This window comes from Mobula hypostoma, chromosome X1 (assembly GCF_963921235.1).
Source record: "Mobula hypostoma chromosome X1, sMobHyp1.1, whole genome shotgun sequence".
In the NCBI taxonomy this organism is placed as follows: Eukaryota; Metazoa; Chordata; class Chondrichthyes; order Myliobatiformes; family Myliobatidae; genus Mobula; species Mobula hypostoma.
The window spans coordinates 15089567-15233745 of NC_086128.1; the positions used below are offsets into that span (position 1 = coordinate 15089567).

Genomic DNA, 144179 nt, shown 5'->3' on the forward strand with positions numbered 1-144179 from the left:
TCTCTCTCTCCAACGGCACAACAGCGATTACTGCAAACTGTACTAAGCTGAACTGAACTCTGCGTCACTTGAGACTGATCATTTTACCCTTAGACTGCGATAGAGCTTGATTGATTCCTATTATCCTAGTTCTGTGTACATGTGTGTTTTATCATTGCTAACCTGTTGCATTTATATCCTTACGATTAGAGTACTGTGTTACTTATTTCTTTAATAAAACTTTATTAGTTTCTGTTAAACCAGACTCCAACTAAGTGGTCCATTTCTGCTGGTTTGGCAACCCAGTCACGGGGTACGCAACACACCAAAGTCGATAATCTCACATTTATCCACATTAAATTGCATCTGCCATGAATTTGCCCACTCACCTAACCTATCCAAGTCACCCTGCAGCCTCTTAGCATCCTCCTCACAGCTAACACTGCCGCCCAGCTTCGTGTCATCCGCAAACTTGGAGATGCTGCATTTAATTCCCTCATCTAAGTCATTAATATGTATTGTAAACAACTGGGGTCCCAGCACTGAGCCTTGCGGTACCCCACTAGTCACTGCCTGCCATTCTGAAAAGGTCCCATTTATTCCCACTCTTTGCTTCCTGTCTGCCAACCAATTCTCTATCCACATCAATACCTTACCCCCAATACCGTGTGCTTTAAGTTTGCACACTAATCTCCTGTGTGGGACCTTGTCAAAAGCCTTTTGAAAATCCAAATATACCACATCCACTGGTTCTCCCCTATCCACTCTACTAGTTACATCCTCAAAAAATTCTATGAGATTCGTCAGACATGATTTTCCTTTCACAAATCCATGCTGACTTTGTCCGATGATTTCACCGCTTTCCAAATGTGCTGTTATCACATCTTTGATAACTGACTCCAGCAGTTTCCCCACCACCGACGTTAGGCTACCCGGTCTATAATTCCCCGGTTTCTCTCTCCCTCCTTTTTGAAAAAGTGGGGTTACATTAGCCACCCTCCAATCCTCAGGAACTAGTCCAGAATCTAACGAGTTTTGAAAAATTATCACTAATGCATCCACTATTTCTTAAGCACTCTGGGATGCAGACCATTTGGCCCTGGGGATTTATCTGCCTTTAATCCTTTCAATTTACCTAACACCACTTCCCTACTAACATGTATTTCCCTCAGTTCCTCCATCTCACTGGACCCTCTGTCCCCTACTATTTCCGGAAGATTATTTATGTCCTCCTTAGTGAAGACAGAACCAAAGTAGTTATTCAATTGGTCTGCCACGTCCTTGCTCCCCATAATCAATTCACCTGTTTCTGTCTGTAGGGGACCTACATTTGTTTTAACCAATCTTTTTCTTTTCACATATCTATAAAAACTTTTACAGTCAGTTTTTATGTTCCCTGCCAGTTTTCTCTCGTAATCTTCTTTCATAATGTTTTGATACTCAGCCTGTTGGCTGCAACTAAGTCCCATCACCTGCCTGCCCTTCCTGACAGTCTGACTGCACACTATCTTTACCATCCGTCCTATCCTAAGTCCCTTCACTCCAGTTCCCACCCCCCACCAAATTAGCTTAATCCCTCCCCAACAGCTCTAACAGACCTGTCCGCAAGAATATTGGTTCCCCTGGAGTTCAGGTGCAACCAGTCACTTTTGAACAGGTTGTACCTCCCCCAGAAGGGATCTGAATGATCCAAGAACCTAAAACCCTGCCCCCTGCACCAGCATCTCAGCCGCATATTAATCTGCCAAATCATCCTGTTTCTACCCTCACTGGCACGTGGCACAGGCAGCAATCCAGAAATTACTACCCTGGAGATCCTGCTTCTCAGCTTTCTACCTAGCTCTCTGAATTCTCTTTTCAGGACCTCATTGCTTTTCCTTCCCATGTCATTGGTACCAATTTGTACCAAGACAGCTGGCTGCTCCCCCTCCCCCTCCAAAATGTTGTGGACACAATCTGAGACATCCCTGAACCTGGCACCTGGGAGGCAACATACCATCTGGGTGCCCCGTTCACATCCACAGAATCTCCTGACTGTTCCTATCACCACCACTCCCTTCTTCTCTCTCTTTCCTATCTGCACCACGGACCCATGCTCAGTGCCTGTAACCTGGTCACCGTGGCATTCTCCCGGGAGGCCATCCCACACAAAAGTATCAAAAGCGGTATACTTGTTAAAGGATCAACATTACATCCTCACTTTTATATTCTAGTCCTCTTGAAATGAATGCTAATATCGCATTTGCCCTCCTCACCACAGACTCAACCTGCAAATTAACCTTGAGGGAATCCTGCACAAGGACTCCCAAGTCCCTTTGCATCTCAGTTTTTTGTATTTGCTTCTACCAAAGTGCATGACTATACACTATATTATTTCCCCATTCTTCTAATCTGTCTAAGTGCTTCTGTAGCCTCACTACTTCCTCAAAATTACCTGCCCCACCTCCTATCTTCATTATTATATGCAAACTATGCAACAACACCATCAATTCCATCATTCAAATCATTGACATACTGTACAACATAAAAAGAATTGGTTCCAACACAGACCCCTGTGGAACATTACTAATCACTGGCAGACAACCAGAAAAGGCTCCCTTTATTCCCACTGTTTGCCTCCTGCCAATCAGCCACTGCTCTATCCATTCTAGAATCTTCCCCGTAATACAGGCTCTTAACTTGTTAAGCAGCTTCATGTGTGGCACCTTGTCGAAGGCCTCCTGAAAATCCAAGTACACAACATCAGTCAATTCTCTTTTGTCGATCCTGCTTGTTATTTCTTCCAAGAATTCCAACGGATTTATCAGGCAAGATTTTCCCTTGAGGAAATCATGCTGAAGTACCCTGAGACCTCATCCTTTTTTTTTGTAATTTACTTTTTATTGAATTTCATCATCAAACATTTCCATAAGATGTATTTCAAATCATATAATCATATTTGTCACAAATCTCCACATAATACTTATCTGAGGTATACACTTATAGAAAGGAGAGGAAAGAAATAACAGTTGAAAGAAGAAAACTATGTACAGCGTAGGGAGTGATTTTTTTTACAACATATTCATTGACTTGTGAGAATAAAATCAGGCTTATGAGGTGTTACGTAGTTAAACCATTTTTTCCAGTGTGAATAAAATTGTTCCAATTTATGATTAACAGATGCTGTTACCTTCTTCATTTTGTAAATGTCCATTGTAATTTCCATCCATATGTTTAAAGTTGGGCTCTCCTGTGATAACCATTTCCTGGTAAGGATCTTTTTACCAGCCACCAGCAGTACATTCATTAAATATTTATCTCTTTTCAACCATTCTTGAGGTATATACCCAAAGTATATAGTCTTACTCTCTAAGGGTATTTCACATTTAAAGATGTCTTGTAGGGCATTATGTATCCCACTCCAATAGTCTTTGATAATGGGGCATTCCAAGAAAATATGATAATGGTTTGCATTTTGATTTCCAGCAAACAGTGAAGTTACTATCATAATGAGATTTCTGAGAGGGTGTAATAAAATATCTTATCAAGTTTTTCCACCCGAACTCCCTCCATTTCTGTGAACTGGTACACTTCCATTAATACCTGCATATTATTGTCCAGTCTTCCTCAGATATTATTATCCCTCCTTCCTTCTCCCATTTTGTTTTAATGTATGAAGTCGGATGTGTTTTAAGATTTGACAAACCCTTATAAATGTTTGAAATTATTCTACTACCATTGTCTGAATTATATACTTTTCTAAATAGCTCTATCAGACATGTACTTGCCTTGGTTACATTTTTAACCATCCTATTAATATACTGTCGCATCTGTAAATACTGGTAAAAGTCTCGTTTTTCTAATAAGCATTTCTCTTTGAGCATTTCAAAACTGAACAGTGTTCCTTCTTTCATTATATTGTAAACAGCTGTTATTCCTTTAGCTGTCCAGTCCTTAAATCTAGCATCCAGTTTATTCGGCGTAAAATCCGAGTCATATGCACACCATTTTAGAATTGCAATGTCTCTCTCTCTAGTTTATATTCTTTTATAATAGTTTTCCAAATTTTAAGAGTCCATTTCACCCACGGGTTGTCAATATTATTTATGTAACTTTGTAGGTTGTTATCAGCCAAAATTGCCTGTATGGGGACGGGAGGTATCCCCTCCTCAATGTTTTTCCATTGAGCATCATATGATGGGTTGCACCAGCATATCACGGCTCTCAACTGTGCTGCAAAATAATCATCTCTAAGAGAAGGTAGGCCCAATCCCCCCTTTTCCTTGGCTAATTACAAAGTTTTGAGATGAACCCTAGGCCTTTTACCTTGCCATATATATCTTGATAGCATCTTGTTCCATTCATTGAATTGATTTTGGTTAATCTCTATTGGTAGGGTCTGAAAGAGATATAGTGGTCTGGGCAGTATATTCATTTTAATAGATTCAATCCTTGAACTGAGACCAAGAAAAGGAATTAGGTTCCATCTTGTTATATCTTCCTTAATTTTTTTTATATATAGGCTGATAATTGCATTCTGATAATTTTGCCAAATCTTTTGGCATAATGACACCCAAATATTTGACGGACTCTGTTTGCCATGCCCAGGGATATCTACTTTCAATTTCTCTTGGTAGGCTATAGTTATATGAAAGTAGTTGGGTTTTATCTATGTTGATCTTGTATCCTGATAATTGGCCATATTGTTCAAAGGATTACATGAATTTAGGTAAAGAGTATGTTGCTTGCCCTAGATAGATCAAAATGTCATCTGCGTAACAGGCCAATTTATGCTCTGTCCCTTTAATAGTAATTCCCCTGATATCTTCATTTTGTCTGATGTATTGAGCTAATGGTTCCAGATATAATGTGAAGAGTAGCGGTGACCATGCACAACCCTGTCTCGTGCCCCTTTCTAGGGTAAAACTATTTGATAAATATCCATTGATTTTAATCCTAGCAGTAGGGGTGTCGTATAGTGCCTGTATAGTTTTAATAATTGTGTCATGGAAACCAAATCTATGTAAAACTCTGTTAAGGAAATTCCAATTAACCAAATCAAATGCCTTTTCAGCATCCATGCTTATCACTATTGCTTCGATTTTATTTTTTTGTATATGATCCATAATGTGAAGTGTCCTTCGTATATTGTCTTGTGTTTGGTGTTGTTGTATAAAACCTGTCTGATCCTTATGTATCAGTGTGGGTTAAAAACTCTTCTAATCGTTTGGCCATGATGGAGGTAAATATTCTACAATCCACATTAAGAACAGATATTGGTCTAAAAGACCCACATTCCATTTTATCCTTGCCTTCTTTCGGTATAGCTGAGATTATCACCTCCTTCCAGCTGGGTGACATTTGCGCCTTTCTTAGGGCCCAGTTCAGTGTGGGGAGTAAAACAGGAATTAACTCACTTCTAAACTCTTTATACTACTCTGCCGTATATCCATCTGATCCTGGTGACTTGCTTAATTTAAGCCTACTAATTGCAGTTTTTAGTTCAGCTTCAGTTATGTCAGCAGTCATCGTTTTATTTTGTTCTTTGCTTAAAGTGGGTAACTCTAAAGAATTCAGGAAGGTGTCAATTTGGGTTATGCTTCCCCCTGGAACTTTGGAATATAGAGTTTTGTAAAACATTTCAAAAGCTTCTTGAATTTTACTGAGCGCTTTTTTTTTTTTTACCACTTTTGTTCTTGGATCCCTAATTCTATGAATTGTATTTTCTGCTATCTTTTTTTTCAGTTTCCACAGCAGTATCTTCATAGATTTAGATCCACTTTCATAGTGTCTCTGTTCAAGAAGCATTACATTCTTGCTTTTATATTCTAAGGCTTTTGAAACGAATGCTAATATTGCACTGGCAGTGACAGATCAAAAGTGTTTCATTTTGTCCATCAGTGTATAGTCTTCTGGGGTATATATTCCTTTATTGGACATCTTTGGCAAGGATCTTTGGAAATGTTTAAACCAACAATGTAGGCTACAATAAATAAACCAATTGATTTAGTTTTTCCAGATACCTGCACACACTGGGCCATAAGCACGATTTTCAGATGCTAAATGTCAAAATCCTGTGCTGTAAACTTATTTTACAAAATGTCCTTGCCAGCCATTCTTAACCTATACTTGAACCAGGTAAGTGGTTTAACCTGTTTCAGGTGTAAATACTTTTTTGGTAAAAATCTTTATGATCGATAGTTTGCTGCTAATATTACTGCCGGCTTTGAGATGTTTGACTTCCACACCAATGTCCCACCTCCAGGCTTCCCAACAACCAATTAGGATCCCTCCTGACTGCACCATTAGGTTTTGATTTCCCACCTCCACCCCTGTCAAAACCTCCCACAGCACAAGGGCTTTGTCCTTTGTGACTGCTTCTGAACTCCTGTCAACAGAGTTCTGACAAGTGTGGGACTTGCACTTTTTGCTCACTTTTACAATGTTACTTAATAGGGATTTGTTCAACACTGGTGAGCATCTGGAATGTACCATTCATTCATCCTGCAAGTGGAATGTCAAATACAACCTGTTAACACATAAAGAAGCCCTTTATGACAGTGGCAAATTAAAGCAATTAGAATCCTCTGCAGTGGGCCATGTGTTACACTGTAGATGGTAGATACACTTCAAGTCAGAGGAATAGTGGGCATCTCTGTAAAAAGTCTCCAGTGGGATGAATGGAGAAACATTAGAGGAAGTGGGCTCAAAGAAAATCTTATACCATCAAGCACCTTGTGAAAACTCAAACATCAGACAATACCTTCCACTTTAACTTAATTCCTTGGTGTCCACATTTCCGAGGATCTCACCTGGTCCCTGAACTCCTCCATCCTGATCAAAAAGGCGCAACAGCGCCTTTATTTCCTGCAGAGCATGAAGAAAGCTCACCTCTGTCCCAGGATACTGACGGACTTTTACCGCTGTACCATTGAGAGCGTACTCAGCAACTGCATCTCAGTGCGGTATGGCAATTGTCCCGTATCAGACCGCAAAGCACTCCAGTGTGTGGTGAAAACTGCCCAGCGGATTATCGGCACCCAACTGCCCACCATTGAGAACATCTACCATAAATGCTGCCCGCGCCGGGCAAAAAGCATTATCAGGGATGCATCTCACCCTAATCATGGACTTTTTGATCTCCTCCCATCCGGTAGGCGCTACAGGAGCCTCTGCTCCCGCACCAGCAGGCACAGGAAGAGCTTCTTCCCTGAGGCTGTGGCACTGCTGGACCTCTCATCACAGCGCTAAGCAGTATTGCATCCGTATTGTACTGTCTCAGTACTTTTGTATTTGTGTGCTGTAGCATTTTTTTTATTCCCAGTTATTTTGTAAATAACACTATTCTTTGCATTTCTGGTCAGATGCTAACTGCATTTCATTGGCTTTGTATCTGTACTTGGCACAATGACAATAAAGTTGAATCTAATCTAATCTACTCAAAAAAACTGTGGGAAATCTTAAGTTTTGAACTATACAAGGCAAAAGAAAGGACACACAGAAATTAAGCAGCAGCAATAGTGAAGGTATTCCAAAGATTAGTTTATTTTGAAGGAAAACGGATGGGGCATTATACATGATAATAAAAGACATCTCCTGGAAAGCAGACTATAGAGTACAAATCTTTTTTAATAGAAGGTATTATACAAATTTTACATAAGTCCTCTCAGTGTGTAATGTGTAAACTAATTCGTTACTTTTTTCTATATAGGGGTAGTAGTGGTGGTCGTGGCAGTGGGGTGGAAAGGAATTAAGAGAGAAAAAACTCATTTCTGAGAATCACCAATAAATACCTGTGTTTAAAGCTGAATTTCTCTTAAAACACAGACTGTAGTACTATTTAACTCGAACCCCGGAATTCTAAATTTGATTTCTTTCAGGCAATTTTAATAAACAAAATGTCCAATTTTTCTCCATCAAAATTCTTCAGATGATACTATGAATGCAGCAACTTTATTTCTGTCAAATGAAACTGCTTTATTATCCATACAAACCATTGCAGCATAAAATCACTCAAGCTGGTAAAGAGTAAAACACAGTCCGCTACTGCTGGAAAGGGTTAAGAGAATCAAGAGGGCTTGATTGAATTGTTTTGAAACCCAGTTTGAACTGCTAGTGACTAGGCAAATCAGCATAGTGCATTGAGGATCATTTTAATTCTGAGCAAATAAATTTAAAAGTAGGAAATGCTGTGTTTTAAAAATCTTTTTCTTATATCTTTTAATTGTGGTCACATTTTGCACTTGCTGTTCATCAGAAGGTCTTGATTACAGACTCAGTGATGCACATTTAAATACACAGTCCCTTTGCTGCAGCACTAAACAAATAAAAGGATCATGCACGATTCATATTGAAAAGCAGAAGTCTCAAAATCAATATTCCCAACAGTATCCAGACTCAATGTGACTGAAGAGAATTTAATTAGAACCCAATCTTTGATCTTTATGTCCTATTATTTTCAGATCAATTGTTAGAACACCAAAGCCAATTGTTCAAGCAAACATTTCAATATAAATGCCTTCGAGAACTAAACCTGATCACCCAAAAATATAAGAATGCAACTGTTAAAATGTTTGCACTGTACAATGAGATGTAAAAAATTTCAGCTCTTTCAGCTCCACTAGAATATGTTGTCAAGTGCAAAAAAAGCTGTAACCCTTCATGATCTGGGATTGGTTATAAACCAGACTAAGTAGACAAAAATGCAACATATTTATTACATTCCTAGGGACTTGTAAGGTAGTTTTTAGTAAAAAGATCAACATGCTTCTGGTGTTAACTTGTGAAGGGATACTGTTTTCTGAACTGTGTTGCAGTTAGTTCAAGCACAGCAGTTTAGACAGTGTTCAGCTGTCTTTACAATGTTCACTTTGATAAAGCACCTGCCCTTGCTTTTACAACCCGTGACATGTAATAATGAGTAACATCCAGTGAACTTGAAATTTGCCAGGAAGGTAAATTGAGATTTCTCGAGGTTACTGGAATGGAAACTTGAATTAATTAATTAAAAGTACTCATCCAATGATACTACAAGACTCTAGAAACTGTACCAGTACAATCTGCAGGTTTCCAAGATCATGTATATGCATGTCAAAACAATTCTTTATGGCAGTCTTACAAATATCTAGGACCAGCTTGCAGTCAGATAGACCTTAAAAATATCAGAGACCCTTATATATTTAATCTGTTCATGAAAGCAGTGAAAACAAAAGAAAAAGATACCTGATCCAGTATGTTCAAATATCTGACATGCAGTAATTTTAATTCACTTTCCAGTAGAAAACTTCACTTTTGATTGGTGCAAATTGCACTCTATTGTTTGGAAATCTGTTTGTATGTCAATATTTATGTACAATCAAAACAATGTCACAACTGAATAAGCCTGGAGTTGGCAGTTTCCAATATTTACTGGAAAGGATTTCAAAAACATTATAGAATAGATCAGATGAAAAAGATGTGCAGACTAAGATGTTTAAACTTGTCTATGATATCAGACATCAAAAAGATCCAGATCTTAACCTGCGTGAAGGAGAGGAGCCATTTTCTTGTGGCAATTTACGTGTACGCTGTGTACAAAGTGTGTTTTTACTTTTAAGCTACTCAATGGCATATCTATTGACCACTAATTCCAATACACATCTGTTCATAGAGGGATGTATCAGCAAATTTGGCCCCAACAACTCTCACCTGAAATACCAGCAAATCAGCTGTACAGCAACAGCATAATACTCTCAAATTTATGGGGAGAAACAAATAATGTTGGGAGTTTAGTAATATCAACAGACTGCTGTAGAATTTCAAGATTAGTCCCAGTAGCAGGTTGACCAATTTGGTTATGGTGGGGTAACAAGAAAACTGTTAACCCACCGTTATCAATTATTTGACTATGACCCAAATCCCAATTTATTTTAAAATATCATCTGACATCTTGGAAGGGGCATCAAAATTGTGTCAACTGTTTGTACCAATCATACTAGCCAATTTTATTTTAAAAAGTGCACCATCAATTACAATTTCTTTTCCTCTATGGACCACTATTCACTTTCAGCCTTACTAGGTTTTTCTTTTTTAAAAAAAAGAGGGACATCCAAATGTAAAATACCATTCTAACTACTGCACACAATGTTTTCTCAAAAGCCAGAGGCCAACATATTAAGTGGTAGATGAAATCTCCATAGGTTTCATATTCAATGGCTGCAGCAGCATGCAAGAAAAAGTTCCGGGAGATGTAAGCCATATGGGTTGTTGACAGTCACATTTTAATTGAAGTTCATTCTTTCAGTTCTTTGAAAAGGGGAAGTGGATGCGTTTTCCTCAAACAGAACTTTAGTCTGTACTGTCTCCTTCTTCATCAGCATCAATCATCAAAGCAGCATATTTGCTAGCTGAGCTGAATTTCTACAGAAAGATGGCAATATACAGCACAGGATAAGTTAAAACGCTCCAATACACAATTCTTTCCCCATCTCTGTCCTGAAGGTGCCAAGTACTACTCATGCTGATGATGATCCCATAGAGGCTACAGCATTCTGAACCACAGAGAACCAAAGGGAACTTTGCCACTATTCTATTAGTGGAAAGATAAATTGCACCCTTTACCAGTGCTTGTTTATGCCCACATACATAATATGTACAATTATATTTTGGGTCCCCATGAAGGGATCTACTGTAGGCATCACTTGTAAGGCCAGCATTTGTTGTCCATATCTGACTGTCTAAACTGGTAGTAAACCATTTTCTTGAACTCTTGCAGCTCCTCTAGTGAAGGTGCGCCCAGAGTTTGTTGGGGAAGGAGTTCCACTATTTAGGGCAATTGATAAAAGATTGTCATGGGATATCCTGCCTCTAATCTGCTCTTGGTTATATATAGCTGTGCCAGTTGAGTTCTTGGTCTAAGCCCGCCCCAAGATATTGAATACCTTCCCTGAAGGTTGACTAAGCAGGTGACTTTGATCACCCATGTCTATACTTAACCCACAGGACTTAGAATCCCAAATTATTTATACAGTTGTTTGAATATCTGAGAAGAAACACACATCTTAACTTGGTTAAAACAATGCTTAACGATTTGTTGAATGCAAGAGTGTGTTTCTACACTGCAGACAATGCTTTTCCAATTAAGATTACTTCTATGACTTACAGGAGTGGGCAATTCTTCGTATTTCTTTGGCTCAGTTATAGGTTTTGAATCACGGCCCTTTTTGTCTTTCCTGTGGACGAAAAGCAAACATTATGTATTGATCCTGCATTAGAAAATAATAAAATCAAGTCTTTTGCAACACATGTTATATTTAGAATATCAACTGTCCTGCTGATGCACCATGTACAATCAAGAGTACAGATTAAAATTTGGCAATGTTCTCTATTTCCAGTGTCAGGGAGTAAGTACACCATCATTCCTACCGATAGTATGATCACAGGCTAAAGCTAATACACACTACAAGACATCCTGGTGTTAGCAATATCAAATTTCACAAATTAAAATATCATTCCTTCACGTGCTTAGCTTCAGGGAGCTGTAGTGCAAATGGGTTGGTCAGAACTACATCTGCAATGATGAGGGGAAATCTTCTAACTTGACAGTGAGAAAATAGCAAACTATTGAAACAAAACAGCTATGAAGGACGAACCTTTCTGATTCCTTCCTTCGGTCCTTGTTTATGCTATCATTCTGACCCCGACTCACAGCACTGTTGGCTCCGCCGCGTTCTTTGGGTGAAGTTTTGTCTTTTATTTCATATTCTGCTTTATCATCTAAAATTTTAAAAAATGCTTATTAAAATCTCAGTTCTGATCAGATCAGTAATTTAGAAGTGATTTAACAATGTAATAGATTGCCTTGAATCATTAAGCCAGAGATCCCACAAAACTCTAATTTATACACATTTCTTGCTTTCTAACAGTTGGTGTCTACTTGCTAAGTACTTTGAAAAGCAAAATTCAATCTTGCCCAGAGTAGAACTGGAAAATATCTGCAAGTTCTGCCTCATATATAATAACTTACTCATTTTATTTTCTAGTGAGTGCAATGAAAGTTTTCTGCTGTAGTCCATTATAATAGCCCTTGTATTCTAATAATACTCCAGTATCCTTACATTAGCTGGAAAACTCTATCCTTAGCTTCTTTAAAAAACTACACTTACTAACTGCATCAAGGCTTGACGTAATCACTGTTACTCTTTAAATTAAAGGAAAATATAGCTTTATGACTTGTTTGTTTATGTCTCAACACACCTACTACTTATCAGGACTTATCAGCTCATGAAGCCAGATTGCCCAGTGCTTGCCTGCAAACAAAAACTATATGGTTGATCTTAATAAAACCACAATGCTAGATTTCCTTAAGTTCTTTACTCTACAGTAGGTGAGACACTCTGAAAATACAGGCCCCATTGCATAACCAAATGCTAATAATTGTAATTATTCAGAAATTATCTATTAAGTGTTTGCACATTTCCAAAAATGGCCACACAAAAGACGCACCATATTAATCAAGAGATCCTCGAAAATTAACGGCTGAGTAACTTTTAAACAAGGTTACGATAACATCAGGCAATTCTTGATTCAAATACTGATTTATGCAGTTGAGGGGAAAACTAGGTATTAATAACTGCCTTCTTCCATTGAAGTCAAAGCATGGAATGCCCAAATTTCACAATGTGAATGAACAATTAAATAGTCTTTAAAGTGTGAAATTGCTTAGCAAAGGAGGTAGGAAGAAACAAAATAATGTTACCCATCAGTCATTTATCAATTGGTTACAAACAAATTCTTACTTTTTCCTAGTAACAAAAACTTACGATTAACAGAGATACACCTCCAGTTTTAACTTTGTATTATTATACTATTTACTGCTATACTCTTAAATAGTGCCTTTATTCCATACCTGTTGGTGGAACTGGTCCAGCTTTGCCACTTGGTGACCTGTTCAGAAGGCAGATCACAATGTACTGTAAATTCACTATATGTTTTAATCATTATCAACAAACTTTTTTTAATACTAGATAAAATTCAAATTGTAATAGATATTACAAAAATTGTACATTTATTTGAACATAATGATGCTTTTGAGCATCATTAGGAGCACAACAGCTGGTTCTCTACCCATCCCCACACTCATCCCAGCATCTTTCAACAAAATATGCCCAAAATTTGAAAGGGACTCCAGAAACTTGCTCCATTTAAAAGTGATACTAATTCTGGAAATTTCATCCTTTATGATGCTAAATGCAACAATGTTGCAACTCAATTTTCACAGTCAAAATAACAATAGTTATTTTCCTACTTCCAGTTTCTCTCTCTTGAAGGCACAAATATAGAGGTAGACAATTCCATTGATTCTAGCAGTTTGTATACCTCAACCGAGCAGCACTCATGCGAAGCACAGTGGCATCCTTAACTGATGCACCAGTGTATAAATTTAGGAAAAAATTGCAATCTATACCTGAGTGATTTACTCGATGACACACTATTCGGTGAAAGGGGCATTGTGGCCTCTGTCTCAGTGTTCTGATTACTACTTCGCTTTGTCCAGGCATTTTCTTTAGGTGGAGGGGCAGGTACAACCTTAAGTCGAAGCTGGTCTGGTTTACAAGATTTGGACACTGGTGAGTGCGGCTCCTCTTCTTTGCTGAACACTTCATTATCCAATGATTTTTCACTCTCTCTTCTGACTGTAGCTTGAAATGAGAATATAGAAAATTAGTTGCTTTAGAAGGAATACTTCCAGATCAAAAATCACAATTTAAAACAAATATATTAACTTAACAGCAACACTTCCCAACTCTACAAATATGACTGGTGCTGCATGTGAATGCTGATCATTTTTTTCATATTTACTGAAATTGCAAACTGCCATGAACCCAAATGTTATTGCTTTTCTCTTTTGCACTATTTTGTAAATCGGTAATTTTTAGATCTTTGCACTGTATCTTTATCACTAAATTTCATGTCAATTAAGTGATAATAAACACAATTCTGAATATTCCACAAGCTACAATAGATACACAGATTAATATATCTGTGAACTACATTGATTATATTATCAAAGTAGCATAATTGTGGCAATAGTAAACAAAAAAAATCATACTGTACTCTGCAAAATACATTACTGTATAGTGGACAGGAACTAAAACAATCTCCAAGCTTACATCTGCATTCTCCTTATCAGAAGGGAAATGGTTCTACACTTTCCTAAGGGATGATTATCAGTGCTGTGTGTTTGCTGAGAGAGTCCACCAACCAGGACAGACTGAAGGGATTTGGTTATGCTGAGTTTGATAATGTGGAATCGCTGATGAATGCTTTGCGTTTCAATGAAGAGGTACAGTAAATGTATTCAAGATTATAGTGTCATGTTTCTGTTAAAATACCAGGGTGTGATATTTAATTTTTTTTTAAATCTAGAAAATAACTTTGGAAATTTCTAAATTTAATTTTCATAATATTATCCAAGTTTCTTGATTCATTCATTCCTGTTTAGGAATGTGAAATGTTACACCTAATGTGTATGGCGTTGGTACTTTAGCACCGGTAAGCTATTTTCAGTGTTAACTCCAAGCTACTTATTCTCTAAGTAAAAGTTTTTTTTTGTGGTGTCACACCATGTCAACCCAACTCTAAGAATCACCCTTTGATTTTTTAGCTAATTTTCACTGCACCTCAAAAGTTTTTTTCTAAAATCCATTTCTTTCCACCTTGTGGACTTATTGCTTGCTCAAGTCAAAATGCATCATCTTTGCAGAATGCCCACTACTGGAAGTGAAGATCCATCATTTCTTCAGAACTCCAATAAGTTCATGATGAACCACATCTTCAGTGCCTTGTAAAAGTCTTCAGTCCCCATCCTTCGTTTACATAAATGAGCATTACAACCAGAGATTTGTTTAAATGTAGCTGAGAATTTTTATTTGTGAATCACCTCTTCGCAACCCCCCCCCCCCCACAGAGGAGCCCAAAAGACAGGGATAGTTGTTGGAACACAGAAGACTGAGAGATTTGATGAGGGGTAAATGCAAGTAGGCTTTCCCCACTGAGTTTGGGTGGGATAACTGGAGGTCATCCGTTAAGGGTGAAAGGCGAAAAGAATGAGGGAAACTTCTTTACGCAGAGTCGTGAGAGTGTGGAATGAGCTGGCAGCTCACGTGGTGATTGCAAGCTCGCTTTCAATATTTAACAGAAGTTTGGTTAGGTACATGGATGGTAGGGGTATGGAGGGCTGTGGACCATGTGCAGCTCAATAGGAATAGGCAGTTTAAATGGCTCGGCGTGAACTAGATGGGCCTAAGAGCCCGTTTCTGTACTGCACTTTTGTATGACTCTACCAATATCATGGATTTAGATCTATGCTACAATGACCAGTGAAAGAATCTTTCAGGCTCCATCTATGTATAGCAACAAACTGTCTTATTTAAACCTGTATCCAAGAAATACACACGGTAATCTTGGTTTGTAGCTGCAGTGGGTTCTTCTTAAAATTGTCACAACAGTCAAAGCTTTACCTATATTGCTTTGCAACTGTATTCTTCTATCTTTGAAGTCCCAAAACAATTAGGAAGCATGTACGAAGAAACAGCAGAGGATCAGTTTCAGCTTCAGTTAGCATAATGCTGACATTAGGTTACAAATGAAGTAAATTATCCTGTGGAGGTCACGTTAGTCATTTAACAATGTGCCAGATTTTTTTTTATATATAACAAACCAGAGTCAATGTTTCAGTGGTTTAAGGCTACATCCATTCAGGCAAAATGATCAACTCTTCAAAACAGCAGTTTAACAGGTCTGTATAAAGATAAATTGACAAGTGAAAATAAAATAAAAAAAACTGCAGATGTTGGAAACACTGAGGTCACTCAGCACCTGTGGAAACAGAAACAGTTAACATGACAGGTCAAAAACCCTTCAGCAGAACAGGGGAAAGAGAAAACAAGTTAGTTTTGGGAGACACATATGTAAAAGCTGTGAAATGCAAGTCAGCGATTGAATAGAAACCAAAAGGGAGAATGCTGGCAATGTCCAACAGATGAGGCAATCGATATTGAGCAAGGAAAATCTAAGTTAATATTACAGATAGTTGACCAACAGCAGAACCAGCTAGTTTTGAAGACAAAGTGAATTATCTGAAATTGTTGAATTCAACAGAGCTCCAAAGACTATTCTGTAATTACTTGAATGAGTGATTTTCAGAAGCCACTTGCAGCCATGTTCTTCCTTGTTCAGGCAGAATGGTCTTCTGGCCCCTTTGGTGCAAAGGATCTTCATCCTGCTTTGTATCACACTCATTAGAACTTTTGTCTCTATCGGTAAATTTATGAGCTTCTCCCTGCAGCCTTCACTGTTGCCACAGTGTGCGTTGTGCGTGAATAGCTGCTTAGGGGAGTGTGTCTTTAAGAGCCAAAACCCTTCTATATCAGTGGGCAGCGAGTGTTGGAAGCTGCTTTCAGCCGAGCCTAGTCTGCTGGGAACTGTGCAGGTTCCATTTTAATGCTTGTTCTGGGTGTAAACCAAATTTGTAAATATGTAATTATGCTGGATCTAATTGGGAATGAGCCAAAACACAGCCATGATTGCATGCACCGATTGAAATGGAAAGAAACATTTCTATAGGTAGTGTTTGAATGACCTGATAATCTCCTGAGGGACCATGAGAGGACAATTCACCTGCTCCTCTTCAAACAGTGACTGTGCCTATCCAAAAACTGGTAAATCTCATCAGCAGGTCTCAATGACCTTCACAGCCTTTCTGAAATGTGATCAGTTGTGGCTTAACCAGTGTTTATAAACATTCAAGCTACCTTCACTGCTTTTGTACACAATATCCCTTCTCAGGTCTAAGATCTAGTTTGTTTTGCTAACTACTCTCTCAAACATCCAGCACACTGACCCCTCCTACCCCTAATTCTGCATACTTTTATGATCTCTGTCAATATATCTATTGGCTTGCCTGATCCCATCTGCCAAAATGCATTCTCTGCTGGCCTAGGAAGAGGAAAGGGGGTTTTGGGGGCGGGGGGGGGGTGTTACAAAGACCTTTAAGTTTGAATTCATCAAATTCATAGTTTACTCTGTCCTAATATTCAAATCATTTACATATACAAAAAAGCAGGCAGCCAGCACTTTACATCTACTGATATTCATACCTCTTCTAAGAGATTATAAAAACTCAGAATATTTAAAATGTTACCTCGACCTGCGGGGGCACTTGTATCAGTTGGCTGTGAAGAGTCACTGGCAGTCCTTGAACGCTCCACCTGATCTTCATTGCGCCAGCTTGGATGTCTACATTGAACCAAAGGACATTCACAAAATGACATCAAATTGATTTAAGCGCCAATTAAGAGAAAAAAATCCAAATTGGTTAACATTCGAGTCAGGCAAGTCAATGGTGATTTTGTGGTAGTAATAAGGCAAAGCCACCAAAGTAACTCAGTAATTTTTGAGATTTTCAGTCCCTGTGCAACTGTATCCTCACTGGCAGACCCTGGTCAGTTGTTGCCAACCCACACATCTCCTCCACACTTACCATTGGCACAGATGCACTACAGGGGTAAGTGCTCTAGTCTATGCTTATGATTATGCAGTTAAATACAGCTCCAATGCCATTTTTAAGTATGCTGATGACACAATAGTTACTGGGCGAATGGTGATGAATTAGCATATAGGAGGGAGATTGAAAATCTCGTTGAATGGTGCCACAACAACCTCTCACTCAACATCAAAACCAAAGATTATTGACTACAGGAGGAAGAAGCCAGAGGTTCAAGAGCCAGTCCTCATTAACCATATAACAAGAACAGCACGGAAACAAGCCATCTCAGCCCTTCTAGTCCGTGCCGAACTCTTACTCTCACCTAGTCCCACCGACCTGCACTCAGCCCATAACCCTCCATTCCTTTCCTGTCCATATAGCTATGCAATTTTACTTTAAATGACAACATCGAACCTGCCTCAACCACTTCTGCTGGAAGCTCGTTCCACCCAGCCACCACTCTCTGAGTAAAGAAGTTCCCCCTCATGTTACCCCTAAACTTTTGCCCCCGAAATCTCAACTCATGTCCTCTTGTTTAAATCTCCCCACTCTCAATGGAAAAAGCCTATCCACATCAACTCTATCTATCCTCCTCATAATTTTAAATACCTCTATTAAGCCCCCCCTCAATCTTCTACGCTCCAAAGAACAAAGACCCCACTTGTTCAACCTTTCTCTGTAACTTAGGTGATGAAACCCAGGTAACATTCTAGTAAATCTTCTCTGTACTCTCTCTATTTTGTTGACATCTTTCCTATAATTCGGTGACCAGAACTGTACACAATACTCCAAATTTGGCCTCACCAATGCCTTGTACAATTTTAACATTACATCCCAACTCCTATACTCAATGCTCTGATTTATAAAGGCCAGTATACCAAAAGCTTTCTTCACCACCCTACCCACATGAGATTCCACCTTCAGGGAACTACGCACCATTATTCCTAGATCTCTCTGTTCTTCTGCATTCTTCAATGCCCTACCATTTACCATGTATGTCCTATTTTGATTTGTCCTACCAAAATGTAGCACCTCACATTTATCAGTATTAAACTTCATCTGCCATCTTTCAGCCCACTCTTCTAACTGGCCTAAATCTCTCTGCAAGCTTTGAAAACCTACTTCATTATCCACAACACCACCTATCTTAGTATCATCTGCATACTTACTAATCCAATTTACTACCCCATCACCCAGATCATTAATGAATATGACAAACAACATTGGACCCAGTATAGATCCGTGAGGCACACACCACTAGTCACCGGCCTTCCAATCTGACAAACAGTTATCCACCACTGCTCTCTGGCGTCTCCCATCCAACCACTGCTGATCCATTTTACTACTTCAATATTAATACCTAACGTTTGAACCTTCCTAACTAACCTTCCATGTGGAACCTTGTCAAAGGCCTTAATGAAGTCAATATAGACAACATCCACCGCTTTACCCTCGTCAACTTTCCGAGTAACCTTATCAAAAAATTCAATAAAGTTTGTCAAACATGACCTTCCACGCACAAATCCATGTTGACTGTTCCTAATCAGACCCTGTCTATCCAGATAATTATATATACCATCTCTAAGAATACTTTCCATCAATTTACCCACCACTGACGTCAAACTTACAGGCCGATAATTGCTAGATTTACCCTTAGAACCCTTTTTAAACAATGGAACAACATGAGCAATACGCCAATCCTCCGGCACCATCCCCGTTTCTAATGACATTTGAAATATTTCTGTCAGAGCTCCTGCTATTTCTACACTAACATCCCTCAAGGTCCTAGGGAATATCTTGTCCGGACCCCGAGACTTATCCACTTTTATATTCCTTAAAAGCGCCAGTACTTCCTCTTCTTTAATCATCATAGTTTCCATAACTTCCCTACCCGTTTCCCTTATCTTACACAATTCAATATCCTTCTCCTTAGTGAATACTGGAGAAAAGAAATTGTTCAAAATCTCCCCCATCTCTTTTGGCTCCGCACATAGCCATCCACTCTGATTCTCCAAGAGACCAATTTTATCCCTCACTGTCCTTTTGCCACTAACATAACTGTAGAAACCCTTTGGATTTATTTTCACCTTACTTGCCAAAGCAACCTTGTATCTTCTTTTAGTTTTTCTAATTTCTTTCTTAAGATTCTTTTTACATTCTTTATATTCCTCGAGCACCTCAATTACTCCATGCTGCCTATATTTATTGTAGATATCTCTTTTTCCTACCAAGTCTCCAATATCCCTTGAAAACCATGGCTCTCTCAAACTTTTAACCTTTCCCTTAACATAAAGATTCTGTACCCTGAAAATTTCACCTTTAAATGACCTCCATTACATCCTTCCCATAAAACAAATTGTCCCAATCCACTCCTTCTAAATCTTTTTGCATCTCCTCAAAGTTAGCCTTTCTCCAATCAAAAATCTCCACCCTGGGTCCAGATCTATCCTTCTCCATAATTATATTGAAACTAATGGCATCGTGATCACTGGATCCGAAGTGTTCTCCAACACATACCTCCATCACCTGACCTATCTCATTCTCTAACAGGAGATCCAACACTGCCCCTTCTCTAGTTGGTACCTCTATATATTGCTGCAAAAAAACTATCCTGCACACATTTTACAAACTCCAAATCATCCAGCCCCTTTACAGTATGGACTTCCCAGTCAACGTGTGGAAAATTAAAATCTCCCACATTCACAACCTTGTGCTGACTACAAATATCAGCTATCCCCTCACAAACTTGCTCCTCCACTTCTCGCTCCCCATTAGGTGGTCTATAATACACCCGTAAGTGTTACTACAGCTTTCCCATTCCTCAATTCCACCCAAATAGCCTCTCTAGACGAGCCCTCTAATCTATCATGCCAGAGCATTGCTGTAATATTTTCTCTGACAAGCAATGCAACACCTCCCCCTCTTGTTCCTCCAATTCTATCACACCTGAAGCAACAAAATCCAGGAATATTTAGTTGCCAATCACACCCCTCCTGCAACCATGTTTTACTAATAGCTACAACATCATACTTCCAGGTATCAATCCATGCTCTAAGCTCATCCAACTTTATTATAATGCTCCTTGCATTAAAATAAATGCATTTAAGAAATTTTCCACCTCTTACTCTCTGTTTATCACTAATGGTGCAAACAACTTTACTATTTTCTTTTTCTTCCTTCTCCCCTACATCTGTTCCTACACTCTGGTTCCCTACCCCATTGTATCTAGTTTAAATCCACTGGAGCCTCTCTAGCAAACCTACCTGGAAGAATATTTGTCCCCCTCCAGTTCAGGTGTAAACCATCCCACCGAAACAGGTCCCACCTTCCCTGGAAAACTGCCCAATTATCTATATTAGGAGAATGGAAGTGGGGAGGGTCAGCAGCTTTAAATTCTTCAGCAATATCATTTCGGGGATCTATCCTGGGACCAGCATGGAAGTACCATTACAAAGGAGGCATAACAGTGCCTCTACTTTCTTAGAAATTTGTCACAAAAAAAACTTACAAACCTTTATAGATGTACAGTGGAGAGTATCCTAACTGACTGCATCACTGCCTGGTATAGAAACACCAATGCACAGAAACAGAAAATGCAACATTAAGTAGTGAATACAGCCCAGTCCATTACAGGCAAAGCCCTCCCAACAGTAGCTTCCACCTTCAATGATCCTCACCATCCAGCCCATGCCCTCTTCCTGTTACTACCATCGGGAAGGAGGTACAGAAGCACTAGGTTCACCAGATTCAGGAACAGTTATCACCCTACAACCATCAGGATCCTGAACCACCATGTATAACTTCATTCACCACTGCTCTGAACCAATTTTTATGACCTAAAGACACACTTTCAAGGACTCTTTTAAAACTCATGTTCGCAGTATTATATCTATTTGCACAGTTTGTCTTCTTTTGTACACTGGTTGTTTGTCAGTCTTTGTCTATTTATGTATATTTTTTTCCATGGAACACTACAGCACAGCTTAGGCCCTTTGGCTCACGATATTGTGCTGACTTTTTAGCCTGCTCCGAGATCAGTCTAACCCTTTCCCCTTACATAGCCCTCCATTTTTCTGTCATCTATATGCCAATCTAAGAGTTTTTTTAAATTACATGCCCTAATGTATCTGCCTTTACCACCACCCGACAGGGAATTCCATTCACCTACCACTTTTCTCCAATCATGCCCCCTTATATATTATTCCCACACCCTGGGAAAACATCTCCGGCTATCCACTTGATCTGTGCTTACCATCTTGTACAACTCTATCAAGTCATCTCTCATCCTCCTTCACTCCAAAGAGAAAAGCCCTAGCTTGCTCAACTTATCCTCATAAAACATGCTCTCTAATTCAAGCAGCGCCTTGGTAAACCTCCTCTACACCTTCTCTAAAGCTTCCTATAATGAGACAACCTGAACTAAACACAATACTCCAAGTGTGGTGTAACCAGTGTTTTATGGAGCTGCAACATACCTCACAATTTTTGAACTCAATCCCCTGAATAATAAAGGCTAACACATCATACGCCTTCTTAAACAGCCTATCAACTTCCGCAGCAACTTTTGCTTTATCTTTGGACACGGACCCCAAATCCCTGTTCCTCCACACTGCTCAGAATCTTGCCATTAATCCCGTATTCTGCCTTCACACTTTTCCAAGTTGAACTCCATCTGCTACTTCTCAGCTCTCAGTCTTGTCAGTGTTCTGTATAACCTACGGCAACCTTCCACACTATGCACAACTCCTACAACCTCTGTTATCTGCAAACTTACACACCCTTCCACTTTCTCCTGCAAGTCATTTATAAAAATCCCAAAGTGCAGGGCTACCGGAACAGATCCCTGTGGACCACCACTGGTCTCCAACTTCCAGGAAGAATGCACTCCATTTACAACCATCCTCTGCCTTCTATGGGCAAGCCAGTTCTGAATCCACACAGCCAGGTTTCCCTGAATCCCATGCCTCCTGAGTTTCTGAATGAGCCTACCATAGGGAATCTTATTAAACACCTTACTAAAAACCATATATACCACATCCACTGCTCTACATTCAATGTGCCTTGACATTCACAAAGAATTCAATTAGGCTAGTGAGTTATGGCTTACCCCTCACAAAGCCATACTGATGATCCCTAATCAGACCATCTTCTCCAAATGCTTGTAAATCCTATCTCTAAGAATACTCTACAATAATATACCCACCACTGAAGCAAGACTCACTGGTCTGTAATTCCCAGGGTTATTCTATTTCTTTACTTCAACAAAGGAATAACATTTGCCACCTTCCAATCATCTAGTACTACTCCTGTGGCCAGTGAGGACGCCAAGATCATCACCAAAGACACAGTAAACTCTTCCCTGTCTTCCTGAGGTAACCTGGGAAATACCCTGTCCTACCTAGGGACTTCTTTATTCTAATGTTTTTCAAAAATCCTCAAAAATATCCTCTTTCTTAATGTTGACAGGTTCTAGCATATCAACCTGTTTACATTAAACAACAGGAATTCTGCAGATGCTGGAAATTCAAGCAACACACATTCCTGACGAAGGGTCTCGGCCTGAAACGTCGACTGCGCCTCTTCCTATAGATGCTGCCTGGCCTGCTGTGTTCACCAGCAACTTTGATGTGTGTTGCCTGTTTACATTAAGATCCTTCTCACAAGTGAATACTAAAGCAAAGCATTCATTAAGGACCTCCCCTACCTCTTCTGACTCCAAGCAAGTTTCCCCTTCTATCCGCGATCACTCTAGTTGTTGTCCTGTTCTTCACATATGTGAAGAACTGTGCAATAGAAAAAGTAATAATAATAATAAAGCAATAAATATCAAGAACAAGAGACGAAGTGTCCTTGAAAGTGATAAAGTGAGTCTATAGGTTGTGGGAACATTTCAATGTTCCTGAACCTTGGGTGCGAGCGCTGAGGCTCCTGTACCTTCTTCCTGATGGCAGCAGTGAGAAGAGAGCATGGCCTTGGTGGTGGGGGTCCCTAGTGATGGATGTTACTTTCCCGCAACAATTTTTCGTGTAGACGTGCTCAAAGGTGGGTAGGGCTATAGCTGTGATGGACTGAGCCACCTCCACTGCTTTTTGCAGGATCTTCTGTTCAAGAGCATTGGTGTTTCCATACCAAGCTGTGATGCAGACAGTCAATATATGCTCCACCACACATCTATAGAAGTTTGTCAAAGTTTTAGATATCATGCCGTGCTTTCTTCGTAATTGCACATATGTGCTGGGCCCAGGATAAGTCCCCTGATATAGTAAAACTGAGGAATTTAAATTTGCTGACCCTCTCCACTTCTTGATCCCCCAATGAGGACTGGCTGGACCTCTGGTTTCCTTCTCCTGAAGTCGATAATCAGCTCCTTGGTCTTGATGACATTGAGCAAGAGGTTGTTGTGGCATCACTCAGCCAGATTTTCAATCTCACTCATACATGCTGATTCATCACCACTTTTGATTCTGCCTACAAGAGTGGTGTCATCTGCAAACTTGAACATAATATGAGCGTTGTGCTTAGCCACACAGTGCAAGTGAGGAAATCCAGGATCCAATTGCACAAAGAGGTATTGAGGTTTTGAAGCTTATTGATTAGTTCTGAGGGATGATGACATTGAATGCTGAGCATCCTGATGCATGCATCTTTGCTGTCTAGATGTTCCACAGTTGAGTGAATAGCCAGTGAGATAGCATCTGCTGTGGACCAGAAGGCAAATTGGAGCAGACCCAAGTTGCTTCTAAGCCAGGAGTTGATGTGTTTCATCATTATCCTCTCAACACACTTAATCACTGTGGACATAACTGCTACTGAACGATAGTCATTGAGGCAGGTTACCATGATCTTCTTAAGCACCTGTATCATTGAAGCCTGCTTGAAGCAGGTGGGTACCTCACACTGTCAGAGTGAGAAGATCTCATGAACACTACAGCCAGTTGATCAAAGTTTTTTAGTACTTGGCCAGGTACCGTCTGGGCCAGATGTGTTTCGTGTGTTCACCCTCCTGAAGGCTGCTCACACATCAGCCTCAGATACTGAAATCACAGGATCATCGGGGGGGGGGGCTGGGGGAATATGTGATAGTTCCTCCATGTTTTGACAGTGCAAGTGAGCACAGAAGGCATTGAGCTCCTCTGGAAGTGATGCCCTGTTCTTGCCTATGTCATTTGATTTAACTTTATAAGAGGTGATAGTATCCAAGCCCTGTCATAACTCCCGAGCAGCCTTCGCTGATTCAAGTTTCATCTGGAATTGTCACTTTGCCTGTGAGATGGCTTTCTGGAGTTCGCACCTGGACATCTCGATTCCTCCCCTTGACCAGATGCTCCACATCTCTTGTCAACCATGGTTCCTTCACCTTACTACCCTTTCCCTGCCTGAATGGGACAAACCTATCCAGAACTCCACAGAAGTGCTCCCTAAACAACCTCCACATATCCATCATGTATTTCTTTGAGTATATTTGTTTCCAATTTACACTCCCCAGTTCCTGCCTAATAGCATCATAATTCCCTCATTCCCCAATTAAATACTCTCCCATACTGCCTGCTCCTATCCCGCTCCAAGGCTATGGTAAAAGTCAGGGAAGTGTGATGACTGTCTCCGACATGCTCACCCACTGAGAGATCTGTCACCTGACCAGATTCATTGCCTAGCACCAGATCCAGTACGGTCTCTCTTCTAAGCGGCCTGTCTATATATAAAGATTGCTTTCTCAAATCCCTAACCCTTTTAGAAATTTTGCTAAACCTATCACTATTATCATCCTCAAAGAGAAAAAAGTTCATACTCTTTGATAAACTTTTCTTATTCTTTGTGCTATTTAGCAAGTTCTTTCATGTCAACAGTAAAAATTTTTATTGAAGAACTGAAGTGGAAAAATTCCACTGATAAGCTTTGGTCTTGCATAAACTAATTCTAAATATTTTAAATTAACAAGAGAACCAAAGTAAAATGAGTTCTTGTCACAAAACTTAAAATAACTTAAGAACCCAAAGAGTAATTTATGAATGAATACTGAATTGCTGCATGTGCTTCAAAACGTAATAATGGTTATTTTGTGCATCACTAAAGTGAAATTTACACCTAATTTTAGAAAATATAATTAAAAATGGACAAAATTTGATTACTCTGCATGCCATCACAGATGGCACAAGTTGAAATCAATGATGGAAAGCGTCGTATCTTTAAACCCACTGATAGCTTTAAAAAAACAGATGAAAGTAAATTAGATCAGTACACTTCTTTTTAGTAGGTGGTCACCTCTATAATGCCAAGAATACATGCACTATCTTTGTTGTCAAGAGCTTGTAAACTATAAGCTGTGCTCCACAGATTTTGAACTACCAGTGCTACAAATTGAAAGTTTTCACAAAATGTTGCTAAACATATTGCTTTAATTAAGATTTCACTTCATCACCTTCAAAGTGGCGTGTTTCAACAGAACACTTAGCTTCTGCAGGGTGCTCTGCAAGATGAACATCAATTCTTCAGGCTAGAGTAAAGCAGCTCTACCCAAAGGAAACGGCTGTGTTGGGTTTCATGACCTTCGCCAAAAGCACCAACACTTCTAGGCCTCAACATTTCTGACAAAATAAAAAAGCTGCACATCCATTCATCCACCACACTTATTATTATTGAAACAGTTTCCTTTATCCTGGGGAAAAATGCTTACCTTTCTCGTGGCTGTTTAACCCCTTTAATCCCTCTTTCTTGATCATCTATTTGCCTCTGATATTTTTCTTGCTCCTTCTTCAATCTCTCTTCAACCTCACGTTCTTTAGCTGTTGTATCCACTGGCTTGGCAGCACCAAAAATGGATGCTGATCTTCCAGATGATGCTGCAGGGGGAGCACGTACAACCTCTTCTTTTGGAATGCTGCGAGGTTTCAGGTTCAATTTAGGCCTCTGTACAGGTCCTATAGGTACAATTTCACCAATTGTTCAAAATGTCACACATTCTCAAATTTATTCAGAGTAGTGGTGCACAAAACCCCAAATCAGGATATAAAGCTGTAAATGCATGCATACAAAAATCAGCGTGGAAGCAAATGTCAGTACATATATTCTCAGTGAAGAGATAATTCCAGGTGTACGCTTTTAAAATATAGCGTCTTTAACATGATTATTCCCAAGATACTAAAATTATAACATGGTGATCGATCCATGGTTATAGACAGTTTATTTTGCTAGAAGCAGACCAAAAGACACAAGGAGACAAGAGCAGAATTAGGCTACTCGGCTCATAAAAGTCTGCACTGCCATTCCACATGGCTGATATATTACCCCTCTCAACCACATTCTCCTGCTTTCTACCCATAACCTTTGACACCCTGATTAATCAAGAACCTATCAACCTCCACCTTAAATATAGCCTATGACTTGGGTTGCACAGCCGCCTGTGGCAGTAAACTCCAGATTCACCACCCTCTGGCTAAAGAAATTTTACCTCATCTCTGTACTAAATGGATGCCCCTCTATTCTGAGGCTGTACCCTCTGGTCTTAGACTTCCCCACTATAGGGAACATCCTCTCCACATCCACTCTGTCTAGGCCTTTCAATATTCGATAAGGTTCAGTTAGATCTGCTCCTCATTCTTCTACACTCCAGTGAGTACAGGGCCCGAGTCAAACACTCGTATGTTAACCCTTTCATTCCCAGGATCATTCATGTGAACATCCTCTGAGTCCTCTCCAAAGGCATTACATTCATGTGCCTATTCATACATCTCTTAAAAAGCCTGTAATGTATTTGCCTCCATGATCATTCCAGGTAGCGCATTCCAGGCATCCATGACTGAGTAAAAACTCACCCCACATCCCCCTTGAACCTACCCCCTCTCACCTTCAATGCATGTCCTCTGGTATTAGACATTTCAACCTTGGGAAGCAGATACTCTCTGTCCACTCTATGTCTCTCATGATCTTGTAAACCTCTATCAGATCTTCCCTCAGCCTCTGGTGCTCCAGAGAAAACAACCAAAGGTGATCCAGCCTCTAGTGATAACATAATGCCCTCTAAATGAGACAGCATCCTGGTAAAGCTCTTCTGCACCATCTCCAAAGCCTCAACATCCTTCCTATAGTGGGGTGACCAGAATGTATGCAGTATTCCAGATGTGACCTAACCAGAGTTTTATAAACTTGCAACATATCCTCCTGACTTCCTTCTTAAAGACTGGAATACCATTTGCAATTTTCCAGTCCTCAGGAACCATCCCAGGATCTAGTGATTCTTGAATCACTAGATTCTGGGATGGTTCCTGAGGACTGGAAAATTGCAAATGTTATTCCAGTCTTTAAGGTATACTAATGCCCCCACCATCACTACTAAACACTACTAATGCCCTCACCATCTCTTTAGCTACCTCTTTCAGAACCCTGGGGTGTAGGCCATCTGGTCCAGGTGACTTGTCTACCTTCAGACTTTTCAGCTTCCCAAGAACCTTCTCTCTAGTATAGCAATGACATTCAATTTTGCCCCCTGACACACTCACATTTCTGGCATTCTGCTAGTGCTTTCACAGTGAAGACTGACAAAAAACTTACTCAGTTTGTCTTCCATTTCTTTGTCCCATTTCCAGCGGTCTAATATCCACTCTCATCTCTCTTTTACTTTCCATATACCTGCAAAACCTTCTGTATCCTCTTTTAGATTATATTGGCTAGCTTACCTTCATATTTCATCTTTTTTCTCTTTATGGTTTTTTAGTTGCCTTCTGTCGGCTTCCCAGTCCTCTGCCTTCCCACTATTTTTTGCTATATTATATGCCCACTCTTTTGTTTTTAGTGCTGTCTTTGACCTCGTTACTTGCTGCTGCTTATGTGCGGGAGGGGGGAGCTGGGGGGAGGGACTTTGGGGTTCTCATGTTTATCTGTCGTTCATTCTTTGGGGCACTTCTCTGTTTTCGTGGATGCTTGTGAAGAAAAAGCACTTCAGGATGTATATTGTATACTTTCTCTGACATTAAATTGAACCTTTGAACCTAGTCAGCCACGGTTGGCTCACACTCCCTGTAGAATACTTCATCTTTGAAATATATCTTTCCTGCATCTTCCAAATTACTCCCAGAAACTGGGGCTATTGCTGTTCTACTGTCTTCCCTGCTTGTGACCCTTGCAATCAACTTTAGTCAGCTTCTCATGCTTGTGTAATTCCCTTTACTCCACTGTAATACTGGCACATCTGATTTTAGCTCCTCCTCCTCCTCCTCAAACTGCAAGGTGAATTCTATATTATGATGATCACTGTCTCCTAACGGTTCCTTTACCTTAAACTCCCTAATCAAATTTAGATCATTGCCTAACACCCAATCCAGAATTGCTATTCCCCTAGTGGGCTCAACCATAAGCTGCTCCAAAAAGCAATCTCGTAGGCATTCTACATATTCCCTTTCTTGGGATCCACCACCAGCCTGATTTTCCCCAATCTAGTTGCATATTGAAATCCCCCATGATTATTGCAATACTGCACTTTTTTCGTGCCTTGTCTATCTCCCGTTGCAATTTGTAGACTATATCCTGGCTACTGCTTGGAGGCCTGCACATAACTCCCATCATGGTATTTTTACTCTTGCGGTTTCTTAACTCTACCCACAAGGACTCTACATCTGCAGATCCTATGTCACCTCTATCCAAGGATCTGATTTCATTCTTTTTTAAACCAACAAAGCCACCACATGCCCTCTGCTTACCTGCCTGTCTATCAGATAGAATGTGTATCATAAAGTCATAGGAAAGTACAGCACAGAAACAGGCCCTTTGGCCCATCTAGTCTGTGCCAAAACATATAAACTGCCCAGCCCCATTGACCTACAACTGGAGAATAGCCCCCCCCATACCCCCTTCCATCCACGTGCCTATCCAAACTTCTCTTGAATATTGAAATCGAGCCCGCATCTACAACTTGCACTGGCAGCTCGTTCCACACTCTCACGACCCTTCGACTGGTTTCCCCTCATATTCTTAAATTTTTCTTTTGCCTTTAACCTATGATCTCTAGTTGCAATCCCACTCAACCTCAGTGAAAATACCCTGATTTACCCCATCTATAGCCCTCATAATTTTGTATACGTCTGTCAAATCTCCTCTCAATCTTATATGTTCTCAAGAATAAAATTTCTAACCTATTCAATCTTTCCATACAACTCAGATCCTCTAGACCTGGCAACATCCTTGTAAAATTTCTCTGTACTCATTCAACCTTACTTACATCTTTCCTGCAGGTAGGTGACCAAAACTGCACACAATACCCCAAATTAGGCCTCAATAATGTCGTATACAACCTCAACACAACATCCCATCTCCAGTACTCAATACTTTTGATTAACGAAGGCCAATGCGCTAAAAGCTTTCTTTACAACCCTATTCACTGACGCTGCCACTTTCAAGGAATTATGAATCTGTACACCCAGATAACTTTGTCCTACAACACTCCTCAGTGCCCTTCCATTTATTGTGCAAGACCTATCCTGGTTGGTTCTACCAAAGTACAACACCTCACACCTGTCTTTATTAAATTCCATCTGCCATCTTATCAGCCCAACTTCCAGCTGGTCAAGATCCCTCTGCAAGTTCTGATGGTCTTCTTCGCTTTCCAATATATCCCCAATCTTGTTGTCTTCTGCAAATTTGCTGATCCAGTTAACCACATCATCCAGATCATTGATATAGATGACAAACAACAATGGACCCAGCACTAATCCCTTCTGCACTCCACTAATCACAGGCCTCCAGTCAGAGTGGCAACCCTCTACTACCAGTCTCTGGCTTCTCCCACAAAGCTAATGTCCAATACAATTTACTGTCTTGTATTGAATGTCGAGCAACCAAACCTTCTTGACCAACCTCCCATGTGGAACCTTGTCAAGTGCTTTGCTAAAGTCCATGTAGACAACACCCACTGCCTTCCTTCATCAACTTTCCTGGTAACTTCCGCTAAATACTCCACAAGATTGGGTAACACGACCCACCACGCACAAATCCATGCTGATTATCCTTAATCAGTCCATGACTATCCAAATGCTCATATATCCGGACCTTGCAATAACTTTCCCCGCTACTAATGTCAGGTTCACCGGCCTATAATTTCCTGGTTTATTTTTAGAGCCTTTCTTAAACAACAGAACAACATTAGCCATCCTCCAATCCTCCAGTACCTCACCTGCCACTAAGGATGATTAAAATATCTCTTCTAGGGCCCCTGCAATTGGCTCCCACAGGGTCCGAGAGAACACCTTGTCAGGCCCTGTGGATTTATCCACTCTAATTTGCCTCAAGTCAGCATACTCTTTTGTTGGGGACTTCTACTTATTCCATGAAGCTGATGCCACTTTGTCTAATTTCTATTGACTCTGCGTCCTTCTCCCGAGTAAATACAGATGTAAAAAAAGTCCATTTTAGATCTCTCCCATCTCTTTTGGCTTCACACATGTATTACCATTCTGATCTTCCAATTTTGTCCCTTGCAATCTTGGGACCTCTATTGGGGCAGGAGTGACCTGTACAAAAAGGATGGATTGCACTTGAATCACAGGGGGACCAATATCCTGACGGGGAGGTTTGCTAAGGCTTTTGGGGAAGAGTTTAAACTAGGATTGCTGGGGGGTGGGAACCGAACTGAAGAGACAGAAGAAGAGGCAGTTGGCTTACAAATAGAAAAAGCTTGGAGACAATGCGAGAGGGAGGATAGGCAGGTGATCGAGAAGGGACGTGCTCAGACCGATGGTTTGAAATGTGTCTATTTTAATGCAAGGAGTATTATGAACAAAGTGGATGGGCTTAGGGTGTGGATCAGTACTCGGAGCTATGATGTTGTGGCCATTACAGAGACTTGGATGGGTCAGGGGCAGGAATGGTTACTTCGAGTGCCAGGCTTTAGATGTTTCAGAAAGGACAGGGAGGGCGGCAAAAGAGGTGGGGGTGTGGCATTGTTGATCAGAGATAGTGTGTCTGCTGCAGAAAAGGAGGAAGACATGGAGGGATTGTCTACGGAGTCTCTGTGGGTGGAAGTTAGGAACAGAAAGGGGTCAATAATACTACTGGGTGTTTTTTTTATAGACCTCCCAATAGTAACAGGGACATCGAGGAGCAGATAGGGAGACAGATTCTGCAAAGGTGTAATAATAACAGGGTTATTATGGTGGGAGATTTAAATTCCCCAAATATCGATTGGCATGCCCCTAGAATGAAGGGTTTAGGTGGGGTGGAGTTTGTTAGGTGTGTTCAAGAAGGTTCTCGACACAATAGGTAGATAAGCCTACAAGAGGAGAGGCCGTACTTGATCTGGTATTGGGAAATGAACCTGGTCAGGTGTCAAAATCTCTCAGTGGGAGAGCATTTTAGAGATAGTGATCACAACTTTATCTCCTTTACCATAGCATTGGAGAGGGTTAGGAACAGACAAGTTAAAGTGTTTAATTGGAGTAAGGGGAAATACGAAGCTATCAGGCAGGAACTTGAAAGTGGAAACAGATGTTCTCAGGGAAATGTACGGAAGAAATGTGTCAAATGTTCAGGGGATATTTGCGTGGAGTTCTGCATAGCTATGTTCCAATGAGACAGGGAAAGGATGGTAGGGTACAGGAACCGTGGCGTACAAAGGCTCTTGTAAATCGAGTCAGGAAGAAAAGAAGAGCTTGCGAAAGGTTCAAAAAGCTAGGTAATGATAGAGAGCCAGAAGACTAGCAGGACTCAAGAAAGAAATTAGGAGAGCCAGAAGGGGCCATGAGAGGGCCTTGGCAGACAGGATTAAGGAAAACTCTAATGCATTCTACAAATATTGTTAACAGCAAGAGGATAAGATGCGAGAGAATGGGACCAATCAAGTGTGACAGTGGAAAAGTGTGTATGGAACCGGAGGAAACAGCAGAATAATTAAGCTTCAGTACTCACTACAGAAAAGGATCTTGGCAATTGTAGGGATGACTTACAGCAGACTGAAAAGCTTGAGCATATAGATATTAAGAAAGAGGATGTGCAGGAGCTTTTGGAAAGCATCAAGAAAGTCCATTATTCAAGAAAGGGAATAGAGATAGCCCAGGAAATTATAGACCAGTGAGTTTTACTTCAGGTTGGTAAGTTGATGGAGAAGATCCTGAGAGGCAGGATTTATGAACATTTGGAGAGGCATAATATGATTAGGAAAAGTCAGCATGGCTTTGTGAAAGGCAGGTCATGCCTTACGAGCTTGATAGAATTTTTTTGAGGATGTGACTAAACATATTGATGATGGTAGTGCATGTGGATTTCAGCAAGGCATTTGACAAGGTACCCTATGCAAGGCTTATTGAGAAAGTAAGGAGGCATGGGATCCAAGGTGACATTGCTTTGTGGATCCAGAACTGACTTGCCCGCAGAAGGCAAACAGTGATTGTGGATGGGTCAATAGACAATAGGTGCAGGAGTAGGCCATTTGGCCCTTCGAGCCAGCACCGCCATTCACTGTGATCATGGCTGATCATCCACAATCAGTATCCAGTTCCTGCCTTATCCCCACAACCTTTGATTCCGCTATCTTTAAGAGCTCTATCCACCTCTTTCTTGAAAGCATCCAGAGACTTGGCCTCCACAGCCTTCTGGGGCAGAGCATTCCATACATCCACCACTCTCTGGGTGAAAAAGTTTTTCCTCAACTCCATTCTAAATGGTCTATTTATATACTCAATTCCCCTTGTTATTAAGGCCAGCATGCCATTAGCTTTCTTCACAGCCTGCTGTACTTGCATGCTTGCTTTCAGTGACTGATGTACAAGAACACCTAGATCTCGTTGTACTTCCCCTTTTCCTAACTTGACTCCATTTAGATAATAATCTGCCTTCCTGTTCTTACCACCAAAGTGGTAACCTCACATTTATCCACATTAAACTGCATCTGCCATGCACCTGCCCACTCACCCAGCCTGTCCAAGTCACCCTGCATTCTCATAACATCCTCCTCACATTTCACACTGCCACCCAGCTTTGTGTCATCGGCAAATTTGCTAATGTTCTAATCTTTGTCAAGGGCCATATTCCGCATGGAGATCGGTCACCAGTGGTGTGCCTCAGGGACCCCTACTCTTTGTGATTTTTATAAATGACCTGGATGAAGAAGTGGAGGGATGGGCTAGTAAATTTGCTGATGACACAAGGGTTGGGAGTGATGTGGATAGTGTGGAGGACTGTCAGAAGTTACAGCGGGACATTGATAGGGTGCAAAAATGGGCTGAGAAGTGGCAGATGGAGTTCAACCCAGATAGTCTGAGGTGGATCATTTTGGTAGGTCAAATATAATGACAGAATATAGCATTAATGGTAGGACTCTTGGCAGTGTGGAAGATCAGAGGGATCTTGGGGTCCGAGTCCATAGGACACTCAAAGCTGCTATGCAGTTTGACTCTGTGGTTAAGAAGGCATACGGTGCATTGGCCTTCATCAACCGTAGCATTGAGTTTAGGAGCCGAAAGGTAATGTTGCAGCTATATAGGACCCTGGTCAGACCCCACTTGGAGTACTGTGCTCAGTTCTGGTCACCTCACTACAGGAAGGATGTGGAAACTATAGAAAGGTGCAGAGGAAATTTACAAGGATGTTGCCTGGATTGGGGAGCATGCCTTATGAGAATAGGTTGAGTGAATTCGGCCTTTTTTCCTTGGAGTGACGGAGGATGAGAAGTGATCTGACAGAGGTGTATAAGATGATGAGAGGCATTGATCGTGTGGATAATCACAGGCTTTTTCCTAGGGCTGAAATGGCTAGCACAAGAGGGCACAGTTTTAAGTAGGTACAGAGGAGATATCAGGGGCAAGTTACGCAGGGAGTGGTGAGTGCGTGGAATGGGCTGCCAGTGATGGTGGTGGAGGTGGATACGATAAGGTCTTTTAAGAGACTCCTGGACAGGTGTATGGAGCTCAGAAAAATAGAGGGCTATGGGTAACCCTAAGCAATTTCTCAGGTAAGGACATGTTCGGCACAGCTTTGTGGACCGAAGGGCCTGTATTGTGCTGTAGGTTTTCTATGTTTCTAATCCTTTTGCTCTTAACATATCTGTAGAATCTCCTTCACCTTGTCTGCTAGGACAACCTCATGCCTTCTTTTAACCCTCCTGATTTCTTTAAGTGTTCTTTTGCATTTCTTATATTCAATAAGTACCTCATTTGTTCTTACCTGCCTATACCCGCTATGCACTTCCTTTTTTAAAAAGAATTTTAAACAGGGTCTCAATACCGCTTGAAAACCAAGGTTCCTGAAACCAGTTATCCTTACCTTGTATTTTACATACAAACTTTGTACTCTCGAAATTTCACTTTTGAAGGTCTCTCACTTACCAAGTATACCTTTGCCAGAAAGCATCCTGTCCCAACCCACACTTGCCAGATCCTTCCTGATATCATCAAAATTGTCCTTTCTCAAACCATGAACCAGATTTACCATTTTCCATATTTACTTTGAAACTAATGGCATTATGATCACTGGATGCAAAGTGTTCCCCCTACACAAACTTCTGCTATTAGGGAATGAGACAGAGCAGGTCATTGAAGTTTGTGTAGAGGAACACTTTGCATCCAGTGCTCATAATGCCAATACCTGATCTGCTATTAGGGAGTGGGACAGGGAAGGTCACAGATCAGGTATTGCACACTCTCTTGTTGGAACTTTGACTTACTGACTAAGGAAACTTTCGTGAACACATTTGACAAACTCTATCCCATCTAGTCCCTTTACAGTAATGATAGTCCCAGCCAATGTGGAAAGTTAAAATCATCTATCAGGTTTCTTGCACCCATCTGCGATCTCTCTATAAATTTGCTCCTCTCAACCCCATGGACTGCTGACTAGCCTATAATATATTCCCATTAACGTGGTCATACCTTTCTTATTCCTGTTCCACCCACAATGCCCCACTAGATGGGTTCTGCAGTCTGCTTTGACCTAGCACTCCCACGATATTTTCCCTGACAAGTAATGCCACTATCAGACCTAATCCTCTGTTAGGTCTTCCTCCCTCAACAGTATCCAAAGTGGTATACGAGCAACACACATCAAAGTTGCTGGTGAACACAGCAGGCCAGGCAGCATCTTTACTGCCTGGCCTGCTGCGTTCACCAGCAACTTTAATGTGTGTTGCTTGAATTTCCAGCATCTACAGAATTCCTGTTGTTTCCAAAGTGGTATACCTGTTTTTGAAGGGGATGGCTACAAAGGTATTCTGCACTGACTGTTCAACCCCTTTCCCCTTCCAGTCTTCTGTGTCGCATCCTGACAGTTACAGCCTCCCTGCATGTCCTATCTATCATCCTTCAGCCTCCCAAATAATCTAGAATTCATCCAATTCCAGCACCAACTCCTTAACGCAGTGTCTGAAGCTGCAGCTGGATGAACTTCTTGGAGGTGAAGTCCTCAGGGACATTGGAAGTTCCTCACCTTCCCACATACCACAAAAGGAGCATTGGGTCCTGCCTGGCATCACTGCTGTTCTAACTGTGCAAATATAAAGGAAACAATAAATAAACAGGAAAAAAAAATCTACCTACAGCTTTACTGCCTTCTCTTGCTCAAGCCTCTCCTCACTGAAGCCTCAAATAACCACTCTAACACTGTCCACCCCAACAAAGGCCGCTCCACTAGCCCCTACCTTATTTCTATCTATTCTTGCCAATCAATCTCAATCACTGACTGGCTGCTGTTCAAACACGTAACTGCTGCAGATCGATGCCTTATGTGCTCAATCAGCCAACACCTTCCATTGCTCCCAGTTACTGATTGTCCACTGTATCCTTGGATGTTAAGCTGCCAACTATGATCTTCTTTCAGCCACGATTCAGAGATGTTCACACCTGCCAATCTCTAAACGTGCTACAAGATCATCTCCCTTATTCCGTTTACTGTGTGCATTCAAATATAACACCTTTAGTCCTGTATTGTTCACCCTTTTGATTTTGGCCCTCGATTACACTTTAACTCATCACACTGAGTGCAATTTTGCCCCAGCGTCTGCCTCTTCTCCCTCAGTCTCACTACGCACTGCATCTATTTGTATACCAACTGCCCCATTGCCAGCCTTATCACTTCAGTTCTTGCCCCCCCCCGCCAAATTGGTATAAACCCTCCCCAACAGCTCTTGCAATCCTGCCCGCAAGGATATTTATTCCTCTTGGGTTCAGGTGTAACACATCCTTTTTGTGCAGGTCATACCTTCCCCAGAACAGATCCCAATAATCGAGAAATCTGAAAACCTACCCCCTGCACCAATTCTTCAGCCACACATTCATCTGCCAAATCATCCTATTCTTCCCCTCAGTGGCACATGGCACAGACAGCAATCCAGAGATTACTACCCTGAAAGTTAGGCTTTTCAGCTTTCTGCCTAACTCCCCATATTCTCTTTTCAAGAACTCTTCCCTTTTCCTACCTGTATGTCATTGGGACCAATATGTGCCACGACATCGGGTTGCTCACTCTCCCCCTTTAGAATGCCATGGACCCAATCCAAGACATCCCTGACCTGGCACCTGGGAGGCACATACCACCCGTGTCTGTACTACGTCTACAGAATCTGCTTTCTGCTCCTCTAGTTAAGATTGCACTCCTCTTCCCTTCTGAATCACAGAGCCAGACTCAGTGCCAGAAACCTGGTCGCCGCCACTCGCCTCCCCACCACAGTATCCAAAGCGGTATACTCCTTATTAATGAGGGGAATGGCCACACGGGGATACTCTGCATTGGCAGCCTATTCCATTTCCCTCTCCTGACAGTGACCTAGGCACCTGCCTCCAGCAACTAAAGGGTGTCTGTATCTGCTATCCGTCACCTCCTCATTCTCCCGTACGAGCTGAAGGTCATCAAGCTGCAGCTCCAGTTCCTTAACATGGTCTCAAAGGAACTGCAGCTCAATGCACTTTGTGCAGTTGTAGTTATCAGGGGCCTCCCAGAGTACCCACATCTCAAACAAACATACCATGATTTCCAGACTCATTCTCAGCATACTAGCTATGTACTAACTGAGAAAAAAATACACCTGTGCTTGCCCAAACCTGTTGAGCCAAAACTGGACCACTCTAACACTCACACAATGGCCACCCACTTACATCCCCACCCCCAACTTTTCAAAAAAAAATTGGCTGAGTTCTTGTTAAACTTTGCACTGCATCACGAATAAACAACCTCACGCTAACTGCAGCCTGCTGGAAAAGAGCTGAGAAGTACCTGAGCTCTTTTTAAACCTCATGCTGTGGCTCCAACGAAAGACCTCTCATGCTGATTACAGCCTGCCAAGCTTGCAAAACACTCTCCCATACGTTCTAACCCATAGCTCCCAATAGAACAGTATATTAAAACTGCTTCAGCACAAATTCAAGTCTCATTGGCTTATTTTAGTCAGCACTTAAGTGTGCAGAAATGAAGTGTTAGCATGCACTGCTGGCATTGTATGAAAGACCTTACCTCCATTTGTCGCACAACAGATGGTAGATGAAATATTTAGCGTTAATATTAGCTCAGGTATCAAAATGGGCAAGACTTAAAATGCAATGTGAGCTCGTACAATGGTCTCCCCAATTTCTTTTAAATCCCCCTTGCAAAAATATTTCTTGGTAGTAATATAAATCAGTTACCTCTATCTTCCTGCTTCATTTCATCTCTTGAGCCATAATCACTTCTCCTGTCATCTCTTCTGTCAAAGCGGTCAAATCCATCACTGTAACGGTCACTGTAGCGGTCAATGTAACGATCACCACCAGCACGATAATCATCACTCCGCCTGTCATCATAATTGTCTCTCCTGAATCCGCTGCCAAATACACGCCGGCTGCCTATAAAACAATTCACTTCATTAAAACATCGCAGTCATTACTGAACAAATTGTCACTTGTGGAGGATCTCTCTCCTTGTTGATTAATAAAATGCGTTTTTTTTTAAAACTGTAGCACTCCTTTTACACTGGGCAATATGGATAGAACATTTCTACAGAATGCTTCTTTGTGTGAGAAGTTCAGTGCATTTATATTGATTGATCAAAATTTACATAATCTACTTCACTTATGCAATATTATTAGCCAATATTTCAAAATGTCATTCTCTTAGATTCATAAAGACCTGAGTCCATTAACCAGTAAATGTAGTAAGCTAATTTAACGTAGTTGAAGAAATTAGTCCAGAAAGTATATAAACGATTTACTGAAAGAGATAATTTTAGGAATAATTATAGATACAATAGTCATCTCAGAACAATGATATCCTACTGCCAAGTTAGCAGCAGAATAATAATGGTTGGAAATTCCTAAGCAACATTTAGAAAGTCTGAATGCAGTACGTGACTTGCATAAGGAGAATGGACTTGTAGTAATTCAGACACTTTAAAAAAACACACACACACACAGATGAAAGTACAGAATGACAAGACAATCCTTTCCAGTTCACCCGAGCTTCACAGGATACAAAATTTCTTTTAAGTCTAAACCACACATTACTCGCTGAACCTGAACAATAAAGAGAAATTTCACTCAGGTAATGGTATTTTTCTTACAAATATACTAGGCATAGTCACTGAAGAGAGCTGAAAAGCTAGTTCTATCGCCCCTTTGCACTAATACATTAGATCTTTTGTTGGTATTTTTGATATATATGGAACTAAGTGTGCTATCTTAATAACTATACTTACTCCTTCAAAAACATAAAGACACTGAGGAAAACTTCTCAAACTAGAGATGAAATGTGCTAAATGGTAGTGATTCTGGACCCATTCGTAAGAATGGGCTGCATCGTGAGGTTTCCAGCATCAAAGGAATACAAAAATGCAAGTCCCTAAAGCTAATCAAGATTGGCCATTTTTATACACTGAAGTCAAAAAAGGCTTTAGAAAAAAATAGGCCTTGGATTCAACAAACAAGAGGGAGAAAAGAGATCCTGTAGCAATTGTGAAAAATATCCTGTAGCCAATGATTAGAATCACATTAAATTACTGAAATAAATTTGGGCATTGCTAACACATTATAAAATGAGTTTAAATCCATTTGATGTATTGTCTTTAAAAGCAGTAAAATTACAACATATAGCAAACTACAGCTAAGGATCCAATGTCCAACAGCCTTCAACCTTAATGAGTTACTGAATGGCTAAACAGCCTCAAGCACTTGTATGGTTTACGGTCTCTATTTTGCAATACCCCACTTAAGCCATCTGACATAAAACCAAACAAATCTGTTTTAAATGGGTGATAGCTTTACTAATAATTTACCAAGCAATGTACATCTAGAAGTTCTTACTTAATTGCAAATAGTTGGGTTTGGGGATGTTCTTAATATATTAATACAAAATTAGACTTCTATTCCTGGTGATATCAATATGTGCATGATGCATTCCAATTTTATTTCCATATTCCAAATAGCTTTCTTTATGTGACAGTTGACGTAGTATCATTCTTACAGGTTCAATTAATGAATATTGCTGATCATCCCGTTTTAATTTGACCATTCTTTTGAAACAGAACCAAGCTAATTGTTTTCCCAATACAGACTCATTGCAACAAACTAAATGGCTCACGATATAGAGGCAGACAGATGCTTCACTGTTCACTATGAAGGTATATATAGCTTTAACCATAGGTCAGCTTACCTCTATCATAACCACGGTCCCGGAAACCATCATCCCTGTACCTATCTCCATCCCGCCGAGAACCATCCCGATCACGGATGTCATAACGGTCCCTAATTCCTAGAAAAGCAGAATCCGCAAATCTTAAAACATTACAAGAAGAAGACATACATGAAAAGAATAGTTACCAGTGAAATTAGAAAATAATCAATGGGAACAAATGATTTGATATGAAAGATTAAGTGATGCATCCTGTTATAACAGGCTTCTAAACTGGATGACACAAAACGTTAAGAGCAAGCTGTAAGCATTATATCATGCACACTGTTGGTGAACAGAAATTAGTGTATATTATGCATGTTCTGTATGCATTTGTAATTGGAGGTCTACAAAATCCAAAGACCTGTTTCTATTTACTGTTCAGTTCACATCTTTTTGTCACAAAATGCAGAACTCATTAGAAGTTTGGTTTACTGAATATTGCTAACACACAACTAACGCTCTTCATACTTTTCCCTCTCCTCTTCCATTTCTCTCAGACCCTCCTTTTCTCCTATCAGTGTCCAGCTCCAATGCTGCCGAGAGTGAGCAAGATCAGAGGTTCAATTGATTTAAGCGGCCGAGGTCCAGATCCCAAAGTGTATCGAATTGGCTGAACCTGATGTTTGGATGACAATTTAGGTGCCGGACCAGATTGAAATGGTCAGGGTGTCGGGACTGGAGGTGTAAGTCGAGCCTGTTCAGCTTGCTGGTCCACTCTGCGCTGAACCAAGGTATGTGAATGGACTCTGTGGACTTCAGTTCAGAATACTATTTGCATGCATTTATTGTTTGCATGATTGATTTTTTTCCCCCTCTATGCATTGGGTGTATGGTAGTCTTTTTCCATGTTTACTTTTGGGTTTCTTAGTTTTGTGGCTGCCTGTTAGAAGACGAATCTAAAGGTTGTAGAATGCATGAAAAAATGTACTTTTGAACTTTTCTTTGAACATGTATGACTTGATGTCAATCCTATGTAAGAAGGGAAATACAGCCTAGTGGCTAATAGCTATTGGCCGAGATGTGGGGCAGATTGGATTACTAAACATTTAGGAAACAAGAGAAAAGGAAATGTATTTTACAGGAAAAGATGCACTTTATTAGGGCTTGGATAAAGAATAAAACAGGCAGGGCAATAATAACTGGAGCTGGACACTGACACAAAGGCTTGGAATATTTTGTATTACTCATTATTTATTGCCAAAAACTTTGACAAACTTCTATAGATGCACATGAAGAGTAACCTAACTGGTTGCATCAAGGCCTGGTATGGAAACACCAATGCTAAGGAATGAAAAAGACAACTGAAAGTGGCGGATACAGCTCAGTCCATCACAGGCAAAGCCCTCCCCACCAGTGCAGGAAAGCAGTATCCAAAAACCCTCACCATGCAGGCCATGCCTTGTTTTCACTACTACCATTGGGTAGGAGGTATAGAAGCCTTAAGCCCCACACCACCACATTCATGAACACTTATTATCCGACAACCATCAGACTCCTGAACTGCCATGGATAACTTCAATCACCACTACACTGAACTGATTCTATGATCTACAGACTCACTTTCAAGGGCCCTTTACAACTCATGTTCTCAGTATTATTTTTATTTGCACAGTTTGTCTCCTTTTGCACCTTGGCTGTTTGTCGGTGTTCTTCTGTTTATGTATAGTTCCGTAAAATTTTATTGGATTTCTTTTTCCCCTGCAAGTGCCTGCAAGAATATGAATCTCAAGGTAGTATATGGCAACATATACATACTTTGGTAATAAATATACTTTGAACTGAGGAGCAAATGTCAACCATCTATGGGATTTTTGGATTTTTCTCATGGGTTTAAAGCAGCAAGGCTTTAATACATAGTGATGAATAAAAAGTGGTGAACCATTGTTAAATGTTAACACTCTTGTCTCTGAGAAGATTTTGGGTTCAAATCTTTGGCCAGTTAGCAGAGAAATTTAAGTGACACTTCAGTGGAGTACTGAGGCAAACCTCTACTGTTGACAGTGCCATCTTTTGAATGAAACCTTGAACCACAGTCCTGACTGTGACATTATTTCAAAGGGCAGGGCAATGTGTCACTTAACTATCACAAAATACAACCACATGGTCATTATCACATTACTATTTATGCAAATTTGCTGTGTGCAAACTGGCATTTTAAGTTTTAACATTCATGACAACAAAAAAAAATCAAGGTCATAAAAAGTATACAGTTATGCAAGTACAATATAGCTAAAGCTATTCACACACAAAGGGACTACACAACCACTAGGTTTAGTTCATTAAAAATATGGCTGTTGTGAAGCATGTACGTTCCCTACATCTTCCAAACAAAAACCTCTGTTGATAACCTTCTTACATATACATATTTTTCTTGGGGAAATGTTTATATGAACTAATCAAAGATTTCAACATTGTGACAGCTGGTTTCACAATTAAATGCTCTCAGAGTGCTGCATTGCTTTCTACTATGCAGTAGCTCTAAATTTGCTGAGAGTCAATATTGTACTGGCATAGGATTGTTAACTTCCAATGAATTGTGCACAATGAGCCTGTGCTTAGTATGAATCTCACACTAGACAACCCCGTCCCAATTAGGGATAGAAGGGGGGAGGGACTATTCTGCATTTGGATGGACTAGATTTAAACCCAGCACAACAGATGAAAGCTCAGCACATTGACAAGTTGCATTAGCCCGTGAAAGCATTGAAATGTTTATCTGATCAACTCACTGTCGCCAAATGAATCTTCCATCCTTCTTGATGGATAGTCATCATTGATATTAGTTGCTGGCCGAGCCCTCCAGTCAGACTCCATCTCTGCATCACGGGCTCTGTCCCGATCTCCTCCTCTACCTGATTCCCTTTCTGTGTTGCATGCAGAGATAGGAAACAAAGTTTTATCATTAGAGTTACTGGTGGGCTTTATCAACATTTTATAATTCAGCTAGCCATGAAGTACAAAAGGGCAGTCTTTAATTCAGGGCCAAGGTCAAAGGAAAAGTAAATCATCCAGACTCGTTAACAATTAGATTGCTCAAAGCTGGGTTCTCACACTCATTACTTCAAAACAATTTTAGTTCAAGGGGCAATGTAATATAAAATGCTCACATTGCGATTTGCTCTGTAAAAATACTGAGGAAATATATAAAATCAAAGTTGATAGTAGTTTTAGACAAACATTTATTGGTGGGGGGGGGGAAAGAGAATTAATGTAAATTTACTTCAAAAATCTCAACAATACATGGTATTGCATGAAGAATAAATCAAAGCCAGCAAAAAGAAAAGAAAAAAATACCTCCACCTGAAGACTGATTAAATCCTGCTTTTAATTCGAACTACCAATTAGAAGATTGAACTCCTGTAGGTACTTGCAACCTTTTATACAAGTCATGACATATTCTCCTTTCACTGACTCTTGAGAATTTGGATGAAACAGGTTTTAATTTTGAAAAGAAAAAATTTTAAATGTTAAGAAATCTAAACTTATATGTTTATAGAACAAGGTCTCAGCAATCAAGCAATATTTCGGTGCAACCTCCTGATTTTGTAATCTTTTTTCCATCAAATATGTGTTTTTCCTGTCATTATTTAGTCTTTGTCAACACAGTCAGACACAATAAACAGCTAATTATTCCTATTTATTTAGTCTTATATAGATTTAGAGCTTTCAAATCATTGTGTCTACACCATAGGTACACATTATGCTGTTAAATGTTGAATATTCACTTTTGTTCATGTTTTATACTATTTCACATGTACTGCTTTAAAAACTCTTACATCATGCAACTTCTATCACTAGCATTAAATATACAAAATAACAATTTTGGACTTAAAAAAAACTTTTAATTTTAAAGAGACAATTACTTTAATAAATCAACTGTTTTGGAGGAACAGGTTGTAAGCATCTATATACTACTAAAACTCTCACGATCTGTTTGTCGGAGCAGTGCTGCCAGGATAATCAAGGACGTGACCCACCCAGCCAACACACTTTTTGTCCCTCTTCCCTCTGGGAGAAGGCTCAGGAGCTTGAAGACTCGTACAGCCAGATTTGGGAACAGCTTCTTTAAACTGTGATAAGACTGCTGAATGGATCCTGACCCGGATCTGGGCCGTACCCTCCAAATAGCTGGACCTGCCTCTCGGTTTTTTTGCACTACTTTCCATTTTCTATTTATGATTTATAATTTAAATTTTAAATATTTACTATCGATTTGTACTCCAGGGAGCTGGAAGCGCAGAATCAAATATCGCTGTGATGATTGTACGTTCTAGTATCAATTGTTTGGCAACAATCAAGTATAAAGTCTGTTTGTGACCTCCAATTAGTGCAAACGGTGCATTAAAACGGCACTATTTTTGGCTAAATCGACTTAAAACCCGCTAACGTACAGAATGCAGGCAAAGTTCAGGGTTATATATTAATATAAAATTGCTCACTCGCCAAAATCAACAGCCCCACTTTCACCCGACAGCCGATGTCAGCCATGATGGAAACCGCGACTCGACGCATGCGCACGACCAGCCTCAGAAGCGACTCACGATGCTCACAGCAGCAACACCAACCAGGGCAAAAGGGCAGGGCAGCTCTGTTTCGAGTGGTCACTTTCTGTTAATCACCATCAGCATGTGCAGGATTGGGACAGATCCAACTGAGACTCATCAATAAGAGATAACTAAATCTTATTGTAATGACGTACTTCCAGACACCCATAAAACCCTTTGCTGCAGTCAAAGGACAGCGGTGACTATATCACGTCCATTTAGGAGAGCATCAACCACATCATTAAGAATAATCAGCATCCTGGAGGCGTTGGTGTTACTGCTTCGTATCTTCTATCCAGCATCAGGGTAAAAAAAAAATATGGTCAGCCTAATTATGCCGCATGGAAGAGAAGGGGGACATTATGGTCAAGAGATGACACCAAATGTAGTCGGGAAGCAGCAACGAGATGGAGAGAACAAGAATCGGATGAGGCCAGGGCCGCACGACTCCAGGATCAAAGTGTCAGGACAAAAAAAGATGAGAGAAGAGACGGAGGAGGAGAGGCGTGCACGTCTCCAAAATGATACCAAATGGCATAGAAGAAGGAGACAAAGAGAAAAAGGAGCTGAGAAATGCAAGTCTCCAGGATCAGAGACAAACAACAAACAGCAGAAGAGATGAAAGATGAAAGAACTGCTTGTCTCCAGAATGACAACAAGAGGCAAAAGGATGGCAGATCAACCAGAAATGATTCTATCAAAAGTGTCCTTCATTAAACAAGGAGCTATATTTACCTTGCTACGCGTCGTTCTTCTTTAATAAACTGAGGTTTACTACTTCAGTTTCTAAAGCAAAGTGATACCAATAGCACTCAGGAAAATTTAATGTTCAGTCTGCTCACATCAGACTACACTACCCTTCTCTCAAAGGGTGCCCCAACGGGTCACCCCATTGTCCAGTAGATATTTAAAACAAAGTAAGTTCCATCTGACAGTGGTGACTGAGACCTGACGGTGGTGGGCGTGGCCTAATTACATAAAACAATTCCAAGCTTTTCACCACTCAAGTCAATGCTTCCTTGCTTAACAACTTTATTTAACAATTTGGAACAACAAATAACAATTTGTCATGTACATTTTATCCTTCTGTAAATATTAACAATGGTAAACAGCAAAAACTATAGTATAACTGCAATGTTTAAGCATAAACATCAGAAAACACACCAGGAAGTTAAAAGAAAAATTCCATCCATTTCTGGGCTTGAAAATCTTCGAAAACGTTCAGTCAGCTTTATCAGGAAGTAGACGATTAATATGCTCCTCCTCTATGAAGTCCATGACATCAGCAGACAGGCGGTAGATCTCCCTCGTCCTGCTTGCATGACCCGGTGATGATGGTTCCATCAGTTTGACCAGAATATTTCTAACTGGTACGAAGCACATATCCTTTCCACCTGGTTTTGGATGGAAGCATGTGTTGGGCCCAAGAGGGTGGAAAAACTCCACTTGAACATCTTGATGATGAGCATCCACAGTGACAGTCTTTGCTAACCACCAATTTTGGTCATAAATGACTGCAAGCCAATCTCCACAATTAATGACACCAGCAGATATATCTGTCGTAGCCCCGTCAGGACCACTCTGGGGTGCCTACTCTATTTCCTCCATCAGCATTGCCAAAGGCCCTCTGTTCTTTCCCATTGTGGTAGGGCCATCATTCTCCTCAGCCTGTACCCTGGCATGTGTATTTTCAGTCAACTGAAAAGTTGTTGGGCTGAAAAACTGGCACATCTGTGGCTCACTGCAGAAACATGACAATGATCTGTAATGGATGCTGTTTCCGTAAGGTATGACCTAATGGATTTTCCTCATTGCCGGTACAGGTTTTAGTGGTTGAGAAAGGAGTGCATCATATGTCTGCACGTCACCTTCAGCAATATGATAGAGCTGAGTACTGCAAAGCCTTCTCCCAACCATCTCATGGAAGATTTTACTTCCCTGTAGCATCTGCTCTGTTTTCTTCTTGGTGATTCTTGTGTTTTTTTAATTTCCAGTTTGCTCACGTTGCCAACACTTTTTCAGTTTGTTCCTATCTTTTATTATCTCGAAGTTTATTTTTCAAAGCTTTCATCTCTCTCAAGTATCTTGCTCGTTTTTCTTTCTTTCCCTTTCCCCTCCTATAGGACTGCCTACTGCGAGCTGGCTCCTGTATAGTCTGATCCAATGGACAATCTGGGGGAGTTTCTGGGCGTTCTGGGCCCTTTCTCTTACGCTCTCTTGACTCTTGCTGTCTACGTTTCCACGCCTTTCTCTTACTCCTCTTTTCCCTTTCAATCAACTCACTGATAGTTTTTATCTTTCCATCCTCTACTCTCTTCTTCCATCTTTGCTTTTCCTTTCTCAGGTATTCCTCCTTTAACTCTGGCTCACTATATATTTTCTCTCTCCGCTTTTTTTGGTATTCCCTGTTTCTTCTCCTTCGCTCCTCCACTGATAGCTGCTGCCTAGCCATAACTTCCTAAAATACATAAAAGGAAGGTCAGAATTTAATGGAATTACTATGAAATTGTGCAGAATTACTATGAATTTAATTATGTTTAATTTGGTGAAATTTTATAAAATGATTATGAAATGGTGCAACTAAATTCATTTATGGTTTTAGTCATTGGGGATACATATGGTAAGGAAATATTGTAGGCCTGTGTGTGGAAGAAATAAAGGGGAAATTATGTATATTATAAATAAAGAGGTTAATGAAACATTACAAGCCATATTACTATTTATTGTGATCATAAATTATACTCAAGCCTCCACTGAGGATGATTTGTCAACACCGTCAAACTATGTGTCACCACGGTTTTGACGTCTGACAGTGCTGACAAAACACACTTTATTTTACATGACATGTATGAGTTGTATACAGGAGCCATCTTGTTTCCCCTCTGTTGCTAGCTGCCTCTGGCCTCTACTGAAAATGCATACATTTATGTCATAATTTAACATAATTCTTTCTACACAAAAGAGACAGTGTTGACACGTCATGGTTGTGACAGTAGCAACATCAATAAATATGTAAAAATTATTGAAAAAATAGCAAACTTACAGGAGCTTGTTTGACCTTGTTGCATTTAGCAGATGTGGAGGGTGGAAAGGGGGTCCTCAGGAATATAGTTAAACATGTGGTTGCCTGATTTTATTGCTTTTTTATAAATATTTGATGGTGTTGACAAAAACTTGAGACACATTTTGAGCAACCACAAAATAAGAGTAAATATTGTTGAAAATTCACTGCTTTTAGTTTTAAAGAGGTTTTTCACTCTACTCTTTCATCTGGTGTATATGTGTGTGTATATATACACACACACACATATATAACATTTTAAATGATTTTTTCACACTTTTTTAAAATCAAATTGAAATGATAATCTCTTGTCTGAGGACAACTGATTTTGTGGGTACTGGGCTATCATATGATCTATAAAATTAAAAACAAACATATGAAAAAATGTTGTATTTGTGCAAAAGACCCTCAGATGATCAACCCTGATCATTTTAAATAAGAAAATGTTAATCATTTTCAATGGAATTAGCACTTTTCTTAGTGCGACATGTTTTCAAAGCCTCAAGAATCAGTGCTATACAGTACAAAAAAAAATCACACCTTTTTCCTGAGCTTGATCAGCAATATCCACCCTGATTCTTCGGTTCTGCAACATCTAAAACAAGAATGAAAAGTACAACTGAGAGTAACTTCATATAAGAAAAACAGCCAGTGGGAACAGTCCTAACCTTGCCTTAATCTGCACAAAATCTTGTACAATTCAAGAATCACTTTGAACAAAGGCCAAAAACATTGGGAAAACTCAAATTTGAGGGTAAGGGACGTTTTAAAAGATTACACCTCAGAAAGTAAAAGCTAAACCTGGGAGGTGTTAAGCTGTCTACAGACATTACAACCAGGAGAATAATAATTGAGGCACAAAGCATTGCACTGAAGAACATGGCCACTGCATTAAGAGGCAAAGAAGTACTACAAGAACAAGAGACAAAGTTGCAAGAAATTTCCTCTCCCAGGCATAAACCTGAAGAACATAATCAAGTGAAAAGTTTCCGAAAATGAAGAAAATTGCAGATTTTGTGCAGGAATGAGTAAAATGGAAGTTTCAGATGAAGGTAAACGTTAAAATCAATCTCTGGATCGCACACCATGACAGGAGCTGGCAAACTTAGGAGTAGAATAACTAGAAAAGAAAAAAAGGGGGCATTTCTTGTTTCCCACTAAAACAAAACAAGCTCTCTGGTAGAGAATGACATGAGGCAACTGAGGCAAAGATTGGACTGATGGACTATAAAATGCACAACTCAGATTAACTTCATATAAGAAATGCAACCAGTGGAGGAATTCTCATCCTTGCCTTAATCTGTACAAAATCATTAGAACTGGGAGCACTGACAAGAATTAACATCAATGCTTATTTTCTTAAAAAGCAGCATAGGAACTATTGCTCAGCTAGCCTTTAGTGCATGTGGGTAACTTACAGGAAAGTATGCTAAAATATGAATATACAGTGCCTTAAAAAAGTACTCAGCCTCCATTAACTATTATCACATTTTAATGTCTCAATTTCCAAGTCTAAAATATATTGAGGTAGGATTTTTAAGCTAACCTACAAAACATTGGGTATCATGTCAAATCAAAAGAAAAAAAATCCAAAACCTGTCAACAATTTACTGAAAATTAAAAACAAAAATTGGAAAACTGAAAAAGTATTCATCCCCTTTCTAATACTACACTAACTTTCCTGAGGTGCAATATACATATTACCTTACCAACTCACCCAATTTGTTGATGTATTGCAGAAAATTGGAGGATCACCTGCTTTGAGTGAATTCATAAGAATAAATATCTCCTCTCTCTGTAAGACCCAACAGTATGGTAGATTTTCAACAGGCCGAACCAAAAAGAAGACAAAAGACCATTCAAGACAAGTTAGGAAAATGATAATAGAGAAGCACGATTTGGGGAGGGGATAAGAGCATCTCAAAGGCACTGAACATACCTTGGAGCTCAGTGAGATCCGTCATGAGAAAGTGGAAAAAATATGAAACTATAGCCATACTGGCTAGGTCAGGCTGCCCTTCTAAACTTAAGATGCTGGAGAAGAATGGCACTTGTAAGAGAGGCTATTGTGACACCAAAAGTCACTCTGAGTGAGCTGCAGATGTCAGTGGCGATCAAGTTCATTGCTCCATAATATCCGAGGCCTTGCACAATAGTATATTTATGGCAAGGAAGAAAATCTGGCTTAAAAAAAAGCATCTACTTACCCACAAAGACTATGCAAAGTATCATTTAGAAGATAATGTAAAGATGTGGAGGCGCTGTGGTCTGATGAGACAAAAGTAGAGCTTTTTGCCTCAACACTAAGCAGTATGTATGGTGTAAACCTAATACTACACATCAACCAAGTAACATCATGCTATGGGGATGCTTTTCAGCAGCAGGGATGGGAAATCTGGTCAGGATTGATGGGAAGATGAAGGTTGCTAAATTCAGAGAGAGCTTACTAGCCTCTGCCAGAAAGCAGGAAGTTCGTCTTTCAGCAGGACGATGACCCAAAGCAACCATGGAATGGACTCAAATGAAGAAAATTGATGTCCTTGAGTAGCTCTGTCAGTCTTGACCTTAACCCGATCAAGCATCTCTTGGCAAGACATCAAGATTGCTGGCCACTGCTGCTTCCCAACGAACCTGGCACAACTTGAGCAATTTTGCAAGGAGGAATGAGTAAATCTTGCTCCATTACCCTGTGTAAAGCTAATAAAGATTGATTCAAAAGGACTACTGGCTGTAACTGCTGCTAGAGGTAGTTCAACTTGCATTTACCATACTTACACCCCTCATCCAATCTTCTATGTTCCAACAACTATCCCTGTCTTTTGGGCTCTACTGTGGGGAAAAAAAGGTGATACACAAATAAAAATTCTCAGCTAAATTTAACAAAATCCCTGGTTGTTATATTCATTTAAGTAAACAAAGGGTGGGGGCTGAATACTTTTACAAGGCACTACAGATGTGGTTCATCGTGAATTTATTGGCGTTCTGAAGAAATGATGGATCTTCACTTCCAGTAGTGGACATTCTACAAAGATGATGCATTCTGATTTGAGCAAGCAATAAGTCCATAAGGTGGGAAAAAATGGATTTTAGAAAAAAAAACTTTTGAAGTACAGTGAAAATTGGCCAAGAAATCAAAAGGTGATTCTTAATGTTGGTTGATATGGTGTGACACCACAAAACAATAAAATAAAAATAAAGCCACTGTTACTTAGAGAATGAGTAGCTTGGAGTTAGCATTGAAAATAGTTTAATGGTGCTAAAAACCGATACCATACACTTTAGATGTAACATCTCGCATTCCTAATCAGCTTCAATACAAACAATAATGAATGGATTCAGAAACTTGGAATATCCTGGTATTTTAACAGAAACATGAGACATTAAAATTTTGAATACATTTACTGTACCTCTTCACTGAGACTCAAAGCATTCATCAGCGATTCCACATCATCAAACTCAGCATAACCAAATCCCTTCAGTCTGTCCTGGTTGGTGGACTCTCTTGGCAAACGCACAGCACTGATCTTTAAGTACAAAACATCACAGCAAATTATACATCCATCTTACTATACACAACTTCACAAAGCTATATTAAAACCAAATACTTTTCATGAAGTGAATTTATCAAACTATACATCTTCCAACCTTCCTCCTGAAGTGTGCTCTCTCCAGGGATTGGGTCAAAGCTCACCAACTTCCCTCTGGTGTCACATTAAAACTGATCACTGTGCATAAATGTCAAACACCAAAGTGACAGTAAAGAGCATTAATTCTGCCAATATTCTCATGCGTCCAGGTATTTATCACTGACTTGGGCACAAGTAGAGCAGATACTCCTACTGCTATTTACTGCTTTATATAGGAGACCCCACAACACAGCCATTTAGGTAATGGAAATTTACCCTTAGAGAGTTCACAAATTACTACCCAAAAATGTGAAAGACGGAATAAAATTTACTTTCAAACAAAACTTGTGAATAAAGGTAAAAATACAAAGCATAATTTTTTCCCAAACTTACATTCTGCAGATTTCCTCGTGTTTGCGTTTCCTGACCTGGTTTTGTGTTATGGAAAATTATGACACATACTGTTTTCAAAGAACAGAATCACCCCATAATGCAGAGGTTACCTGATATACTGAGTCACCATCACCCTGCACCATCCATTTCATTATGTAATCCTTCCCATTTTCTACCACCTCACACATCTTTTTGTTTTCTCCTATCCTTTTTAATCTTGTTTACTATTAACCTTTACCAGACGCGTGTTATTCTGAAAATGTTCAGTCTTTATTTTACTAGAAATCTTTTTCATCATGAAAAAATATTTAATTCATTGGATACAAAAATCAGATTGGAAAGACGAAATGACAATGATCTATTTGTACTGTTTGCCTCAGAATCAGCAAAGTCCTCTAAATGTTTCCTCCAAAACCAAGGAACTAATTTCAAAAGTGAAATTACTGTGAGGAAAACATTACAATCACTTGAAGGCATGACTATCATAATTCGGCACCATTTTACTCCTTGTAATTGTGCATTTTTGATACATTCAGGATTTTTACATCACTTAACACAGAAATAATTTTATTTCCCTAAAAGTAGCAACATACTTGTACCAAGTTGCTGTAGAATTGTCAACTCTTCATAACTACTCCATACCTCAATCAGATAGCCTACAATCTTCATAAAGGGGTAAAAATCTTAAACTTTCAATAGTAAAAGCCAAGTCTAACACTGACCTCGCACAACAATGAGGCCGGAAAATAGCAACCCCTAACTTATAATAACATTATGGCCTTCAGTAAATTTACCAATGCCCTCATTTACTTACATTCATTCCATGGAAGAACTTGCGGATGGACTCTTCAGATACATCATAAGGCAAGTTGCCCAGAAAAGCTGTGTATGGTGGCTGCTTAGGAATACGGTTCATATCAATATCTGGTGCTCGAGCTGCCCGAGGTGCTGTTGGCAGTAATGCCCTATTAATGGCAGGCTTGTAAACATCATCATCAACACCAGGCCAAGCAGTGGAAACTACCAAAAAGAGCAAAAGGAACGTTAAGCATATAAAAGGTCCCTCCAAAAAACACATTTTTTAAAATACGCTGCATCTGATATTACAATTTTTCAAGATTAAAATGCATGTATAGGAATGGATGCAGTGTGAAAGATAGAAGCAGTGGTGGTCATAACAAGGAACTGCAATGTTTAGTCTGCTTTGACGTTCCCCAGGTTTCTGTAGTGGTTATAAAGATCACCAGCAAATAGCTTTTGTTGCCAGCTTTCCTGACCAGAAATTATATAATAATTAAAAATTTCAAAATATGATTTTTTAAAAAAAGTCACTTCAGTTGGTTGTTTTGGCTATTGTGAAAGGAGATAGCCAATAATTTGCCAATTAATATTTCTTTGTTAATGAATCAAAGTTCTGGACTTCCTATACACATTATTTTTATTTTGATAATTAAATACAAACCAAAGCACATTAAGAATGAAATTTCCTGGTTGCAGCAATCAAATAATTAAAGATGGGTATCTCCCAGTCACATTCCAAAATTAGCTCCGATCACAGAATATTATAACTCTTTCCAAACAGTCTCTCCTTTAAAACTGGAGCTTAGATAGTGAAACAAGATGTTATTGGTTTGTCAATTTCACCATTGTTGGATATCGCCTGATGCTGCTGTTCAATATTCCTGGTTTTCAAACACAAAATTGTAATTCACTGAAGCATTTTATGAAGTAAAAAAATTGTACAAACACTTTGATTTAGGTGGTGAAGTTTAAATAACTAGTTGTTCGTCTAGCTGGGATCGTTAAGTTATTTCCTAAATGGGTATCCAGAAGCAACAATATGGCCTTCAAAACTCCATTACATAGGTTGGCCAATCACGAATGCTATTGTCAAGTGTAATGGAAAGTAATTACCAAACATCAGAAATTCTTTAGTTGCTTGATGAGCAAACTAAATGTGTTAAAGCACTGCCACCATCTTTAAAATAATTTCAAGGGATTATGGACACTTCAACAAATGTTTATTGTCTATCCCTAATTGCTCTCAAGGTGGTGACATGGTGCCTTCTTGAACTGTTGCACTCCAAGTGCTGAAGATTTGCGCACAATCAACCTTCCAGGTCTCATCAGACCCAAACAGCATTTCTAAATTGTAAAGAAATCAGTTGCTGGAAATACAGAAAAGTACTCAGCCCAGGCAGCATTTGTGGAGAAAGGAAAAACAATTAACATTTCAGGTTACTGATCTGTCATGGGAGAAAACTTAAAACATGTTTGATCTTGATGTAGCAGAGCAAGGCAGGCAGTGGAAGAAAAAAAAGTATCCCTTCTATTTCAGAATAACCAATGAGGTTAAATTAACTCAAATCCAGATTACACAGAAATGGAAACTCAATTATACTTTAATCTTAATGAAGTCTGTTAAATTTTTTGTATACTCAAAATAATTTTCTAAATTTGAGTCTCATTCATGTTTAAGTAAACAACTGGAACACCATTCTTCATCCAACATTTAGCAATGCCAAACAAACTGTCCAATATTGGCTCCTTTCAAACTGCAGCTGAAAGATGAATGGGAGTACACAACTTTTAGAAAGAGCTGCTGATAAATTGCTTCAGTTTTTTGACTAATACTTAGAAAGGGAATTACAGTGGCATGTATAAGTTTGGGCACCCCTGATCAAAATTTCTGTTACTGTGAATAGCTAAGCGAGTAAAAGATGAACTGATTTCCAAAAGGCATAAAGTTAAAGATGACACATTTCTTTAATATTTTAAGCAAGAAAACTTTTATTTCCATCTTTTAGTTTCAAAATAACAAAAAAGGAAAAGGGCCCGAAGCAAAAGTTTGGGCACCCTGCATGGTCAGTACTGAGTAACACCCACTTTGGCAAGCATCACAGCTTGTAAATGCTTTTTGTAGCCAGCTAAGAGTCTTTCAATTCTTGTTTAGGGGATTTTCGCCCATTCTTCCTTGCAAAAGGCTTCTAGTTCTGTGAGATTCTGGGCTGTCTTGCAAGCACTGCACTTTTGAGGTCTATCCACAGATTCTCGATGATGTTTAGAAACATAGAAACAAAGAAAATAGGTGCAGGAGTAGGCCATTCGGCCCTTCGAGCCTGCACCGCCATTTATTATGATCATGGCTGATCATCCAACTCAGAACCCCGCCCCAGCCTTCCCTCCATACCCCCTGACCCCTGTAGCCACAAGGGCCATATCTAACTTCCTTTTAAACATAGCTAATGAACTGGCCTCAACAGTTTGCTGTGGCAGAGAATTCCACAGATTCACCACTCTCTGTGTGAAGAAGTTTTTCCTAACCTCGGTCCTAAAAGGCTTCCCCTCTATCCTCAAACTGTGCCCCCTCGTTCTAGACCTCCCCAACATCGGGAACAATCTTCCCGCATCTAGCCTGTCCAATCCCTTTAGGATCTTATACGTTTCAATCAGATCCCCCCTCAATCTTCTAAATTCCAACGAGTACAAGCCCAGTTCATCCAGTCTTTCTTCATATGAAAGACCTGCCATCCCAGGAATCAATCTGGTGAACCTTCTTTGTACTCCCTCTATGGCAAAGATGTCTTTCCTCAGATTAGGGGACCAAAACTGCACACAATACTCCAGGTGTGGTCTCACCAAGGCCTTGTACAACTGCAGTAGTACCTCCCTGCTCCTGTACTCGAATCCTCTCGCTATAAATGCCAGCATACCGTTCGCCTTTTTCACCGCCTGCTGTACCTGCACGCCCACTTTCAATGACTGGTGTATAATGACACCCAGGTCTCGTTGCACCTCCCCTTTTCCTAATCGGCCACCATTCAGATAATAATCTGTTTTCCTATTTTTGCCACCAAAGTGGATAACTTCACATTTATCCACATTAAATTGCATCTGCCATGAGTTTGCCCACTCACCCAACCTATCCAAGTCACCCTGCATCCTCTTAGCATCCTCCTCACTGCTAACACTGCCACCCAGCTTCGTGTCATCCGCAAACTTGGAGATGCTGCATTTAATTCCCTCATCTAAGTCATTAATATATATTGTAAACAACTGGGGTCCCAGCACTGAGCCTTGCGGTACCCCACTAGTCACCGCCTGCCATTCTGAAAAGGTCCCGTTTATTCCCACTCTTTGCTTCCTGTCTGCTAACCAATTCTCCACCCACACCAATACCTTACCCCCAATACCGTGTGCTTTAAGTTTGCACACTAATCTCCTGTGTGGGACCTTGTCAAAAGCCTTTTGAAAATCCAAATATACCACATCCACTGGTTCTCCCCTATCCACTCTACTAGTTACATCCTCAAAAAATTCTATGAGATTCGTCAGACATGATTTTCCTTTCACAAATCCATGCTGACTTTGTCCGATCATTTCACCGCTTTCCAAATGTGCTGTTATCACATCCTTGATAACTGACTCCAGCAGTTTCCCCACCACCGACGTTAGGCTAACCGGCCTATAATTCCCCGGTTTCTCTCTCCCTCCTTTTTTAAAAAGTGGGGTTACATTAGCCACCCTCCAATCCTCAGGAACTAGTCCAGAATCTAACGAGTTTTGAAAAATTATCACTAATGCATCCACTATTTCTTGGGCCACTTCCTTAAGCACTCTGGGATGCAGACCATCTGGCCCCGGGGATTTATCTGCCTTCAATCCCTTCAATTTACCTAACACCACTTCCCTACTAACATGTATTTCGCTCAGTTCCTCCATCTCACTGGACCCTCTGTCCCTTACTATTTCTGGAAGATTATTTATGTCCTCCTTAGTGAAGACAGAACCAAAGTAATTATTCAATTGGTCTGCCATGTCCTTGCTCCCCATAATCAATTCACCTGTTTCTGTTTGCAGGGGACCTACATTTGTCTTTATCAGTCTTTTCCTTTTTACATATCTATAAAAGCTTTTACAGTCCGTTTTTATGTTCTCTGCCAGTTTTCTCTCATAATCTTTTTTCCCCTTCCTAATTAAGCCCTTTGTCCTCCTCTGCTGAACTCTGAATTTCCCCCAGTCCTCAGGTGAGCCACTTTCTCTGGCTAATTTGTATGCTTCTTCTTTGGAATTGATACTATCCCTAATTTCTCTTGTCAGCCACGGGTGCACTACCTTGATTTATTCTTTTGCCAAACTGGGATGAACAATTGTTGTAGTTCATCCATGCAACCTTTAAATGCCTGCCATTGCATATCCACCGTCAATCCTTGAAGTGTCATTTGCCAGTCTATCTTAGCTAATTCACGTCTCATACCTTCAAAGTTACCCCTCTTTAAGTTCAGAACCTTTGTTTCTGAATTAACTACGTCACTCTCCATGTTAATGAAGAATTCCACCATATTATGGTCACTCTTACCCAAGGGGCCTCTCACAACAAGATCGCTAATTAACCCTTCCTCATTGCTCAAAACCCAGTCCAGAATAGCCTGCTCTCTAGTCGGTTCCTCGACATGTTGGTTCAAAAAACCATCCCGCATACATTCCAAGAAATCCTCTTCCTCAGCACCTTTACCAATTTGGTTCACCCAGTCTACATGTAGATTGAAGTCACCCATTATAACTGCTGTTCCTTTATTGCACACATTTCTAATTTCCTGTTTAATACCATCTCCGACCTCACTACTACTGTTAGGTGGCCTGTACACAACTCCCACCAGCGTCTTCTGCCCCTTAGTGTTACGCAGCTCTACCCATATCGATTCCACATCTTCCCGGCTTATGTCCTTCCTTTCTATTGCGTTAATCTCTTTTTTAACCAGCAACGCCACCCCACCTCCCCTTCCTTCATGTCTATCCCTCCTGAATATTGAATATCCCTGAACGTTGAGCTCCCATCCCTGGTCACCCTGGAGCCATGTCTCTGTGATCCCAACTATATCATAATCATTAATAACAATCTGCACTTTCAATTCATCCACCTTATTACGAATGCTCCTTGCATTGACACATAAAGCCTTCAGGCGCTCTTTTACAACTCTCTTAGCCCTTTTTAATGCTTGCCCTGGATTTGTCGGCCTGCCACTTTTACTTTTCCCCTTTGTACTTTTTGCTTCTACGCTCACTTTACACCCCTCTGTCTCTCTGCACTGGTTCCCATCCCTCTGTTGTGAACTAACCTCCTCACACCTAGCCGCTTTAATTTGATTCCCACCCCCCAACCATTCTAGTTTAAAGTCACCTCAGTAGCCCCCGCTAATCTCCCTGCCAGGATATTGGTCCCCCTAGGATTTAAGTGTAACCCGTCCTTTTTGTACAGGTCACACCTGCGCCAAAAGAGGTCCCAATGATCCAAAAACTTGAATCCCTGCCCCCTGCTCCAATCCCTCAGCCACGCATTTATCCTCCACCTCATCGCATTCCTACTCTCACTGTCGCGTGGCACAGGCAGTAATCCCGAGATTACTACCTTTGCGGTCCTTTTTCTCAACTCCCTTCCTAGCTCCCTATATTCTTCTTTCAGGACCTCATCCCTTTTCCTACCTATGTCATTGGTACCTATATGTACCAGGACCTCTGGCTCTTCACCCTCCCACTTCAGGATATCTTGGACACGATCAGAAATATCCCGGACCCTGGCACTAGGGAGGCAAACTACCATCCGAGTCTCTGGACTGCGTCCACAGAATCGCCTATCTGACCCCCTTACTATCGAGTCCCCTATCACAACTGCCCTCCTCTTCCTTGCCCTACCCTTCTGAGCTACAGGGCCAGACTCTGTGCTGGAGGCAGGGCCACTGTCGCTTCCCCCGGGTAAGCTGTCCCCCCCAACAGTACTCAAACAGGAGTACCTGTTGTTAAGGGGCACAGCCGCCGGGGTACTCCCCATCACCTGCCTTTTCCCCTTCCCCCTCCTAACCGTGACCCACTTGTCTGCCTCCTGTGGCCCCGGCGTGACCACCTGCCTTCCACTCCTCTCTATCACCTCCTCGCTCTCCCTGACCAGACGAAGGTCATCGAGCTGCAGCTCCAGTTCCGTAACGCGGTCCCTTAGGAGCTGCATCTCGATGCACTTGGCGCAGATGTAGACGTCCGGGAGGCTTGGAGACTCCAGGGCCTCCCACATCCGACACCGAGAACAACAAACTGCCCTCACAGTCATAATGCCCCTCTCCTCAAATAGCAACAGAAAATGAATGTCAAACCTTCCTCGCCTCGCCCGTTTCTGCCTAAGCCCGGTGAGCCGAAGCCCTTAAGTCTTCACTCTGCTCCCGGCTCACTCCGCTGCCCGCAAACTACGCTGCCCGCTCTCTGAGGCTCTGTTCCTTTTAAATCTGCCGCGCTGCACTGCCCGACGTCACACGCCTGCGCAGTCCCGCCTCTCAGAAAGCCGTTGGAGAAAAAAAAAATAACGAAAATTTCAAAAATCTCTTTCTCGGCACTCCCACTCAGACTCTCAGACTCCTTCTTCTCCGCCTCCTTAGGTCAAGGGACTGTGAGGGCCATGGCAAAACCTTCAGCTTGCGCCTCTTGAGGTAGTCCATTGTGGATTTTGAGGTGTACTTGGGATCATTATCCTGTTGTAGAAGCCATCCTCTTTTCATCTTCAGCTTTTTTACAGACGGTGTGATGCTTGTTTCCAGAATTTGCTGGTATTTAATTGAATTCATCCTTCCCTCTACCAGTAAATGTTCCTCGTGCCACTGGCTACAACACAAGCCCAAAGCATGATCGATCCACCCCCATGCTTAACAGTTGGAGAGGGGTTCTTTTCATGAAATTCTGCACCCTTTTTTCTCCAAACATATCTTTGCTCATTGCAGCCAAAAAGTTCTATTCAAAAGGTTCAAAGGAACATCTATTGATATTAAGGGAGAGGAGGTGTTGGGAGTTGTTAAAATACATTAGGACAGATAAGTCCCTGGGGCCTGATGGAATATTCCCCAGGCTGCTCCACTAGGCGAGAGAAGAGATTGCTGAGCCTCTGGCTCGGATCCTTATGTCCTTGTTGTCCACGGGAATGGTACCGGAGGATTGGAGGGAGGCGAATATTGTCCCTTTGTTCAAAAAAAGGTAGTAGGGATAGTGCTAGTAATTATAGACCAGTGAGCCTTACGTCTGTGGTGGGAAAGCTGTTGGAAAAGTTTCTTAGAGATAGGATCTATGGGCATTTAGAGAATCATGGTCTGATCAGGGACAGTCAGCATGGCTTTGTGAAGGGCAGATCGTGTCTAACAAGCCTGATAAGAGTTCTTTGACGAGGTGACCAGGCATATAGATGAGGGTAGTGCAGTGTATGTGATCTACGTGGATTTTAGTAAGGCATTTGACAAGGTTCCACACGGTAGGCTTATTCAGAAAGTCAGAAGGCATGGGATCCGGCGAAGTTTGGCCAGGTGGATTCAGAATTGGCTTGCCTGCAGGAGGCAGAGGGAGTACATTCAGATTGGAGGGTCGTGACTAGTGGTGCCCCACAAGGATCTGTTCTGGGACCTCTACTTTTCGTGATTTTTATTAACGACCTGGATGTGGGGGTAGAAGGGTGGGTTGACAAGTTTGCAAATGACACAAAGGTTGGTGGTGTAGATAGTGTAGAGGATTGTCAAAGATTGTAGAGAGACATTGATAGGATGCAGAAGTGGGCTGAGAAGTGGCAGATGGAGTTTAACCCGGAGAAGTGTGAGGTGGTACACTTTGGAAGGACAAACTCCAAGGCAGAGTACAAAGTAAATGGCAGGATACTTGGAAGTGAGGAGGAGCAGAGGGATCTGGGGGTACATGTCCACAGATCCCTGAAGGTTGCCTCAGAGGTAGATAGGGTAGTTAAGAAAGCTTATGGGGTGTTAGCTTTCATAAGTCGAGGGATAGAGTTTAAGAGTCGCGAGGTAATGATGCGGCTCTATAAAACTCTGGTTAGGCCACACTTGGAGTACTGTGTCCAGTTCTGGTCGCCTCACTATAGGAAGGATGTGGAAGCATTGGAAAGGTACAGAGGAGATTTACCAGGATGCTGCCTGGTTTAGAGAGTATGCATTATGATCAGAGATTAAGGGAGCAAGGGCTTTACTCTCTGGAGAGGAGGATGAGAGGAGACATGATAGAGATATACAAGATACTAAGAGGAATAGATAGAGTGGACAGCCAGCGGCTCTTCCCTGGGACACCACTGCTCAATACAAGAGGAAATGGCTTTAAGATGAGGGATGGGAAGTTCAAGGGGGATATTAGAGGAAGGTTTTTTACTCAGACAGTGGTTGGTGCGTGGAATGCACTGCCTGAGTCAGTGGTGGAGATACACAGATACACTAGTGAAGTTTAAGAGACTACAAGACAGATATATGGAGGAATTTAAGGTGGGGGGTTATATGGGAGGTAGGGTTTGAGGGTCAGCACAACATTGTGGGCCAAAGGGCCTGTAGTGTGCTGTACTATTCTATGTTCTATGTTCTACCTAAACAAGCCTGATGCATTTTGGAAACAAGTCCTGTGGACTGATGAAGTTAAAATAGAATGGAAAGACTCTTAGCTGGCTACAAAAAGCACTTACAAGCTGTGATACTTGCCAAAGGGGGTGTTACTAAGTACTGCCATGCAGGGTGCCCAAGCTTTTGTTTTGAGCCCTTTTCCTTTTTTTATTTTTGAAACTGTGAAAGATGGAAATAAAAAAAGTTTTCTTGTTTAAAATATTAAAGAAATGTGTCATCTTTAACTTCATGCCTTTTGGAAATCAGTTCATTTTTTTTTCCTCACTTAGCTATTCACAGTAACAGAAATTTTGACTGGGGTGCCCAAACTTTTGTATGCCACTGTACTTAAATGTTCCTTTCAAACTTTTCCTATTAACACACATTTAACCACAAGCAAAATGGATCATGAACAGTGCCTCAGGTTCTACCAAGCACATCTCCAAAACTGCAGTAGATACATTCAGGTCTGTACCATGCTGGAAAACACAAAGCTGCTAAATGCACGAGCTACATCACCTGACCCTCCATACCCGCTTTGCCAAGCAAAAGTGCACATTCTCTGCTCAAGACCAAGAACAGGTTACTATTCAAGGAACATGTAGATAATATACCCATAACTTTTTCACTCAGGAAGAAGTTGCATAAACAAAATAATCAATGCCATTTTAATCCTTTCTGATTAACTCTTTTCTGGGTTGATTTTCACATCTTCCATATGTATTCACAACAAACTTGTTAACTTTATTGTTTTAGATCTGCTGTGCAAGTATTAGCTTACTTTGCTGATACTCAACTTAGCTACATGAAACAATGTCTATGACAAAGTGCTGCACAGACTCCTAAATTGCTTCATAGTGCTCTTAGCACAGCCAATTTTTCTAGCTTGCCTGCATCAAAATTTCAATGAACAATTGGCAATTTGCAACTTTTTATCCCTCCCCACCCCACCCCCACAAATTCATTAAATATTTATAAAAACATGGAGGAACAAAGTGAACAATTCGAACAGTAGCTTATTCCTTTCACCAGACTGATTTCTGGCATGGGGAATTCCTATAGGACAAATTAGTCAGACACTGAACCTATATATACTCTGCAGTTTAGAGGAACAAGAGGCGATTTCATCAAACTACAAAATTCTTTCAGCTATTGACCGGGTAGATGAGGAATGATGTTTCCCCTGGCTGGGGTAGCCATTAATGACAGATAGGACAAAATTTCTTCAACCAAAGGGCAGTGAATCTTTGGAATTCTCTACTTAAGGGGGATATGGAGACACAGCTGCTGAATACAACGAAGGAAGAGCAGCAAATTTTGTACATTACAGACATCAAGGGATCTGGAGCTGATGTAGGAAAGTGCTACCAAGGTAAAATATCTGCAATGAACTTAGTGAATAATGGAGGAGGAACAAGTGGCTGAATAATCTACTTCCTACTTCTACTACTTATATTCCAGGGCAGAGAACACCGTCTAAAGGTAAACAAGCTTTCAGTTCTCAGACTATCAAAACTTTTAAAATGCTACACTTCTGCCATGAATACAAATTGGCTGAGTTCCACTTTTCAGTCTCTGGTGGTATGGGCAGCTATGACAATACAAAATATTAACAGAGATATTAATAGATTAGGTGAGTGGGCAAAAAGTTGGCAAATGAAGTATAATTTGGAAAAATGAAAACAGTCTTACTTTAGTGGTCAAACACTACAAAAAAGCAGGGATTTTGGAGGTCCTGAAAGGTAAAGCTTGCACACAAGTATAGCTGGAAATAGGGAAGACTAATGGAATGCTAGCATTCGTTTCAAGTGGGATGGAGCATAGGGCAGTCTTACGACTGTTGGGGATCATTCTGGCATTATGACATTATGGATAGCATAACTGCATTAACTAAAATAATTCTTCAAGAAATAAAACCTGTACACAATTTAATGGGATATTCTGACTCTGTCCCATTGAAACTACAGAGGTGACAAAAGATGAATGTTCCTACTTTCAGCACACTGTTAAAGGTATATACCTGCCTCTTAATCGACAGTGCAGGACAGATCCGTTTTATCTCTTAACCTTACAGCTTGTTATATGTTCATGATGCCATCCTTCAACACTAACAAAAAAGGAGTACATTTGGAGTGTACGACTTTTGGAAAAAACATCAACATTGGATAATAAAGGCTCTCTGCTAGCTGGGATGTGATATCTTTTTAAATATGTAATTCTATAAATTTACCCAAGATATTCAAAGCATAAAAGTAGGTGACTAAGACAAGACCATAAGAAAAAGCAGCTGAACCAGGCCATTCCGCCCATCGAGTCTGCTCCATCATTTCATCACAGCCGATCCATTTCCCACTCAGCTCCAATTGCCTGCCTTTTCCCCATATCCCTACATGCCCTGACCAATCAAGAATTTATCAACCTCTGCCTTAAATATACCCAGTGACTTGGCCTTTACAGCTGCATGTTGCAAAGAATTCCACAGAAGCACCACTCTCTGGCTAAACAAATTCCTCATCTCCATTCTAGATGGATGTCCCTCTATTCTGAGGCTGCGTCCTCTGGTATTAGACTCTCCCACCACGGGAAACATCCTCTCCACGTCCACTCTATCGAGGCCTTTCACCATTCAATAAGTATCAATGAGGTGACCCCTCATTCTTCAGAATTCCAGCGAATTTAGAGCCATCACACACTCTTCATATGACAAGCCATTCAATCCTGGAATTATTTTTGTGAACTCCCTTTGAACCCTCTCCAGTTTCAGCACATCCTTTCTAAGGGGCCCAAAACTGCTCACAATACTCCAAGTGAGGCCTCACCAGTGCTTTATAAAGTCTGAACATTACATCCTTGCTTTTATAATCTAGTCCTCTTGAAATAAATGCTAACATTGCATTTGCCTTCCTCACCACAGACTCAACCTACAAATTAACCTTCAGGGAATCCTGCACAAGGACTCCCAAGCTCCATTGCGTCTCAGTTTTTTATATTTTCTCTCCATTTAGAAAATAGTCAACCCTTTCATTTGTTCTACCAAAGTGCATAATCATACACTTCCCAACAATGCATTCCGTCTGCCACTTCTTTGCCCATTCTTCTACTCTGTCTTTGCCACAAAGCCATCAATTCTGTCAACTAAATCATTGACATATAACGCAAAAAGAATCAGTCCCAATACCGACCCCTGTGGAACACTACTAGTCACCGGCAGCCAACCAGAAAAGGCTCCCTTTATTCCCACTTTTTACCTCCTGCCAATTAGCTAATGCTCTATTCTGGTCAGGTCACTCGTCTGAGTGTTACTGGTACCATGTAACCCTAACTGTCGCACGGTCGGGTGGTCGGCGACTAAACCGGCTCCCCCACCAGGCTTGCCTGGTGAGGAGTGTGGCCAGACACCCTGCAGGACGACAAACAAGACCCGTTAAAGGGCGGATGAACCCTCTCGTAGGGTCAACGGCCATCTAGCAAACATGTGCCGTGAAGCTCGGAAAGGGCATCCCTTGCATTGAAGCTTGGTCTGGCCATTCACTGCAACAGAACTCCCCCCCAGCCGTCTTGGACTCCACCATGCTGCTGGATCCGGGAGGGGATGTCGAGAGGGTGGGTCTGGACTTGTGCAACCCCCTACTCACCTAAGATCCACTCACGCATATGCTGTTCCTTTCTGAGGAGTGGGATACCACCCCACTAACTGACTGAAAGGAACCATCATCATCCTATGGGATGGATAGTCAGAGAGAGAGCTCTATCCATGCTGGAATCTCTTCTGTAATACTACGGGCTCGTAGCTTGTTAAGCAGACTCATTTGCGGTACCTTAACAAAGGCCTTCTGGAAATCCAAGTACACATCAGCCGATTCTCCTTTGTTTATCCTGCTTTGTTATTTCTTCAAAGAATTCCAACAGATTTGCCAGGCAAGATTTTCCCTCGAGGAAGCCATGATGACTATGGCCTATTTTATCCCGTGTCTCCATGTACCCTGAGACTTCATCCTTCAGATTAGGAGAATGGGCAAAAAAAGTTGCAAATGAAGTACAATGTTGAAAAATGCATGCCCATGCACTTTGGTAGTAGAAATAAATGTGCAGACTATTTTCTAAATGGGGAGAAAATCCAAAAATCTGAGATGCAAAGGCAGTGAGGAAGGTCGCATTCATTTCAAGAAGTCTAGAATATGATGTTGATGCTTTATAAGACCTTGAGTTTTGGGCTCATCTAAGAAAAGATGTGCTGCGCTGGAATTGGAGTGGGTTCAGATGAGGATCACAAGGATAATTCCGGGAATGAAAGAGTTATCACAGGAGGAACTTTTGATGGCTCTGGGTCTGTACCAGCTGGAATTTAGAAGGATTTTGGGGTGGGGGGGGTGGTCTCATTGACACCTTTCAAATGTTGAAAGACCTAAAGTAGATGTGGAAAGGGATGTTTCCCATGGTGGGGGAGTCTAGAACAAGAGTGCACAGACTCAGGATAGAGGGGCATCCATTTAAAACAAAGATGTGGAGAAATTTCTTTAGTCAAAGGCTGGTGAGTTTGTGGAATTTGTTACCACAGGCAGCTGTGGAGACCAGATCGTTGGGTGTATTTAAGGCAGAGATTGGTAGGTTTTTGATTAGACACTTTGGAAATCAAAGGTTACTGGGAGAAGGTTGAGGAGTGGATAAAAGGATCAGCCATGATTGAATGGTGGAGCAGACTCAATGGGCCAATGGTACATTTGGCTGCTATGTCTTATGCTCTTAATAATAGACTGCAACGTCTTCCCAACCACTGAGGTTAGACTAACTGGCCAATAATTTCTTCTCTTCCTTCTTGAAAGGTAGAGTGATATTTGCAATTTTCCAGTTTTCCAGAACCATTCTAGAATCTAGTGATTCTTGAAAGATCATTACTAACGCCTCCACAATCTCTTCAGCCACCCGTTTCAGAACTCTAAGATGTACACCATCTGGTCCAGGTGACTAATCTACCTCCAGACCTTTCAGTGTCCCCAAGAACTTTCTAGTTATGGTAACTTCACACACTTCATGCTCCCTGACACCTGGAACTTCCACCATACTGCTGGTGTTTCCACAATGAAGACAGATGCAAAATACTTAAGTCAGTTTGTCCGCCATTTCTTTGTCCCCCATTACTACCTCTCCAGCAACGTTTTCCAGCAATCTGATATCCACTCTCGCCTCACTTCTACACTATGTATCTGGGGGAAAAAAATCTCTTGGCATCCTTTTTAATGCTGGCCAGCTTACTTTCATATTCCTTTCTTCACATTCTTAATGCCTTTTTCAGTTCCCTTCTACTAGTATTTGAAAGCTCCCTAATCCTCTAACTTCCCACTATTTTTTTGCTCTATTATATGCCCTCTCTTTGGCTTTGACTTCTCTTATTAGCCACAGTTCTGTCATGTTGCCTTTAGAATACTAAGGAAAAAAAAACTTAAGAAATAGGAGCAGGAGTAGGCCATCCGGCCCACTGAGCCTGCCCCGCCATTCAATAAGATCATGACTGATCTGTAAACTCAGCTCCATCTACCTGCCTTTTCCCCATAACCCTTAATTCCCTTACTATGTAAAAACCTATCTAACTGTTTCTAAAATATACTTAGTGAAGAAGCCACAATTGTTTCCCTGGGCAGAGAATTCCACAGATTCACCACTCTCTGGGAAAAACAGTTTTTCCTCATCTCCATCCTAAATCTTCTCCCTTGAATCTTGAGACAATGTCCCCTAGTTCTTGTCTCACCTACCAATGGAAACAACTTTCCTACTTCTACCTTATCTATCCCTTTCAAAATTTTGTATGTTTCTATAGATCCCCTCTCATTCTTCTGAACTCCAGAGTATAGTCCCAGGCGATTCAATCGCTCCTTATAGGTTAACCCCTTCATCCCTGGAATCATCCTGGTGAACCTCTGCACTGCCTCCAAAGCCAGTATATCTTTCCTCAAGTATAGAGACCAGAACTGCACCCTGTACTCCAGGTACGGCCTCACCAGTACCCCGTATAGTTGCAGCCTGCTCTTGAATTCAATCCCTCCAGCAATGAAGGCCAACATTCCATTTACCTTCTTAATAACCTGTTGTACCTGCAAGCCAACTTTTTGCGATTCATGTACAAGCACTCCCAAGTTCCTCTGCACAACAGCATGCTGCAATCTTTCACCATTTAAATAATAATCTGCTTCTATTATTCCTTCCAAAGTGCATGATCTCGCATTTACCAACATTGTATTCCATCTGCCAGACCTTGGCCCACTCACTTCACCCATCTATATCCCTCTGCAGACTCTCCACATCATCTGTTCAATTTGCTTTTCCACTCAGTTTAGTGTCGTCAGCAAATTTTGCTAAGCTACACTCAGTCCCCTCTTCCAAATCATCAATATAAATGGTAAACAGCTGCGGGCCCAGCACCGACCCCGGCAGCACCCCACTCACCACTGACTGCCAACCAGAGAAACACCTATTTATACCAACTCTCTGCCTTCTGTTGGTTAACCAATCCACTATCCATGCCAATACACTTCTTCCAAAGTATAAAGTATCCATATCTTATTTATAAGTCTCTTGTGCTGCACCTTATCGAACGCCTTCTGGAAATCCAAGTATATGACATCCACCTGTTCCCCTCTATCCACTGCACTCATTATGTCCTCAAAGAACTCCAGTAAGTTTGTCAAACAGGACCTGCCCTTTCTGAATCCATGCTGCGTCTGTCTAATGGAACCACTCCTTTCTAAATGTTTCACTATTTCTTCCTTAATGACAGCTTCACGCATTTTCCTGACTACAGATGTTAAGCTAACTGGCCTATAGTTGTCCATCTTTCGCCTACATCCTTTTTTAAAAAGTGGCGTGACATTTGCTGTCTTCCAATCCGCCGGGACCTGCCCAGAGAGTTTTGATAAATGATTACCAACGCGTCTACTATAACCTCCGCCAATTCCTTCAGCACCCTGGGATGCATCTCATCAGGACCAGGGAACTTATCTACCTACAGGCCCTCTAGTTTGCTCATCACTATCTCTTTAGTGACAGTGATTTTACCGAGGTCCTCACCTCCCATTTCATCCATAACAACCTTCTTTGGCATATTAGACGTGTCCTCCACCGTGAAGCCCAACACAAAATAGTCGTTCAATGCCTCAGCCATTTCCTTATCACCCAATATCAATTTCCCCTTCTCGTCTTCCAAGGGACCTACGTTGACTTCAGCCACCCTCTTCCGCTTTATATATAAAAACTTTTGCTATCTGTTTTTATATTTTGTGCTAATTTACTTTCATACTCTATCTTCCCATATTTCTTGTTTAGTTGTTCTGTCGCTTTTTAAAGTTTTCCCAATCCTCCAGTCTCCCACTACTCTTAGCGACTTTGTACACATCAGCTTTTAATTTGATACTATCCTTTATTTCCTTAGTTATCCAAGGCTGACTCTCCCCACCTTGCTGTCTTTACTTTTGACTGGAATATACTTTTGTTGAGCACTGTGAAAAATCTCTTTGAAAGTATTCCACTGTTCCTCAACTGTCCTACCAAATAGTCTGTGCTCCCAATCCACATTAGCCAACTCCTCCCTCATCCCGTTGTAGTCTCCCTTGTTCAAGCATAATACACTAGTTTTAGATCTAACTATTTCATCCTCCATCTGAATGCGAAATTCAATCATACTATGATCACTCTTTCCAAGAGGATCCCTGACTACAAGATCGTTAATCTTACCTCTCTCAATGCACAGGACTAGATCTAAGATAGTATTTTCCCTTGCAGGTTCACTAACATGCTGCTCAAGAAAGCAATCACAGATGCATTCTATGAAGTCCTCCTCAAGATTTCCTTGACCAACCTGATTCACCCAATCTATGTGGAAGTTAAAATCCCCCAGGACAACTGCCGTTCCGTTCTTACAAGCCTCAGTAATTTCTTGGTTAATCGCCTCTGCCACTGCAATATTTTTATTAGGTGGCCTACAGACAACACCCACCAGTGATTTTTTCCCTTTACTATTCTTAATCTCTACCCAGATGGACTCAACATTCTGCTCCATAGATCTTATATCTTCTCTCACAATCGCCCTAATCTCATCCCTAATCAAGAGCGCCACCCCACCTCCTCTGCCTTCCTGCCTATCTTTCCGTATTACCTGATACCCTTGGATATTTAATTCCCAGTCATCTCCACCTTGCTACCAGGTTTCTGTAATGGCCACTAAATCATATGCCTTGGTACTGATCTGTGCCACAAGTTCACTAACCTTGTTTCTAATATTACGGGCATTTAGATAAAGTGCCCTTATACTCATTGTCCTTTTAGAATCTAGTGACCTATGCGATTTTTGCTTTTTACTCTACTCTTACTTTTTTCTTCACTAACTCTAGCTTTGGTCTCTGCATCACTTCCCTCTTCTTTTCTGTGTGGGTTCCCATCCCCCTGCCATATTAGCTTAAAGCCTCCCCAACATATACTTCTTCCTCTTTGGGATGTATATATCATGTGCCGTCTAAATTGCTTCCAGAAATTCCAGCCATTGTTGCTCATCCATGGCAGTGTTCTTCTGCAATCTATTCTGGTCAACTCCTCTCTCTCGTGCCTCTTATACTGATACCTCCAACTTTAAGACACCTCATCGGCACTCTAGAAATTCCCCCTTCTGTAATCCAGCACCAACCTGATTTTACCAACCTACCTGCATTTTGAAGTCCCCCATGACTATTACAACATTTTCCTTTTGGCATGCATTTTCTATTTCACATTGTAATTTGTAGGCCGTATCCTTACTACTGTTTGGGGGTCTGCATGCAATTCTCATCAGGGTCTTTTCACCTTTGCAGTTCCTTAGCTTTATCCACAATGATTCAACACCTTCTGACCCCGTTACCTCTTTCTAATGATTTAATTTCACGTTTTACCAACAGCACAACTTCCTGCCTATCTTTTTGATACCATGTGTATCCTTGGACATTAAGCACCCAGCTATCTTTCAGTCATGATTCAGTGATGCCTACAACATCATACCTGCCAATCTGCAAATGTGCTGCAAGTTCATTGACCTTATTCTGTATACTGTGCACAATCAGAGACAATATCTACAGTCCTGTATTCACCTTTTTCGGTTTCGCCCGCCTTTTACGTTGCAACTCATCCTGTTGACTGTAAGTTTGCCCTATCAACAGCCTCTCCTCACTACACATTGCCTCTGTTTGTAAACCAGCTACCTCATCTTCAGCACTGTTATCCACCTTTCCTATGATACTCCTCGCATTGAAATATAGGCAGCTCAGAACACTAGTCGCATCATGCTCAACCTTTTGATTCCTAACTTTGTCTGAAGTCTTACTAACATCTGCCTCCATAACCTCTCCACTAACTTTCTAGCACTCTGGTTTCCATCCCCCTGCAACTCTAGTTTAAACCTCACTGTGCAGCATTAACAAACCTTCCTGCTAGGATACCAGTTGCCATCCCAGTTCAGGTGCAAACTATCCCTTCTGTACAGGTCCCACCTTCCCTGGAATTGAAACTGTAGTTAATTGTTCATTGTTATCTCTGTGTTGAAGTATAAAACATTGTGTCAGGAAAGTGAGATTCTCTTGGACTCTCCTGGAGGTTCACTGTGTGATTAAAGACTTTTATATTTCCCAGTTACAGCTTCCATGAGACTCAGTTTTAGTTCAGCTACAAACAAAAATTGCACAAAAACACTTGTGAGATCACATTGAATTCTATGAACAACTTGTGGCTTCCAATTTAAGGAAAGATATGATTCTATTACAGATAATCCAGAGAAAGCTCACCAAGATGCTCCCAGGCATGTCTTACAAGGTTAAGCAAATTAAGACTCTATTCATTAGAGATAGGAAGAATGAGAGGTGATCTTATTAAAAGATGCACAATTCCAAGGATACTAGACATTAGTGCCATAGATTAGATGAATAGTCAGTTTATTTTCTCCCCAGGATAGGGGAGTCTAAAACAAGAAGGCATAGATTTAAGGCAAGGGGAAAGATTTAAAAGAGGCCAGAGAGACAACTTTTTCCAGGGGGTGGTGAGTATATGGAACAAGAAGCCAGAAAACAAAAGCTGTTGAGACAGGTACAATCGTAATGCTTAAAAGACATTTAAATAGATACATGGATAGGAAGGGTTGAGAGGGGTATGGGACTAGTTCAAGCAGACAACTCCTGGACAATTATTAGGCAAAAACAGAATCAGGCTTTGCCATAATTTATACTTCAAAGGAGGCCATTAACCCCACAGTCAATGTCAGCTCTCAGAGCCATCCTGTTCCCCACTTACTTCCCTGTGACATATTCTCTCACAAATGCTATCTGAAACACCATTCTCCCACCAGCCATCTACAGCAATGGTAATTTATAGTCACCCACTAACCTGCACATAGCTGGGATTTGGGAGCAAACAGGAGCATCTAGGGAAAGCCAAAATGAACATGTAAACTCCACAAAGACAACATCCGAAATCAGGCTCAAACCTGGGTTGCTTGAGCTATATTTTGGCTATACTACCTACAGTATCACTGTGCTGAATCACCTGCCCAGGATTAAAAACAAGAACTGGATTTTGACAGTTTTCAAATTTTACCTGCAACACCCATTTACTCCTAAGAATTAACCTGAATGCTCAAATCACAGGTTTGGTTATTAAAGGAAGTCTGCCTGAGACCATCTGGTTGTAGCAATCTACTCATGGTGCAAACTCTTAAGGCAATACACAAGGCGGCATGGTGTTACACAGTTCCAGATTTCAGATTGCAGCAAGTACCGCAAGCAATTGTCAAAACAAACTGACAAAGGAAAGGCAGGCTCTTGTATTCATTACAATTCCAGAGGATAAGTATGATAAATTTCTGCAGCCTTTACGTTAATTATGGGTTTCCTAAGGATTTTGCAGAAATTTTTCATGGAATTCCACATTTAATATATTGCCTGCTAAATAAATCAGGCTAACATGTAGAAATCAGCTAATTGACGATACTGGTTTTACAGCACAAGATGTGAATTTTCCTTTAAACCTTTGTATTTTCAGCAGGTGGATGAAATACATATATCAAGGAGAACAGCATGCTATCTATTAATTACTGCTTGGAACCAGAATCATATCAGTACATTTAGACCACCTTTCTAAATAAAATTGCACTGCAGTTCTGTTGAACTACATAAAGGAGCATATCAACACACACAAAATGCTGGAGGAACTCAGCAGGTCAGGTAGCATCTATGGAAATGAATAAACAGTTAGCTTTTCAGGCTGAGACCCTTCTTCAGGACTGGAAAGGAAGGGGGAAGACACCAGAATAAAAAGGTTGGTGGGGGTGGCTAGAAGGTGATAGGTGAAGCCAGGTGGGTGGGAAAGATAAAGGGCTGTAGAGGAAGGAATCAGAAGAGAGTGGACCATAGGAGGCCAGAGTGGGAAAGCAAAGAAGAGGGGAGAAGGAGGGATTTTTTTTAAACCAGAAGGAGAAATTGATAATCATGCCATCAGGTTTGAGGCTATCCAGATGGAAAGTAAGGTGTTCATGGATCAGACATGATGAAATGGCAGAGCAAACTTAATGGGGCAAGTGGCCTAATTCTGCTCCTATATCTTATGGTGCAGCTCCTCCACTGAGGGTGGCCTCACGTTGGCACAAGAGGAAGCTATGGAGCGACATGTCAGAAGGGGAACAGAAATGGGGATTAAAATGTTTGGACACTGGAAGTTTAGCATTTGGCGAGCGGAGCAAAGGTGCTTGACAAAGCGGTCCCCCACTTTATAATGGGTCTCACCAAAGCAGGGGGGCCGCATCAGGAGTGCCAGACACAATGAACAACCGCAGCAGATTTGCAGGTGAAGTGTTGCCTCACCTGGAATGACTGTTTGGGGCCCTGAATGGAGGTGAGGGAGCAGGTGTAGCACTTTGGCAGCTTGCAGGGATAAATGTTGGGAGATTAGTAGGGAGGGACGAATGGAGAAGGGAATGAAAGAGAGCGCGATTCCTGCGAAAAGTGGGGGGGGAGGGGATAAGGATGTTTGGTGGTTGGGGTTCCTTTGGAGATGGCAGAAGTTGCAGAGGATGATTACTGGATGCAGAGAGTGATGGAGTGGTAGTTAAGGACAAGAGGAACGCTATCACTTTTAAGGCAGTGGGAAGATGGAGTGAGCGTGAATGTTCGGGATATGGAGGAGATGTGGGTGAGGTCAGCATCAGTGGTGGAGGAAGGGAAACCCTGTTCTTTGAAGGAGGGGGGGACATCTCTGATGTCCTGGAAAGGGAAGCTGCATCCTGGGAACAGATGCTATGGAAACGAAGTAACTGAGAAAAGGGATTATTTTGTTAACAAAGACAGGGTTGGAAGAGGCATAGTCAAGATAACTGTGGGAATCAGTGGGTTTACAAAAGATGTTAATTGACAGTTGTCTCCAGATATGGAGACAAAGAGATTGAGAAAGGGGAAGGAGGTGTCAGAAATGGACCATTTGAATTTAAGGACAGGGTGGAAGTTAGAGGCAAACTTGATGAAGTTGACAAGCTCATCGTGGGTGCATGAAGCAGCACCAATGCAGTCATCAATGTAGTGGAGGAAGAGTTGGGGAGCAGTACCAGGGAAGGCTTGGACTGTTCTAAGTAGCCAACAAAGAGGCAAGCATACCTTGTGCGCCTGGCTACTCCAAGTTTGAAGAATGTGGGAAGAGCCAAAGGAAAAATTGTTGAAGATGAGAACCACTTCTGCCAGATGAAGGATGGTGGTGGAGGGAGAAGGGTTGGTTATTTTATTGAGAAAGAAGTGGAGGAGGTTTCAAGCCTTCTTGACAGGGGAATAGAAGTGTACAGGGACTGGACATCCATGGTGAAAATAAGAGAGTTAGAGCCATGGAAATGAAAGTTAATGAAGAGATCAAGAGCATGAGATGTGTCTCGAATGTAGGTGGGAAGGAACTAAATCAAAAGGGATAGAATGGAGTTGAGGTATGAGGACACGGATTTAGTGGAACAGGAGCAGGCAGAGACAATAGGCCTACCTGGACAGTCAGGATTGTGGATTTTGGGTAGGAAATTGAAGTGAGCAGTGCAGGGTAAGTGAACTATGAATTTGCTGGCAGTGGATGGGAGTTCGAGAGATGATGAGGTCCATGATGGTGTCAGAGATAGCTTTCTGATAGCCTGGAACGGGGTTTTTATTTCAAGGGGTAGCTATAAGGTGGTGTCTGAGCTTTGCCGCCTGGCTTCAGCAAGGTAGAAGTCAGTCCGCCACACTACAACAGCACCCCCTTTGTCTGCAGGTTTGATAGTGTGGATAGTAGTACGTTCAGAGGATGAAAGAGGAGTACTGAAGGCAGGATGGTTGTTGTCTTGTCAGCAATTCAAGATGAAAAGACCCAGAGCAGGGTGGCCAAGAGGTGGTGGTGGGTTGGAGACAGCAGTAGGGTTCATCAGTGCAGGGTGTGGAATTCTTGTCAAAATGGACTTGGAGATGGATGCGATGTTAAAAAAAAATGCCAGCTTAAACATCTTGCAAGAATGACCTGCAGCTCCAAAGCAAAAAAAAGATTTAACATGAAACCCCAAAAACATAGAACTCACATTTAGAAAGGCCGTGTTAGAAGTATGCTCCAGAGGTACTGTGGACTGCAGAACAGTATCCAGCAAACAATCAACTGATGAAGCCACAGGTTGCAAGTATTTTATATTATGGGCCACAAGTCAGGATTTCTTAATTGCTAAATCATCTTACCTTCATTATCCAAGTCATCTGTCTCATCTGCCCAACTTACTGGCTTTGAGTGAATGTAGACTGGGGCATTCCCTCCTCCATCTTCTGCCAGAAAGTCAGTTAAGGTAAGGGTTTTTCCCTTTTTCTGCTTTTTCTTTCCTAAAATGGGAGACAGATACAAAATTTGAAAACTAACTTACAACATTAATGTTCTGCACTAGCAAACGTTGTTTGCCGATATTACCTGGCTGACATTTTGATAATTGCCCCCTCAACTCCTGCCCTGCACCTTCTACCCTCAGAGAAAAAAAAACTGGATGCACATATTTTATGGCTCCAGGTTTACACAAATATAAAATCTCAATCCTTAACAGTTGTTACTCAGCTAACTAAGCTGCCCTTGTCCTCTGCCAACATTATCGGGCAGGATTTCTTTGATGCAGAGCTCACGTACCACGAATTACTACAAAGATAAAGGCAGAACCAAAGGAGGTGGTAAATGAAACAAAAAACAAAGTAAACCTCCTCCATTGGAAAAGACAAAACATGAAAAATAACCAGAAGACAACTTAAACATGCAAACTACAGAATACACAAGGAACACACATAAAAATTGCTGGTGAACGCAACAGGCCAGGCAGCATCTCTAGGAAGAGGTACAGTCGACGTTTCGGGCTGAGACTCTTCGTCAGGACTAACTGAAAGAAGAGATAGTAAGAGATTTGAAAGTGGGAGGGGAGATCCAAAATGATAGGAGAAGACAGGAGGGGGAGGGATGGAGCCAAGAGCTGGAAAGTTGATTGGCAAAAGGGATATGAGAGGATCATGGGACAGGAAGCCAGGCAGAAAGAAAAGGGGGAGGGGGGAATCCCAGAGGATAAGCAAGGGGTATAGTGAGAGGGACAGAGGGAGTAAAAGAGAGAGAGAAACAACATATATATATAAAAATAAATAAATAAGGCTCAGTGCTGGGACCCCAGTTGTTTACAATATATATTAATGACTTGGATGAGGGAATTAAATGCAGCATCTCCAAGTTTGCGGATGACACGAAGCTGGGTGGCAGTGTTAGCAGTGAGGAGGATGCGAGGAGGATGCTAAGAGGATGCAGGGTGACTTGGATAGGTTGGGTGAGTGGGCAAACTCATGGCAGATGCAATTTAATGTGGATAAATGTGAAGTTATCCACTTTGGTGGCAAAAATAGGAAAACAGATTATTATCTGAATGGTGGCCGATTAGGAAAAGGGGAGGTGCAACGAGACCTGGGTGTCATTATACACCAGTCATTGAAAGTGGGCATGCAGGTACAGCAGGCGGTGAAAAAGGCGAACGGTATGCTGGCATTTATAGCGAGAGGATTCGAGTACAGGAGCAGGGAGGTACTACTGCAGTTGTACAAGGCCTTGGTGAGACCACACCTGGAGTATTGTGTGCAGTTTTGGTCCCCTAATCTGAGGAAAGACATCTTTGCCATAGAGGGAGTACAAAGAAGGTTCACCAGATTGATTCCTGGGATGGCAGGTCTTTCATATGAAGAAAGACTGGATGAACTGGGCTTGTACTCGTTGGAATTTAGAAGATTGAGGGGGGATCTGATTGAAACGTATAAGATCCTAAAGGGATTGGACAGGCTAGATGCGGGAAGATTGTTCCCGATGTTGGGGAGGTCTAGAACGAGGGGGCACAGTTTGAGGATAGAGGGGAAGCCTTTTAGGACCGAGGTTAGGAAAAACTTCTTCACACAGAGAGTGGTGAATCTGTGGAATTCTCTGCCACAGCAAACTGTTGAGGCCAGTTCATTAGCTATGTTTAAAAGGAAGTTAGATATGGCCCTTGTGGCTACAGGGGTCAGGGGGTATGGAGGGAAGGCTGGGTTCTGAGTTGGATGATCAGCCATGATCATAATAAATGGCGGTGCAGGCTCGAAGGGCCGAATGGCCTACTCCTGCACCTATTTTCTATGTTTCTATGTTTCTAATAACGGATGGGGTACGAAGGGGAGGTGGGGCATTAACAGAAGTTAGAGAAGTCAGTGTTCATGCCATCAGGTTGGAGGCTACCCAGACGGAATATAAGGTGTTGTTCCTCCAACCTGAGTGTGGCTTCATCTTGACAGTAGAGGAGGCCGTGGATAGACACGTCAGAATGGGAATGGGACGTGGAATTAAAATGTGTGGCCACTGGGAGATCCTGCTTTCTCTAGCGGACAGAGCGTAGGTGTTCAGTAAAACGGTCTCCCAGCCTGCGTCGGGTCTCACCAATATATAGAAGGCCGCATCGGGAGCGCCAGACGCAGTACATCACCCCAGCTGACTCACAGGTGAAGTGTCACCTCACCTCGAAAGACTGTCTGGGGCCCTGAATGGTGGTGAGGGAGGAAGTGTAAGGGCATGTGTAGCACTTGTTCCGCTTACAAGGATAAGTGCTGGGAGGGAGATCGGTGGGAAGGGATGGGGGGAACGAATGGACAAGGGAGTCGCGCAGGGAGAAATCCCTGCGGAAAGCAGAAAGGGGAGGGGGGAGGGAAAGATGTGCTTAGTGGTGGGATCCCGTTGGAGGTAGCAGAAGTTACGGAGAATAATATGTTGGACCCGGAGGCTGGTGAGGTGGTAGGTGAGGACAAGGGGAACCCTATTCCTAGTGGAGTGGCAGGAGGATGGGGTGAGAGCAGATGTGCGTGAAATGGGAGAGATGCGCTTGAGAGCAGAGTTGATGGTGGAGGAAGGGAAGCCCCTTTCTTTAAAAAAGGAGGACATCTCCTTCATCTGGAATGAAAAACCTCATCCTGAGAGCAAATGCGGTGGAGACAAAGGAATTGCGAGAAGGGAATGGCATTTTTGCAAGAGACAGGGTGAGAAGAGGAATAGTCCAGGTAGCTGTGAGAGTCAGTAGGCTTATAGTAGACATCAGTAGATAAGCTGTCTCCAGAGATAGAGACAGAAAGATCCAGAAAGGGGAGGGAGGTGTTGGAAATGGACCAGGTAAACTTGAGGGCAGGGTGAAAGTTGGAGGCAAAGTTAATAAAGTCAACGAGCTCAGCACGCATGCAGGAAGCAGCACCAATGCAGTTGTCGATGTAGCAAAGGAAAAGTGGGGGACAGATACCAGAATAGGTACGGAACATAGATTGTTCCACAAAGCCAACAAAAAGGCAGGCATAGCTAGGACCCATACAGGTGCCCATAGCTACACCTTTAGTTTGGAGGAAGTGGGAGGAGCCAAAGGAGAAATTATTAAGAGTAAGGACTAATTCCGCTAGACGGAGCAGAGTGGTGGTAGAGGAGAACTGGTTAGGTCTGGAATCCAAAAAGAAGCGGACAGCTTTGAGACCTTCCTGGTGGGGGATGGAAGTATATAGGGACTGAACATCCATGGTGAAAATAAAGCGGTGGGGGCCAGGGAACTTAAAATCATCAGAAAATTTCAGAGCGTGAGAAGTGTCATGAACATAGGTAGGAAGGGATTGAACGGGGGGGGGGATAAAACAGTGTTGAGGTATGCAGAAACGAGTTCGATGGGGCAGGAGCAAGCTGAGACAATGGGTCTGCCAGGACAGGCAGGTTTGTGGATCTTGGGTAGGAGGTAGAAAAGGGAAGTGCGAGGTGTGGGAACTATAAGGTTGGTAGCAGTGGATGGGAGATCCCCTGAGCGGATAAAGTTGGTGATGGTGTGGGAGACAATGGCCTGGTGCTCCTCAGTGGGGTCATGATCGAGGAGTAAATAAGAGGAGGTATCCGCGAGTTGTCACTGTGCCTCGGCAAGGTAGAGGTCAGTATGCCAGACTACCACAGCATCCCCCTTGTCGGCAGGTTTTATAGTAAGGTTAGGATTAGTGCAGAGGGAGTGGAGAGCAGAGCGTTGTGCTTTTGGATACACAAGGAAATTATTTAAAAATTTTGCAACTGGCGTAACTCTTATTGGATAGGTTTGCATCCATAGAATTCAGGAAAATGCATGCATGAACTGTGATAAGAAAATTACCACATCTTTCTTTGCACTGTACAGAAAATGAGAATCACTTCCCCACCCACTCCCAATTTCTCAGAAAAATAGCACATCTGCCAACACTATCAGTTTATACCAGGCTTCTAAAGATGGAGGAACTTCAGTTTAAAGCCACCATGAAAGGAAAAGACCCAAGTCACAGAGATTCAATAATGAAAACTTGGCACACTATACACCAGTCCCCAGGGCTCTCTGCTTTGGTACACTCCCATATTAAAGCACATAGAAATGTTTGATTGTAGCAAGCTATAAAGGTAATTTCCCCTCCTTCAAGCACTGTAACTTATTAAAGCAACATGCTTTGGGCAACAAATGTCATCAGACTGGCTTTGGGTACTTGGCCTTTCTTCTAAATTGGGAAGAGGTCATACTCGTGTTGTATGTTCTTCCAAAGATCACAATACTTTGTTTTTTCTGCCAGAGGGTTTATAATGATATCAATGTCAGATATGACCATTAAAAGACAAGTCCAATTCAATATCAATATACAGACAACTACATATAAACTGAAAGAGTAAAACTTTAATGGAGATCATGACTAATAATTAATTTCAGTCATTAAGGTTGGGTTTAACCAGCTTATATGCAAACTTCACATCAAGTGAAAGGTCATAAGTATACCATAATTGGAAAGCGAGGAAGAGATGATTGGAGATTCAGGATTGAATAAGATTCACATTTAGAAATAAAAGCCAGGAAATGAAATGAACAAATCTAATCCAAACCAGTTCTGCTGCAAAACAGAATGCTCAAGGGACTAGTTTGCAACTGTTTTCAATACCATACAATCACAAAATCACTTCCATAACTTTAAACATTAAATTTGACACTTACAAACCAATAAACATACATGTTTACTTTAATAATGTCAAAATGTTTATTTTTCTCCAAATTAAATATCATGCAAATAAACAAATAGAGTTCCAAATCACTCAGAAAGCTGTTCAATAGAGTGAAAGATGGCAACTTAAGGCAGCTGAAGCCACCACCCTATCTGCAGTTTAAAAAAAATGTCACTTACATTATAGCAATATGCATTCTCTTATACAGTAATCCAAGACTCAAAATTACATGTTAACAGATAGCAAATAAAAAGAAAATCACATTCACTGCATAGTACCCCAGGTGCATCGTCCTTTCACAGCCTAACAGATAACAAACCTGCTAAGTCACATTTCCCCATGAGTGCCCAGTGACCCTCATGGCAGTGTTTAAAACACAATTCACCACAAACTGCAAACCAACTCCTGTAAAGTTGCAAATAGGAAAGGTGTGTATAGAATTTACTACTTCAGTTTCTCAATTTTTAAAGTTTCCAATTCCCCTTGAGTATTAAATAAGATTTCCTTCTTTTAAAAAAAGTATAAACACTTAAAAAGCTCCATTTGGATCAAGTAACTAAAGAACAAAATGAATGTAATTCATGCTTAGAATGATATTCTCACTCCAGTCATAAGGTTGTTAGTTTAAAAGGCCTCCACAGATAACACAAAAATCCAAGTTGACACTCAGTGCAGCTCTCCTCTGGTGCTGCACTGATCATAAGGGATTGCATACTGGAGGACTCATTCAGCCAATCCCTACATCTGCTCAAGTGGATGTTACAGATCCCACAGCATTATTTCAAAATAGCAGGGAATTTTCCCAAGTGGTTTGGATAATATCTACCCCTTAATAAGCATCAAAACAAATGGGGTTATTATTTTGTTGTTGGAGGAACATGCTGTCTTTAAATTGTACATTATTACAGTGACTGCACTTCAGTAAGGGGCCCGCGCCTGAGTGTGGGGGACGACCTGGTGTTGGGACAATTTAAATGCCGGGCGAGATCAACTGAAAGGGCAGGATGTTGGGAGAGGATGCGAGGGTCCATCTGGCTCTGCTCCATGACATTTTACTCCACTGTCCTTGGCACTGAGGCTGAGACTGCTCTGGCTACTACACGCTTTGTGTCTGCAAGTTCTGTGGCAATTCACCCCATTACATGATGAACTGAGACAGAGGCTATGGGCCTACTCCAGGACTCAGGTCTACAGACTCAATTTGGTTTGGAATGCTGTTATTGTTAGTGCTTTTATTGTTTACACGACTTGTGTTTCCCCCCCCCCCACCGCTTTCTCTGATCATTCTTGCAGGTTTCTTACTTTGTGGCTGCCTGTAAGCAGACGAATGTCAAGGTTGTATTACTTATACATACTTTGAATCCTTTGAATTTAATTAGCTGGAAAGTGCATTGGGACATCTTGAGATCATAAAAGATACTAGATAAATGAATTATATTATGAGAATGAATATTAAACCTCATATCTGTTCCTCTACAACAGGGATTCCCAACCTTCTTTATGCCATGGAGTCTTACCATTAACTGAGGGGCCTGTGGACCCCAGGTTGGGAACTGCTGTTCTAGGATAAGCACTTATGACATAAAAAGAGAACGTTAGAACACTAATACAACGGGACCAGTGTTATTATATAGAATTTTGGACAGCTTTTATTACCTGGGAAAATTAACATCACTCCAGATTCAAAATCTACCATTTTATCTGCAACATACGACCAAAGAAATACTTTAAGTAGTTAAAAATAACAAACTTTTTGGAAGCAACACACATAAAAGTTGCTGGTGAACGCAGCAGGCCAGGCAGTATCTCTAGGAAGAGGTGCAGTCGACGTTTCAGAAGGGTCTCGGCCTGAAACGTCGACTGCACCTCTTCCTAGAGATGCTGCCTGGCCTGCTGCGTTCACCAGCAACTTTTATGTGTGTTGCTTGAATTTCCAGCATCTGCAGAATTCCTGTTGTTTGCGTTTTTAAACTTTTTGGAAGTCTTGAATTTTAACAGAATAACCAACCAGCTACTAAAATGCTAATAATGAATTCTCAGCACAGACTTATTGAATATAGCTGCTTGTGGTTTAGTCAGGCAAGCTTCCTCAGTTCAAATTATGGCTATTTGAAAAAGTAGCATTAAGAAATAAGTACTGAATATTGATAAAATTTAGGCATTTTATTTTTACAACTGAAAGTTTTAAACACATTATTTCTCTCAAAATAATCATCTGGACTTAACAGTAGCTGCTTTTATCAATTCTCACTAATAGAACATTCACCATTGTACAGTGATTTTTACTGCCCCAAATATACTGGTGAAATGGAAGAAAAATACATTGATCCACTTCTGTGATCAGCTAGTCACCCTCTTTAGCCATTCAGATTCGTTTGGAATTTAAAAGAGCATGTCACAAAGGCCAAATTTTCAAAACAGTTGAAAAACTATGCAATAAACACATAGCAGAAAAAAAGAATCTACCCATGCTAAAAATCTTAAATGAATACAGTAAAACCAAAGAAATTTTGCACACTTTAATCAATGCATCTGAAGGTCAAACTTTGGAGGACATGGGCATAGAATCATGTATAAAAATTAATAGTTAGGAATGGAATTACAATACGTACAATAGTAAATGTTGATGGTTGTGTCAACCACAAAGGGTGCAGAAAGTTCCAGGAAGTTAATCCAGTGATATTCAGAAGGCAGTATTATTTACTGATCAGAGCTGTTTCAATGTTGACACTGGGCAAAGATGTAACGATGTGTTTTTAGCATTTTACATTTTGTAATGCACTAATAAATTAACACATAGTTAAGAATTAAGAGTTGGTCATTTGGTCCCTCAGACCCATCATTTAATAATATCATGGCTGCATTCTTGTCTACTTGTGGCAATTTTTCACCCTCTTGCACATCTAGTATCAATCCATCTCTGCTTTAAAATATTTAGACTCTGCTGCCATTGCCCTTTTGGAAAGGGTCACCAGCTGCAGTAACATTCTAACAAACAGGAAATTATAATTTCATTCCGAAGGACTGCTGGAGCAATCTTACTTTTGAGCTTGTACTCAACTTTAACTCACATTCAAGTTTAGTACCAGAAATCTGTGGAACTATAAAGCAAGACTTACTGCTCTGTAGATGCTAAGAACAATGTTCATGCAAGTCTGGCTAAGAGTTGCACTTAAACTCAACCCTACCATTATGTTTATTATACTGAATTAACAACTTGCAATGTTATATACAAACAGTGTTAAAAAGTCTTAACTACAGATATTTTGGGGACAGACATTATACAAAATTTCCCTAATCTATTGTCAATGAGTTCTACTGCAGTGGTCCGTGATCACTCATTTCACTGCAGATCCCCACTGTATGTGACACATTTCTGACGACACTTCACAAAATGTCTACTCCTAGATTAGCTCCAATATTAGGAGTTTTAAATTTAAATAACATACCCATACCAACAGGGTTAGCCACAGACATTGTGACCATAGTGCTCACAACATGCTCTCTTCTACAATGAAAAGAAGGCAAAACAGATGTGACACTGCTTTGTGGAGCACCCATGTTCAGTCAACAGGGCTGAGCCCAAGCTTCCTATTGCCCGCCAGTTCAATTCTCCAGGCCATGGACTCTTGCGCTGCCAGTAATTTCTATCCCAGCATGCCACGAGGAACTCAAGTGAACATTTAAAACAGGCCATAAACTGAAAGGACACGAAGAAGCTGCTCGTTCATACTGTTACAATTTAACTACCCACATTATCTGAGCCCATAGATAAAAGTTAATAACAACAAAGATGGTTTCAGCAAGTCTGACTTTGGTCCCCTGCAGCCTTGTGAAAGAGGTAAACATCAGAATAATCACAAGGGTAAAACCCATTCAACATCTTTTCAGAATGCTTATCAGCTCAGACTCCCCACCCGCTTAAAGTGTTGGTCATGGACATACATCAAACATTTCTATTTCAAACAGCTCGTGGCATTATGAACATGATGGCACAATAAAAAAGGCAAGTTTCATAAAGACACATATGTTGATATTGAAATTGAAAACTTCTGTATGTTTAAGCTGTAATTCTAAGCAATTTTCACTGAAATTTCCTGGTCATTTGGAACTTGCCCTTTTGAATCTAAAAACCAAAGTTGGAAGAATTGAAAGAGTGGGGAAATAAGAAGAATTTGGACCCAAGTATGACACTTAAAATAAAGACATTGTACACTGGGAGCCAAGATAGGTGAGCAAGAACAAGATTGAGGGCAAATACAGGATTTGGACTGCAGTGTTTCTGCTCTCTTCAAATTTGTAGAGGGCATAAAATGAATGCTAACAAAAACAATGGAATAATAGAATCTGTAAGTAAAAAAGGCATGGCTGAATCATTCAGATGAGCTAATACAACATTGAAGACAAATGATACTGCAGAATTGGAACTAGATTAGCTTCATGAAAGAGCAGATACAAGTCTAGTGCCCAAAGTTTTCCCACTGGCATGTTGTCAGAGCCAGTGTTCTGGACACTACTGTCACAGGAAAGCTTCCATCTACAATAAAACACCAATAACATGCTAACCAATTATTTGGAAATTCTGATGGTTAGGCCTCACTGGGACCTGGTGCAACTTCCATTCTCCCTTGCACATTGGACCTTGGTTACTGCCCTTGAAACTTACCTAGTTCTGTATCCTGTGCTGCCTTGAGACTTACCAGGTTCACTGGAAATTTCATTCTGTATAACTTCATAAAAACAAAGTAAATTAAATGTGTTTAGATCATTAATTGAGGGATGGAGTGGGCAAGGGACAGACAAAAAAAAGTCTGAAGACCTACTCTTCTGGGACTGAATTCCTGAGCATGCTGGGTTAAGAGAGTTTTACTGGACCTACCAAATTGTTTAAATCACTTTGCACAGCTCAAATGGACCAGTATTAAGCTTCTCCATTTAAGGAATGCAAGAATCTGTGGGTCCCAAGCTGATTTAATGCTTCCAGCTTCAATTTTATCTGCGTGATTCTGCATTGCCACTATTTCATCCATATGCAACCATTCTCAGCACAATTTACAGTGCCAAAGTTCAAAGCAAATTTTATTATCAAAGTACATATATGTCACCATATACAACCCTGAGATTCACTGTCCTGCGAGCATACTCAGAAAATCTAGAGAATAACCACAACAGAATCAATGAAACACCGCCAAACTTGAGCGCTCAACCAGAGTGCACAAGACAACAAAATGTGCAAGTACAAAAAGAAGAAATAATAATAAATAAATAAGCAATAAATATCAAACATGAGATGAAGAGTCCTTGAAAGTGAGTCCATAGGTTGTGGGAATATTTCAATGCTGGGGCAAATGAAGTTGAGTGGTTATCCCCTTTAGTTCAAGAGCCTTATAGTTGAGGGGTAACAATTGTTCCTGAACCTGTTGGTGTGAGTCCCGAGGCTCCTGTACCTTCCTCGTGATAGCAGCAGTGAGAAGAGAACATATCCTAGGTGGTGGGGGTCCCTGATGGTGCGTTTCATGTAGATGTGCTCAGTGGTTGGGAGGGCTTTACCGTGATGGACAGGGCCGTAATAAACCACCTTTCGCAGGATTTTCCTTTCAAGGACGTTGGTGTTTCTATACCCACTCTACTATACACCTATAGAAATCTGCCAAAGTTTTAGATGTCATACCAAACTCCTAAATAGAGGCACTGCCGTGCTTTCTTCATTATTGCTCTTACAGATCGGGGCCAGGACAGGTCCTTCGAAATAGTACCAAGGAATTTAAAACTGCTGACCCTCTCCACCTCTGAACCTCCGAAGAGGTCTAGCTCATGAACTCCTGCTTTCCTTCTCCTGAAGTCTAGAATCAGCTCCTTGGCCTTGTTGACATTGAGTACGAAGTAGTTGTTCGGACACCCCATATAGCCAGATTTTTAATCTCCCTTGTATATACTGATTCAGCACCACCTTTTGATTCAGCAAACTTGAGTATGCATTGGAGCTGTTCTTAGCCACACAGTCATAAGCGTAAAGTGAGTAGAGCAGGGAACTAAGTACACAGCCTTGTGGCGCATCTGTGTTGATGGAGATCGCGGAGATGTTGTTGTTAATCGAAAATGACTGATGTCTGCAAGTGAGGAAATGCAGGATCGAATTGCACAATGAGGTATTATGGCCAAGGTCTTGGAGCTTATTGATTTGTTCTGAGATGATGATGGTATTGAATGCCGAGCTATAGTTGATAAAGAGCATCCTGACGTATGCAGTTTTGCTGTCCAGATGTTCTAGGGTTGAATGAAGAGTCAATGAAATGGCATTTGCTGTGGACCTGTTGCTCCAGCAAATTGGAGTGGATCCAAGTCACTTCTCAGGCAGGAGTTGATATGTTTCATCACCGAGCTCTCAAAACACTTCTTCACTGGGGATGTTAGTGCTACTGGGTGATTGTTATTGAGGCAGGTCATCGTGCTCTGCTTGGGCACCAGGTAAGTCAAATCTGCTTGAAGCAGGTGGGTTCCACACACTGCCAAAGCAAGAGGTTAATGATCTCAATGAACACTCCAGCCAGCTGATCAACACAGGTCTTTAGTTTTTGGCCAGGTAACCCATCTGGGCTGGATGCTTTTCATGGATTCACCCTCGTGAAGGCCGCTAGCACGTTGGCTTCTGAGACTGAAATCACAAGATCATTGGGACGGGTGGGAGTTTGTGATGGTTCCTCGATGTTTTGAAGATTAAAACATTGCTTTGCTTGATTTAACTTAGTAAAAGGTGATAGCATTCAAGGTCTGCCACAACTGTCAAAGCATCCTTCATTGATTCAAATTTGACCACCTAATTATTGTTAGAAAATTCAGATTTATACAGCTTTTTATTCCCTTATGTATGTATAAACTAATGAAAAGTTGAAGCACTAGTCACATCCTATCAACTGGAATGTACAACTATTATCCCCTTTCTCTGTCCATTATCACATACACATTTCTGTGCCCGAATTGATGTTGCCTCCAATTCCATGCATTTTATTTGTCACCAAGTCCTTCATCGGATAAATAACATGGCTTGATCTAATACAATAATTGAAATGTTAATTTGATTTGTTGGACTTGAATTTCTCCTTCCAACCCCATACCAGCTTTGACCAGTTCACATTCAACTGTCGGCTGGTGGCTCAGTGACATCAGTGCCGGGCTCCAGTACGGAGGTTCCTGAGTTCGATCCAGTGACAGACCGCTCCCGAACGCACTCTCCATCCGTGCTGGGTTGGTGTCACGCTCGCAACACCACCTCATAAAAAAACACTGCCACCTCCAGTTTAAATTCCCACGTGGAATATCGTGGAAGATCAAATACTCAAACCCAAACCAATTGTTTAACCAGCCACACAAGATAATGTCATACTCTTTTTAAAATATGAAGTCACTATGGAAGCAGACAAGAACAGTCTGGAGCGCAGAGGAGGGTTTGATCACGAAGATGATATTTGTGATGTGACATTTGTGACTTTGTACAAGTCCATTCAGTGTAGTGGCATGGGGAAATCTCAAACAGAGAAGGTTCAAATACACAGAAGTGCAAGGTGAAAATTTGAGACCTTTGGAGAAGTGAAGTTAGGTTGCAAGGAGAGAATGACTGCAGATGAATATTTCCTAGGAGAGGCATGATGGCAGCTTGGGGGGTGGGGGGGCTGATGTAGCAAGAGGAAAAAAACTTATTTAAAAAAAGAGCAGAGAAACTAAAGAGGAGTTGGGTGGTCAACAGTTTGCTAAAAATGCCCAATGAGCAGAAAGTGAACCATGAACCTCACAAACATGAGCTTACAGAGAAAAAGGCGGCAAAAAGAAAAAGAGACACGATTGCTTAGCTTTATTAAGACAGGCAAGCAATAGAAAAGAACACCAGAGAGATCATTGAATGGACAGTCGATTTTAGAAGTGACAATTCTTGACACAGGTGAAGGTGGTAGGGGAAGAAGGCTGACCAATAAGGATGACCAATCTCGGGTTGTATAAAGGATCAGGAACCTGCTCCCTCGTTTAATGAAATCAAGGTTGATCTGCATCTCGACTCAATTTACCTGATCGGCTCCCTATCTCTTCATACAAATACACATGACAGCCATGAGAACTCCAATTATAGCATCAAAAAGCTTTTAACGGAGAAGCCTGATTTCTAAAATAAAGAATTGTAGATTACCTCCCTAGGAGGAAAAGTTTAACCTAATATACTTTTGTTCATGGTTAACCGTCAGCAGAAAGTTTCAATGCATCTTTGTACAAGTCTCCTTCAACTTTAAAGCAACTTAATTAGATAACTTGTTAAAGCTTTCAAAAGTCAAGGGAACACAAAAATTGTGCTTAATGTAATATTCCACATATATTCAAGCCCATTTTCCTTACAACATTTATTGCTGTGGTATTGCGATCATTGGGGGGGGGGAGAAAGAGAAAAAGAAAAGGGATTCTACTGGGATCATCAATTTGTATGTGCATAAGTATTACAACAGAGGACAAACTGATCAGAGAGATGACCTTGCTACGTGTGAGGCAATAGTAGTAGAGAAAACAATCAAGATGGGAGGATGAAGATGATGACCGTAAGCATGGGTTAGATTTACATCACATAACAAATGATCCATTTCAAGCTCATAAGCTACAGGTGTAATTTCGAGTTGCCGAATCGCAGAACATGCAGATCTCCAGAATTTCCGTTTTCACGATATGCGACGTTGTTTGATGGCAGGTACAACGCCACTGCTACTGGCAAAAGTTCTGGCAGACGCCACGTACAACGTGACGAATGCAGGCCGAAATGCTGGTTCAGGAGTTGGAAGTACTGCTGGAAATGTGAAGTTTCTCTCATGGTCGCCCCATACCGCGCCACCCCCCCCCCTTCCCCAGCTGGACGGGACGCAGCATGTTCAGTGAGTGGGGAAGGCCGCCTCAGTGCGCCCCCCAGCCCGCCGGCTCACCGCACGCCTCCCTCCCGCCCGCTCGCACGGTCGTTCCCTTTCGCACTACACGCCGCCGTCGGCTGAAAGGCCGACTGGCCAGCCGGCCAACCACGCGCCCATCACATCATCCCCCCGGAATTCATCAAGCCCGTTCCCACAAAACCCGGCTTATACCAACAGAAACCGCCACCGATCTGTTTCTTTTCTCCCGCCCCACTCCGCGCTCCCAACCGCTTACCTGAAGCCGCCATGTTGGAGAATGACCATTGACAGGACCCGGATATCAAAATCACGTGACACCCCGCTTCACAGTGGTTGGGAAATGTATCTTGTGGTTCGCGTTTTTGTATTCAGCAAAAAAAGCGCTCATATTTTTTCTTCGAAATTACCTGAAATGTGCTGTTATATTACAATTGTTTTACCGATTCAGATAACTGGAAATGTTCAACTCGAGATACTCAGAAGGTTTTTGAAGAAACGTGGCCAGTTAATATTTACAGCATTTTATTTTCTTTTTTTCATAATCACAATCTTTTTCCCAGGATAGGGGAGTCTAAAGCTGGGGGATACGGGTTTAAGGTGAAAGGGTAATGGGAACGAGCTGGCAGAAGAAACTGTCGAGTCAGGTAGATAGGGCCAGCACAGAAAGCATAAGAAGGGTGCTCCGCCATTCAATAAGAATTGCTGCTTCAACTCTCTTCAAGCTCACTTTACTGCCCTTTCTCTAGAACCCTTAATTCCCTTAATCCATTCCTCTCAAATATAGAGGGCAAATACTCTGCCTAAACACTTCTTTGTGGCAAGGAGTTCCAAGGACTCCTGAACCTCTGAGAGAAGAAATTCTCCCTCACCTCAGCTGACATTTACCATCATTAGGAATGATAAGGATACACCTGGAGATTCAAACCATGCTTTTACTTTTTTTGTTGGAGACTAACTAGCTACTAAATATGCTTAAGTGCAAGAAAGGTTTATCAAACTGATTCCTGGGATAGCTGAGCTGATATATTAGGAGAGATTGAGTTAAGTAGGCTCATGTTCATTGGAGTTCAGAAGTGGGAGATCAGTCATGATCACGTTGAATGGTGGGTCAGACCAAAGGAATGAATGACGACTTCTGCTTCAGTTTCCTTATTTCCAACATTACTATGGCATCACACCCAACTGACCTGTTTACATATCACATTGTTTTCCATTGTTGAAAGGATGTTTCACATATGCACAATTCAGGCTGTTTGCTAGCTTTGTCAGATATGTGGACTTTCTGAGCCATCTTTGTGTCTCTGGTGTTGAGGTTATCTCTTAGTCTGTAACATTCTGACACAACTCACCATTGACACATGTCTCCTCTTCATGGCTGGTTCTATTCTCCATTTCTGGAGCAAATTCATCACTCATCTCTGGCATTTTTTGCTGGCATTTTCACCGAGGTTTTAATTTTGCAAGCCAGGCCAAATGTAGGGCTGTTTGTGCATCCATTCATTATTTAAACCACACATAACTCTATCCTGCAATGCATGGTTTAAGAAATCATCAAAGTTGCATATTTATTCAGCTCCATGATTCCTTTTGCCATACATTTAATTCTTTGCCATTCCAAATGACTGGGTAGCACAGTGGTACAGCTGGTAGAGCTGTGCCCTCACAGCACCAAGGACCCAGGTTCGAACCTGACCTCTGGGATTGTCTGTGTGGAGATGACATCTCTGTCACCATGTGGGTTTCCCCCAGGAGCATTCTTCTGGGGTGCATCACAACCTGGTATGTAAGTTGTCCTGTCCAAGACCAGAAGAAGCTGCAGAAGATTGTGAACACAGCCCAGCACATTACACAAACCAATCTTCCATCCTTGGACTCACTTTACACCGCACGCTGTCGGAGCGGTGCTGCCAGGATAATCAAGGACACGACCCACCCAGCCAACACACTTTTCGTCCCTCTTCCCTCCGGGAGAAGGTTCAGGAGCTTGAAGACTCGTACGGCCAGATTTGGGAACAGCTTCTTTCCAACTGTGATAAGACTGCTGAAAGGATCCTGACCCGGATCTGGGCCGTACCCTCCAAATACCTGAACCTGCCTCTCAGGTTTTTTGCACTTTTCCCTTTTCTATTTTCTATTTTCTATTTATGATTTATAATTTAAATTTTTACTATTTACTATTGATTTGCACTTCAGGGAGTGCGAAGCGCAGAATCAAATATCGCTGTGATAATTGTACGTTCTAGTATCAATTGTTTGGCGACAATAAAGTATAAAGTATTTCCTCCGACATCCCAAAGACATGAGGGTCCATAGGTTAATTGGTCACTGTAAATTGCCCCTAGTGTGTAGGTGAGGGATAGAATCTGGAGGGAGTTGATGGGAATGTGGCGAGATCAGATTACAGGGAAAATAAATGAGGAGATAGAATTGCTCTGTGATAGATTCGACAGGCTGGATGGCCTCCATCATTACTAGAAGGAAATATGAGACTGTGCATTGGATTGAAATAATACTAAGAGCATGAGTTGTAGAGCCCTTGACAGTGAGTCTGTAGCACTGTTCCCTCTAAGCCGTGTGAGTATGTGGCCACACAGTAACTCAAATGCTCCTCTGCACATAGCCTTTGTTGCTGCACTGCTGGAATTTTCCTGATATAATATCTTAGTAAAGTGCTGCGCAGTTTTCAGGCCGTGTAAAAATTACCTGCTCAGAGCAACGGTTGGTCCGCACATCTGTAAAAAAAAAATTTGAGGAAGTGTTGGTCTGTAGGTTGTGGAATCAGTTCAGTATTGAGGTGAATGAAGCTATCCACACCGGTTCAGGAGCCTGATGGTTGTAGGGTAATAACTGTTCCCGAACCTCATGGTGTAGTAACCAGAACTTTTGTACCTCCTGACCAATGGTAGCAGTGAGAAGAGAGCATGGCCTGGATGGTGGGGTCCTTGAGGATGAATGCTGCTTTCCTGTAGATGTGCTCCATAGTGGGGGGGGGGGGGCTTTGCCTATGTTCCCATTGTTCAACAGTTTGCCTCAAACCTGCTTCAGAGGCTGCAATAGCTTCAATGGGATACTGATTCCATCTGCGAGACTGAAACCGTTGTATTATAGAACATAGTCTTCATTCCAACATTGTAAATCCTGAAACACCCACACTCTACAGCAGCCCCCCCCCCCAAACACAATTCAGCAACAGCATTGTGGAAACACTTTCCCCAGAAATACATTAGCCGGTCAATGCCAATTAGGGATGGGAAATAAATGCCGGTCTTGCAAACAAGTGCAGGTCATTAAGAAAGCATTAGTGAGGCAGCGGGAAGTGTAGACTGAATTGCTGGTTTGCGTGATGATCTGGGCTGTGTTTATGACTGTGTACATTTTCTTCCCATCTTGGGCAGAGCATTAGGCGTACCAATTGGGCATTCGAGTTAGGTACTTTCTAGGGTACACCTGTGAAAATTGGTGATGGTCATCGTGGACATGCTGAACTTCCTGAGGCTTCTCAGGAGGTAAAGGTGCTGGCGAGCTTTCTTGGCCATAGAGTCTACGTGGCTGGACCAGGTCAAGGTATTAGTGATACTTACACCTAGGTATTTGAAGCTGTCTGTCATCTTCAACCATTTTCACCTCAGCACCTCAGACTGCAGCATGTCCTCCATCCCACTTCCTAAAGTTAATGGCCAGCTCCTCTGTTTTGCCAACATCAAGGGAAGGATTGTTGCCTTGACACCATGCCATGAGGCTCTCTCCGTTCTGCCATTTGAGGTTTCAAAGGAATCAAGGGATATGCGGATCATGAATATCCCCACATCCTGGGATATCAAGAGATGAGGGTGGTGAACAGATGGCTGTGGAGGCCAAGTCATTGAGTATATTTAAAGTGGAGGTTGATAGGTTCTTGAGTAGTCAGAGTGTCAAAGGTTATGAGGAAAAGGCAGGAGAATGAGGTTGAGGCGGAGAATAATTCTGCCATGATGGAATGATGGAGCAGACTCAATGGACAGAATGGCCTAATTCTGCTCCTATGCTTTATGGTATTCTAGGCCTATGCAGAAAATGGCACTGAGTTGAAGTAACGGCTATGGTATTATTGAATAGCATGTAGATTTGAGAGGCTGAATGGTCTACTCCTGCTTCTTATGACTTTATGTAACAACTAGGAATGACCAGTCATTACTTTAGATCATGTCAATAGCAATTGTCAAGTCAAGTCAAGTCAAGTCACTTTTTATTGTCATTTTGACCATAACTGCTGGTACAGTACACAGTAGAAATGAGACAACGTTTTTCAGGACCATGGTGCTACATGAAACAATACAAAAACTACACTGAACTACGTAAAACAACACAAAACTACACTAGACTACAGACCTACCCAGGACTGCATAAAGTGCACAAAACAGTGCAGGCATTACAATAGATAATAAACAAGACAATAGGCACAGTCGAGGGCAGTAGGGTTGGTGTCAGTCCAACCTCTGGGTATTGAGGAGTCTGATGGCTTGGGGGAAGAAACTGTTACATAGTCTGGTCGTGAGAGCCTGAATACTTCAGTGCCTTTTGCCAGATGGCAGGAGGGAGAAGAGTTTGTATGAGGGGTGTGTGGGGTTCTTCATAATGCTGTTTGCTTTACGGATGCAGCGTGTGGTATAAATGTCTGTAATGGCATTACAGATGATCTTCTCAGCTGACCTCACTATCCACTGCAGGGTTTTGTGATCTGAGATGGTGCAATTTCCGAACCAGGCAGTGATGCAGCTGCTCAGGATGCTCTCAATACAACCTCTGTAGAACGTGGTGAGGATGGGGGGTGGGTGATGGACTTTTCTCAGCCTTCGCAGAAAGTAGAGATGCTGCTGGGCTTTCTTTGCTATGGAACTGGTGCTGAGGGATCAGGTGAGATTCTCCACCAGGTGAACACCTAGAAATTTGGTGCTCTTAACGATCTCTATGGAGGAGTCGTTGATGTTCAGCGGAGAGTTGTCGTTCCGTGTCCTCCTGAAGTCAACAACCATCTCTTTTGTTTTGTTCACATTCAGAGACAGGTTGTTGGCTCTGCACCAGTCCGTTAGCCGCTGCACCTCCTCTCTCTATGCTGACTCATCGTTCTTGCTGATGAGACCCACCACGGTTGTGTTATTGGTGAACTTGATGATGTGGTTCGAGCTGTGTGTTGCAGCACGGTCGTGGGTCAGCAGAGTGAACAGCAGTGGACTGAGCACACAGCCCTGGGGGGCCCCCGTGCTCAGTGTGATGGTGTTGGAGATGCTGCTTCCAATCCGGACTGACTGAGGTCTCCCAGTCAGGAAGTCTAGGATCCAGTTGCGCAGGGAGGTGTTCAGGCCCAGTAGGCTCAGCTTTCCGATCAGATTCTGAGGAATGATTGTGTTGAATGCTAAATTGAAGTCTCTGAACAGCATTCGAACATACGTGTCTTTTTTTGTCCAGGTGGGTGAGGGCCAGGTGGAGGGTGATGGCAATGGCATCATCTGTTGAGCGGTTGGGACAGTATGTGAACTGCAGGGGTCCAGTGAGGAGGGCAGCAGGGTCTTGATGTGCCTCATTACGAGCCTCTCGAAACACTTCATGATGATGGATGTGAGTGCGACAGGACGGTAGTCGTTGAGGCAGAACACTGAAGACTTCTTCAGCACGGGGATGATGATGGCGGCCTTGAAGCACGTAGGAATGACGGCGCTGCTCAGGGAGATGTTGGAGATGTTGAAGATGTCAGTGAGAATCTCAGCTAGCTGGTCTGCACATCCTCTAAGCACTCTGCCAGGAATATTGTCTGGTCCAGCAACTTTCCGTGGGTTGACCCTGCACAGGGTTCTCCTCACATCAGCCACTAATTTTTATAGATGCACTGTAGAAAACATTCTTCTCGCGTGCATCACAACCTGGTATGGAAGTTGTCCTGTCCAAGACCAGAAGAAGCTGCAGAAGATCGTGAACACAGCCCAGCACATTACACAAACCAATCTTCCGTCCTTGGACTCACTTTACACCGCACACTGTTGGAGCAGTGCTGCCAGGATAATCAAGGACACGACCCACCCAGCCAACACACTTTTTGTCCCTCTTCCCTCCAGGAGAAGGCTCAGGAGCTTGAAGACTCGTACGGCCAGATTTGGGAACAGCTTCTTTCCAACTGTGATAAGTCTGCTGAACAGATCCTGACCCGGATCTGGGCCGTACCCTCCAAATATCCGGACCTGCCTCTTGGTTTTTTTGCACTACCTTACTTTCCATTTTTCTATTTTCTATTTATGATTTATAATTTAAATTTTTAATATTTACTATCGATTTGTAATCCAGGGAGCGCGAAGTGCAGAATCAAATATCGCTGTGATCATTGTACGCTCTAGTATCAATTGTTTGGCAACAATAAAGTATAAAGTATAAAGTAAGACACAGCACCTGGTTGTTTGGAGGAGGGGTGGTCTTCCTTGCCGCCACGTCATTTTCCGCCCTCAAAACAAGTGTAGAAGTTATTCAACGCATCACTAGCACAGGTAGGTGTTGTCTTGTAGTTGGTGATGTCCTGAATGCCCTTCCACATGCACCGCGTGTCGCCGTTATCCTGGAAGTGGCTGTGGATTGAATATGTAGAAAGAATGGAACACACTTCTCTGCAAATGACAATGCAGAGGGGAGAAGAAGCCCATTTTGCTTGCACAGAGGTAGTAAAATACATGCTTATCGAGGGTTTTCCTTCCAGGACGAGGGAGATGTCCTCCTTTTTTAAAGAAAGGGGCTTCCCTTCCTCCACTATCAACTCTGCTCTTAAACGCATCTCCCCCATTTCACGTACATCTGCTCTCACTCCATCCTCCCACCACCCCACTAGGAATAGGGTTCCCCTGGTCCTCACCTACCACCCCACCAGCCTCCGGGTCCAACATATTATTCTCCATAACTTCTGCCACCTCCAACGGGATCCCACCACTAAGCACATCTTTCCCTCCCCCACTCTCTGCTTTCTGCAGGGATCGCTCCCTACGCGACTCCCTTGTCCATTCGTCCCCCCCATCCCTCCCCACTGATCTCCCTCCTGGCACTTATCCTTGTAAGCGGAACAAGTGCTACACATGCCCTTACACTTCCTCCCTTACCACCATTCAGGGCCCCAGACAGTCTTTCGAGGTGAGGCGACACTTCACCTGTGAGTCGGCTGGGGTGATATACTGCGTCCGGTGCTCCTGACGAGACCCGACGCAGACTGGGAGATCATTTCACTGAACACCTATTCTCTGTCCGCCAGAGAAAGCAGGATCTCCCAGTGGTCACACATTTTAATTCCACATCCCATTCCCATTCCGATATGTCTATCCACGGCCTCCTCTACTGTAAAGATGAAGCCACACTCAGGTTGGAGGAACAGCACCTTATATTCCGTCTGGGTAGCCTCCAACCTGATGACATGAACATTGACTTCTCTAACTTCCGCTAGGCCCCACCTCCCCCTCGTACCCCATCTGTTATTTATTTATATACACACATTCTTTTTCTCTCTCTCCTTTTTCTCCCTCTGTCCCTCTGACTATACCCTTTGCCCATCCTCTGGGTTTCCCCCCTCCCTTTTCCTTTTCTCCTGCCTCCTGTCCCATGATCCTCTCATATCCCCGTTGCCAATCACCTGTCCAGCTCTTGGCTCCATCCCTCCCCCTCCTGTCTTCTCCTATCATTTTGGATTCCCCCTCCCCCCCCCACTTTCAAATCCCTTACTCACTCTTCCTTCAGTTAGTCCTGACGAAGGGTCTCGGTCTGAAACGTCGACTGTACCTCTTCCTACAGATGCTGCCTGGCCTGCTGCGTTCACCAGCAACTTTGATGTGTGTTGCTTGAATTTCCAGCATCTGCAGAATTCCTGTTGTTTGGGCTTATCAGAATTGCTATCTTCTTCATGCCAGGAGACAAGGCATTTGATATGTTATTTAAACTGGAAGAGTGTGAGTGTCTCTCTCTAGTTCTCCCTGGTTTCAGTGTAGTGGATGGGACCAGTACCCCATTGAAGCTATTGCAGTGTCTCAGGCAGGTTTGACATGAACTGTTGAACAATGGGAACATAGTGCAAGTTTGCAGATGATATGGGATCACCAGTTTGTGGAATTCATGATGTGTGTGTTAATAAAGAAACAGTTCAGTGCATCACAGGCAAAGCCCCCGCCCCCCGCTTCACTATGGTGCACATCTACAGGAAAGCAGCATCCATCATCAAGGACCCCACCATCCAGGCCATGCTGTCTTCTCACTGCTACCATCAGTTAGGAGGTACAAAAGCCTTGGGTCCCACACCATGAGGTTTGGGAACAGCTATTACCCTATAACCATCAGGCTCCTGAACCAGTGTGGATAACTTCATTCACCTCAATACTGAACTGATTCCACAACCTACAGACCAACACGCTCTTTTTTTTTACAGATGTAAAGCTTGCTGCCGGCCATGTACCCACGCGGCTTAGAGACTCACCGTCAAGGACTCCACAACTCATGTTCTCAGTATTATTTATTTTATTTATTTGCACAGTCTATCTTCTTTATCACGTTGCTTGTTTGTCAGGCTTTATTTATGTATAGTTCTTCATAAATTCTATCGTATTTCTTTACTTTCCTGTAAAATGACTGCAAGAAAATGAATCTTGGGGTTGTATGTGTTGACATGTATATGCTTCAATAATAAATTTACTTTACTTTGACTTTTGCTCAGTGAGAAGAGACTGAATTTCAAGCAGGCATTTATTATTGTCTGGATAATAGAGACATCAGTCAATGAAACAACATCTTCCAATAAAGGCCTGCAGTGTAAGTGAGGTTAAGGTCTTCTACATCTTTGGCTAAAGGCAGACACCAACTGTAAGGCTGGTATTATCACTGTGGCACTATGTGACAGTGAGCTGTGACTGCAAACACAACTTGTTTGCCACAACTGTGGTGTCAAGGGACATTTGTCAACAGTCTGCTTGAGAGCAAAACAAGATAGAGGCAAACTCTGGCAATCAAGCAGTGCACTGTCTATTGGGAGGAATATACATAGCAGCGTGACCCGGCTGGTGGCGTAGTGGCATCAGCGTTGGACTTCGGGACGAAAGCGTCCAGCCAGCCGTCTCCCCTGCATGCTTTCCATCCATGCTGGGTTACGAGCTGGTGATATCTTTGGAAACTCACCCGACAGAAGGCAATGGCAAACCACCGCCGTAACTTGCCTTGTATGCGGTTCCTCACTACGTCAGAGAGACGTGGAGGAAAATCGTCCGCTAACCGGAGAAACTCCGGATGTGATGTACCTTTCCTTTCCATATGCAGCAGTGAGCTCACGAACTGAGCAGAGAAGGTGGTGATCCTGGATGGATTGTATAGACTGTTGGGAATTATAGTGAACTTTTCTGCATTTCTGAATGGAACAGTGGTATAGCAAGTAGTGCCTCACAACACCAGTCCCTGGGTTTGAACCTGACCTCCACACAAACTCTGTGTGGAGTTTGCACATTCTCCCTGGTTAATTGGTCACTGTGAGTTAACCTCAGTGTATGTTGGTAGAATTTGAGGGAGTTAATGGTTGTATGAGAAAGAATGCATTACTAGTATATTAATGGAGAAATAAGAATGGCTGGTTAACTCTGAGATTTGCAGACTTGATGGGCTGAAAGGCCTCCTAGATCATAAGAAAATATAAGAAACAAATGTTTAAGTGTCAACGGAAGGTGCTTCAGAATGTAAGTATGAGACTATGTCAGATGGGACAATGTCACCAGTGTTTACCAGGAAAGGTTCAAGGTGATCAACATGTGTGAGTTTGAAGTGAAAAGTGGTGAAAGAGAAGCAAAGTCAAAGTCAAGTTAATCATGTGTGCACAAGTGCAAAAAAATACTTGCAGCAGCAAGATGTTCAACATTCACAAGAAAAAACAAACAAGTTTTATGAGAAAGAAGACAATTAAAACAAATTGAATCTATTTCAGAGCAAAGTGATTATAGTGTTACTGTGCTGAGGTAGTGATTAGGATTGATTAGCAAAACTCCCTCTTTGATTGTCCTCAGGTCAAACACCAAATTTGATAGCTTGGAACCAGCAGCCATGAAGGCAAGAAATTGTGAGCATGTAGAATCAGTCCTGAGTGGCTGGAAAAGTTTATAATGAACTTCGTCATAGTCATAGTCATACTTTATTGATCCCCAGGGAAATTGGGTTTCGTTACAGTTGCACGATAAATAATTAAATAGTAATATGTAAATTATGCCAGTAAATTATGAAATAAGTCCAGGACCAGCCTATTGGCTCAGGGTGTCTGACCCTCCAAGGGAGGAGTTGTAAAGTTTGGTGGCCACAGGCAGGAATGACTTCCTATGACGCTCTGTGCTGCATCTCGGTGGAATGAGTCTCTGGCTGAATGTACTCCTGTGCCCACCCAGTACATTATGTAGTGGATGGGAGACATTGTCCAAGATGGCATGCAACTTGGACAGCATCCTCTTTTCAGACACCACCATCAGAGAGTCCAGTTCCATCCCCACAACATCACTAGAACATTCGAACATCACAACATTAGAACATCACAACATTAGAAGCATTCAAGGCATGAAAGCCAACATTCACCTGAAGCAACACACACAAAAAATGCTGGTGAACGCAGCAGGCCAGGCAGCATCTCTAGGAAGAGGTACAGTCGACGTTTCAGGCCGAGACCCTTCGTCAGGACTGCCCTGACAAAGGGTCTGGGCCTGAAACGTCGACTGTACCTCTTCCTAGAGATGCTGCCTGGCCTGCTGCGTTCACCAGCATTTTTTGTATGTGTTGCTTGAAGTTCCAGCATCTGCAGATTTCCTCGTGTTTGCATTCACCTGAAAGGAAAGGTTATGCCTTGGTTATTCAAAGCACGGCCTGGGCTTGAAGGAAACGCTTGGGGAAGCACCGATGAGCCCGCAGGAAGTGGGTATCATCGAGCCTGTCAACCTGCTCTGCCATACAAATAGATAGCACCATCAGCATCGGCAAAACAAAATGGATGAGCTGTGGAGATTAGAAGATGGCAATGAACAGAGAAGAAGGGATCAATAGATACCCCTTCCTTCTGATCGACGCTAGTGGAAGTTGAGATCTTTATAACTCTTGACATGCCACATGCTTGTCAGCACACTGAGTCAGACAAAGGTTCAAAGGCCAATTCAATCATTAAGATGCACTTTGAACTGTTGCAGTACAAGTGACTTCCATTTAAGATAATGTCAACTCTGAGTACATGCCATGGTAAATCCAACTGCATTATTTGTAGGTATATTGTACATGTAAATGTAGTAGCATTGTATATTTTTTTGACTTTATTTTACATTTTTGTAAGTTTTGACCATACTATAGAGAAGATGTAATCCTGAAGGCGACTTAATTTTGTTGTTTTTGGCTCCCTCTGGTGGTTGAGTGAGAACAAAATAAAATTGATGAGCGAGTGAAAAAATTCAATTTAGTGCTGAACTGAATGCAGCTTTTACTCGGTTTTTACGTACACTGGTGCTGTTGTGGTAACTGCAGGCAGTCACTGTGTTTTATTTTAGTTGCTGCTGCCAACTCACTTGGTATTGGTTTATTACTATCGAGATACAGCGAAAAGCTTGTGTTTTGCATGCCATACTGACAGATCATTCTGTGCATTGAGGTACCCTGGAAAAGTTCAACGCCAAGAGCTGTGGAGTTCTCATGTTTTGTGGTGGGTGCTGCTGATCAGCAATGCTCAGTTGATTCATAAAGCACAGACCGGCACAGTACAGCAACAGGCTCTTTGGCCCACAATGTTGTACCGAACATTTTAAGATAGTGACACCTAATCCCAAATAGTTCAGATCCATCCGTTCTCTGTACATTCATGAGCCTGTCTAAGAGCCTCTTAAATGTCTCTGTCGTACCACCACCCCTCTCTGTGCATTCCGGGCACCCACTACTCTTGTCCTGTACATCCCCTTTGAACATTTCCCCTCTCACCTTAAATGCATGTCCTGTATATATCCACCCAGGGGAAAGCACTGACTCTATGCCTCGATTTGTAAGTTGGTTTATTATCAAAGTACATTTATGTCACCACTTACAACCCTGAAATTCATTTCCTTGCAGGCATTCACAATAAATACAAGAAACAGAATGGAACCAATGCAACCCCAACCCCAACAGGACAGACAAATGAACAACATGCAAAAGCAAACAACCCGTGCAAATACAGAGATCATAAATAAATTAATGATCAAGAAGAGTCCTTGAAACTGGGACATTGTGGTTGTGGGAACATTTGAGGGATCAGTTGAAGTTGAGTGATGTGATCCCATCTGGTGTAAAAGCCTGCTGGTTCAGGGGTAATAACTGTTCATGAACCTGGCGGTGTGGGTCCTGGGGCTCCTGTACCTCTTTCCTGATGGCAGCTGCAAGAAGAGAGCATGACCTGGATGGTTGGGGTCCCTGATGATGGATGCTGCTTCCCTATGACAGTGCTCCATGTGGATGTGCTCAGTGGTGGAGAGGGCTTTACTCATGATGGACTGGGCTGTATCCACTACTTTTTGGAGGCTTTTTTATACTAGGGCGTTGGTGTTTCCATACCAGGCCATGATGCAACAAGTCAGTATATTCTCCACTGTGCATCTATAGAAGTTTGTCAAAATTTTGGATGATATTCCGAACCTTCACAAACATCTAACAAAGTGGAGGCGCTGTCGTGTTTTCATTGTACTGGCACTTATTGCTGGTCCCAGGACAGATAGTCTGAAATGATAACACCAAGGACAATACTGTATTTACTATCACAGGTAGACAGGGTTGTACAGAAATCTTTTGTCACATTGGCCTTCATAAATCAATGTATTGAGTACAGGAGCTGGGATGTTATGATGAAGTTGTATAAGACATGCGTGAGAACTAATTTGTAGTATTGTGTACAGTTTTGGACACCTACCTACAGGAAAGATGTAAATAATATTGAAAGAGTGCAGAGAAAATTTACGAGGAGGTTGCCAGAACTTGAGTCATAGGTAAAGGTAGAATTGGTTAGGACTACAGCGTAGATGAATGAGTGGAAATTTGATAAATTATGATCAGTATAGAGAGGATAAATGTAAGCAGGGTTTTTTCACTGAGATTGGGTGAGACTAGGACTGGAGGTCATGGGTTAAGGGTGAAAGGTGAAATGTTTAAGGGGAACATGAGGGGGAACTCCTTCACTCAGAGGGTGGTGAGAGTGTGGAACGAGCTGCCGGTGCAAGAGGTGGATGTGGAGTCAGTTTGAACATTTAAGAGAAATTTAAATAGCTACAGGGATGGGAGGGGTGTGGAGAGCTATGGTCAGGGTGCAGGTGGATGGGTTGAGACAGATTAATAGTTTGGTGCAGACTAGATGGACAGAAAGACCTGTTTCTGTGCTGTAATGTTCAATGACTCTCTAACCCACACTCCATTCTCCTGGTACCTGCTCTGTCACTATCTCTACCTGCAGCCATTATCTCAGGCCTTAGACTCTTCCTTACACTGCTATCCTGACTTACTTCACTTACATGCACTTCTGTAGTGTCATTGCCCCATCTCAATCCATTAGCTGCTGAAGTTCTCATCCATGTTCTGGTTACCTCGAGACCCAATGCAAATAAACCATGCTCAATTATTCTGAAACTCTCCTGGCTGACTCTTCTCTTCTACGTACACTTGAGATAATTCAAAACTCTGCTGTCCACTCTGTTCTAACCCACACTGGTCCCATTCACCCCTCATTTGCCCTTTGAAAAAGATCCAGTGCAGACCCACAGATCTTCTCTGGACCTTGTTTTTGAAATCCTCAACCTTGTTTCCAAGCTCAATGACTGCCCCTGATTGATTTCACTCTAAACCTTCAATGACTGTCCATTCCCTCGGTTTTGGTCCTGGTAAAGCCTCCTCCTCACTACATCGGTGCCATCAGCTCTGGAGCTCCCTTTCAGAACCTCTCGTATGTCCTTTATCCTCATTAAACCTCAATCTGTGACCCTTATGTAATATTTGTAGTTTTATTTTGACAAATCCCTGTTACGAAGTGCTTTGGGATGTTTTGTTACATTTAGGGTGCCACATAAATGGGAATTTCCCCAGTGAAATTTTGCAGAAATTAAAACAGCAGCACCTTGAATTTGCTTATTAAGATTCCTCAGAATAATTGTGATCCTGATTAATTTAACACTATTTAAACAGCTTGCTGATTGGGAACAGGCCTGGCCAGTAGTGGGGTGTATGTTCCTGATACCATTCACTTTCAGCTGAGACCAACATTTATTGTCCATCTCTAATTGCCCTTGAGAAAGTGGGGATGATCTACCTGCCTGTTTATCTTCTTTTGCACATATTGGTTGATTGTCTAACTTCATGTGTAGTTTTTCAGTGATTCCATTCTGTTTCTTTGTATCGACTGTGAATGAATCTCAGGGTAACATCTGGTGACATACACTTACAGTGATAATAAATTTACTTTGAACTTTCGACTTTGAGACAACAACCCATAACCTGCCCCTTTCAAACTGGTAATGACAGGATTTGAACGACAGAGGGCAGCATTGCCACATGAAGAAACTCAGAACGACAGAGGCTTCCCAGCTGAAATCTTCCCTGCAGCCGGCAGTAAAAGATTGTGTTTTCCTCTCTCAGTCACCTCGATCAGCCTTGGGATGTCAGACCGTCAAATTAGACCAGAAGTCAGAACAAGTGAATAAAACACTAATGTATTCAGATTAGTTTATTTTCTTTGCTGATACAAGAAAGGTGAGGAAACATTTATTGTAAACAGGCAGATAATTCCCTGGCTGCCGACAATTTCACATTCTGGTTTTTGTCTCAGTTGAAGACGTGGAATATTTGATGGTTTGGTGCTCTCAAGTAATTAAAATTTTGACAAGTGGTCATGAACTCCCTGCTTGGCAAGGTAAAACAGGCATTTAAAGCTGCCAGGGACAAAGACAGCTTTTTTTTTTACCTGTTTCCACAGTTGACAGACTTTGCATCGATTTGGATTTGCCCAATGGGGTCAATAACAATCCTGAGACAACCCAGATCACGATCGGTTCCTTTCCTGGGACCACAAGTCTGTCTCTCAGTCTCACCCCCTCCCCTAACATCCTGGTGGGACAGAGATTCAGGAAATAGGTGTTGAGATGAGGGAGTTCAGTGGCACAGCAGGGCACCTCCAGAGACAAAGATTCAATCCTGTCCTCAGGTACTGTCTGTGTGGAGTTTGCACGTTCTCCCCGTGACCATGTGGATTTTCCCCTGGTGCTCCGGTTTCCAGACCTGGGTTAATTGGACACTGTAAATTGTCCCTAATGTGAAGGTGAGGGGAACAATCGGGGTGGGGAGAATAGATCAAAGGAATGAGATTGCTCTGTTACCCAGCACAGACTCAATGGTCTATTTCTCAGAATAGAACAGTATCCTGACGAATTTCATCAGGTATTTAAGAAGCTGCAGAGAGCCATGGACTCATCATGGGCACATCGCTCCACACCATCGGCAGTTTACAAATTTACAAGGATGTTGCCTGGATTGGGGAGCATGACTTATGAGAATAGGTTGAGTGAACTCAGCCTTTATTCATTGGAGCGACGGAGGATGAGAGGTGACCTGATAGAGGTGTACAAGATGATGAGAGGCATTGATCATGTAGATAGTCAGAGGCTTTTTCCCAGGGCTGAAATGGCTAGCACAAGAGGGCACAGTTTTAAGGTGCTTGGAAGTAGGTACAGAGGAGATATCAGGGATAAGTTTTTTACACAGAGAGTGATGAGTGCGTGGAATGGGCTGCCAGCGTCTGTGGTGGAGGTGGAAGTGATAGGGTCTTTTCAGAGTCTCATGGAGCTCAGAAAAATAGAGGACTATGGGTAACCCTAGGTAATTTCTAAGGTAAGGAATGTTTGGTACAGCTTTGCGGGCCGAAGGGCCTGTATTGTGCTGTAAGTTTTCTATGTTTCTATGTTCTAAATTCGTTCATTCCAACACTGAACAGATTTCACAACCTATGGGCTCACTTTCAAAGACTCTGCACCTCATGATCTCCATTTTTTTCACTTATTTATTATTATTATTATTTGTATGTTGACAGTTAATTTTATTCACGTATTAGTTGGTTGTCTATCTTTAATTGTCTATCTTTAATTGTATGTAGTTTTTCAGTGGTTGTATTGAATTTCCTTCTATCTACTGTGACAGCCCTAAAAAAAAATCTTAAGTTAAAATATATGGTGGCATATAGGTACATTGATAATAATTTACATTGAAATTTGAACTTTGAATTTTGACATAACAACCTGGAACCAAGGCATTGTCGTGCCCCTTTCAAACTGGTAATGACAGGATTTGAACGACAGAGGGCAGCATTGCCACATGAAGAAACTCAGAACGACAGAGGCTTCCCAGCTGAAATCTTCCCTGCAGCCGGCAGTAAAAGATTGTGTTTTCCTCTCTCAGTCACCTCGATCAGCTCTGGGATGCCAGACCGTCAAATTAGACCAGAAGTTAGAACAAGTGAATGAAACATTAATGTATCAGATTAATTTATTTTCCTTGCTGATACAATAGAGGTGAGGAAACGTAGTGTAAGCAGGCTGATAATTCAAAGTTCAATTTAAAATTATTATCAGATTACATATATATCAGCATATACAACCCTGAGATTCTTTTTCCTGAGGCATACTCAAATCCATAGAATAGTAGTATTATCAAGTATCTTACCATCCGAGCCATGCTATCATCTCACTGCTACCATCGGGCAGGAGGTACAGAAGCCTGAAGTCCCACACCACTAGGTTCAGGAACAGCCACTTCCCTTCAATCATTCAGTTCCTGAACCAACTTGCACAGTGATAATCACTCCCTCAGTATAGAAACACTGCGACCACTATGACCACAATGGACTTTGTTTTTGTTATAATTGTGCTTGTTCTTGTGTGTGTGCAGTGCATTTTTTACAATTTATGTTATTTCTGTGAGTGCTGCTTATCTGCTGCTGCTACAAGTAAGATTTTCATTACACCGGTACACACCTGCACTTGGCACGTGACAATAAACTTGACTTTGAACTTGACCCTGCATCAGGACCATCGTGTCTCTGTAAGCCTGGATGATCACAATCACCGTGCAGGTTTGCTCGGCATTGTAACGTTAGCAAAACCACAGAGATGATCATTGATGAGAGGAGGAGGAAGCCAGAGGTCTATGAGCCAGTCCTCATCAGGGGATCAAAGCAGGAGAGAATCAGTAACTTTAAATTCCTTGGTGTTATCATTTCAGACTATCTGTCCTGGGACCAGCAATAAGTGCCTTTGCAATGAAAACACGACAGCACCTCCACTTTGTTGGAAGTTTGCAAAGGTTTGGCATTTCATCTAAATCTTTGCTGGACTTCTATGTATATACAATAGAGAGTATATTGACAAATTGCATCACAGCCTGGTATGGAAACACCAATGCCCTTGAACGGAAAAGCCTGCAAAAAGTACTGAATGCGGACCATTCAAGACTCAGAGGTTGCATTGAATTTCTTTGTATCTACTGTGAATGCCCACAAAAAGTGATTTTCAGGGTTATCATCTGGTGACATATACAGTACATAGTTTGATGATAAATTTACTTTCAACTTTGAGAGAACAACCCATAACCAACGCTTTGTCCTGCTCCTGTCAAACTGGTAATGACAGGATTTGAACAGCAGAGGGCAGCATTGCCACATGAAGAAACTCAGAACGACAGAGGCTTCCGAGCTGAGAAAAAGCTCTCCCCATCACTGAGCACATCTACATGAAACGTTGTCACAGGAAAGCAGCATCTATCATCATGGACCCCTCCCCCACCCAGGCCATGCTCTCTTCTCACTGCTGCCATCAGGAAGAAGGTACAGGAGCCTCAGGACTCTCATCATCAGGTTCAGGAACAGTTATTACCCCTCAACCATCAGGCATTGAACCAAGTGGGTCACTCAACTTCACTTGCCCCAGCATTGAAATGTTCCCACAACCTATGGACTCCCTTTCAAGGCCACTTCATCTCATATTCCTGATATTTATTGCTTATTTATTTATTATTATTATTTCTTTCTTTTTGTATTTGCACAGTTAGTTGTCATTTGCACACTGATTGAACACCCCAGTATGTGCGGTCTTTCATTGATTCCATTATGGTTATTGTGCTAATTTAGATTCACTGAGTTTGCCACAAGAAAACAAATCTCAGGGTTGTATACGGTGACATATATGTACACTGATAATAAATGTATTTTGAACTTTGAACTTTGGAATTGAGTCCATGGGTTGTGGAATCAGTTCAGTGTTGGGGTGAGTGGCGTTATCCACTCTGGTTCAGGAGCCTCATGATTGAATCTGGTGGTGTGGGACCTGAGGCTCCTCTGCCTCCTTCCCAATGGCAGTAGTGAGAAGAGAGCATGGTCTGGGTGGTGGGGATCCTTCATCATGAGAGCTGCTTTCCTGCGACAGTGCTCCTAGTAGATCTGCTCAGTGGTGGGGAGGCATTCACCAGTGGTGGACTGTAGAGTCATAGAAAAGTACAGCACAGAAACAGGCCCTTCAGTCCACCTAGTCCATGCCAAGACCATGTACACTTCGCACTCCCATCGACCTGTACCGGGACCATAATCCTCCATGCTCCTGCTATCCATGTACCCATCTAGAGTTCTCTAAAACGTTGAAATCAAGCTCGCATGTACCATTTCTACTGGCAGCTTGTTCCACACTCTCACAACCCTCTGAGTCAGGAAGTTTAACCTCATGTTCCCTTTAAACCACTCACCTTTCACCCTTAACCCATGACCTCTGGTTTCAGTGGAAAAACCCAGCTTGCATTTACCCTATCTATACGGCACATAATTTTGTATACCTCTATCAAATCTCCTCTCAATCTTCTACATTCTAAAGAATACAGTTCTAACCTATTCAATCTATGCTTATATCTCAGGTCCCCCAGACCCGACGACATCCTTCTAAACGTTCTCTGACTTTTTCAACCTTGTTTACGTCTTTCCCGTAGGTAGGTGACCAAAACTGCACACTATACTCCAAATTAGGCCTCACCAACGTCTTATACAACCTAACATCACATCTTCTGTACTCAGTACATTGATTTATGAAGGCCGATATGCCAAAAGCTTTCTTTACAACCCTGTCTCCCTGTGATGCCACTTTCAATGAATTATGGATCTGTATTCCCAGATCCCTCTGTTCTACCACATTCACCGTATAAGGCCTACCCTGATTGGTCCTTACGAATGCAACATCTCACGCTTCTTTTCATCTGCCGTTTTTCAGCGATTTTTCCAGCTGGTACAGGTCCCTCTGCAAACCATGACAGCTTTCCCCACCGTCCACCACGCCGCCAATCTTGGTGTCTGATCCAGTTAACCGCATTATCACCCAGATCATTGATAGAGATGGCAAATAACAAAGGACCCAGCACCGAACCCTGTGGCTCTCCACCAGTCACAGGCCTCCAGACAGAAAGGCAACCATCTACTACACTCTCTGGCTTCTCACACAAAGCTAATATCTAATTCAATTTACTACCTCATCCTGAACGCTGAGCGACTGAACCTTCTTGACCAGCCTCCCATGTGGGACCTTGTCAAATGCCTTGCTAAAGTCCATGTAGACAACATCCACTGCCTTGCCTTCATCCACTGTAATGGGAACTTCCTCGAAAAACTCTAGAGGATTGGTTAGACACGACCTACCACGCACGAAGCCATGCTGACTATCCTTAATCAGTGCCTGTCTATCCAAATACTTTCCAATAACTTTCTCACAACTAATGTCAGACTCACCGGCCTATAATTTTCTGCTTTGGCTCACATATGGATTGTCATTCTGGTCTTCTAGAGGACCAATTTTGTCCCCTGCATTCCCTTTGCTCTCAATATATCTGCAGAATAGCTAAAGATTCTCCTTCACCTTGTCTGCTAAGGCAACCTCATGCCTTCTTTTAGCCCTCCTGATTTCTTTCTGAAGTGTTCTCTTGCATTCCTTATACTCCATAAGCATTTCATTTGTTCCTGTGTGCCTATACCCGCTATGCACCTCCTTTTCGCTCTTAACCAGGTCTCAATATCTCTTGTAAACCAAGGTTCCCTAAAGCCGTTATCTTTAACTTTTATTCTGACAGGCACATACAAGCTTTGTACTCTCAAAACTTCACTTTTGAAAACTTCCCACTTTTGATGTACACCTTTGCCAGAAAATAGCCTGTCCCAATCCACACTTACCAGATCATTTCTGACTCCATCAAAATTGGTCTTTCTCCAATTTAGAATCTCAACCCACGGACCAGAACTTTCTTTTTGCATGTTTGCTTTGTAACTAATGGCATTGTGACCACAAGGTTCAAAGTATACCCCTACACATACTTCTGACATCTGCCCCGTCTCATTCCCTAATTGCAGATCCAGTATCTCACACTCTCTCATTGGGACTTTTGCACACTGACGAAGGAAACTTTCCCGAACACATTTGACAAACTCTATCCCATCTAGTCCTTTTACAGTATTGGATTCCCAGTCAATATGTGGAAAGTGAAAATCACCTACTATAACAGCCTTATGTTTCTTGCAACAGTCTGCGATCTCTTCACAAATTTGTTCCTCTAAATCCCTCAGACTGTTGGGTGGTCTGTAATATGCCCCACTAACGTGGTCATACCTGTCTTATTACTCAGTTCCACCCATAACACCTCACTGGTCGAGTTTTCCTGTCTGTGCTGAATGAACACTGCCGTGACATTTTCCCTGACTAGTAACGTCACCCCTCCCCCTTCAATCCCTCCTGCTCTGTCACATCTAAAACAATGAATCTCAGGGTTGTAAATGGTGACATATAGGTACTTTGATAAGCTCTCCTTGTACATGTGCTCAATGGTGGGGAGGGCTTTAACTGTGATGGACTGGACCGTATCCATTACTTTTTATAGGCTTTGCCATTCAAGGACATTGGTATTTCCATACTAAATGGTGGTGGCATCCATTAGTCTCATGAGACCATGGATCTGCGCCTGGAAAGTCTAGCTTCAGTCTGTGTTAGAGCAGCGTCTGTTGTGGCTGTAGAGTCCCACACGGGAGTGACAGTCTCAGCTGCAGCGACTGTACTTGAAGGCACTGTCCTCCAGTGTTGTCTTGGTGCTGTTTTTCCGACGAGTGCCATACTAGGCCGTAATGCAAACAGTCTAATATCCACTGTGTATCTACAGAAGTTTGACAAAGTTTTCGGTGGTATGCCAAATCTTCACAAACTTCTAAGAAAATAGAATGCTGCTGTGTCATCATTGTAATGTAAATGTTAATCTGAGGGTAATATAATTGTAATTTTGATAACAAATTCACTTTGAACTCTGAGGCAACAATCTGGAACCAAGGCATTGTCGTGCCCCTTTCAAACTGGTAATGACAGGATTTGAACGACAGAGGGCAGCATTGCCACATGAAGAAACTCAGAACGACAGAGGCTTCCCAGCTGAAATCTTCCCTGCAGCCGGCAGTAAAAGATTGTGTTTTCCTCTCTCAGTCACCTCGATCAGCTCTGGGATGTCAGACTGTCAAATTAGACCAGAAGTTAGAACAAGTGAATGAAACATTAATGTATCAGATTAATTTATTGTCCTTGCTGATTTTCTTTTCAAAAATATACTTTATTCAGAAATATTCCAAAATAAATTACTTACAAAAACCATTCGTTGCCTCTCAGTCCTTATTCAAAAATAAAGTTATTTACAATAAATCATTCGTTGACTCTCAGTCCTTAGTCAAGAATAAAGTTATTTACAATAAACTAGTCGTTTACTCTCATTCCTTTACCAACGTTTCCATTACTGTCTATACCTTTCCACACTTATGGCCACCCACGTGGCACTCCAGTAGTTCAGCTTACCACATCATTGTTGAGGGGTATACTCCCCGCCACCCGACCCCTCCCACTCGCACGGGTGGAGAAACCTATACCGTGGTCCTTCCCCACCGGGCCCTTGCGGTGGCTGCACCGAGTTTCAGTGCGTCCCTCAGCACGTACTCCTGCAGCCGAGAATGTGCCAGTCGGCAGTATTCTCCCACGGACATCTCCATGTGCTGGTAAAGGTGAGGAAACATTTAATGTAAGCAGGTTGATAATTCCCTGGCTGCTGACAATTTTACATTCTGGTGGATGTTTTAATTGATGACGTGGAGTATTTAATCCCGTTCTCGCAATTCCTCCGTCTCCGCCGCATCTGCTCTCAGGATGAGGCTTTTCATTCTAGGACGAGGGAGATGTCTTCATTTTTTAAAGAAAGGGGCTTCCCTTCCTCCACTATCAACTCTGCTCTTAAACGCATCTCCCCCATTTCACGTACATCTGCTCTCACTCCATCCTCCCACCACCCCACTAGGAATAGGGTTCCCCTGGTCCTCACCTACCACCCCACCAGCCTCCGGGTCCAACATATTATTCTCCGTAACTTCCGCCACCTCCAACGGGATCCCACCACTAAGCACATCTTTCCCTCCCCCCTTCTCTCTGCTTTCCGCAGGGATCGCTTCCTACACAACTCCCTTGTCCATTCGTCCCCCCCATCCCTCCCCACTGATCTCCCTCCTGGCACTTATCCGTGTAAGCGGAACAAGTGCTACACATGCCCTTACACTTCCTCCCTTACCACCATTCAGGGCCCCAAACAGTCCTTCCAGGTGAGGCATCACTTCACCTGTGAGTTGACTGGGGTGATATACTGCGTCCGGTGCTCCCGATGTGGCCTTTTATATATTGGTGAGACCCGACACAGACTGGGAGACCGCTTTGCTGAACATCTACGCTCTGTCCGCCAGAGAAAGCAGGATCTCCCAGTGGCCACACATTTTAATTCCACATCCCATTCCCACTCTGACATGTCTATCCACGGCCTCCTCTACTGTAAAGATGAAGCCACACTCAGGTTGGAGGAACAACACCTTATATTCCATCTGGGTAGCCTCCAACCTGATGGCATGAACATCGACTTCTCTAACTTCCGCTAAGGCCCCACCTCCCCCTCGTACCCCATCTGTTACTTATTTTATGCACACATTCTTTCTCTCACTCTCCTTTTTCTCCCTCTGTCCCTCTGAATATACCTCTTGCCCATCCTCTGGGTCCCCCCCTCCCTTGTCTTTCTTCCCGGACCTCCTGTCCCATGATCCTCTCGTATCCCTTTTGCCAATCACCTGTCCAGCTCTTGGCTCCATCCCTCCCCCTCCTGTCTTCTCCTATCATTTTGGATCTCCCCCTCCCCCTCCAACTTTCAAATCCCCTACTCACTCTTCCTTCAGTTAGTCCTGACGAAGGGTCTCGGCCTGAAACGTCGACTGCACCTCTTCCTACAGATGCTGCTTGGCTTGCTGCGTTCACCAGCAACTTTGATGTGTGTTACGTGGAGTATTTGATGGTTTGGTGCTCTTAAATAATTAAACTTTTGACAGCTGGTTCATGAACACCCAGCTTTGCAGGGTAAATCAGTCACTTAAAGCTGCCAGAAACAGAGGCCGCTATGTTTTTACCTGTTTCCACAGTTGACAGACTTTGCATCGATTTGGATTTGCCCAATGGGGTCAATAACAATCCTGAGACAACCCAGATCACGATCGGTTCCTTTCCTGGGACCACAAGTCTGTCTCTCAGTCTCACCCCCTCCCCTAACATCCTGGTGGGACAGAGATTCAGGAAATAGGTGTTGAGATGAGGGAGTTCAGTGGCACAGCAGGGCACCTCCAGAGACAAAGATTCAATCCTGTCCTCAGGTACTGTCTGTGTGGAGTTTGCACGTTCTCCCCGTGACCATGTGGATTTTCCCCTGGTGCTCCGGTTTCCAGACCTGGGTTAATTGGACGCTGTAAATTGTCCCTAATGTGAAGGTGAGGGGAACAATCTGGGTGGGGAGAGTAGATCACAGGAATGAGATTGCTCTGTTACCCAGCACAGACTCAATGGTCTATTTCTCACTGTCAGAGAGCCCTACAGGACAGAAACAGGCTGTTCGGCCCAACATGTCCATACTAACCATCAAGTACCCATCTACACTAAACCCATTTACCAGCACTTACATAGAACACAGAACGATACAGGAACAGGAACAGGCCCTTCTGCCCATCGTGTTGTACTGAACCAGTTAAACTAGTAATTACGCGTCCAACTAAACTAGTCACTCTATATCCCACAAAACGTCCATATCCCACCGTTCTCTGCACATTCAATCACCTAAACACCTTTATCATATTTGTCTCTACCACCACACCTGTCATCACATTCCGGGCATCTACTGGTCTCTGTGTAAAAAAACTTGTCCTGCACATTTACCCCCTTCACTCTAATTGCATGCCCGTTCATATTTGACATTTCAATCCTGGGAAATAGATACCAGCTGTCTGCACCATCTATGCCTCTCGTCATCTTATAAATCTCTATCAGGTCTCGCCTGACCCTCTACAACAGCAGAGAAAACATCCCAAGTTTGTCCAATCTCTCCTTCTGGATAATATCCCCTGATCCAGGCAGCATCCTGGTAATCCTCTTTGGCCCTGAGACACCTGTAGATGTGGAGATAAAGGGGACAACATGAAATGCTGTCACAGGAAAGCAGCATCTATCATCAAGGACCCACCATCCAGGTCATGCTCTCTTCTCACTGCTGCCATCAGGAAGAAGGGACAGGAGCCTCAGGACTCACACCAGCAGGTTCAGGAACAGTTATTACCCCTCAACCATCAGCTCTTGAACCAAGTGGGTCACTCAAATTCACTTGACCCATCATTGAAATGTTCCCACAACCTATGGACTCACTTCCAAGGACTCTTCATCTTATGTTCTTGATATTTTGTTGTTTGTTTGTTTGCTTGTTTATTTGTTATTTCTTTCTTTTTGTGTTTGCACAATTTGCTGTCTTTTGTACACCGGTTGAACACCCAGGCTGGTGCCGCCTTTCATTGATTCCATTATGGTTATTATTCTATTATCAATTTATTGAGTATGCTCGCAAGAAAATGAATCTCAGGGTTGTATATGGCGACATATATGTACTTTGATAATAAACTTGCTTTGAATTTTGAACTTTGAGGCAACAAGGTGGAACCAAGACGTTGTTCTGCTCCGAAACAAGAGAAAATCTGCAGATACTGGAAATCTGAGCAACACACACAAAATGCCTAAAACATCGACTGTACTTTTTTCCATGGACGCTGCCTGGCCTGCTGAGCTCCTCCAGCAATTTGTGTGTTGCTCATTGTCCTGCCCCTTTCAAACTGGTAATGACACGATGTGAACACCAGAGGGCAGCATTGCCACATGAAGAAACTCAGAACGACAGAGGCTTCCCAGCTGAAATCTTCCCTGCAGCCGGCAGTAAAGTCAGAATTACAATCAGGTTTAATATCACCAGCATAGGTCATGAAATTTGTTAACATTACGGCAGCAGCACGATACAATACATAATAATAGAGAGAAAACAAACTGTGATTTACAGTAAGTATATATATATATATATATATATAGCGTAAACAGTTAAATAAGTAGTTTTTAAAAAAAACACATTTTTTAAAAAAGTGAGGAGGTAGTGTTGAGGGGTTCAATGTCCATTCAGAAATCGGATGGCAGAGGGGAAGAAACTGTTCCTGAAACATTGAGTGTGTGTGTCTTCAGGCTTCTGTACCTCCTACCCGATGGTAACATTGTGAAGGGGACATGTCCTGGGTAGTGGGGATCCTTAGTGACGGACGCCACCTTCCTAAAGCACCGCTCCTTGAAGATGTCTTGAACACTACGGAGGCTAGTACCCATGATGGAGCTGACTAATTCTACAAGTTTCTGCAACTTACTTTGATCTTGTGCAGTAGCCCCTCCCCACCCCCCACGGTGATGCAGCCTGTCAGAATGCTCTCCATGGTACAACTATAGAAGTTTTTGAGTGTATTTGTTGACATGCCAAATCTCTTCAAACTCCTGATAAAGTATAGCTGCTGTCTTGCCTTCTTTATGACTACATCAATATGTTGGGACCAGGTTAGATCCTCAGAGACCTTGACACCCAGGAACTTGAAGCTGCTCGCTCTCTCCACTTCTGATCCCTCTATGAGGATTACATAGAAACATAGAAACATAGAAAATAGGTGCAGGAGTAGGCCATTCGGCCCTTCAAGCCTGCACCGCCATTCAGTACGATCATGGCTGATCATCCAACTCAGAACCCTGTACCAGCCTTCCCTCCATACCCCCTGATCCCTTTAGCCACAAGGGCCATATCTAACTCCCTCTTAAATATAGCCATTGAAATGGCCTCAACTGTTTCCTGTGGCAGAGAATTCCATAGATTCACCACTCTCTGTGTGAAGAAGTTTTTCCTCATCTCGGTCCTAAAAGGCTTCCCCTTTATCCTCAAACTGTGACCCCTCGTTCTGGACTTCCCCAACATCGGGAACAATCTTCCTGCATCTAGCCTGTCCAATCCCTTTAGGATCTTATACGTTTCAATCAGATCCCCCCTCAATCTTCTAAATTCCAACGAGTATAAGCCTAGTTCATCATATGAAAGTCCTGCCATCCCAGGAATCAATCTGGTGAACCTTCTTTGTACTCCCTCTATGGCAAGGATGTCTTTCCTCATATTAGGGGACCAAAACTGCACACAATACTCCAGGTGTGGTCTCACCAAGGCCTTGTACAACTGCAGTAGTACCTCCCTGCTCCTGTACTCGAATCCTCTTGCTATAAATGCCAGCATACCATTCGCCTTTTTCACCGCCTGCTGTACCTGCATGCCCACTTTCAATGACTGGTGTATAATGACACCCAGGTCTCGTTGCACCTCCCCTTTTCCTAATCGGCCACCATTCAGATAATAATCTGTTTTCCTGTTCTTGCCACCAAAGTGGATAACCTCACATTTATCCACATTAAGTTGCATCTGCCATGAATTTGCCCACTCACCTAACCTGTCCAAGTCACTCTGCATCCTCTTAGCATCCTCCTCACAGCTAACACTGCCACCCAGCTTCGTGTCATCCGCAAACTTGGAGATGCTGCATTTAATTCCCTCGTCTAAGTCATTAATATATATTGTAAACAACTGGGGTCCCAGCACTGAGCCCTGCGGTACCCCACTAGTCACTGCCTGCCATTCTGAAAAGGTCCCGTTTATTCCCACTCTTTGCTTCCCGTCTGCCAACCAATTTTCCATCCACATCAATACCTTACCCCCAATACCGTGTTCTTTAAGTTTGCACACTAATCTCCTGTGTGGGACCTTGTCAAAAGCCTTTTGAAAATCCAAATATACCACATCCACTGGTTCTCCCCTATCCACTCTACTAGTTACATCCTCAAAAAATTCTATGAGATTCGTCAGACATGATTTTCCTTTCACAAATCCATGCTGACTTTGTCCGATGATTTCACCACTTTCCAAATGTGCTGTGATTAGTATGTGTTCCTTCATCTTACCCTTCCTGAAGTCCACAATCAGCTCTTTCATCTTACTGACGTTCAGTGCCAGGTTGTTGCTGTGGCACCACTCCACCAGTTGGCATATCTCACTCCTGTACGCTATTGTAGCGTGGATGAAACCACTGGAGAGACAGAGTCACTGGTAGATACAAAGCAACTTCTTTATTCGACACAACAAGGTACAGCAGGCATCATACGGACGGAGACGCTTTCCGCAGAAAGGTCTGCTAGTCCAATGTGGGCTCGATATTTATATGCTAAACACAAAGGCAATCACTACTTAAAAAGTTATAGACAATGCATAGACAATGCTTCCTATTGAAGTTACATACAAAATCTCACACCATCCTTTCCTTCCGACGCCAACATGTCTGGGTTGGTATCTACAGCCTTTCGGAATGTAAGTTAAGTCTACGATACATTTATTTGGCATTTCCCGTGCTAACATAGAAGACAATTAATATTTATAATGTATAGGTGATACTGCCTTCGAAACTACAGCATCAGGTCAAACTACCAGAAGCATTTGGTATTCACACCTTTTAGGAAGCCCATTGTGGTGGACTCAATCCACAGTCCTTTGTCAAACAGTTAAAATAGAAATCTGGTGGCCAAAGTCATTAAAGTGTTAACAAATCATCCACCCAAAAAGAAATCCACTCTAACATACGCCCTCTAGTCACCACCTGAGATTCTACCAACAATGGTTGTATCGTCAGCAAATTTATAGATGGTATTTGAACTATGCCTAGCCACACAGTCTTGGGTATAGAGAGAGTAGAGCAGTGGGTTAAGCACACACCCCTGAGGTGCGCCAGTGTTGATCGTCAGCAAAGTGGAGATGTTATTTCCAATCTGCACAGATTGTGGTCTTATGGTTAGGATCTCATCAGAAGGTCAGAGGTGGAGAGGGTCAGCAGCTGTAAATTCCTTGGTGTTATCATTTCAGAGGACCTGTCTGGGCCCAGCACACAAGTGCAATTATGAAGAAAGCATGGCAGTGCCTCTACTTCTATAGGAGTTTGTGAAGAATCGGCGTGACGGCTAAAATTTAGACAGACTTTTATAGATGTGTAGAGGAGAGTATAATGACTGGTTGCATCATAGTCCGGTAGAGAAACACCAATGCTGTTGAACAGAAAATCCTACAAGAAGTAGTGGATTTGGCCCAGTCTATCACAGGTAAAGCCCTCCCTGCCATTGAGCACATCTACACAATGTGTTGTCACAGGAAAGCAGCATCCATCATCAGGGACCCCCACCACCCAGGCCATGCTCTCTTCTCACTGCTGCCATCAGGAAGAAGGTACAGGAGCCTCAGGACTCACACCACCAGGTTCAGGAACCCCTTATCTATCAGGCATTGAAACAAATCAACTTCACTTGCCCCAGCATTGAAATGTTCCTATGGACTCACTTTCAAGGACTCTTCATCTCATGTTCTCGATATTTATTGCTTATTTATTCATTTATTTTTGTACTTGCACAGTTTGCTGTCTTTTGCACACTGATTGAACACTCAAGTTGGTGCGGTCTTTCATTGATTCTGTTATTCTATTATGGATTTATTGAGGATGCTTGCAAGAAAATGAATCTTGGGGTTGTAAATGGTGAGATATCTGCACTTTGATTTTAAGATTTTTTTGAACTTTGAAAGTGAGCCCATAGGTTGTGGAATCAGTTCAGTGTTGGAGTGAGTGAAGTTATCCACTCTGAATAAACTCTTCTCGGGCTTCCAGGTGGGTACAGGTATTGATTTTAACTGACATTTTGATGGCAAACTGTGCCATCTTCATCACTGGAAGCCCGAAAAGAGTTTGTTCATCATGTACGCTGGGAAAGCACGTTGGTTCCAGAGCCTGATGATTGAGGGGTAATACCTGTTCCTGAACCTGGGGCATGAGTCCTGAGGATCCTGTACCTCCTTCCCAATGTCAGCAGTGAGAAGAGATCAGGTCTGGGAAGTGGGCGTCCTTGATGATGGATGCTGCTTTCCTGCGACAGCGTCGCATGTAGATGTGCTCAATGGTGGGGAGGGCTTTGCCTATGATGGACTGGGTTGTATCCTCTACTTTTGTAGGAATTTCCATTCAAGGGCATTAGTATTTCCATAAGAGGCACTGATTCAACCAGTCGACTCACCATTGTGCATCTCTTGAAGTTTTAGGTGATATGCCAAAACTTCGCAAATTCCTAACAAAGTAGAGGGGCTGCCTCACCGTCATTGTAATGTACATTGCAATCTGAGGGTAATTTATGGTGATAGAAATGTACTTTGATAATAAATTTACTTTGAACTTTGAGGCAACAACCTGGAGCCAAGGCATTGTCCTGTCCCTTTCAAACTGGTAATGACAGGATTTGAACGACAGAGGGCAGCATTGCCACATGAAGAAACTCAGAACGACAGAGGCTTCCCAGCTGAAATCTTCCCTGCAGCCGGCAGTAAAAGATTGTGTTTTCCTCTCTCAGTCACCTCGATCAGCTCTGGGATGTCAGACTGTCAAATTAGACCAGAAGTTAGAACAAGTGAATGAAACATTAATGTATCAGATTAATTTATTTTTCTTGCTGATACAATAAAGATGAAAAACATTTATAACCATATAACCATATAACAATTACAGCACGGAAACAGGCCATCTCGGTCCTTCTAGTCTGTGCCAAACTCTTACTTGTAAACAGGTTGATAATTCCCTGGCTGCCAACAATTTCACATTCTGGTGGATGTTTTAATTGATGACATGGAATATATGATGGTTTGGTGCTCTTAAATAAATCAAACTTTTCACAGCTGGTTCATGAAGACCCTGCTTTGCAAAGTAATTCAGACATTTAAAGCTACTTGTTTCCACAGTTGACAGACTTTGCATCGATTTGGATTTGCCCAATGGGGTCAATAACAATCCTGAGACAACCCAGATCACGATCGGTTCCTTTCCTGGGACCACAAGTCTGTCTCTCAGTCTCACCCCCTCCCCTAACATCCTGGTGGGACAGAGATTCAGGAAATAGGTGTTGAGATGAGGGAGTTCAGTGGCACAGCAGGGCACCTCCAGAGACAAAGATTCAATCCTGTCCTCAGGTACTGTCCGTGTGGAGTTTGCACGTTCTCCCCGTGACCATGTGGATTTTCCCCTGGTGCTCCGGCCTCCAGACCTGGGTTAATTGGACGCTGTAAATTGTCCCTAATGTGAAGGTGAGGGGAACAATCTGGGTGGGGAGAGTAGATCACAGGAATGAGATTGCTCTGTTACCCAGCACAGACTCAATGGTCTATTTCTCACTGTCAGAGAGCCCTACAGGACAGAAACAGGCTGTTCGGCCCAACATGTCCATACTGACCATCAAGTACCCATCTACACTAAACCCATTTACCAGCACTTACATAGAACACAGAACGATACAGGAACAGGAACAGGCCCTTCTGCCCATCATGTTGTATTGAACCAGTTAAACTATTAATTACATGTCCAACTAAACTAGTCACTCCATATCCCACCGTTCTCTGGGCATTCAATCACCTAAACACCTTTATCGTATTTGTCTCCACCACCAACCCTGTCATCACATTCCAGGCATCTACTAATTGGATGTACATTAACACGGGCAGGGTTTGCAGGCCATTACTTCCTACAAAGTGAAACCTAACATCATGACTGTCAGTGATGCTTCACTCCCAGAAGAGCGCAATGCCTTTTATGCTGGCTCTGAAAGGGAGAATGAAGCTACAGCCATGAGGGTGTAGGCAGCACCCGGTGACCCTGTGGTCTCCGTCTCAGAGGCCAACCTCAGGCTGTCTTTCAAGAGAGTGAACCATCGCAAGGTGGCAGGCCCCAATGGAGTACCTGGTAGGGCTCTGAAAACCTGTGCCAACCAACTGGGAAGTGTGTTCAGAAACATTTTCAACTTCTCACTGCTACAGTCGGAAGTTCCCACTGGCTTCAAAAGGGCCGAAGAAGAATAATGTGGACTGTCTCAATGACTATCACCCAGTAGCACTCACATCGACAGTGATGAAATGCTGTGAGAGGTTGGTCATGACTAGACTGAACTCCTGCCTCAGTAAGGACCTGGACCCATTGCAATTTGCCTATCATCACAATAGGTCAATGGCAGACACAATCTCCATAGCTCTCCACACGGCTTTAGACCACCTGGACAACACTAACACCTACGTCAGGATGCTGTTCATCGACTATAGCTCCCCATTTAATACCATCATTCCCACAATCCTGATTGAGAAGTTGCAGAACCTGGGCCTCTGTACCTCCCTCTGTAATTGGATCCTCAACTTCCTAACCGGAAGACCACAATCTGTGCGGATTGGTGATAACATCTCCTCCTCGCTGATGATCAACACTGACACACCTCAGGAGTGTGTGCTTAGCCCACTGCTCTACCCTCTGTATATACATGACTGTGTGGCTAGGCATAGCTCAAATACCATCTACAAATTTGCTGACGATACAACCATTGTTGGTAAAATCTCAGATGGATACGAGAGGGCGTACAGGAGTGAGATATGCCAACTAGTGGAGTGGTGTCACAGCAACAACCTGGCTCTCAATGTCAGTAACATGAAAGAGCTGATTGTGGACTTCAGGAAGGGTAAGACGAAGGAACACATACCAATCCTCATAGAGGGATCAGAAGTGGAGAGAGGGAGCAGCTTGAAGTTCCTGGGTGTCAAGATCTCTGAGGATCTAACCTGGTCCCAACATATTGATATAGTCATAAAGAAGGCACAGGTCTAGAAGCACAACGAGAAAGTTTTGCTGGCAAGACACCAGCCAAACCTGATCCCACTTCACAGGTCCAAAATATTAAATAAGTTATTTATGGACTGTTATTGTGAAAGCCTGTTTATTTGGAATGTGGGTTTATAAAAAGGAATTTGAACGTTTTGTACATACACAGTTTTCTGTTGCATTAATCTAAAGGGGGAGGAAATATAATGTCTGAGTATATTTCCTTCAGAGCAATGACACCCCCACGAAGCACTACATATTAAACTGTTGTTTGCGAAGCGCTGTTGTCAATTTATGCGCACTGTTCTCTCTCTCTCTCTGTGCAATGTGAATACACCAGTTCAAGCCATATCCTGTGTGCGTGCTTTTATCTCATTGATATGTAGTTGTGCACAGACACGACGGTTACAAGATACTTTGCCTCTTCAGTGGAGACGCCCTACACCAGACGTGGAGTTTAGTCGACAGTTTGATCAGTTTCGATTCGCTGCCCCAGTAATCATTCAGGGACTCAGCTTCCTTACAGAACTTCCCTGGAGACCATTGATTGGGATGCTCCTCTGGCAGATGAAAGGGTCAGGGAGTGGAGCTTGAACAAGTTAATCCACGCAGTATACCTCCATGTCTCTCAGGCGAGAACACAGAAAGGAAATGTGCATTTTCCGTGAAGCATCCACGATCATCATCATTGCCACAGTTTACCTGATGAGGATGGCAGCTCGGATCTTGGTTTTATGTTTGGCATGGCCAAGCTTGCCCCGTGTCCTGAAATTACAGTCCCACAGCTCGAACTCTGTGCCGATGTCCGAGTGGTAGAGGTGGCAGAAGTGATCACTGATGAAATCAATGACAAACGTGATGCCGTGACACTCCACTCTGATTCCAGGGTGGTCCTGGGGTAGAATCACAATGAATCCTGACGCTTCTACATCTACGTGAACAACAGGGGGCAGTGTGTAAGGAGATCAGCTGGTCCAGAGCAGTGGAAATTCATCTCCACTGATCAGCTCCAGCCAGTGATCTAGTTCACGGCACATGGTTAACAGGTCCAGGGTCTTGTTCAGATCAGCTGAGACAGACACCACTGTTCCACAATTTGACCTGATTGACCCAGAATCTGATGCTGAGATCTGCCCACAGGTCACAAGCCGTGCTACTAACATCTCCAGCGGCTGGTTAGAACACAAATGCTTTCAGAGGTTTTCAAGTTGGCAGACGCTGTCACAGGCCACAGAAAGGCTCACACATATCGTTGAATCATTGGCATGAAAGAGCGACTGTAAGGGATGGCACGTCTACAAGGGTCCCTGCTCCCTGGGTGACTTTGGTCAAGCCAAGGGCATCATCACTCTCGGTCTGCAAGGTGAGGAGATGAACACTACCAGGCGGAGCCCGACCTCAACACCAGCGTCTGCCCCAAGAGTGTCAACAAGTCGGACAAGACGAACAAGGAGGAAGAGCTGGACGAGGAGGATCAGGACAGTGGAAACGATGGCAGTGAATTCCTGTAGACAGACCTCTCTGAAACCTACAAAGAGTATCACGCAGAGAGCCTGCAGAACACGAGTAAGCAGAAAATGATCAGTATAAATAGAAAAATAAATTGTTGGTAAATGATTGAAACAGGAGATTTGGTTACAAATCTGTAAACACAATATTTTCCGTCTGTACAGATTCCAGATTTGTCTTGGATTCTCTGTTGTATATTTGACACAAATTGGCTTATTTTGAAGTCTAGGTTGGGATAACCTCTTTTTTCCCCCTTTTTACATTTTTAGCATCTGCCTTTGCAGAAAGTTGGAACTAACTTTAACTGGTGTTTTATACAAGTCTTTCCCTGCCACATTTTGCTACGTGTGTAATCTGAAACAAATCTATAGGCAGGTAGTTCTATAGTATTCTCCACACTTTTTGATAAAATGGGTTTGATTTTGGGGGTGTGATTTGCCAGTTTTTACCCAATATGTGGTGTTCTTTCTGTCAATTTATTGTAAATGTGATTCTCTGAAATGTTGCCCAATGTATAATGCCTCTGGTACACAGTCCTCAGTTTAGAGGAAGGCCTGTTTCAAACCATTAAACTGTGACTATTTTTTAAAGTGCATGGATTTCCAACAGCTGTTATAACCAGTGGGTAGTTGATCCCTCTTGAATGACAGAATTTTACTCCTGTGTTTCAAATCTTATTAGTGGTTTTATCAGTTTTTAGGATTTGACTGCATTATTCAATTGATCAGGAGCATTGACTGTAATTCTGTTTAATGTTTATTTTGTGAATGTCCTGCGTTCAGTTGGTGACATCCTTTACAGCAGTGGTCCCCAACCACTGGGCCCCAAAGCATGTGCTACCGGGCCGCGAGGAAACGATATGATTTGGCGATATGAGTCAGCTGCACCTTTCCTCATTCCCTGTCATGGCCACTGTTGAGCTTGAACGCACGTGAGGTCATTATCCACGCGTCATCCATGTCAGCGCGGGAAGGAGATCAACTCCTCGAGGTTGCAAATGACGGCGGGCCGAGAAGTATGCTTGACATACCATCTCTGCCAGCATTCTGGATCAAAGTCAAGGCTAAATATCCTGAGATAGCCACAAAAGCACTGAAAACGTTGCTTCCATTTCCAACATATCTCTGCAATGAATGCAACGAAAACTAAATTGCGGAATAGACTGGACATAAGGAACCCCCTTCGAGTATTGCTGTCTCCCATCACCCCTCGATAGGACCGTCTTGTTGCAGGGAAACAATCCCAGGGCTCCCACTGATTCAGCGATATTGGTGTGTTACAATGATTTTATATGTTCATACGGGGAAAATATGCACTGTGTGTTTAATATCCAAATGTTACTTAAAATGTTATGATGCTATTGACTTATAAGTGACTTATATAACCATATAACAATTACAGCACGGAAACAGGTGATCTCAGCCCTTCTAGTCTGTGCTGAACGCTACTCTCACCTAGTCCCACTGACCTGCACTCAGCACATAACCCTCCATTCCTTTCCTGTCCATATAACGATCCAATTTTTCTTTAAATGATAATATCGAACCTGCCTCTACCAATTCTATTGGAAGTTCGTTCAACATTTACTTCAAGCTCCCCTGTCCTCCGCTGATAATTGACTTATCACTATATTCATGCGAGGAAAATATGTGCTGTGTGTTTAATATTAAATTCGTTAGATAAACCCTTTTAGAAACGAAATGTAATGTATTAGCCACTTATCACCTATATTCCGGTCATGATTAACACCCCCCTCTGAACAGAATCGCCAAAAATGATTTGTAGAAAAAAATTGGCACGTACACTCATGCGCACACAGGTGCCCACGCAAGGCTTCATGATCATTGTAGTCTTTCTCGGGGTAAGCACAACATATTTGACTGCTACTCTTGTCCGTTGGCAACCCCCCCCCCCCCCGCCCCCACCTCCCCGGGTCGGCCGGTCTGCAAGAATATTGTCAATAATAAACCGGTCCGCGTTGCAAAAAACGTTGGGGACCCCTGGTTTACAGATACAGGCGGGGAGTGTTGTGTCTCTCCTGGTTTGCTTTGCTATTTTATTTCTGGCCACTAGATGTCACTTGTAAGTTTACAGCGGTTGTTCATCACTTGTTGTTGTGTTGCTGAGCAACTGACCTTCGACATCAGGTCGGCCAGTTTATGATCATTTATTCATTTGCTGTCGGTCAGAAGCACTTTGTTACAAGTCGATATTTGAATCCATCTCTCCTGAGAACACCATGAAACACTGTCTTTTTACTCAGATCCTTGTGTACTGTAAACGTTGGTGAACAATAAAACCACCTTCAAACTACAACTCCGCCTGGACTGGAGTTTGCCTCTCTCCCGAGCTTGAGAAAATGGGGGAAGCTCTTGAGCGAGGGCAGAACATTGGTGTTTCCATTCCAGGCTGTGATATAGACAGTCAATACACTCTCCTCTACACATCAATAGTAGTTGGTCTAACTTTTAGCTGTCATGCTGAATCTTCACAAACTCCTGATTAATAGAGACACTGCCACGCTTTCTTCATCAGTGGTTGCATCACAGCCTGGTATGGAAACACCGATGTCCTTGAATGGAAAAGCCTACAAAAAGTAGTGGACTGGGTCTTATCCATTACTTTTTGTAGAATTTTCTGTTCAAAGACATTGGTTATTGTGTCTCTCCTGGTTTGCTTTGCTATTTTATTTCTGACCACTAGATGTCACTTGTAAGTTTACAGCGGTTGTTCATCACTTGTTGTTGCGTTGCTGAGCAACTGACCTTCGACATCAGGTCGGCCAGTTTATAATCATTTATTCATTTGCTATCGGTCAGAAGCACTTTGTTACAAGTCAATATTTGAATCCATCTCTCCTGAGAACACCATGAAACACTGTCTTTTTACAAGGGGGTGTACTGTAAACGTTGGTGAACAATAAAACCACCTTCAAACTACAACTCCGCCTGGACTGGAGTTTGCCTCTCTCCCGAGCTTGAGAAAATGGGGGAAACTCCCGAGCGAGGGCAGAACATTGGTGTTTCCATTCCAGGCTGTGATATAGACAGTCAATACACTCTCCTCTACACATCGATAGTAGTTGGTCTAACTTTTAGCTGTCATGCTGAATCTTCACAAACTCCTAATTAATAGAGACACTGCCACGCTTTCTTCATCAGCACACTTACAAACTGGGCACAGAACAGATCCTCTGAAATAATAATTAATAATACGATAATCACAAACACCATGCATGTTTCCTCTGCATTGAAACGTTAGCAAAACCAAGGAGTTCCAGAGACCCAGATTCAATCCTGTCCTCAGGTACTGTCTGTGTGGAGTTTGCACGTTCTCCCCGTGACCATGTGGATTTTCCCCTGGTGCTCCGGTTTCCAGACGTGGGTTAATTGGACGCTGTAAATTGTCCCTAATGTGTAGGTGAGGGGAACAATCTGGGTGGGGAGAGTAGATCACAGGAATAAGATTGCTGTTACCCAGCACAGACTCAATGGTCCATTTCTCACTGTCAGAGAGCCCTACAGGACAGAAACAGGCCATTTGGCCCAACATGTCCATACTGACCAACAAGTACCCATCTACACTAAACCCATTTATCAGCACTTACATAGAACACAGAACAGCACAGCACAGGAACAGGCCCTTTTGCCCATTGTGTTGTACTGAACCAGTTAAACTATTAATTACATGTCTAACTAAACTAGTCACTCCATATCCCACCGTTCTCTGCACATTCAATCACCTAAACACCTTTATCATATTTGTCTCCACCACCAACCCTGTCATCACATTCCAGGCATCTACTGATCTCTATGTAAAAAACTTGTCCTGCACATCTCCTTTGTACTTGCCCCCTTCACCCTAATTGCATGCCCGTTTGTATTAGACATTTCTATCCTGGGAAATAGATACCAGCTGTCTGCAGCATCTATGCCTCTCGTCATCTTATAAGTCTCTATCAGGTCTCACCTGACCCTCTACAACAGCAGAGAAAACCTCCCAAGTTTGTCTCATCTCTCCTCAGAACACCATGAAACACTACAATGAAAAACAAAATGCAAAAAAGACAGACAAAGGACCATTGTGCAAAAAGTGATGAATTGTGCAAACACAGAAAGAAAAACAAAATAATCACAATAAGTAATATTGAGAAATAGAATTATAGAGTCCTTGGCATTCATTACCATTGCCCCCACAAATCCAATCAATAAGATTCGAGACCTTGCCCTCAACAGCTCCTTCTGCAATTGGATCCCTGATCTCCTCACTTGCAGTTCGAATTGGCAACAACATCTCCTCCATGATCTCCATCAGCACAGGTACAAGACAAGTCTGTGTGCATAGACCCTGCTCTACTCGCTGTACACTTGTGACTGTGTGGCTGAGCACAACTCCGATGTCATATTCAAGTTTGCCGAATCGAAGGTGGTGATGAATCAGCGTAGATTGAAAATCTGGCTGAGTGCTGCCACAACAACAACCTCTCACTCAATGTCAACAAGACCAAGGAGCTGATCATTGACTTCAGGGGAAGGACACCAGAGGTCCATGAACGGGTCTTCATCAGATATGGTGAGGGTCAGTACTGATGTGGTGCTGGGTGTTATTATTTCAGAGTACTTCTCCTGGGCCCAGGCACCTATGTGCAATTATGAAGAAAGCATGAGGAAAGTAGTGGAGAGAATATTGACTGTTTGCATCACAGTCTGGTGTGGAAACACCAATGTCCTTGAATGGAAAATCCGACAAAAAGTAATGGACACAGCCCAGTCTACAAAATATCCCTGAATGGTGCAAAAAGCCAAAAGTGTTATCAATGTGGCAAATCCTCTCATGATGCAAATGACTGTTGGTTCAAGGAAAAAGACTGCAGGAAGTGTTACAGACAAGGTCATAGAGAGAATGTGCAAGGCAGACAAAAAGTCTCAAACACAAAACTAAGCAAATGCATAAAGTTACCAAATGCAAAACAGGATCAGACAACATATCACAATAGATGTCTGGTGTAAAACTGAAAATGGAGCTGGATACAGGTTCAGCTTTATCTATAATTCCAGAGGCTGACTACAACAGACTGTTTGCTAAGATATCATTGGAGAAGATTGTGTTCAGTTGGTGACATCCTTTACAGATACAGGCTGGGAGTGTTGTGTCTCTCCTGGTTCGCTTTGCTATTTTATTTCTGGCCACTAGATGTCACTTGTAAGTTTACAGCGGTTGTTCATCACTTGTTGTTGTGTTGCTGAGCAACTGACCTTCGACATCAGGTCGGCCATTTTATGATCATTTATTCATTTGCTGTCGGTCAGAAGCACTTTGTTACGAGTCGATATTTGAATCCATCCCTCCTGAGAACACCATGAAACACTGTCTTTTCACTCAGCTCCTTGTGTACTGTAACACGTTGGTGAGATGGATTCAAATATTGACTTGTAACAAAGTGCTTCTGACCGACAGCAAATGAATAAATGATCATAAAATGGCCGACCTGATGTTGAAGGTCAGTTGCTCAGCAATGCAACAACAAGTGATGAACAACCGCTGTAAACTTACAAGTGACATCTGGTGGCCAGAAATAAAATAGCAAAGCGAACCAGGAGAGACACAACACTCGCCGCCTGTATCTGTAAAGGCAGACATTCCACCCCTCCCGGAAGTTCCGGGAGTCTCCCGTATATTAATAGTGCTCCCTGATGTCCGCAAATTATATACAATGTCCCAGAAACCAATTTTTTGAGAGCGAGCGAGAGAAAGCAAGAGAGAGCTCTTGAGAGCGCGCGATTGACAGAGAGAGAGAGAGAGAGAGAGAGAGAGAGAGCGCCATGGCAGAGTGTTCCAAAAAAAAGAAAATATAAAACGTACGTCACCCCAGACTACCCTAAAATGTACCCCTGCCTAATAGGGGTCAAAAATAATGACAGTGTTGCTCGCTGCCCTGTTTGCAACAGTGACTTTTCTATTGCCCATGGTGGGTTAAGACTGTAAAAGACATGTTGAGGTGAGTTTAACAGGTGTCATTCGTTCATTAGCATAGCTAACGTTATTTAAACTAGCTGGCTAGCTGCTAAGGAGCTACTCTATTGCAGACATCCCACCTCTCCCGGAAGTTCTGAGAGTCTCCCACAAATTGATGGTGCTACCTCCCTGAAATGAGTTTTTGCAGGGTGGGATGTTTGGAGATACAGGGCTGGAGAAGGGGGGGAGTGGTGGTGCCTGATATGAGAGGACAGAAGGCCATGGAAGAAAGAAAAGGGGGGAGGAGCACAGAAGGAGATAATGTGAGAGAGTGAAAAGGGGATGGGGAATAGTGAAGTGGGGGGCAAGTGGTGTATTTCGAGAAATCAATGTTCATGCCATCAGGTTGAAGTCTACCCAGACAGAATACAAGGTGTTGTTCTTCTAACCTGAGTGTGGCCTCATTGTGACAGTAGAGGGAGCCAAGGCCAGACATAACGGAATGGGAATGGGAAGTGGAATTAAAATGGGTGGCCACTGGGCAACGCTACTTTTTCTGGCGGATGGAGTGTAAGTGCCCAGCGAAGCGGTCTCCCAATCTATGTTGGGTCTCACAGATACACAAGAGGCCACACCAGGAGCGCTGGACACAGTATGTGACCCTAACAGACTCACAGGTGAAGTGTCGCCTCACCTGGAAGGACTGTCTGAGGCCCTGAATGGTAGTGAGGGAGGAGGTGTAGGGGCAGGTGTAGCACTTGTTCCACTTGCAAGGATAAGTGCGGAGAGTTGTGTAGGGAATGATCCCTGCAGAAAGCAGAAAGTCGGGAGGGGATGGGAAGGGAAAGATGTGCTCGGTGGTGGGATCCCGTTGGAGGTAGCAGGATGTTACGGAGAATTAGGTGCTAGATGTAGAAGCTGGTGGGGTGGTGGGAACCTTATCCCTGGTAGGGTGATGGGAGGGTGGGGTAAGGGCACATGTGTATGTTGCCCCCCGGTAAGCCTCAGGCTCACTTAGCTCGCTTTCGTCTAGGGGAGCAGCCTCCGGTCCCGCCAAACTGGGTAATCAGGTTTGTGTGGATGCTGTGTGATGTACCCCACCCCGCCAAATAACAGACAATACACCATATGCGATTAAATGATTACACTTTATAGATCTTACTGGAACTATGTAATTAATAAAGATAAAATATAAAAGGAAAGTAAAAGGAACCAAACTTATCAAAGTTCAACCACTTCATGCACAACAATTGGAGCTTAATTAACGGAGTCTTCTTTCCACCATTCGATCCCCTCCGACCCCCTCGACCTGCTGCCTCGGACCAATGACGGTGGTCGACCAGACGCTCCACACGAGTCTGTCTTCATCTCCTCTCCTCGCCAAAGACCCTAGGCCTTGGACTCCCACTCGGGATCCGTCCCACCACCCAGCTTACAGCATCGTGTCTCCTCTCTCTGTCCCCTTCGTGCCTTCTGAACCAAAGCCCACGAAAACAATAGCTTACAGACACACAAAAAAGAATAACATCTATCCCAATTGGTCAGCAAATGAATATAATGCTCTTATCAGTAATATAACCCAAACAAGCTGCTAGAGAGAGAACTTTCTCAGCAGTTAACATTACAAAGAAGTCATTTTATTCTAACATAGCAAAGAAGCCATTTTGATTAGCCTCAGCAGTAACATAAAAGAAGAAACCCCTTACACGTGCAAAATGGAAGAGATGCGGCTGAGAGCAGCGTTGAATTTTTTCACTTCCAATTCAGCCTGTCTCACTTTAACATCAATCTCTCTTTGTGCAAGTGACACCCTGGTTCGTGTAGCTTTGGCCCCAGCACGGGTTTCCAATGCTGCCATGCTTGCTGCTGATCTGCTGGACTGTCTCCATGATCTCGATGAACGAAACAAACCACAGACCTGGTTTCATGGGTTCTCTTCTCTGTTGCCGACATTTTAGCTTTCTGTCATGCGGGAGCCGTTGAGTGTCTTTTCAATATTCTGCCCTCACTCAAGGTTTTTCTCCATTTCCTTTCGCTAAGGAGATCGGTAAACTCCAGTCCAGGCACAGTTGTAGTTTGAAGGTGGTTTTATTCACCAAATTTACCTGGTCCATTTCCGACACCTCCCTCCCCTTTCTCAATCTCACTGTCTCTATCTCTGGAGACAGCTTATCTACAGATGTTTATTATAACTGACTGACAGCTAAATGGACTATACCTTTTCACACCCTGTTACTTGTGAAAATGCCATCCCCTTCTCTCAATTCCTCTGTCTCTGCCGCATCTGCTCTCAGGATGAGGCTTTTCATTCCAGAACAAAGGAGATGTCCTCCTTCGTCCAAGAAAGAGGCTTTCCTTCCACCACCACCAATGCTGCCCTGAACCACATCTCTTCCATTTCATGCATGTCTGCCTTCATCTCATCCTCCCGCCACCCCACCAGGGGTAGGGTTCCTCTTGTCCTCACCTACCACCCCACCAGCCTCAGCGTCCAGCACATAATTCTCCATAACTTCAACCATCTCCAACGGGATTGCACCACCAAGCACATCTTTCCCTCCCTCCACTCTCTGCTTTCCACAGGGATCGCTCCCTACACGACTCCCTTGCCCATTCGTCCCTCCCCACTGATCTCTCTCCTGGCACTTATCCTTGCAAGTGGAACAAGTGCTACACCTGCCCCTACACCTCCTCCCTCACTACCATTCAGGGCCCCAGACAGTCCTTCCAGGTGAGGTGATACCTCATCTGTGAGTCTGTTGAGGTCATATACTGTGTCCGGTGCTCCCAGTGTGGTCTCCTGTATATCGGTGAGACCCGGCGTAGATTGGGAGACTGTTTCGCCGAGCACCTACGTTCCATTCGCTAGAAAAAGTGGATCTCCCGGTGGTCACCCATTTCAACTTCCCATTCCCATTCCGACATGTCAGTCCATGGCCTCCTCTATTGTGACAATGAGACCACACTCAGGCTGAAGGAGCAACACCTTATATTCTTGAACTTCCAGTAATTGCCCCCAACTTCTCCTTCACCATTCCCATTCCCATTTCCCTCTCTCAGCCCATCTCCTTACCTGCCCATCACCTCCCTCTGGTGCTCCTCCCCCTTCCCTTTCTTCCATGGTCTTCTGTCCTCTCCTCTCAGATTCCCCCTTCTCCAGCTCTTATCTCCTTCAGCAATGAGCTTCCCAGTTCTTTACTTCACTCCTGCCCCCTCTCCTCCTGGTTTACCTATCCCCTCCCCCTGCATTCTAACTCTAACTCCTCATCGCTTTTCCTCCAGTCCTGCCGAAGGGTCTGGGCCTGAAACGCCGACTGTTCTCTTTTCCATAGATGCTGCCTGGCCTGCTGAGTTCCTCCAACATTTTGTGTGTGTTGCTTGGATTTCCAGCATCTGCAAATTTTCTCTTGTTTGTATATTTTATTCATTTGCCATTGGTCAGAAGCACTTCGTTGCAACTTGAAGTGATTTAATTTTAATTAATATTTGAATCCATCTCTCCTGAGAACACCATGAAGCACTGTCTTTTTACTCACTCCTTGTGCACGGGAGAGCAATAAAACCGCCTTCAAGCTACAACTACGCCTGGACTGGAGTGTATCTATGATGATGGATGCTGTTTTCCTGTGACAGCGCTCCTTCAAGATGTACTCAAAGGTTGGGTGGGTTTTACCTGTGATGGAAAAGCCTTTTTATAGGCTTTTCGGCTCAAGAGCATGACTGTTTCCGGTCACTGTGCATCTTTAGAAATTTGTCAAAGTTTTAGATGACATACCAAATCTTTGCAAACTTCCAAGAAAATAGAGGCACTGTCATGTTTTCTTAGAGGCAACAACCTGGAACCAAGGCATTGTCCTGCTTTTTTCAAACTGGTAATGACACGATGTAAACAGCAGAGGGCAGCATTGCCACATGAAGAAACTCAGAACGACAGAGGCTGTGTTTACCTCTCTCAGTCACCTCGAGCAGCTTTAGGATGCCAGACCGTCAAATTCAATAGTTTGGGACAGGCCTTCCTCTAAACTGAGGACTGTGTACCAGAGGCATTATACATTTGACAACATTTCAGAGAATCACATTTATACTAAACTGATAGAAAGAACACAAAATATTGGTTTAAAAAAAGGCAAATCACACCCCCAAAATCAAATTCATTTTATCAAAAAGTGTGGAGAATACTATAGAACTACCTGCCTATAGATTTGTTTCAGATTACACACGTAGCAAAATGTGGCAGGGAAAGACTTGTATAAAACACCAGTTAAAGTTAGTTCCAACTTTCTGCAAAGGCAGATGCTAAAAATGTAAAAAGGGGGAAAAAAGAGGTTATCCCAACCTAGACTTCAAAATAAGCCAATTTGTGACAAATATACAACAGAGAATCCAAGACAAATCTGGAAACTGTACAGACTGAAAATATTGTGTTTACAGATTTGTAACCAAATTTCCTGTTTCAATCATTTACCAACAATTTATTTTTCTATTTATACTGATCATTTTCTGCTCACTCGTGTTCTGCAGGCTCTCTGCGTGATACTCTTTGTAGGTTTCAGAGAGGTCTGTCTACAGGAATTCACTGCCATCGTTTCCACTGTCCTGATCCTCCTCGTCCAGCTCTTCCTCCTTGTCCGTCTTGTCCGACTTGTTGACACTCTTGGGGCAGACGCTGGTGTTGAGGTCGGGCTCCGCCTGGTAGTGTTCATCTCCTCACCTTGCAGACCGAGAGTGATGATGCCCTTGGCTTGACCAAAGTCACCCAGGGAGCAGGGACCCTTGTAGACGTGCCATCCCTTACAGTCGCTCTTTCATGCCAATGATTCAACGATATGTGTGAGCCTTTCTGTGGCCTGTGACAGCGTCTGCCAACTTGAAAACCTCTGAAAGCATTTGTGTTCTAACCAGCCGCTGGAGATGTTAGTAGCACGGCTTGTGACCTGTGGGCAGATCTCAGCATCAGATTCTGGGTCAATCAGGTCAAATTGTGGAACAGTGGTGTCTGTCTCAGCTGATCTGAACAAGACCCTGGACCTGTTAACCATGTGCCGTGAACTAGATCACTGGCTGGAGCTGATCAGTGGAGATGAATTTCCACTGCTCTGGACCAGCTGATCTCCTTACACACTGCCCCCTGTTGTTCACGTAGATGTAGAAGCGTCAGGATTCATTGTGATTCTACCCCAGGACCACCCTGGAATCAGAGTGGAGTGTCACGGCATCACGTTTGTCATTGATTTCATCAGTGATCACTTCTGCCACCTCTACCACTCGGACATCGGCACAGAGTTCGAGCTGTGGGACTGTAATTTCAGGACACGGGGCAAGCTTGGCCATGCCAAACATAAAACCAAGATCCGAGCTGCCATCCTCATCAGGTAAACTGTGGCAATGATGATGATCGTGGATGCTTCACGGAAAATGCACATTTCCTTTCTGTGTGCTCGCCTGAGAGACATGGAGGTATACTGCGTGGATTAACTTGTTCAAGCTCCACTCCCTGACCCTTTCATCTGCCAGAGGAGCATCCCAATCACTGGTCTCCAGGGAAGTTCTGTAAGGAAGCTGAGTCCCTGAATGATTACTGGGGCAGCGAATCGAAACCGATCAAACTGTCGACTAAACTCCACGTCTGGTGTAGGGCGTCTCCACTGAAGAGGCAAAGTATCTTGTAACCGTCGTGTCTGTGCACAACTACATATCAATGAGATAAAAGCACGCACACAGGATATGGCTTGAACTGGTGTATTCACATTGCACAGAGAGAGAGAGAGAACAGTGTGCATAAATTGACAACAGCGCTTCGCAAACAACAGTTTAATATGTAGTGCTTCGTGGGGGTGTCATTGCTCTGAAGGAAATATACTCAGACATTACATTTCCTCCCCCTTTAGATTAATGCAACAGAAAACTGTGTATGTACAAAACGTTCAAATTCCTTTTTATAAACCCACATTCCAAATAAACAGGCTTTCACAATAACAGTCCATAAATAACTTATTTAGTATTTTGGACCTGTGAAGTGGGATCAGGTTTGGCTGGTGTCTTGCCAGCAAAACAGATATAGAACATAGAACATAGAATAGTACAGCACATTACAGGCCCTTCGGCCCACAATATTGTGCCGACCCTCAAACCCTGCCTCCCATATAACCCCCCACCTTGAATTCCTCCATATACCTGTCTAGTAGTCTCTTAAACTTCTCTAGTGTATCTGCCTCCACCACTGACTCAGGCAGTGCATTCCACGCACCAACCACTCTCTGAGTAAAAAACCTTCCTCTAATTTTCCCCTTGAACTTCCCACCCCTCATCTTAAAGCCATGTCCTCTTGTATTGAGCAGTGGTGCCCTGGGGAAGAGGCGCTGGCTATCCACTCTATCTATTCCTCTTATTATCTTGTATACCTCTATCATGTCTCCTCTCATCCTCCTCCTCTCCAAAGAGTAAGCCCTAGCTCCCTTGATCTCTGATCATAATCCATACTCTCTAAACCAGGCAGCATCCTGGTAAATCTCCTCTGTACCCTTTCCAATGCTTCCACATCCTTCCTATAGTGAGGCGACCAGAACTGGACACAGTACTCCAAGTGTGGCCTAACCAGAGTTTTATAGAGCTGCATCATTACATTGCGACTCTTAAACTCTATCCTCAACTTATGAAAGTTAACACCCCATAAGCTTTCTTAACTACCCTATCTACCTGTGAAGTAAATTTCAGGGATCTGTGGACATGTACCCCCAGATCCCTCTGCTCCTCCACACTACCAAGTATCCTGCCATTTACTTTGTACTCTGCCTTGGAGTTTGTCCTTCCAAAGTGTACCACCTCACACTTCTCCGGGTTGAACTCCATCTGCCACTTCTCAGCTGTGGTAAACTATATATATGTTGTAACTGGGTTAACTGTCTGGACACGCCCCTCTACTGACTACCCCTGTGGCTCCTCCCACAGATCCCTGTATAAAGGTGTTTCGCCTTGCCCCTCCCCCTCAGTCCGGGGGCAGACACTCACTGTGGAGATTGTACTGTACGGCGAATAAAAGCCTTTCGGTATTTTACCTAACCTCCTTTGGAGTTATTGAAGGTGCTTCAATTTTATTCGCTGTACATTTTAAAGCATGGAACATGCACTGAGACACGACAAATTCGACCTCGATCCGTAAACACCAGAAGCTGGAAACGCTTTCGAGCTCTGGCTGGCCTGCTTCGAAGCGTACCTAGAGGAGATTAAAACGACCGACCCCGTAGCGAAGCACAGAGTTCTACTCTCCAGGGTCAGTCCACGGGTCTATTCGCTGATCAGAGACCAGCCGAACTACGACGGCACGATGAACGCACTCAAAAGACAATACCTGCGGCCGATAGACAGCGTCTATGCTCGGCATCGCTTAGCGACACGGCAACAACGGTCTGGGGAATCGAGTGCTGAGTTTGTCCGGGCCCTACGGACACTCGTGCGGGCCTGCAATTGCCAGGAGCTGACAGCGGTGCAGCATGCAGAACTCCTAGTGAGAGACGCCTTCGTTACGGGGACCAGGTCAGTGTACGTGCGCCAGCGGCTGCTGGAAAAAGCCGATCTTACCTTAAGTTCAGCAATCGAGCTGGCTGATATGTTGGAGGCCGCTCTGCATAACTCCGAGGCTCTCCAGGCACGCGATCCCCCGATGGCCTCGTGGGCGCCGCAGACCCCGCAACCTGCCGGCGAATCGACCTCGGCTGCAGCCAGTCGTGAGTCCACGAAGTGCTACTTCTGCGGACTGGAGAAGCACCCCCGGAAACGCTGCGCGGCTCGACAAGCTACCTGCTCCAGCTGCGGAAAGAAGGGCCACTTCGCGAAGGTCTGTAAGTCAAAACCGCGAGCGGGATCGAGCAGCGCTGTGTGCGAGACATGGGGGCCGCCATCTTCCCTGCACGCCGCCACCACGTGCGAGACATGGGGGTGGCCATCTTGGTCGGTGACACCTCCCACCACCTACGACCAACGGGTGCTCATGGGCTACCCCACCGCGCCGGACCAAGACAGCAACTCAACCCTGGCCTCCGTGACCCTCGACCAAAGCGCTCCCCACCAGCTCGCAAGGTCAATGATGGACATCCTGGTGGAGGGGCGCAGGACAAACTGCTTGTTTGACACAGGCAGCACGGAGAGTTTTATCCACCCGGACACGGTGCACCATTGTGGACTCATGATACGGCCGGTAAGTCAGAGGGTCACCATGGCCTCCAGGTTGCATACAACAGACATCCGGGGGGGTTGTGTAGCGACACTAGTGGTGCAGGGCACAGAATATCGGGACTTTACGTTACTGGTTATGCCTCAACTGTGTGCCCCTGTGCTGTTGGGGTTGGACTTCCAGAGCCACCTGAAAAGCGTGACAATGAAGTATGATGGGTCCCTCCCGCCAATTACTGTCGTAAATCCCCAGTTTTGTAGGAATACGTCACATACCCTGCTGCTGACCACACACACACACACACCGACCCGCACATCCCACCCAACACCATGCCAACTGCCACACTACCGACACCACTTGTGGCCTCTCCATCCTCAGGATCCCTCCCCCACCGCTGTTCGCCAACCTGTCCCCCGACTGTAAACCTGTGGCAACTAAAAGCAGGAGGTACAGCGCGGGGGACCGAGCTTTCATTAAGTCGGAGGTACAGCGGCTGCTCAGGGAGGGGGTCATTGAGGTAAGCACAAGTCCTTGGAGGGCGCAGGTGGTGGTTGTTCGGAACGGGGAGAAGAATAGGATGGTCATGGACTATTGCCAGACCATCAATAGGTTCACGCAGCTTGACGCGTACCCTTTACCCCGCATCGCGGATATGGTCAATCAGATAGCACAGTACAAGGTGTACTAGACCATAGACCTAAAATCCGCTTGCCATCAGCTCCCCATCTGCCGGGAGGACCGCCCTTACACTGCCTTATCAATTCCTGCGCGTCCCCTTTGATGTCACGAATGGTGTATCTGTCTTCCAGAGGGCAATGGACCAGATGGTGGACCAGTGCCAACTGAAGGCCACGTTCCCATATCTGGATAACATCACCGTCTGCGGTCACGACCGGCAGGATCACGACAACAACCTCCAAAAATTTCTCCAGCTTTCAATCTCACCTATAACAAGTACAAGTGTGTATTCGAGACCACCCGACTTGCTATCCTTGGGTGTGTTGTGGAGAATGGAGTCATTGGCCCTGACCCTGACTGTATGCGCCCCCTGTTGGAACTCCCTCTTCCCAACACCCTCAGTGCCCTCAAAAGGTGCCTGGGCTTCTTTTCGTATTACGCCCAATAGGTCTCTACGCAGACAAGGCCCGCCCCCCGGTCAAGTCCACCACATTCCCCCGCTCAGTCGAGACCTGCGCGGCCTTCAGCCGCATAAAAGGGGACATTGCCAAAGCAGCAATGCATGCGGTGGATGAGGCCATTCCCTTCCAAGTAGAGAGTGACGCCTCCGACCTTGCACTGGCTGCTACCCTCAACCAGGCAGGAAGACCAGTGGCGTTCTTCTCCCGTACCCTTCAAGGCCCTGAAATTCGGCACTCTGCAGTAGAGAAAGAGGCCCAGGCCATAGTGGAAGCTATTAGGCACTGGAGGCACTATCTCGCCGGCAAAAGGTTCACCCTGCTAACTGACCAGCGCTCAGTCGCATTCATGTTTAATAATCAGCAGCGGAGCAAAATCAAAAATGATAAAATACTGAGGTGGAGAATCAAACTCTCCACCTACAACTATGACATCATGTACAGGCCTGGGAAGCTCAACGAGCCCTCCGATGCCCTATCCCAGGGAACATGCGCCAGCGCGCAGATCGACCGGCTATACGCCCTACACGTAGACCTTTGCCACCCGGGAGTCACCCGGCTTTTCCACTTCGTGAAAGCCCGGAACCTGCCTTACTCCCTTGAGGAGATCAGGATGATGACCAGGGACTGCCAAGTCTGCGCAGAGTGCAAACCGCACTTCCACCGACCCGAAAAGGCACAACTAATCAAGGTCACCCGCCCCTTTGAGCAACTGACTGTTGACTTTAAGGGCCCCCTTCCCTCCACCAACTGCAACGTATACTTTCTTAACGTTATCGACAAGTACTTGCGGTTCCCTTTCGCCATCCCCTGCCCCGACACCACTACCACGTCAGTTATAAAAGCCCTGCGCAAGCTCTTCACTCTGTTCGGATACCCATGCTATATCCACAGTGACAGAGGGTCCTCGTTTATGAGTGACAAGCTGTGCCAATACTTACTGGTTAGGGGAATTGCAACCAGTAGGACCATGAGCTATAATCCCCGGGGGAATGGATGGGTGGAGAAGGAGAATGGCACGGTGTGGAAAGCCACACTCTTAGCCCTCAGGTCAAAGGGACTGCCAGTCTGTCGCTGGCAGGAGGTCCTTCCCGAGGCACTCCACTCCATCCGCTCCCTGTTATGCACAGCCACCAATGCCACCCCTCATGAGCGGCTCTTTTCATTTCCTGTCTTGCCTTCTTTATAACTGCATCTATATGTTGGGACCAGGTTAGATCCTCAGAGATCTTGACACCCAGGAACTTAAAGCTGCTCGATCACTCTCTCCAATTCTGATCCCTCTATGAGGATTGGTATGTGTTCCTTCGTCTTACCCTTCCTGTAGTCTACAGTCAGTTCTTTTGGCTTACTGATGTTGAGTGCCAGATTGTTGCTGCGACACCACTCCACTAGTTGGTATATCTCACTCCTGTACGCCCTCACGTCACCACCTGAGATTCTACCAACAATGGTTGGGTCATCAGCAAATTTGTAGATGGTATTTGAGCTATGCCTAGCCACACAGTCATGTGTATATAGAGAGTAGAGCAGTGGGCTAAGCACACACCCCTGAGGTGCGACAGTGTTGATCGTCAGTGAGGAGGAGATGTTATCACCAATCCGCACAGATTGTGGCTAGGAAATCGAGGATCCAATTGCAGAGGGAGGTACAGAGGCCCAGGTTCTGTCGCTGTCATTAAGAAGGTGTAACCCTCAGGTTTTGTCGGCTGCATAAGTCTAGGGAAGACAATGTGTGAGATTGAGGTGCAAACCTCCTGTGTGTGTAGATGCTGTGATTTGTTACCCTGTTACAAATCAGTACCACGAAATAACAGATAGTACACCACATATAATTAAACGATTTAGCTTTGTAATTCTTAATATGACTGAAGGGTTAGTAAAGAAAAAACAAAAAGAAAAGGGCCCATTTTAATGAAACAGTCAAATGTGCACAAGTTGCAGCTCACGGTTTCCCTCTCACCGATCCTCCATCAATTTCCCCAGGGTTTAGTCAACTCGCGGCCCCACTCCAAGTCCACTCCTTTCTGGTGCGTACGACCTCTCCTTTTTTGTGTCTTCTCTCTCCAACTGCTGCTGAACAAAGGACCCAGATCACCTCAGCATCAGGCACACAACATAAAAACACACTCCCCTTATTGGACGCCTCACATTCCAAAGCACCCGTTAACCCTAACCACGACCCAAGCACTGCTTCTACAGAAAGACCATTACATTAGCAGTGAAACCTTTCCCAGGGTGTTACAAAGGTAACGATGGAATATGAAAGTAAGCTAGCCAGTAATATTAAGGAGGATACCAAAAGTTTCTTCTGATACATAATGTGTAAAAGAGGGGTGAGAGTAGATATTGTACTGTAGAGGTAGTAATGGGGACAAGGAAACGGCAGATGAACTGAAGTAGTATTTTGGATCTGCCCTCACTGGAAGACACTAGCAGTATGGTGGAAGTTCAAAAGTGTCAGGGCAGAAGTGAATGAAGTTGCCATAACTAGAGAGAAGGTTCTTGGAAGGTCTGAAGGTAGGTAAGTCACCTGGACGAGAAGGACTACACCCCAGGTTTCTGAAAGAGGTGGTTGTAGAGATTAATAACATTCGAGACCTTGCCCTCAACAGCTCCTTCTGCAATTGGATCCCTGATCTCCTCACTTGCAGTTCGAATTGGCAACATCTCCTCCATGATCTTCATCAGCACAGGTACAAGACAAGTCTGTGTGCATAGACCCTGCTCTACTCGCTGTACACTTGTGACTGTGTGGCTGAGCACAACTCCGATGTCATATTCAAGTTTGCCGAATCGAAGGTGGTGATGAATCAGCGTACCGGAGGGAGATTGAAAATCTGGCTGAGTGCTGCCACAACAACAACCTCTCACTCAATGTCAGCAAGACCAAGGAGCTGATCATTGACTTCAGGGGAAGGACACCAGAGGTCCATGAACTGGTCTTCATCAGATGTGGTGAGGGTCAGTACTGATGTGGTGCTGGGTGTTATTATTTCAGAGTACTTCTCCTGGGCCAAGGCACCTAGGTGCAATTATGAAGAAAGCATGAGGAAAGTAGTGGAGAGAATATTGACTGTTTGCATCACAGTCTGGTGTGGAAACACCAATATCCTTGAATGGAAAATCCTACAAAAAGTAATGGATACAGCCCAGTCTATCGTCGGTAAAGCCCTCCACACCATTGAGCACATCTACACGGAGCGTTGTCGCAGGAAAGCAGCATCCATCATCAGGGACCTCACTACCCAGGTCATGCTCCCTTCTCACTGCTAATGTCAGAGAGACTCACACCAACAGGTTCAGGAACTGATCCTCCAATCGTCCGGTGCCTCACCTGTCACTAAGGATGATTTAAATGTCTCTGCTAGGGCCCCAGCAATTCCTGCATTTACCCCCCACAAGGTCAAAGGGAACACCTTCAGCCATCATAACTTGCACCAAGACAGCGAACACTTTCTCCTTTCCAATCTATATCGAGTCCATCAAGTTGATGCTGTTTTTCCTTACTTCTATTGACACTGTGGGTGGCGATACAGTCATGGGTGTACAGGGAGTAAAGAAGGCGACTTAGTTCACAGCCCTTAGTACACCACCTATCCTGCGGTACTTCTTGCATTGAAATATATGCAGCTCAGGACATTAGTCACACCATGATCAAACTTTTGATTCCTGTCTTTGTCTGAGGTCTTAACAATATCTGTCTCCACAACCTCTCCTCTAGCTATTCTGGCATTCTGGTTCCCATCCCCCTCCAACTCTAGTTTAAACCTCCCCCTACCCCATACACCCTATGCAGCACTAGCAAACCTCCTTGCTAGGACATTAGTCCCCTTCTAGTTCAGGTGCAAACTGTTCCGTCTATGCAGGTCCCACTTTCCCTGGAAGAGAGCCCGATGATCCAAAAAGCTTATGCCCTCCCTCCTACACCGACTCCTTAGCCACGTGTTGAACTGTATAATCTTCCTATTTCTGGTCTCACTAGCACGTGGCACCCTCGAGGTCCTGTCCTTTAACTAAACACCTAACTCCCTGAACTCACTTTGTAGAACCTCATCACTCGTCCTACCCATGTCATTGGTACCTACATGGACCATGACCTCTAGCTGCTCCCCCTCCCACTTAAGAATGCTGAGGACTCGATCTGAGATGTCCCAGCCCCTGACACCTGGGGAGCAACATACCATCTGGGAATCTCGTTGTCAACCACAAAAACTCCTTTCTGTTCTCCTAATCCCCTATCATCACAGCTCGTCTCTTCTCCTCCTTTCCTTTCTGAGTCCCAGAGACAAACTCAATGCCAGAGACCCGACCACTGTGACTTTCCTCTGCTGGTTTATCCCTCCTCCACCATCCCAACAGTATCCAACGTGATATACCTGTTGCTGAGGGGGATGCCCACAGGGGTACTCTGCACTGGCTTTCCCCTTCCCGACTGTCACCCAGTCTCCTGTGTCCCGCACCTTGGGTGTAACTCCCTCTATCCCATCGGTCCTGTATGTCCTATCTATCATCCCTTCAACCTCTGGAATGATCTGAACTTCATCCAGTTCCACTCCTTGATGAAGCCTCAAAGAGCTAAAGCCTCAAAATCTCCACTTTAACTCTGACTGCTCCAATGATGGCTAGTCTTAAATGGCCGCTCCACTAGCCTGTGCCTTACTTTAATTTGTTTTTGTCAATCCCTAACGCCAATTGACCACTTCTCAAGCTGCAAACCGTCGCCAGTTGCTGCCTTTTCTACCCAATTGCCAAACCTGAGTGAACAATGTCTTCTCAGGCTACGAATTTCCAGTTGGATGCTGCTCAAAGCATACACATACTTTGATGATAAATTTACTTTGAATTTTAAACTTTGAACTTTGAGGCAACTGCCTGAATCCAAGACATTGTCGTGCCTCTTTCAAACTGGTAATGACAGGATTTGAACGACAGAGGGCAGCATTGCCACATGAAGAAACTCAGAACGACAGAGGCTTCCAAGCTGAAATCTTCCCTGCAGCCGGCAGTAAAAGATTGTGTTTTCCTCTCTCAGTCACCTCGATCAGCTCTGGGATGTCAGACCGTCAGATGTTAGAACAAGTGAATGAAGCACTAATATATCAGATTAACTTATTTTCTTTGCTGATACAATAAAGGTGAGGAAACATTTAATGTAATCAGGCTGACAATTCCCTGGCTGCGGACAATTTCACAGTCTGGTGGATGTTTTAATTGATGACGTGGAGTATTTGATGGTTTGGTGCTCTTAAATAATTAAACTTTTGACAGCTGGTTCATGAACTCCCAGCTTTGCAAGGTAAATGAGTCATTTAAATCTGCCAGAGACAGAGAAGCCTTTTCTCTTGTTTCCACAGTTGACAGACTTTGCATCGATTTGGAAAAGGCCATGAGACCATAAGATGTAGGAGTGGAATTAGGCCATTTGGCCCATCAAGTCTGCTCCATCATTTCATCATGACTGATTCACTTTCTCCTCGGTCACAGTCTTCTTTCTTCTCTCCATGTTCCTTTGTGCCTTGACTAATCACGATTCCATCAACCTCTGCCTTAAATATATGTAACACCCGTGCAGCACCGGCCTTATTGTGTGTGACTAGTCGTCGCGCTCTTTTGAGAAAATCAAATTACACTATGTGCTACTAGGCCATCAGAAGGTTCTAGGTATCAGAAGGAGGCAGTGAATAGAAACCACACACTTCTGGAGATAAGTTTTGTTGTAAGAAGGAAAAAAACCATATGTACAAAATATTTACATGAGTAAGAACAATTCAAAATTCCAACATTCTTTTTAGGTTTCAAATCTTAGACATCAAACCAAACAAATTCCTTTTTAATTAGAATCGGTGAGATTCCTTTATTACTCTAATTTCTCTAACTAATTAGACCTAGTGTTATTCCCTATTTAAAGTTTACAGACTAAACTTTCCTTTTTACTTATCCCTAGTTAGTTAGAAAAGCAAATATAATTCCTATTCTCAAGTATTATAGTTAGTTTCAGTTCCAGGAAGTGTATCTACAAGTTGAAATTCAAATTCAAAAATTATACATACACGCAGTTTAACTCCTTTCAGAACAATTCTCCAACATCACAACTTTTAAACAAAGTAAATCTCATCCAGTAACTTATCAAAGTCTTTGCAAAAATAATCAGTTCTTGCACAAATTCAAATTTGGATTCTTCAAATGAAGAAAAACTTATACATCCAACCATATTAAATCCTCTGCGTCATTACACATTTTGTTACTGCGCTGGTTCGTCGACTCTTGGGTGGGTTGTTTCTTGGTTCATTGGATGAAATAGTTGATCATCCATGGAAAGTCAATTCCCAAATGTACAAAACTTGACCAAATCCCTTGGTATGATTTTGCAGAACTAATTCCCGACTACACGGTAGAGATTTTGGACACTCGTCTCTGCCGATATTGTCTGGTTATAGCTGCTGCATGTTATAGCCATAGCTTCAATAAATCTTTTATCACTATTGTCTCTTCTCCAGGGATTTCACCCTGTGGGTTTCAAGTTAAGGCTGATTTATACTTGTGCGTACTAGCTTACACTGTAGCCTACGCAAG

The 144179-nt window shown here is 42.8% G+C and overlaps 1 protein-coding gene across 3 annotated transcripts; it reads right to left on the minus strand.

Annotated features, from left to right (window-relative positions):
* Positions 1-7484: 7484 nt before the first annotated feature.
* Positions 7485-88895, minus strand: eif4ba (eukaryotic translation initiation factor 4Ba). 3 transcript variants are annotated; one of them, XM_063037685.1, is made up of 15 exons: positions 88860-88895; positions 74858-74995; positions 52535-52740; positions 51109-51225; positions 48242-48296; positions 42826-42960; positions 40076-40174; positions 38077-38274; positions 26160-26403; positions 17141-17235; positions 13403-13631; positions 12845-12882; positions 11589-11712; positions 11099-11168; positions 7485-10356 (listed from the first exon to the last, which is right to left on the minus strand). In XM_063037685.1, the coding sequence occupies exons 1-15, from the start codon at positions 88870-88872 to the stop codon at positions 10285-10287; spliced, it is 1833 nt and encodes a 610-aa protein (XP_062893755.1). In that variant the 5' UTR covers positions 88873-88895; the 3' UTR covers positions 7485-10284. The 3 variants fall into 3 exon arrangements, with proteins under 3 accessions (XP_062893755.1, XP_062893754.1, XP_062893757.1); XM_063037684.1 differs by having other exon boundaries at positions 13403-13637; XM_063037687.1 differs by lacking the exon at positions 88860-88895 and adding an exon at positions 82298-82402 and having other exon boundaries at positions 13403-13637.
* Between the last annotated feature and the right edge of the window lie 55284 nt (positions 88896-144179).

Coding starts and splice junctions, on each gene's coding strand:
- eif4ba (XM_063037684.1), bottom strand. Junction 51,226..52,534: donor AGTTCTTCCATGGAATGAAT/GTAAGTAAATGA, acceptor TTGTACTTAAAG/ATCAGTGCTGTGCGTTTGCC. Junction 11,169..11,588: donor CGAAGGAAGGAATCAGAAAG/GTTCGTCCTTCA, acceptor TTTCGTCCACAG/GAAAGACAAAAAGGGCCGTG.